Raw genomic sequence first — 144179 nt, forward strand, 5'->3', positions numbered from 1 at the left:
GTCAGTGCACGTTATAAAACCCAGGTGGTTGAAATTTCTGGACTATTCTACTATGCTTTGAGACGTTAAACCCATTAACTAAAGTAAACCCCAAGTGATCTTTCTTTACCCACACAGGAGTAGCACATTATACGGCTGAAAAGAAAGTTAACTGAATCACAGAAAATGTGAGCGCATACAGCTGTAGGTATAATAATCTACTGGTAGTAAATTTACTGCCAGCTGGTTCTTAAAAGGACATGCATGTGTACACATACTGCTATGACAGGAAGCACACTTCTAAGCAGTAATAATTTTTTTTTTAGTGCCTAAAGCTTTGAATAAACATGTGCATGTCTTTTGAGTGTCCTGCGTACGCTGACGAGCGTGCATACTACGAACATAGCATAGAAAAGCTCTCCCCAGTGCCTTTAACAATGGGCATTGTTTTAGGTCTCTCAGCCTGCCCTAGGCAACAGAGACTCGCAACAAACTTTTTATTTACGTATTTGAAAGGCATTGGACTTTTAGACAAACTAAGTTCACCTTGAATGTCACACTGTGGCATTTTTCACGCTGTGAACTCTATAAGCACATTTACTGGACTATGCATTTCATCATTTCATTTTATACCATTACTCCACGATGCACCTTAGAACACACTTAATGGCTGCATTTTATCTCCCTCTTCATTTCTTTTAATCTCCTCAGGATTCTTTTTCCATCTTTACCTCCCGAATTCCCCTTCCTACACAGAGTAGCATATCAGAGAAAATTAAACGGCTAAAATCTCTGTTCTTCATTAAAGGGTCTCTCTCTCTCTATGCATGTCCTTTGACCTTGTGGCCAGCAGGCACCACCACAACACTTTAAACTTGCACAGAGAACATACTTTTGTTGGCATAAAGGAATTTTTCAAGCTCACAAGACTTAGAATAAAAACAACCAAAGTAATACATATGTCTCTTTGTGTGCATTCTTGTGACAACGTACCAGGCACATGGACTCTTGCGAAATTGCTGCACCTACTGTTCAGTAACCAAACATTTAAACACCCAGCACACCAATCCTGTTTTGATCTGTATTTTTTCATGTTTTCGAAATAGCACAAGTGCACTGGTCCACAGTCAAGAGATGTGTAAGAATGCCCTTCCCGGTTGAATTGAGGCCTTTTGTAGTTACAGAGTCAGCACCTGTGACTCAAGTCCCAACATCAACTACAGTTGGTGTCAAGACACATAATCCAAGGTGGGGCTCATTTCTAGAAGAGTCAGTATTTTAGTCCACATGGGCATGCCTGCTACGAGCAATGATGAATATGTTTTGAAAATGCCCAAATATTGCAGACGAGAAAAGCATGCTCTGCAAAGTCTGCATTAACCGTGCCCATGACATGGTCGAGCAGGGTCATGTGTTTCTAGTGAAAGTAGCAAAGGACAATTAAGCTCGGCTCAGTGACTACTTCTATTTCTTGAAGTACTGGGGAAGGTGGAGAGGTTCTGGGTGAAAACAGAACATATATGAGGCAACACAAGCAGAAGTGCTTTTAAACTGATGAAGAAAGTATACTGAAGTTCTTTTGGACAGCAATAGAAAATGAATTGACTGGTTCTGTTCAGAATTTGTGGTAGTAGCACAGCACAAAAGGGTAAACAAGGATCAATATATTTCTAGCGTCATCCTGACATTTCAACAACTCATTTGGCATCCTAGACAGTATGACGAAATATTTACAGCTATATGAGAAATGTTAACCTTTGTTTATATTTTACGAATTAACAATTAACTAAAATGTAAGCATGCACAACAAGGCAGAACATGAAGTCCCGGCAGCCCATGACATGAACTAAAATACAGTGATCATCTGCCCTGGTGCTTCTCTGCAGTGCACAGGTACAGAGGGGCGAAGCATACACAACAAACGGTGTGCTAGCATACAGGCAGGCTGTGCCTAAAACAGCTGAAAGCAACAACGATGCACTTACATATGAAGGCCAGTTCTCGGGAAAGCAACATAAAAAAAAAAAAAAAAAATACTGCAACAGCGAGTAGCTATACGGGTCGCTACCGCACCAAATTAACATGTACTACGTACTACTTTAAGTAAAGCACTGCACACTTGGAGAAGACGTGACCGAAGGGGCTGTAAGCAACTCGCACTGTACACAAACCTCGCAAGTACACACACTGTCCCGCTTGTATCCCAACGACGTGAAGGAACCGGGAGCACAAGTGATTAAAGTATCTACGCGCAAATTTTACGATAAATGACTGATGCAATAAATCCACTGTGAATTCTTTTTATATAACTTTCAGTAATGCTAAGAGAGCCTTACCAAAACAGTCAATGCGGGAAGTGTTCTCAATGTGGTAATATGTGACTCTCAATGTGACTAGCCTCTATAACTACAGGGGAGAATGTTTTTGCAGATCGACGATGCGCAATCACGTGACACATGGGTGACGTAGCCTACACGTCACGTACGCGTATCTCGCGGAGTCTTTCTTTTCTTTTTTTTTTTTTTTTTCCTTGTAAGAGGAAGCGCTCGCGGCGGTTTTGTTGAGGGGCTTTAGTTTTGTCCACGCCATGGCTCCTCCTCCAACACAGTCTTCTCCCCTCCCCCATGGCTTCAAGCAGTAAACAGAATTTTCCTCCCCCCGGGGGAATGAGTGAGCGCAGATTTTGTGCGTTCGCAGTCTTTTGCTTTCGTTCTCTTTCTTCCGGTGGTCTGGCGGGGTTAGAGCTGGTATTCGAAGCGACGCAGGGACTTCCGAGTCGCGAGTCTGCTTCTTCGCAGCGCGCTGCAGGGATTGTGATTGCTTCCTCACTACAATGAAAACGTGCAAGAGTACTGACCTTATGCGGGGCCTCAAATATATTGAGTACCTGCGCATCAGTTATTTGCACACACGCAGCTTTTTAGTGGCAAAAAGCAAATACCTTTACAGCATCTTGCGGCGCGTAAACGTTGATGTTTGGAATTAAGCTGTGAAATTATACAAGATGTTACTTAGCTTACGGATACGTCACTACATTATATATATATATATATATATATATATATATATATATATATATATATATATATATATATATTGTGAAAGAAGGCTAGGTTGAGACGGCAAGGTCGTGACGGCAAGGCCAGCGATGCCTTGTCTAGCGTTTTAATCCGGTGACAAAACCCAGGCGCGTGCCGGAGCCGGCGCCGCGGGACGATGATGATGGTATGTACAAATGAAAGAGGAGGATCATGGCATATACAAATTAAAGAACATCCACGGAAGGCTCACAATATATATATATATATATATATATATATATATATATATATACAGGGTGTTGCACAATTAGACCCGCGCTGTAGAATGCTTCTCCCAGCTAAACCGCGGAATCCTTGCAGTTCAGATTTCGCACAGAAATCACATTTTGTCGCTAGTATTTTTTAATACTAAATTTGTTTGTAGTACTTGCCTGATTCGATCAGAAGAAGTAAAATATTCCCATCGCCTGCGGCGGCGGCGACGCCAGACGAACCGCTGCCCCAGCGATGGGACTGGTGGCGCCTCCTCATGCTGCTAACAACAACTCTGTAGCAGGAAAAGAGGGGGCGACCGTTTCTGGCACAGGGTTTTAGTTGTTGTTAGCAGCATGAGGTGGCGCCACCAGTCCCATCGCTGGGGCAGCGGTTCGTCTGGCGTCGCCGCCGCCGCAGGCGATGGGAATATTTTACTTCTTCTGATCGAATCAGGCAAGTACCACAAACAAATTTAGTATTAAAAAATACTAGCGACAAAATGTGATTTCTGTGCGAAATCTGAACTGCAAGGATTCCGCGGTTTAGCTGGGAGAAGCATTCTACAGCGCGGGTCTAATTGTGCAACACCCTGTATATAGTTGTATGTACATAATTGAGGCGTAACTTTTAAGGTGCAAAAGTGGCTGATTGAGCCAGGTAAACGACAGCAAATCTTCAGCACTCCCTCCGCTGCCTCTCATGCCAAACCAGCCCATACCTTACAGCTAGCGAAAAAGAAAAAAGGAAGCAAGCGTGCATACTGCTTTACCGAGGGCAGCTCCAAGCCGTCACTCGTTTGAAACCACGCTGTCTACGTTGTCTAGCCTGCCCGCCCCTAAAGCCCCTTTATTGAGGGGCTTTACCCGCCCCTCCTTTCAACCTCTCCCTACTAATAGGAAAAAAAATACAGAAGAAAGCGTGCGGATGGCTAGATGCTCTCCCTCCGCCAGCTCGAAGCCGCGCTCCGACGGCCAAGCGCTTTTCTCGCTGCCCCAGTAGAATAAAAAAACAAAAAAAAAATCAAAAACAAAAAAAGACGTCGACAGGACACGCAGAAGTGACGTAGTAGCTCTACGTCACTTTTGTGTCACGTGATTGCGCGTTCACGACCGGCAAAAATACCCTCCCTAACTAAAGTGAGCTAGAATGGGGTAGTGGGCTCACTGGGGCTCTTTCCCTGACGCAGTCTGTGTCACATGCACTAGGTGGCGCCACCGCAGACTTCAATGGGGGCGCTGGTGTGCTGGTGGGACCACGTGCAGACTTCTGGGGACTCCGAGGGAATTTGCCAGCGACGTCGTCCGAAGCTAAGTGCGCTTTTATATTTATTGTTTAGCTTTGAAAGCGTATTCTCCTGCATGCGTTAAAGCACTAATTTCAATCATAGGACCAGGGAAAGCGGAGGTAACCGTTTTTCCCTAGGTAGGTGGGCGGGCTGCCTATGGGTCGTAAAGTTAAGGAAGACATGGGGGGCGAGGAGCTGGTGCAATGTGACGAGTGCAGGCGCTGGTGCTACATGGATGAAACTGGTTTTGAAAGCTTAGATGACGCGGGGGAGACTAGTTTCTCGTGCAAGTTGTGCGTTAGGTTTAAGGAGACCATTCTGAGGCTGGAGCGTGAATGGGCCGTAAAGATTCAGGAGCTCGGGAGGGACCTGAAGGTTGAGAGGGAGAAAAGGATGGCGCTGGAGGCACAGGCAGTAGAGCTGGTTAGGATGGAAGGGGCAAAGACCGACCAGCTAGAGGAGATGGGGTCTCAGCTCAGGGAAGAACAACAAAAGCGAGCCGAGCTGGAAGGTCAGGTGAAGGCGCTTATGGCGCGGACAGCGAAAGACCCCGGGTCGGAGCAAAGTCAGGGGGTGGATGAGACCAGCGTCAAGACCCCTCATGATGACGGAGATGGAAAGGAGGCGGGCAGAGAAGAGCACCCGGTGGCGGTGCAGTCGCAAGAGGCGGCTACACGATGCTACAGCGAAGTAGCAAAACAGTCCGCGGGAGGGCTAGCGACAAGCCCGGAATTGCGCGAGAAAGGTGAAACGCCGCTGCGACAGGAGAACCAACGAGAGCGAACCGGGCGGCAGTTAGCGCAAGCTGGAGATGAAAGGCTGGATCGTAGGAGAGTTCTGGTGGTGGGGGACTCAAATGTAGCAAGGTTTGAGGAAGCTGTCCTAGCAACAGTGAAGGGTGACAGGCGTTTGAAGGTGGAGGCCCAATCGGGGAAAGGTATGGTTGAAGCGATGACCAAAGCCCAGGAGGTGGTAGGGAACAACAGGGATGTAGAAACCCTGGTCATCATCCATGCTGGACTCAATGATGTCTTGAAGGGGACGAGCCGGAATCTCGGGAGGCAGTTAGAAGTAGGTATAAATAACATAAAGGAGGCCTCTGAGAAAGTACACGTGACTGTATGCACAATCCCAGAAGTAGAAGGGCAGTCCAGCAGAACAGAGGGGAGAGTAGTCGAAGCCAACCGGGTCATTAGGAGCCTAAGCCGACGACTTGGGTACACCACAATGGAGGTTAACAGGGATGTGTACGAGGCCGGCCTCCACCCGTTTGCACGAGAAGGCATCCACTACAGCCGGGCCACCGGTAGGAGGGTAGGAGGCAGGATAGGCCGCCAGGCAACAGCTTTTTTAGGAGGGCCCAGGGCCCTGAAGCCACCAGTTTAAACAAAGGCGACCAAGAGGACGAACATAGACTAGGGAAACATAGAAGCCATAGGAGAAGCAACAGGCATAAGCGCAAGAGCCAAATTAATTCAGACATAGGGTATATTAACATGCAAGGAGGCAGGAATAGGCTAAAATGGGAGGAAATAGACGAGCAGCTTAGGCAGGAGAAGTTAATGGTTTATGGATTTGTGGAGACGCATCTTCGGGACATGGAGCAACCACCCTGTAACCCTGATTATGCATGGGAATACTGCAACAGAACAGAGGGCAGCAGAAAGGGAGGGGGAATTGGGGCATTCATCCATAAAAGTACAAATTGGCAAAGAGTCAAACAGGAATGTAAGGAACATTTATGGCTAAAAGGAAAAGTGGCAGGGGAGCAAACACTCCTTGGCTTTGTATACCTGTGGACAGGAGCAACTGCCAAAGAGGAAAACAAAAAAATGGTAGAATGTATAGCAGGTGACATTAATGAGCTAGGAAAAGGATGCGAAATAATTATAGTAGGGGACATGAATGCTCATATAGAAGATATAGATGGATACACAGACTCGACAGGTACCATGCTGCTGGATATGTGTGAAAGACACGACTTAGTTGTCTGTAACAGTACTGAGAAGTGTGACGGGGTCATAACGTGGGAGGTAGGGAGTCTGCATTCGACAATAGATTATGCGATAATGTCACACAGGATGTACGATAGGCTAAGGGTCATGAACATAGATGAACATGGTGCCAGGAGTCTAGGCAGTGATCATAAACGTATCAAGATGAGTTTTGGAATAAAAACTAATTCAGGAATGAAACATGATGACCAGCCAGATGGGATCTTTTACTCGGAGCAGCAAATAGAAACAGCAAGCACCCAAATTGAAGCAGTAATCTCTAAGGATAAGAAAGCAGAGTGGACATACACAAAGTTAATGGGACTGTTTGGGCTAGAGTTGGCTAAGGTGCGAGTCAGGAAAAAAAGGACAAGACGAAAACCAAAGAGCTGGTGGGATGGGGAGGTGAAGAAGGCCATAGAGAAACGCCAGGAAGCCTCCAGGGAACACAGATATTCTAAGCATAGGGGAGACCCAGAAGCAGACGTTGAGAGAAAATGGGATAAATACATAAAATGTAGAAGGGAGGCATCCTACTTAATCAATGAGAAAATTAGAAGACAAGGTTCCCAGTGGCTGTCAGAAGTAAACAAAAGGGATAAAAATGCAGCTAAGAAATTCTGGCAACACTTGAATTCCCTGAGTAATAAGACTAGCCTAGAGCAGAGGTCTATTGTTACAGATCAAGGTATTCGGCTAGAAGGGGAAAAGGCAATAGAGCATATACGACTAACGATGTCAGAAAAGTTTAAAGAACAAAGAAATGTAGTAGGTGCCTTAGTAGAGGAAGATAGACCGGTTAGTGCAATTGTTCCAATTGGACAAAGGGAGTGGGAAAGGGCTGAGAAGAGAGTACCAAGTAGCACATCAGCAGGCCCAGATGGTATTCCTGTTAGGTTATTAAAGATGTTGGGCCCAAAGTCTAAGGAAACGTTAAGAGAGGTGGTGAGCAAAATGTTAATGGATGGCAAAGTTCCTGATGAATGGAGACTAAGTAGAATGAGCATGATATATAAGGGAAAGGGGGACAAAGCTGACATAGGCAACTACCGTCCCATAACAGTAACATCAGTGGTCTACAGGGTGGTGATGCAGATTATAAAGGACAGACTGCAGGCATGGGTAGAGAGCAAGGGGGTGCTGGGAGAGCTGCAGAATGGCTTCCGGAAACAAAGGAGGTTAGAGGATAATCTGTTCTCATTGACACAGTGTATCGAGGTAGCAGAAAAGGAACACAGACCCCTATGGCTAGCTTTTCTAGATATCAAAGGAGCCTATGACAGTGTACTTCAAGAAGCCTTATGGAGTATTCTGGATGTGTTAGGTGTGGAAAGCGGAGTAACTAATCTTTTAAAAGATATTTATAAGGATAACCAAGTGCTAATAAAATGGGAAAAAAAGGTGTCGAAGCCTGTAGAGGTAAAGAAGGGGCTTAGACAAGGATGTCCCCTGTCACCTTTGTTGTTCATGCTGTACCTGCAAGGATTAGAGGCTAAACTAGAGGGGAGTGGACTCGGCTTCAACCTTTCTTTATTCAAGCAAGGAGAATTTATCCCACAGTCATTACCAGGACTAATGTATGCAGATGATATAGTACTGATGGCTGACAACAGGGTAGATTTGCAGGAGTTGATGGATATCTGCGGTACAGAGGGAGATAAGTTAGGTCTGCAGTTTAGCAAGGAAAAATCGGCAGTCATGATTTTTAATGATAATGAGGCCGGCGAACATAGGATACAGGAGGACATGCTGGAAGTAGTGGATAAGTACAAGTATCTTGGGGTGTGGATAAATACTGGAGCTGAATACCTAACGGAGCATGAAAAATATGTGGCAGCTAAGGGAAGTAGAAATGCAGCCGTCATGAAAAACAGGGCGCTTTGGAATTACAATAGGTATGAAGTGGTGCGAGGGATTTGGAAAGGGGTGATGGTTCCTAGTCTGACTTTTGCCAACGCAGTCCTGTGTATGAGATCAGAGGTCCGAGCACGGTTGGAAATTAAACAGCGCGGGGTGGGTAGGCTTGCTTTGGGAGCTCATGGGAATACGCCAAACCAAGGTGTGCAGGGTGACCTGGGATGGTCTTCTTTTGAGAGCAGGGAAGCTGGCAGCAAGATAGCGTTTGAGCAACGATTGAGAAAAATGGGAGAAAAGCGGTGGGCTAGGAAAGTCTTCAGCTACCTCTACATGAGGAATGTTGACACAAGATGGAGAAGGCGGACAAGAAAATTGGCAAGCAAATATTTGGACAGCAGTAGGGGGACCAGCCAGGAATCATCAATTAAGAAAAAGGTTAAGGAAACAGAGAGGGGTCTGTGGAAAACAGGGATGGAGACTAAATCAGCATTAGAAATGTACCGAACGTTCAAGCAGGAAATAGCCAAAGAAAACATTTACGATAATTCTAGGGGCAGCCCATTGTTGTTCGAGGCTAGGACAGGAGTATTGCGGACTAAGACGTACCGAGTCAAGTACCAAGAGATAGACACGCTGTGCAGGGTGTGTGGGGAGGATGAGGAAACGCCTGAACACTTAATAATTTCCTGTAAAGGGCTCCGCCCTATAGTTCAAGGCAACGGGCCAGATTTAGCCAAAGCATTGGGGTTTAAGGATAATGAAGGGAAAATAGACTTTAAAAGGGTAGAAATAACCAAACGAAGGTTAGCTGATTGGTGGCTGAAAGGAAGGCAAGAATAGGTCCACACTATATATTACTATTCACGGCTAGGCGGCCTGTGGCGCCGCCGCCCGATTCAAAGGGTTCAGCCTTATCCATCCATCCATGTAGCGCTCTGCTGGTTGAGGGGTTGCGTTCGTGCGACCGCGGCCTTCTCGGTTTAGAAAAACGCACCGTCTTCGTCCACACTTTCTAGATTTGCATGTGGCAGCTATGCAGAGGTTGGATATATTAGCAAGTTGTGCTACTACTGGTGCTATAAGATGAACTAAGAGGTTTCTAACTGCAAACGCGTGTCCGATTTCTCTCCGGAGTCCTTGGCGAAAAGTGAATTAAGGCGCTTGTATGAAAATGACTGCGGCGCTCGATTGCCCAATTTTCTGAGGTTTGTGATTCACGGCCGCGATGATAGAGTACAGAGACACGTAGGTTTACGTGTGTAACGTGTAAAGCTGTATCCGTATTCTTAATAGGCCGCAGCTGTCAGCACCTTTTTGTCGCGCCTGCCTTCTGGATCGTGAATTTTAATTTACGAAGTGTCTAAAGGTACGTCCGACGGATCCATTCGATTCTCGTAAAGATACGGCGGACGTCGATATACAGGCTCATGGCTATATGCACGTCGAACGCAGCCCCATTCCGCTTGCTACGCGTGAATGGATCTCATCCTCTATGATATCAGCTAGCCGCGACTCTCGATGAGGTGCTACGAAGAGTGCATCCGTTCTAACATAGATCACGGTCTTCACTTAGGGTTGTGTACGGCAAACATCGCTGTCAAGCACATAGCTGCAGGCGATATGCTACGTACTGCACCAGCTCCACCAGCTGGCATCGAGATACGCACATTCACGAGCAGCTTTCGCTTCGCACTAAACTATCACCTCGATCTGCCCGTAATGCGAGCGAGCTATTCCTAGCATTTACGCTGTCTTAGGTCCTGCATCGACCTCTGAAGATCTAGCGCCGGCACAACACACACACACCTCGTCGTGCAGCTGAACATTCGGCAGTCCAAAGTATGTATGTGAAATGGCATTATGCTCGTTCCTCACATGCAGACCGAGGAAACAGGATGTTTTTAGCTAAATTCTTCGTTTAAATTCTACCTCAGAGCCGTGGCAGAAGACATGCCGAATCTACTAGAGGCCTGCACATCGACTCGTCGAGGCGAAGACCTACTGCACCGCACCGCAAGAGTGCACAACCGGAAAGCCGGAAGCGTGAATGATCCGAATTCCCTGTGAACAGCAATGTTCTTTGGTATATAGAGGATTACTAGACTAAAGTGCTTAGGCTGCATCTTTTTCTTGTCGTTGAAGTTTGCGTACATGTAGTTTAAACCCCCGCATGCTCGAGGTTAGCGTGACCCGACTGAACGGCCGCGCAGCTTTGAAACGATCGGGATCGATATGCATGCATCGCCGGGCTTAGGTACGCGGTAGAAAATGTGCGCTGCACATTTCGTTGAAGAAGCTGACTCTTGGAATTTTGCAGTGTGCCATGCAAGCGATCGTTGCTACAACCACGCATCCATGTTCCCACGGCTGGCCTACCCCGAGGCGCATAAATGTTCAACCGTGGACGTATCAATGATCGAAGAGAGGACAGATTTTCACAATATTGGGCGCGAAATCGATAGCTACCAGTGCTCAGTGTTAGAGAAATTCTGCCTTGATCATGCGCAATTCAGTGTTTCAGGTGTGGTCAGTAGCTATATAAGTTTGAACAGTTCGCCTTTCAAGTCAGCAGCGCCAGCGATGGATCGGCGGAGCGATTTTCCACGCTACACCGCTGTCTTGCTAGAAAGCCTATCTAGGCGGCGTTTGACATTCACCTGCATTTTGTTGGCCCCGTAATTGAAAGCAACGCCTTCAGAAACGCGTTAAATGTTCAAAAATGTATTCTCTTCAACAGTTTCACTCCAGGCTGTCAAAGCAGGCGGACGTTGATAAAACAGAGCACTCCAGTCTTTAGAAATCTGTACAATCACCTTCAGTTTGTAAAATTATTGGAATAGGTCACTTTACGATCGCTGGGACATAGACCCTCATGACAGCGCTTTCACGTGAATAAGGACCACACCAGGCCGAAAGCTTGTCTCATATAACATAGCTAACCAAAGTATACCTTACAGCATTGTGTTGATTTTTATGGTGCCTAAGCGACTAATGCTGCCATGCACCCAGAACAAGGTTTAATGTACTTATTTTGTGTGTAATGACTAAAATGTTCTTTAGGATGTAGCTTGTTTAGGAACATTTTAGGAAACCAAAAATGCAGGAAATTTGCACGTCTCTCCTAGGATCATGCTGGGATGGAAATGGATCTGTTGGAAATTGTACAAAATGTTTCCTCTTTTCTCGACTCTGGCGCATGTGTAAGATATGGTTTATTGTTAGTTCATCTCCACACTCCTTGCATATTGGTTTGTCCTCTTTCATAAGTATGAAGCTGTGTGTGAGGTGTGGGTATGTGTTTTGTGAAGATGACCTAAAATGGCTTCCATGTTGCGTTTTTGATTACTGCATGATTTCCATCCCTTAATGACAGGTTTGACAAGTGTAGTTTGTAGTTTATTTCAATGTTTCAAAAATCCTGCCATTTCACTCTCACTTTTCTTTGATACAAGCTTCTTGGTATCTTCATGCAGCATATTCACCCTCTGTAATTTAGCATTGCGTCAAGGTAACCTGGTTATTTCTTTTCATCACCTTTCAAGACTACTGTCCCGATTTCATAAAGTTTCTGACGACAGGAACTCCTTGGAAGTCATAGAAATAAATGAGATCCACAATCATGAGCTATCTAGGGTATGCATATACATGTCCATCGCTCAGTGGAATGGCGTCAGTACGCTGTTAGAACAGGTCTTGAGATAACAACAACCATTGTCTGAGGTGGTCCTTTAATGGGCATTGAAATGCTATGTAACTACAGGTACTGATAGAACTCTTGATCATGTTATGTGATGATGCGATCCTTGCATGAATATAGGTATACATTTCAGAATCTTCAGTGCACCACTTGACCATTTGCCACCAGTTTGTGTGAAAATGTATTTTTCATGCATGTTAACCAGTGTTTAACAGATGACCCCTGTGCACAAGCCAAAAGTGCCACGAGCCAAATGTCACGAGGCCACACGACATGGCAGGAGCTGTTAAGCCAAGCTTACAAAGTTATATTTGAAATATTTCAGCTTCAACGTTTCAGCTCCAATTAAGAAAGGTTGAGGCTTACAGAGGTCTATGCCAGGTTGTCTATCACCTAACAGGGCAGCCTACGACCGTATGCTAATGAGTATATCTGAGATAACAGAGACATGAATTAAGGAATTAGTAGTAATGTTTGTAACAAAGGGCATGTAAATTAACGAGAATCCACAGTGGGATCTGCAGACAAGAACCATTAACGCTGGCACACCATACCCTTACAGGTGGAGATTAGGAGTCTCCCTAATTTTTTGTCTGCTCAAAGCTTGTCATTTCCTTCGTTCTTCCAGATGAGGAAGATGTGAAAATGATAGCATCTAAAATGCCAGAGACCGCCGTTAACAAGGATGCTGATCCCAACAGCGTAAAAAGGAATTTCAGAAAAGATGGGTGACTAGTAATGCTGGCAACAGTTGAAACTAAGTGGAAAGGCATGAAATTGAAATGCAACATATGCAGAGATATGTTGCGAGACGACCAGTCTGTGGTGTGCGACATCTGTCTCCGTTAGTTCCATCAAGTGATTGGTCAAAGCAGATGGGGCTTGTGGTTTTGTGATAAGCGCAGTGTAGTAGCATAGATGCAACCTTGCCCATTAATAATTCGAGTGGAGTAAGTGCATTGTTTTGTTTTGTTCATGGTTTCCATGAAAACATTATGAGAAATTTTTTCCTAGAGAATGTTTGCTGAAATGTGAATATAATGTGCAATAAAACTAATGTTTTCTTGCTGTTTACTTTTCCTTGTATACATTAGTTCTGTGAAGAAAACCACAGGCTAGAAAGAAATGTAATGGCATGCATTTTGATACTTGGCCCCGTTGTGCTGGCTCAGTAGTTAGAGTGCTTGGCTGCTGAACCCAAAGATGCAGATTTGGTTCCAGCCACAGCAGGGACATTTTAATAGAGGCGAAACAATAGGCCGTCATGCACCGTGCGGTGTCAGTGCATGTAAAAGAACCCCAGATGGTCAAAATTATACCGGAGCCCTCAACTATTGTGTTCCTCATAGCCGTAGTTATTTTGGGATGCTAAACCAGATATATATCACATCATACTCTGAGTAAGATGCTATTCATGGTCAGTTAATCATACACTAAATGATCAATTTTTTTTCTGCATGGTACAGCAGCTGTTGTACAATTTTACTTTAGCCTTCATGAAGAATATCACACTGGCTCCACATGGCCTTCTGTTGACCCTTGATATGCGTCACAATCACACACCCGAGTATGTATTTGTCTAAAGGCACCTATGCATGCAAGGAGGGGACCGTTACTTTCCACTTGTCAGAACTGAAATGCATGATCCACGTCAATTCTGTAATTCAACTGCTTGCTATTTGAACTGTCCAGCATTGATGCAAGTTTCAAAGAACTGCAATTAGCAAATTAATCTAAGCAGCAAACCATGCCAAGAACTGCTTCGGTTTCATCTTTAGCAACTGTTTGGGAACTAAAATTAGCCAAATGTTGCAAAACATAGATGAGAGGTTACAAAATCTAAAAAACAATGCAGCCTACCTGTGGCATGTAGGGTTTCACATCCTAAAGTGACATATGTAGCTATGAAGAATACCGTAGTGGAGAGCTCCAGACTAATTTGACTGCCTGGGCTTTGTACTTTGAATTGACATCTTGCAGAAAACAGAAGCATTTGCATTTCACCTGCACCAAAGTGCGACTGCCATCCTTGGGGCAAGTAGCCTAACGTGCCACTAAGATGTCGCAGCGTGTACGTACATGCTATACATGTCAACCTTTCTAGCATTAAAGCTGTCACATGCATGGCAGATATTCATGTTCAGCTTTGGACTGACAAGTTTAAAAGTGTACTATTTGTGTTTGTCTAGCATGAAAAACAAAGGAAACTAAGGAAAAACGAAAAAAAAAAAAATGAACATAATATGTTGAAAAAGCATTAGTCAGTAACACATAAAGCATATTCGTTCCTTTATTAATGATAAAGTGGCCTTCAACAATAGTACAAAGCCTGAACATTTAGAAAGGTGCTGTGCCAGGCAGCTATTTTACAGAAACCTGAACCATTTCACCTGTAGTAATACGCATCCCGGCGGTGTGGGCTGGGCACTTATTTTTCGGTGCACTCCAACATGCGAAAACTGCATCGTGCATTCCCATTTTCCGAGTTTTGAGCTCTGTAGTACAGGCTAACAAATTGTCGATGACTTATTTTCGTCTGATTGTTGCACAGCGCGTGTAAATAAATTACCACTGCACCTAATAAACACTGACATGCACGTGCAACATCGCCGATCATAAACGGACACACTGATGTCCGTCCGGACATCGGCGCACTCATCACAGCACTCTTCGTAGTCTCACATAGCACTCTAGTAGGACGTAATCCGTAATCACAGCATCTCACGGTAAGCACAAACCACACCTCCAGTTGTACAACAAACACGAATGACGCGATGCTTGGGCTAGAGACACGCCGGCGGTGCCCAGCTTTTTCAGCGCCGCTTGTACTACGTAGAACTTGCAGCACCAAACCTCAATGCGAGCAGAAAGCGATGCGTTACGTGACGCATCTCATCACAGATGGAAGTGAGGAAACTTTGAAGAATCAAAACTACATAATTACATAACGACCGTCGTAGACGTTAATCCACATAATAACGAGGACCAAATGAGCGGGCGTGCGGGCCGCGGGCTGGCCGTCAACACCGCGATTACATGCGCTTGCGCTCTGGTCGTGCTTGCCACCCTGCCGCGGTCCAACTCACGTAAACCTATCATCATGCCATCACGTAGTATATCACCCATTCTAGGCACTATTCTTGCCACTGTACTATTCTTTGTAATTTCACATTTCACGCATGCAGTATGTAGTACATACTTCTTACACCTCGCACGTATGTACACCTCATACCAACTTCGATTTGGCTACATATGGCTACCATGTTGTTGCTACAACCACATCTGAGTCCGGCTTTCCCGACGGATCCCAAGGCCCATATCGGAGAAAAATGCGTTGGGTCCGTCGGAAGAACCCTACCGATCGGGTCCGTCCGCCGTACCTCTGAAAAATATTTCCCGGATCCGTCGGACGGATCCCGAAGAAAAACGCACCGGGTCCGTCGGACGTACCTTTAAGACCATTGATCGGGTCCGTCCGACGTACCTTTAGCCACAGCCTTTAATTTACTGTCGACGCTGTTTATGGAAGAAAGGTGCATAAAAATTGCCACAAGTCATTATTGAACGCATCTTAAAAGCTTGCAGTTGAGCATCCCCCGTCCATTATCAGCAGTTTAATCTGAAAATTTTCAGATAACTGCACAATTGCGAATTAGCTATATTCGTGTAGACAGTGTTCTGATCGATAGGGAAGGACCTGACAGGAGCTCTAGGAGTGTGAAAACAAGGATTTAGTAGACATCTCGGGCTGATGAGCGGCGGCTCCACTGCTAGCTTCCTTGACAAAAAGTACACCCGTGTTAATCATAAGTTATGAGAGAGGCGAGGCGCGTATATGTTGTAAGCATCCGATTTCTCGCGGGAGCGTGTCTTTTACTACTCCGAGTGCATCAATTAATTTGCTGCCCGAATGCAGTTTATGGCACGAAAAAAAAAAAAAAACTCCTTGAACATATATTTTCGAGAAGCACTGCATGTATACGGCGCAAATTTAAGAAGACAACACAAGAAAGAAAAGGACAGCACATGCTCACATGGCGTTCTTTTATTTCTTGTGTTGTCGTCTTTGCGCCGTGTACAGTGGTTTTCAAGTCATGAATGATCGCCCCACAGGCCGTCATTTTTCGAGCTTACTCAAGAAGCAAAAGCTGAACTTACAATAGCTGATTTCCCATTGTCGCGGAAGTTTGCGCCGAGTAAGCGGTTAGCAGGCTTTTAGAAGCTTCGCAATTCAATTTCATTAGACTCTATTTAGCAACATATACCCAGTAGTGTGAAATATTAGCTTATAATCACGCGCTTCGGCTATAATATGCTGGCTGTGGTCAACAGATATACCAGCGTATTCTTGACGCTTAGTAATGCGTTGAATAAAGTTGTTTCCTAACTACTGGTCCTCCTTTTTGTTCACATTCGTGTCTAGCTTTGTGCTTCCTTGATGCAGCATGTCGACAATCCGGCTAGCTGGCCCTGCTTGCCCTTCCCCTGGCTTATTGTTTTCACAAGGCCATAGAATGAAATACAACTGAAAAACTAGGCTGGTGTACGTGTCATTGATGTGATCAGGTCATCGTGTATTTATATCCTTTAGGGAATATTTATATTCGCCCCCATTATTTTCCAAGAGCCACATATCTTTCGATTCGTGGCGCCTTTCCCGTAAACATGTCCGGCAGCCTAGCACAATGGTTTTGTCATCGGGGTGGCTTCTTCGTATCAGAAGTCACATCGCCCACCGCAAAACAAAACCTCCGCAATGGCAAGAATACAGCAGCGAAGGGGAAGGCAGGCAAAGGCAAACGACACGCAGCGCGCGGTGCCGCGCGCTGCTACATTGAAGGCGGCGGTGGCGGCCCCCTGCGGAGGCGCGCATAACTAGAATCTGCTGACATAGGCGGCGTCATCGCAATGTATGGCGCCGGCTGAGGAGTGAGCCCACTACCCAATTCTAGCTCACTTTACCCTAACTACAGTGCGCCGCCATTTGTAATACGTCCCGCAGTGAAAGTAGCTTGCAGCAGTGCCGCACTGTACCATTTGTTGACAAAAAAAGAAAAAGAAAGCAACCACAAATGAAAATATTGCACTTAAAAATTAAATTTCATGCTCTATAATGGTCCGCATAGATGGTGTGTTTTAGTTTTCGCCTGCCGATTCTGTTATACCATCCATGGCTGCAGCTGAGATGGCAGACGACGCGGCCTGGGAGACAGACACCATACACGAGATAGTATACAACTTCGAGTGTCTCAGAGAATTGCAGTGAACAGGACATCCGACCTAACGACGCCGAAGCGTAGCTATATATTATCCGTAGAGCTTCCGTGCAAGCAATTCTAGGTTATATGAAATGCGAATCACACTAGGGTCGCGGTAGTGCGCGCGGCCTGTTACCATATGTGCCACATATATTACAAGTGAGACATATGTACCACAGAAAGAACAGGGTGCTCGCATTTGGGCGTAACAGCTAGTTGAATATATTACGAAACGAGCTGTGGTGATCATGCAAAATAATAATAAAAAACTAAAATCTTTATTTAATGCATGCGGGTTGAACTATATATAGTCACGCGGCACATATTATACCTGCCGAATTTTTCAGCGCTGGAAAATATTTACTTACTGCCCCATCTCAATGATTTTCCAGGTACGCTGTTTTTGAAAGAGAGAGAAAAAAAAGGAACACTGTAGAATGATGGAATGCAAGGACGTCTTCAGTATACAAACAGGGGGCTTCTCTGCATGTCAACTTATGTTGCTGTAAAGCCCACCCATTATGATAATTTTTTTACAAAAAAGTACCCGATATCCTCTTGACTGGCTGTGATGCTGCATCGTGGGCGGAAGCCGGCAAAGCAGTGATAGGAATTGGTTAATGTGATAAAAAAAGATCTATGTTGAAAATTTATAACTTTTGCTACAAATATATTCTACAATTTAGCTCAAAGGACGGGATTGCTGCACATATATTGGTCATGTTAATGTAAATTGCTTGCCCGCAGAGTGAACCGCATGCAAAGGTGATGACAAGACCTGTTTCCGCTCATAGATACATGCTTCATCTATGCCAATAAACAATGAACAAGAAGCAAATCAGCAATTGCCAAATAATTCTTCAGCTGGTAGCAACATTAGAATAATAAAACTATTGTGTAAGTTGTATTATTGTTTTTGTTACATAAGTAATTATCTGATCTTTTCAATGTTATAATTATTATGTTATAAATTATCAAAGAATATCATTATGTTGTATTATAAACATTATTTAACATTACAAAGCAAAATCCCTTTGATATAGTCTTCTCTACATCGTTATGCACTTTTTCAATAATAACTGTGAAACAACATAATAAAAATATACTTGAAGCAGTGGGTTGCAGAATTTTCCCCCTGTCTCTTACCGCGAATACATTTTAAACTAACAGTACTTTGCAACTAAATCTCTTAAATTCTGCCTGCAACAAAGCGCATATGCACAGATATAGTATTTTGTTAGAAAGGTTTGCTTACTACCCATTCATCACTACCCCGTGGGGCACCCTTTTTTTTTTTCTATTTACATAAACAATAAAGCAGAGGGCTCTGGCTACTCATTTTCACCCACTCATATGAATCACCTGGTCTGACATTAAGCATTACGTTAACATATCTACATAATATCACACAAACACAGTCAGTACACTAGCATATAAAACCAAGTACTATATAGCACCTCTTAATTATGGCCTGGTTATTATATGCTTGGCTCCATGCATGATATCGACGCGAGTGCACCGAGTTATATATGTTGTTTAGTGTTGTGCAGGATCATATATATGTCACTATATGACTTGTTGGAGTCACTCTAGCTAAAAATTGTTTAGCTGTTTGACTGGAGATGTAAATTTTCCATCTGGAAACAAAAATACATTTCAGATGGATAGATAGTTCAATAATCGAGCCTGAAAACTATGTCATTCTGGCAGGAATATATATGGTTTCCAGCTGGAAAGATTTCCCGTTCAAAAGCCCAGCTGTAATTCAAATTATTTTAATTCAATTCATCTAATTTATGCTGAACATTTCATTTATGAACTCTCGGACAAAAAACTGCAGAGACAGTTTAGGACGAGGTAAGGGAGGCTGCAGTGACAGAATTATCAAAAGTTCAAACAAGAAGTTTCTAACGAAGAAATTCAGCCTTTTCTGAGTGCATGCATATAAATGAATGATGAACCAAAGTACCGCCAATATGCAACATTACTATTCCTAAAATAACATAGCAAAATGCACACGAAATTCCCATTTATAGGTTCAGTGAACAAGGTACCATGCATTGCACAGTAAAATAGAAAACACAGGTCCCTATAGAAATATTGAACACAAAACTTTGTCACTCACATGGTTGATATTGGAAAAATACAGTTTATTTAGTAGAACCAGCACTGTACAAGTTAAAAGACTGAAGGAGGTAATTAGTTTGGCAATGTCAAATCATTCCTTTTTCACAGGTACAAAATATTAAAACAATGTTGCCCCTGATTGGGTTATTAAATTGCTGACATTTTTCGTCATCAAAGTGCAAATGATAAAAAGGTGGTAAAAATAAATTATGAAGAAATAATATAGATAGACAATTTGATGCTGAATGATTAGCTCTGTTGAAGCTTGTCAGTACATTGTTTATGAAACAAACGGCTTCTTTTTTTTTTTTTTTCTAGAGGCAGAGGTGCACTGAAATCTTTTTTTTAGTAGTTGCCTTCCATACCAGCATGCAATAGTTAAGGTGGGAACAGAATATGACATGGTAAACTTGATTCTGGGTCTGAAAGAGGGCATACCTACAACAGGAGTTTTTTGGATACCTGCTCAATATGACTATCCCATGTCAGCTGACTTGAGAATATACACCTAGGATTTTATGGTGTATCACAACGTTTATTTCTTGACTTCTTAATTTTAAATTGAGGCTTGGGAAAACATGTTTGTTTTTAGGTGCAAATAAAATTCCTTCGATTTTAGTTTCGTCAATTTTTAGGCTGTTTATTTGGTAGTTCAAGTAGTTTTTACAGTGCACTAGCTGTTAGCCATTTCAAACATATCAAGTTTATTAGTTGAGCTAAAAAACAAACTTAAGTTGATGCATGAGATCATTTATGTATAAATTAGATTTAAGAACAGCCCAAGAATGCTGCCTTGTGGAATATAGGTGCAAATCCATCTAACTGGCTTAAGGAACAAATTTCTAGTTCATCCCAGTTGGATAACAATGGATCCCCAACTGTAATTCAACTGCGATTAACTGGAAATTTGTTCCTTGAACCAGTTAGACCAGTTAAGGTTTTCACCTGGCATAGCAAATTAGAATGATAGCCATTGATGTGAATGTACCGAGTTCAGCCGGTTAGATATGATTGCAAAAGAGCACAATCTAATTTATTAAGAGTCACATGGCATAATAAATAAAACAAAAATGCCAAAAGTGAATATGTCAGCCTTAATGTTGTAACCATAGAAGGGCGGATCGACCTGCCCTTTCGAAAGCCATGCCAAGATTTTGATAAAATATTGTGCTTGACTATGTCGAGGTGGCTTAGAATAACCTTTTCAAGGCCCTTGGAAAATATTCCTTCATCTTTTATATATGACCAAAACTTTTCCTCATTTCATGTCATTTAGAAAACTTCCAGATGAGATAAGCAACTAGAGGTTGAAAATTCTGTAAACATGTAGTGCTAACAAATGTCAATGTCGAAGCTAGTGTACCACAAGAAAGTATGATACACTTACGATTCATCTGTGCGATGGCAAAGAGGGAGTTAAAGTGGCCCCAGTAAACAAAAAACAAAACAAAATAAAACATTGGAACCCCCTGGAATGTCAATCGTACTGATGCACTCAATTTTTTTCCAATTGGAATTTTCCTTTCAAGTAGGCAGCCCAATTGGTCTCAATGGGTTCCAGTTGGAATTCATAGGAACCCACTGGAAAGTCTATTTGGAACACTTGATTCCATTTGAAAATCTCATTTCAGTTGGTTCCAATTTGACAGGTCACTTGGATCCTGCAACTACTTGTGCAAAGTAGTCTATAGAGTGCCCTCTGTGCATAACTATAGTATTAATCAGTTCATATATGTTCCAAATGATTACTCGGTTAAATGAATCTTTACCAACTGGTTAGCCCACTTTATCAAACCCATTCAAATTATCATCAAACCCGACATTCTAGTGGAAATTAAGAAGAAGAAATGGACATGGGCAGGACATGTAGTGCGAAGAGAGGATAACCGATGGTCGCTGAGGGTAACAAACTGGATTCCAAGGGAAGGAAAGCGTAGCAGGGGGCGGCAGAAAGTTAGGTGGGCGGATGAGATTAAGAAGTTCGCAGGGATCAAGTGGATGCAGCTAGCACAGAACCGGGTTAAATGGAGAAATATGGGAGAGGCCTTCGCCCTGCAGTGGGTATAATCAGGCTGATGATGATGATGATGATGATCAAACCCATATGCACACAGTGAGACAATTACCATCTGAGTCCAATTGGTCTGGCCAACTGCACTGGGTGTATCCATGGGAACATTTCCATATTTCACAAAGAAAACAAACACAATATCCAAAATAACAACAATCAGCAGTTAACTTCTGGATGACAGAAAACTGGACGAGTTGGTTTGGATATATGACTATCAGTAGCTTAACCTGTAAAACACAATTCTTCCTATTACTATCGCTGAGCCTACAAAATTAAATGAAATAGCTACACTCGAATGGCAAGACTGACCCCAGCATGAGAGTAGGAATTAAGAAGTATGTTTGCTTGGTGTATGGAATCTTGTGTTATATAATGCATCTGTGAAACTGTACAGTATTGCATTTCTTATGCGAGACGTATGCTTGCCTGTACTCCTTGATATCCATCAAGCATGTTTCCATGCAAATTGTAAGTCAGTCTACCTGTTGTCCCATTCGGTATGTTCCGTTGGACCCATTGTATATACATACCATTGGCACATCCCATTGGACCCACTGAGTGCAATTGGTCTCACCTATTGGCTGCAATGGGTTAAGTGTCAAAAAACACCATTGGTTCCAGTTGGAAAATTAAATGGTTACAGTTGAAAATATCCAATTGGTCTTTTTTGACTGAGCTCGTATAATGCAGGCCCTGAAAGCATTAATTCAGGTTGAATAAGTACTAGTAAAACCCCTTTATAGTAAAGTCACTCGGACCAGCAAATTTCTTTACTATATCTGCTTATCAGAGCTGCTGAGCCTAGTGGTAAAGAGTTTAAAAAACTTTGCTTTTGCGATTCTATAGGTATATTTTAATTCATGGGAAGTACGTCGGCACGGCCAGACGCACTTCAAATTTTTGTCAAATATGTATTTACTATAAAAGTGAAAAAATTACAGTTGTCTGCAGAAGACGAACTGGGACTTGAGTTTTCATTAAATGTAACCATGAGCTGTTTGCTGTAGCAAGTTCTATGCTCAATTCAGTTTAATTGGCTAGCCATTTGGTCTGTACATCAGATGTCAGTTTATTTTCAAGGTGAAGTTAGCAAGCAGGAGATATATATGGCTTGTTTTTCTTCACTGGTACTTGAAGCAACCACAGTCCCAACAGTCTTATATTTTAAATAATATTTTCCAAGTGCTGTACTGGAAGCTTCACTTTCAGAAGACTGCAAATATAAATAAAGGAATTGCAGTACTCAAAAGCAGTAGATTACTGCTTCATGTCTCCTTATCCATAAAATGAATGAATGAATGAATGAATGAATGAATGAATGAATGAATGAATGAATGAATGAACATTATATATTTTACACTTGACCACAGCAGCTTGCAGTTGGTAATGTTCACGCCATAAACATTTCCACCTGTCTCTCCTCCCCCTCCCCCCCTTTTCGCCCGTGACGGCAAGTGTAAGGCACCACTGTGCCTATAGCTGACACAACAGTGAGTGCTGCTGAGTACTTTCAACTAGTTTTGAATTTCAACCACCTTGCACCATCTGTCCCTTCGACGGACCCTCGACGCCACACGTACCTTAAATTCTGCATGGAGAATATATGGTTGTGACTCAGCGACTGCAGACGAAAAAGCTACCACTCTGTAGCTTGAAAGTGAGTGACCCAGTGCAAAAGCAACATAAACAATAAAATGGCATACAAGGGAGCTTGCAAACAAAGCTAACGAATTACACGGCAATATGTATATATATATATATATAATGGAATAATAATGTTGGTGTACATCAACCATACTCACGACAAAATGCAACTTCAGTGCCCTCAGAGATGGGGAAAAGAAATCATTTACCCTGGAAGTATATTTATTTACCAATTAAATGAGGCAATGAGAACTACTTTAGTGCCCGCAGTGTCTTGCATAATTTATTCTTAAGGGTGGCAGAACCAATTTATCAGTGCATCGGGTGAAGATATATTTCTCTTTTGGTTTTAATTTAGCGAGGGACACAAGAAAAGCAGCTGCTGTGGGAGAAGAGAACCTCAGATAATATACTAGCTGGTATTTAGAGAGGACATTAATGCAAATAATCTTATATTTAAGAAGACAAATCTGCTGTTATGAGCTGTATAACTGCCCCGACAATTAATCTAATTACTTTCTTTTGAAGCATTAGTAACTTATTAATGTTAGTGCTTGATGTAGTGGCCCAGACCAAATGGCAATAGTTAAGATAAGATTTAAATATTGTGTTGTAGATTATCAACTTTAGATTTGGAGAAAATTCTGAGACATCTGCAAAGGACACCAACAGACTGTGGCACTCTTTTTATGTAATCTGTTCTGTTCCTTCTGTATGTGCATCAAAAATGACGCCCAGCGATTTAAAGCTGTAGATAATTTCTATTCTGTTATTAATTTTTAAGGTAAATAAAATGGGCATTGATAAAGTTGCTTTAAAGTTTAAAAGTCAAAAGAGATGTCTTACGATTGACAATTTTAACAAGTCCATTTGATCTTAACCGTGACTGAAGAACAATGTTTCCTCTTTTTAATAGGTTACTTATATATGGACGAATCAGTAAGAGAAAGCTTTTATCATCAGCATACAGAACATATAAAACGCTGCAAAACTACACACGCTGCACCTTCACTTCTTGCCACCGCTGCCTCATGCTTTCTGCTGCACAGTGCTGGGAATGTTCGCCCGTTTCTTCCCCTTAACTATTTCTTGGTACACTTTTACTCTCCTTTACTCTCTGAACGGACCGCGCCGCTTCCTTTCCATGTTTGTAGACAGCTTTTTCCTTTTTTATCCTACGCGCTGCGTGCTTTCCCTCACGGCTCCAAGGCCTTTGTAAAGTAGGCTGCTTCTGAATACTGTTAAGTCTGGTGGTAAAGCCACTTAAAAGGACACTCGGTGTTATTTTTGTATTGAAATACAAAATAATAATAATAATTCTTTTCCTCGTGATTTTAGGTAGTACGCGGGCGGCGATGTCATATCTTGGGAGTCGTCGCCGCGGCCAGGCCCACTTTACTATACCAAAATTATCTTTACTTAAAGAGGGGAAAAAGTACAGCTGTCTATGGAAGATGAACTGGGACTTCAGTTTCACTTTACTATATCCGAGTTTATTACAGCGGGGTTCTACTGTAGTTATATGCTGCATCAAGTGGTGAACAAAGCTCAGTGTTTCTAAATGCATCCATGAGTTACCAATTAATACTATCGATATTATCATATACATTCCGTCAGAATCAGTAAAACTGTATGCTGAAGAAAATGCATGGTACAGCTAGTGAAGTGAAACTGCAGTTCCATTTTGCCGCCTATAGATAACTTCAGTTTTTTTTTTTTTTCATTTGATGTGCGTATGTCTATATACTATCCACATGGTAAGTAAAGTATTTAAATAGCGCTCCAACCTGATGGCTCAGTGATTGGGTGCTCGACTGGTCTATTGAAGAATATGGGATCGATTCACGGCTGTGGAGACTGCTTGGAGGTGCCCATGTGCTATGGGATGTCAGTGCACAAGTGGTAAAAATTTATGAAGCCCTCCACTACAGCATATAGCCTGAGTCACTAGACGAAAAAAACACTAATTCCTGCTGGATTATGGAACTGTGTACCGAAATTATCCAACTGGAAAACTGTGATTTCCGGCTGGGAAAAAGCAATTCCAGCTGGAATGACATCTATTTCCTGCTGGATTATGGAACCAGAAATCATGTCTAGCTGGAAAATTTACACCTCCAGTCAAGCCTCTATCTGGAATATCATTTTTTTCAAGCTGGAAAATATGGCCGTCCAGCTAGAAATTCAGCTGGAAATGTGCTTTTCCAGCTGAAATGGGTACGTTTGAAGAAAGTCTACTAGGTGTCTATTTTCATGGTGGTTAACTGACCTAAACCTGTTACTAAGGGCAATTTTAGTACACTCAAATTAATGTGCTTGATATGTGCGCCATCTTAAATGTGTGTCAAATTCAGCTGCCTATAAAAACAGCTTGTATTAAATATATGACGGTACAATGCAGATGTTTTAAACATTAAATATCTCAGTTTCTCTTAGGCATGCAAATGTTCAACACAGCATGCCTCTCCAGGGCATGTAAGTTTCAAGTTACATATCATTAGCATAAGCGCATTCACTATACAGCTAGGACAAAGGCAACTATAGTTTTTCTGCAACTAACCCTCTCCAGTGTAAACTGCTTTATCCCTACAAGCTATCTACTTCACCAGCCCACCTGGCTATCTGGGTCCCCTTGTTACATATATCTTTTCCTGGAATTCATTCCTTTACAACTAACTGTTGGATATCTTGCCTTTGAGCTCCTGCTGGTTCACTAATCCACTAGGCACTCTTCCTACCTTTGCTGCTGTCTTAGATTCAATTTCAAGCCTTTTTGAAGTTTCTATCTCATCAATGGTCACAAGCAAGGTATCATATAGGTATCATATACTCTTGGAGGCATATCGATTACCAGCTGCTAGCCCTGATTTCAGTGGGAATGTACTTGCCAGATGCACTACACTAACATTACAATAAAGGTGCAATTCACAATAGCCCACATTACTATTTTAGATACATGAAAAGATTATCACTTAAAGTCAGGGGGGTGTCTGAGAACCCTCACCAGTTTTTACGAGAGGTCTGAGACCCCCCGCATTTGAATATATCCGGTGTCCAGCACTGCACGAATATGAAGCAGGTGCATCCGTTTGGCAAAGGCCTTTATTGCCTCATCGTTGTCGTCAGCCAAAGTATCACACTTTTGCGGCAGCTCTGATCGGTCGAGACAGGATGACGTCATGGAGGTCTCGACCAATCACAGAGCACCCCCACAGTATGCGCGAATGCGTGGCTTATATGGCCATATGGCAATCAATGACTGTTTACTAATTAATGAATATTTAATAAATTAATGGCTAACTACAAATAAATGACTAATTATTTATTTCATTACTAATTACACATTAATGCCACATATCTGGTAAAATCAACCACACAACAGTAAATGTAGAACAACTGCAAAGATACAAGGAGCGCGATCTTGTCACTGCGCTGCCAAGCAGAATGCACTGAATAAATGCACTTGCAGAATGTGAAAGAGTAGTCACTCGCTTTACTTGTAGCAGCACTCATTGCTACATGCGCAACAGTCGCGTAGCAGAATGCAGCACTCAGGCTTACGCCTTTCATCACTTTAGTCGCCAAAGTGTCCTCGAATTTTATTCTTTTCAGTGGCAATCAGGGAATGCTTATGATTGTTAGAAAATTTTGCAGCAAGTTTTTGTAAGAATTATTAATTTTAGTAAGAATTAGAATTTTCTAAAACCTGTGATGAAGAAAACAAAAGTTAGTCCTTTACACAGAGGCTGGAACTAATTAAGGTATTTTCACATGCCATCTCTTCGGTTTTGCCGGTTCGCACTGTGTTTTGGTACTAGCTGAGCAAATTGTCAATATGCTCACGCAATATTATTCAGATGATGTACTTGTCACCAGTCAAACCAAGCTGGTAGCTCTTACAATATTTTTTCCTAATTTTCATTGCGTTCACTTGAAGTGTAAAAATTATAGTATATATATTTTTTGCTGAGTTGATTTTACATTTAACATGCAATTAAGATTGTACTTTCTACATAAAGTGCTTTAAAGAACATAGCACTCTTGCTGCTTCTATAAAGTGTATTCAAAGGCATTTATTTGCAAAATTTCTATTTAAACTTATTCACTCTTATAAAATTTTCTTCGCAACCAGACAGTCAGAAGTTCAATTCTCGATGTGAACTGTGCTACAAGATAGCGGTTTCAGGAAAAAATATTGCATATGTTACAAGTGCTGACACTTTGTTGTTTCACTATAAGCTGCTTTACATCACAAGGCCGCCAGCCCTTTCTCTCACCCTCTTAGTTCCTCCTCAACAATTTCGCTCGAATTTCTAGAGTCTCTCTGATAGAGCCAGAAGCACTGAAAGTAATTCATTCATTTCAAAATTACTTTTACTAAAGTGACTCACTGCTGTTTCTATACTTCATACTATGTACTCCCGGTACGATGCCAAGAAAACAGTAATGACATGCAGCAAGCCTGTCCCACAGTGATGGATAAGCAAAAAAAGACAGAATTGAGTAGAACTACATGTTCAAGGCTTCAGACCTGCCCTGTGTCTCCGGATCACAACCATTCTCTAAGCAGAAGGTATACATGTAAGGCGTTGAGGATCCATCGAAGTGACAAATGGTGCAAAATGGTAGAAGGTCAAAACTAGTTGAAAGTGTGCAGTAGCACTCACTGTTGCATACTGGCTATAGGCACAGTGGCGCCTGGTTACACTTGCCATCACGGGCAAACAAGGGGTTTGGGGGAAGAGACAGGCGGAAATGTTCACGGCGTGTTTGACCACGATTGTTTTTGTTGCCATTGTCTTATATTTTTAATAGCCTGTTCTGTAGGAAAAGGGGAGGGAATAGTCTCACTGGATAGAATTTGGCAGGAAGATGAAAGAATGTGCTCTAGTGTTTGGAGAGGTTTTGTTCACAAGCTTTACTTAGTTTATATGCAGATGAAATCCAGACAGTAATTAATGAGAAGGAATTTGCTCTGTGGAAGTAATTGTAATGTTATTACTTTTTGGGGGCAGTATTTAGCAATTTCATTATATTTTTAAGGCTTAGCAAGTAATTGGTAATGTAATTTAATTGCTTTTGAACAGTAACTTTGTCAAGTGTGCTGCCAATTTACCCCAGGAAAAAAGACACCATATCTATTAGGAATGAAATAAATTAAGACATGCCAGCTGGACTTGTGAATGTAATCAGGTAGCTCAAATGGTTTCTCTACTTCTGATTGGCACTTACTTCGGAACATTGAATTGGAAGGCCCTGTTGAACATTCAATAAAAAAATGTTACAACTTAAACTGCTGTGTAGTTTGCATAATTTCTATAACCACGTAAGTTGTGATTAAACGAAGTAACTCTGACCCCTGAAGATCTGCCACTGAATGCAAGAGGAGGGTCCAATAAGCGAGGCATATAAGCCCCAACAAAGAAAAGATCGTGTTAACTCTTCGGGTATATATAGTGTTCCTATGGTCTATGTGTCATATGAATGCATGCTTGCCTGTCGCCCGCTTGGAGCTGCCATTTCAGGTCAGTGCCAGCAAAATAAGCATTAAAACTGGAAGCCTTAGCTGAATTGCATAATTGGAATGTTCAATTTATTCAAACTGGAGCTTCGAGTCTGTGCCAAAAGCATATTTAGAAATTTTGCAACTGCAAACCTCAATTGAAAATCATTTTTTTTCCTTGACTGGGCCAGTGTCTCGATGAAAAACATACCATACTGCCCATATCGCAACTTTCACATAATAACAAGTCAAAAGACGATGCCACTGCGCTGACTTGAACAAACCTCTGAAAGATGGAAATTATAGAAGTATGGGCGGGGAGGCTCCACGAAAACTGCTGAGTTAATTCAGATACAGGGCACACTCAGTACAACTGAACCTTCCAAAAACAGGAGTTTGCATTATGTACCGTTTTTTCTGACTTACAGATTGATCAGCCACACTGCTGGGCCATAATGCAAACCCAGTTCGCGGTCATACATATATAGTTTCATATAAGTACCAAAGGCAACCAAAGCAACCTCGAATATTCACCAGCTGTGGCTGCCTGCAGTTCCTTTCTGACAAGCGATATTAACCGGCCATACAGCCTGTATTTCCTGTCTCTATCAGATGCATTGAACACTGAATTATTAATTGCGGACGCGTAGCCTAGCTGACCGCAAAAAGGAATTTGGAGGTAAATAAATGCAGTGCCATAACGTACAGCCTTAAAGCTATGGAACAGAACACTGCACCAACTGCGTATTTGAAGGCGGAATACCTTCGGCAGAACAACGAGATAAGCAGCCCACGGGGAGCCTAATTGTCGAGTGAAGCGCACAATGCACAGCCGAACCCGAAGAGCGAAGCTAGGAATTGCACTACACGAGAAAAACTTCGTCTGCAACTGTACGTCACAATCAAGCGCGTCCAAACTCCGCGCTTGATTGTAGCAACAAAGCGCGGATTCCTCAAATCCTCCTTGCTAATCCAGAAATTAGCAAGGAGATTAGCAAGGAGGATTTGATATAAGGCTGGAGACACGCCCGTGGCAGCAGCCGACCCCACACACGTTTCTCCTGCTGCCACGCACGGAAATACGTCACACTCAAGTGACCCGCGCATGATGACGTCAGTGGATGCGCGCTTCAGTTTAGAATGGCGCTCTGCAAGTTTTTTTTATACAATGACGTCATTTACGTCAGTTCCTTCTTGTGTGTAAATAGTATGGATATAGTGCTCTAGAATATTGGGCAGTGTGACGACCGGCGCCGGAGAGCGGGCCGCTTTTGCGATGACAGGAACCGACTCCCGCAAGAGGGAGCGACGTGCAACAGGGGTGCCACGTTCGCCGCTCGGCGCGTAGCGGCCGCGGGGATAGCGGGGGTACAGAGGAGGGGCGCGGTTCTCTTTGGAGCTATTTTGACACGTTACGCAAATGGTGCGATATTTAATAAAATGGCTACTTATTACAAGTGCTTAAACTCATCCCTTCCATTCCGTTACGTTAGTTTGGAGACGCCGTGCTCGCTTGGGCAGTCCTACGGAGCAGCGCGCGATGTTTGAATCACTATTTCAAACTCTCTCAACATTTCTTCCTGCGGACAGCCATAAATCGTCCAGATGATCTTGTACTTAATGTTTTCAACGATGCGTGGTGTTTCGCATTCGTTCTTCCAGTAAGGGAATAAAGGCTGCTGCCGAGGAGCGCTATTAACACGCGGAGAAAAACAGTATACATGCGAATCAAAGCTTGTGCTTCGTAAGGTCTCTTAGGAACAGCTTATTTTTTACGAACCTTATTCACGAACACCTACTTACATTTTGCAGCGTGTGCTTATTAATACATAACAACGTGTATCTTAAATCGTCAGTAATCTGTAATATATCTCTTTAATAGGTGTTCTGTACGTGCCCTAATCACCGCTTATAGAAATACAAATGTAGTGTGCGAGCAAAACACAATTATTTATTACCGTTGTAATATGAAGCACTGCGATATTTAGCGGCAAAAAGAAAACAAAAGGAACATATACGCGACTCAAGCATTTATTCTCTGTTCGTGATTAACAAATACATATATCGCGGACATTTCTTTACGTGCCGCTGACCTAAGGGTGAACCAGCGGTTTAGATTTAAAAAATGTCAAGTACAGCTAGGGCAATACTTCAGATAAAATATGAAAAATTAAACCTGTCACATACGTATACGAGGGAATACGTTCATAGTGGGCACTTGAGAGCGGACGCTTTACTGGCATGGAATGGTACAGAGCTAAAGAAAACACTTATAATTGCGCGTCGTATTGGCAGATATGATGCAGTTGTTGGCGCGCACAGCAAGAAAACTAAAAATGCGAAAACGGTGACGGGCACCAAATACACATGCAATTAATATAAGGCCGAATTCAGATGCGGACACTAATGCGTGTTTATTCTTCGAGTGTGTGGTATGAAATGTGAGTAATCGACTGGATATACCCGCCAACTACTGCTTTCCGGGCTACTTGCCGCGGCTACTCTTTACAGAACTAATCAGGCTATAATTGTTAACAAGGTTGATATTACACGTGGAATACTTTCAAGGGAATTCAATTATTTTCCCTTTGAGAACTCTTGTCGTGGTTCGCTTACTTTGCAAAGAGCGAACCCGCAAAAACACATGAAATTTCATTACTGCAAGTGTGAGCTTTCTGCTGCTCTAAGTAGGTACAATTTTTGAACCTCCACATTTTAGATGAAGGTTGAAAAATCTGAAGTGCAAAGGCGTCCTAAAGGATCGTACACCCGAGCCAAAGTTTCGGGTAAATTGCGACTATAGCTTGGAGCCTATGGCGCAGTTTTTGTTCATGGCGAAATACCGTGCCGGCCTCACAACCTCTCTTTCGCTGAAGGATCATGTAGCGGAAGCGAATTAGGCGTACACTATAGCCTTTGCGTCCTCTATTTTTCATCGGTCTTTCTTTTTCAAAGCTATTCTTTTTTTTTTTTTTTTTTTTTATGTGCACCAAAACAGGACTAGAGCGATCTTCTGGGGTCAGTGACTTACATATTACCGGTTGCTTGAGCACGCAGAATAAAAACTACCTAGAATGAAAACATCTTCTGGAACAATTAAGTCATTGTCAAACTATAATGCATTAAGATTAAATGTCTTAAGTATAGCGCGCATCCCTGGGTACTTAAAGCTACCCGCTACAACAATGTTCCAACTTATGAAAATAAAATAAAATGGTTTGTTCTTATATTAGTGTACAGTTTTACAAAGTTGTTGACTTAAATTTCGACGCTTATATCTACGCGTTCGATTGCAGCCTTTTTGTGCACTGCTTTTTTCTTAATTCCCAGGCCTCCATTTGGTTCTTAAGCTCGATTGTTTCTCTTTTTTTTTTATTGCCTGTCATATTTCTCCATTTTTCTTCGTCTTTAGCTGCCTGCTTTCTTCTCCGTCGTGCGTTTGCTGCGCCGCACGACAATTCCAAACCTTTGTTCACATTTGCGGTCGCTCTTTTCATGGCGCTGCGTGCCTCCTTTCTCCCTCCCTTGTAGGCGACACGTTTCTTTTCTTTTTTTCTGTGCATCCTTTACTTCCCACTTCTTCCACCTTTCCTGACCCACTGTGTTTAGTTATTTAGTAGCCGTTTACCTGGTGTAGTGTCGTTCATTTTTCATGTCTCTACCTCTATGCGGGGTAGTCCATATTTAATTCATTCGAACTGAATGCCAACTTTTCTTGTGGCTTCAGATGACTTACTGTAGTTGGCATAGTCTGCGCGTGAAACAACGGAATATACCATTTTTGACTGTTTTGATAATGGGGTTACTGTGGCCAGCTTTAGTCAGCGCTCGAAAGCACATGTTGCATGTTTGACTTCTTCATACATCCTGTCTCCACACAGCCCTCTTTTCAAAACGAGTGCATTTCTGGACGTCAATTAGGTGCTTCAGGAATGCTAAAGCAAGCTGTACGGCGAGTGAAGTGTGGTGTGCGAGTCTGAATTTGTACGCCCTCTCCAAGCTGTTTTCTTCGGAGCCCAGCTCCTGTCATGTTGCTTCCGCGAGGTGTTGCCGACGGCCAAAAGGGAAAATAAATTAGGTGATTGCTAACAGTACTGAGCCCCATTAACCGGCATATTTATAAAATCTTGTCGCGAACAGCCCGAGACGACGCACAAGCAAACAAGAACGTACAGTGCGCGCGGTATTCACCCTGCTGCACAGCGCGCATATGCGGGCGCCCGGACGGCTGACACACCAGTTGCTGGTGGCGCCCTCTGCGCTGCGGCGCCTCCGTCATCGCAAAAGCGGCCCCCCGCTCCCATGCATTTCGCGGCGCGGTCGACACACTGCCCAATCTTCTAGAGCACTATAGTATGGAGGAAGGAAAGTTGTTTCCTTCCTCCATGGTAAATAGCTGCCATTTCGTTGTTGCAACCGGGTTGCAGCAAACGGCGCTTTTGAAGCTGAAAATTGTCAACTATTCATTACTTTTTAGTAATTTTTGTGTTAATATATATAATTTAAAAAAATAAATTTCGAAAATAGTTGTGGCGAACCGCCAAGGTAGATGCGTAGATCCCTGGATGTTGGAACCAATGGAACCGCAAGGGTGGAAGCAATGCAACCGCTCCGAATCGGTCTGCTGCTAACATGGCTGCTAAAATGAGGTTGTTTGTGGTCCTAGGTGCGTTCTCAGCTTTCACTGCTTTCGCGCTTTCTTTTCGCGTTTGTTGAAAGTTCGTTTCGAAGCAGCGCAAATTCTAATCGAGAGAGTTGAACGACATCAGCAGTTGAGCTGAAGATTTCCGGCTCGTGGAGAAGCATGGTGAGCGCTTCCAACCTTTGCTTGTATTGTGCGAAGCAAAACCCTGTCTGCATGCCCAAGAGAAATCGTCAAAGTGGACGAGCGTGCGCGGTTTTAAACATGACCTGAATAGAGCAATGCGTTTACAGGCTCTCTTCGGCGTCCAGATTATTATTACGATGATAATGGCCAGCGTTCTTCAGAAGCTGTCCCCGCAGTATTCGATATCCAGGTGGATAATCTGCACAAGGTGAGTCACGCTTTCGCAAAGTACGTAAATATTTCCTGGGAGATTGAGGTATTTATTTTTGTTTTCTCTCTTTGTGCACCGGTCTCTCGATTTAAGTTAGTTTGGAGCAATCTTCTCTATACATTCTCATGCATGCATGTAAATTTAATTGCTTTTTTTTTTTTTTTTTTGCCACCTCACTGTGCTAGTGTAGTTGATCTGTGCTGTCGTGCAGATTGATACGGTATCTCCATCCATCGGACGAGGAGCTCAAGTCTCTCGCTGGGATTTCGGGGAAGGCCTTCAAAGGAAAAGGCAAAAAGGACAAGTGGAGGTATGCACTTTCCCTCTGCTTCCTGTGTGCATGTGGCACGGGGCGAGGGGCAGTGCTTTGATGTTCTGTCAGTATTTCAGCAAAACGAAAGCGTTACTTTTGCCGCGTGCAAACTGGAATGCCTATGCCTGGTAAGAAGTACACGGCCCGGGAGTTTTGTTTGCTTTTACTACCAGTCTCATCTCAACCCATGATATGAGTGTACAGCGAAGAAGGATGAAATACCTTTTCTGTGGCTTTCATCCTTTTGTGCTACACACTCATCTCATGGATCAGCGTTACCAACTAGTTTCCGCCCTTGCTCGTCTCAGTGTTGCTTGTAGCAAGGCACAGCAGTGTTGAGTGCAGTCATTGCTGCAACCTTAGGCATTTTCAGCGAAAGCAGCATCACTCCAATTAACCAGTGGCATATGCTTTTTTTATCTCTCTGGCAAGGCATCTATCCTGCGTTTCATCCGTAGTTGCTAAACAACACAAGAAAAGTTTTGGCATCAGAGAAAACAAGAAAAGATGGCAAGAGTGTTTCAAAGTTCCTTTTGTGTTCCTGCATTCATGTAAAATCCAAGAAATAGCTTGTGTTTTCAGAGTGCTTCAAAATGATTATCCTGTATAATTTAGGATGGGGCAGAAAGCCAGATAATATGAAATGAAGTGCCTGGCCATGTTGTGGAAACGTCTTTTACCCAGAGAGCCTTGAGGGGCATGGAACACAGTGCCTCTCACGTAAAGTGAGCGGTATGTGCAAAATGTTAAATACCATGCCATGATCTCGGAACTCCTGCTCATGTTCACAAGAAGAGAGGAACAGTAAAACACTCCTGTACACTTAATAATAATATTTGGTTCAAAGGAAAGTAGCAGTATCAGTCATACTTGTTCTGTAGACACCTGAACTGCGCCTAGAGGGAGGGAGGAAGATGGGAGTGAAAGCGGAAAGAGGAGCTGTAGTGGAGGGCTAGCTGCGGAGTAATTTTTGACCACCTGGGGATCTTTAACATGCACTGACATCGCACAGCACATGAACGTCATCGAAACGCAGCCGTCCGCGGTCGGGATCAAACCCGGGAACTCCGGTACAGTAGTCGGGCGTCTTACCACTGTACAACCGCGGCGAGGCAAACTTCCGTACACTTGTGGTCAAAAATTTATGAGGTGTGATACAAGTGAAAGACATTCAATGCTGTTTATATCATAGACAGTGTGGAATAGATATATAGAAGCTTGTTTACAAACTATTCAATGACCAATCAGTGTCATGCCATGTGCTTTGGATATGCAGATAAGTCGAATTCTTTGTCAAAGCTAACTAGATAATGTGATATAATTGTGGTATAATTCTGCAGTGAGAAGTCGGAACCGTAGCAGTGATGAGTTGTGAATTTTGCAACATGAATTCATCAGTAACATCTCTTCCGTTTGTAGTGAACCCAAGGGAGGAAGAAAACATAACCAAGTCCTCAGAATTTCTTGTGGAAGATGAGCTCAAGTTTTGTTCTCTCAGTATTGTGTGGCTTTTGTTGGCTGTGTTGAATGTTTCTTCCACTATAGGAAACACACTGCATAACTGAAGTGAGTGGTTGATGGGCAAAACTGATAATTTCACTGCAGTTTGCCTTATAGCTGATAAGATATGAGAGCAGCTCCTTTATCATTAGGGAATATGGGAGAGGCCCTGCAGTGTCCGGCTGGTGATGAATTTACAGCTCAATTTGTAGTCCCTTCAAGGCTTCTCTCAGAGACATGTTCACTGCTGCAGTGAACATGTCAAGCACATTTTATCAAATGCAGAGTCTGGTTAGCTACCAGAATAGCTTGTTACCTTTCTTCAGCATAGTTATTAACGATAAAAAGTTGCCCATCGGATGCTTTCCTACAGCTCTTACTAAGATATGGTACCTTATTGAGAAATTCTTTGCTGCCCATAGCACTGGAAGTGAGGCATGGGGTGTATTCACTGGAGGTTGTGTCTATTTGCTGCCCAATTCCCACATCCTCATACCGCATTTGTGATCCGGGTGCTTGGACTCTAGCTTAAAATCTTACACTGTTGACATTGAGACTATGGGTTTGAAGTAGTAGAGGTGTTTGATGTAGTAGAGGTGTTTGATGAGTAGTAGTAGTAGTAGAGGTGTTTATGGGTTAAGGGAAGGGTTGGTCGGGTCTTCAATTGGGACTTGGTTGGCTGAAGCCGCTGCCCGAGCTCTCTCAACCGAAGTCTTTTGTGCCGCAAGGTCAGAGCTGCCACCACCCACTCCACCCACATTGGGTTTTCTGTATGAGGTATGGCTTGGTTTTCTTTGCAAGACCATCAGTTCAGTTCAGGCGTTCAGTCGTGTCCGACTCTTCGTGACCCTATGGACCATGTCACGCCACGCTTTCCGGTCTCTCACTATCTTCTTAACATCACATAGCTTCATCTGCAATGCCTCGAGAATGCCGTCTAACCATCGCGTTCGCTGCCTACCCCTTCTCCGGCGACCCTCAACCTTTCCCATCATCAAATCTTTCTCCAGCGACTCCTCTCAGACCAAGACCATACAATGTGGTAAAGGTTTGCTTTTTGACCGCAAAACGGGAATTAGTTGAAAGAGTACCCGTGCTAACTGCGAGGACAGTGTTTGTAACCTCCTGGGGTGACACTCCTCTGTTTTATCGAGTCCTTTAGCGGGTGCCAGGAATGTTTTTCTCACAGGACGTCTTGCAGTATGTAGTGAGGGTGTGGTCATGTGAGGGGAGTGATGAGGGATCCCAGGAGAGGAATGCTCGGGCATGTGCAGTCGTTTCCCTCTACCCCTTGATCACCAGAATTACTCCTTTGTCTGAGTGTCCGGCTTGGGATTTTGCAGGCCAAGAGAGAAACCGGCCTCACATGTAGATTCTGTAGGCGTCTTGGATTGTGTTGTGTTGGGTGCATCCGCCATTTGTGCGGCGTCTGAATTTCTAGCAGTGAGCCCCGTATGGCCTAGGCGATAGGATAGGATAGGATAGGATAGGATAGGAAAGACGGTTATTGCTCAAGAAAAGTCTTGTGCTAGTAGCAGACGTGAAAGAAGAGGTCCATCTTCCTTTTCACAGGATCGGTGCCCCTATTCCAGGGCTTCGCTGAGATTCGCTGCTCGCTGGGCGTGCTGCATCAGACCTTGTTGGCAACCCAGATCGCCGCTGGAGAGCCGGCTCTCCCACTGTTTCGCACTCGGGTCTTTACGAAAGCTATCATTCTTACTGCATTCCCATGTGATTTGGTATAACGAGAATTTGCTGCCACACCATAGGCAGGCGTCCAGATATTGCGACGGGTAAATCTTGATAAGGATATGCAGGTTTGGGAATGTTCCTGTCTGCAGTCTTCGCCAGTACATTGCCTCTTGTTGATTTAGATCACGATGAGGCGACAGATAGCGAATTCGTACCCCCTTATCATCATCATCAGCCTGACTATACCCACTGCAGGGCGAAGGCCTCTCTCATATTTCTCCACTTAACCCGGTTCTGTGCTAGCTGCATCCACTTGACCCCCCACGAACTTCTTAACCTCATCCGCCCATCCAACTTTCTGCCGCCCCCTGCTACGCTTTCCTTCCCGTGGAATCCAGTTTGTTACCCTAAGCGACCATCGGTTATCCTCTCTTCGCACTACATGTCCTGCCCATGCCCATTTCTTCTTCTTAATTTCCACTAGAATGTCGGCAACTTGAGTTATTTCTCTGACCCACTCTGCACGCTTCCTATCTCTTAATGTTACCCCTACCATTTTTCGTTCCATAGCCCTCTGGGTTGTCCTCAACTTAAGTAGAACTCTCTTGGTTAGCCTCCACGTTTCAGCCCCATAGGTGAGTACAGGTAAGATGCAACTGTTGTATACTGTTGTTATAGTAGTTGAGAATATCTGAGTACGTAGGGCTGACTCGCTCGGGTAGATTGTCTGATTGGGAGGAAGCTCGGCTCGTATACTCTCTGGCTACCTCGCTGGCGCGTTCGTTCCCCGCTATGTCGGTGTGTCCTGGCACCCAGTAGATGTTGTATGCGACGTTTGGTGGGGTCGCGCTCTGGAGAAGCCCAAGCGTGGCGCGACCTATGCGGCCGTTCATGTAGTTACGGCATGCTTCTCTCGAATCTGTAAGAATGGTAAGGGACGTGTTGCTTCGATAACCGGCTACCACCGCTAGAGCAACAGCCAGCTCCTCCTCTTTGGTTACTGTGCAATCCCTGACTGAGGCGCTAGCTAATGAATCAATAGCTACCGCCACTGGGCTGTAATGTGAGCTTCCTGTATACGGAGCCGCGTCCGTGTATACCGTTGTGGATTTTGTAGCTAGATTTTGTTGTACATACTTCGCCCGGGCTGCCCTACGGGCCGCATGCAAATTGGGGTCCATGTTCCGGGGAAGGGAGCTAACCCTTAGTGTCTGGCGAATTGCGTCCAGTATGCTCGCAGTACGATTCTCGATTTCCGCAGTTTCACCTAGCCCCAGTCGCCTAAGAAGCGAGCGCCCCGTAGGAATCCGCTGGAGCCTGGCTATCTGCATGACCACTCGGGCGGCTTTGATCTCTTCGAAGGTGTTGTGAACTCCAAGAGCTAGTAGTTTTGTGTTGGAGGTGTTCATTGGTAAATGCAGGGCTGTCTGGTAAGCTTTGCGGATGATGATATCTGCACTTTCCACTTCTCCTTTGTTGAGGTTGAAGTATGGGAGGGCGTAACCCACGCGACTGAGCACCAGGCTGTGAACCAGGCGCAGGGTATCCCCCTCTCGCATGCCGCTCCGCTTCTGCGACACGCGCGGGATCATGCTGGCGACCTGAGTGGTCGATTGTTTGAGAAGGCCGAGCGTATGGCCGCATCGCTGGTTGTTCTGCTGCCACCTTCCCAGCCATCTTGTCTCGTTCGGGAATTAGCTGTTCTTCGAGGGAGACATTGAGGGACCCTTCCCTGTGTTTCCCTTTGTGGACTCGCAGGAGTTCGTATTTTTTTGTGCAGTAGGCGAGGCCTCGTGCACGGACATATTCTTCCACGCAGGTAGCCACTGCTTGCAGTCATTCTTATTTCTGGCCGAGCGACCCGGACGTAACCCAGACCGTGAAGTCGTCAGTGTACATAGTGTGCTGTATGCCTTTGATCTTCTCGAGTTGTCTCATGAGTCCGATCATAGCCACGTTGAAAAGTAGTGGTGAGACGACGGACCCTTGAGATGTGCCTTTGTTGGGGGTCGAGAATTTATTTCTGTGAAGGTCTCCGAGCCCAACCGTTGCAGTTCAGTTGGAGAGAAAGGCCTTCACATAGCTGTAAATCTTCTCGCCACAGTGGAGGTTGTCGAGTCCTTCCATTACAGCTGTGTGGCTAATGTTGTCAAAGGCCCCTTTGATGTTGAGGGCCATGACAGCGTTCTCACCTACGCTCGGGACGTTGGTGAGGACTTCCTCTTTGAGTTGTATGAGGACGTCCTGGGTGGAGAAGTGAGCTCGGAAGCCGAACATGCTGTTTGGGTACAGCTCTTCATCTTCCATGTAATTTTGGAGCCTCCGAGTAACGGCACGCTCGTAGAGCTTGCCTAAGCAGGAGGTGAGCGAGATAGGTCAGAGATTTTCGATCTGGAGTTTCTTACCCGGTTTTGGGATTATTACGACCTCTGCATGCTTTCACTCTTCAGGAACCGTTCCTGCGGCCCAGTGCCTGTTGAGGAAGGTGGTCAATTGGTCGACCGCCTCATCGCTGAGGTTGTGCATGAGTGCTTTCTGGATTTTGTCTGCACCCGCCGCAGTGTTGCATGTGCTTACCTTTATGGCAGTGAACACTTCTTCCCTGGTGATCGGCCTGTCTAGGTGGGTGTTCGGTCTCCCCAGGTATGGTTTTGCGTATGCCGCAGGCAAGCTCGTGCCATAGCATTTCTCTTTGACTTTATCTAGCAGTTCCTCTTCCGTACCCTTGAAGGTGTGGATGAGTCTGTGGATAGCTTTCCCGCTTTCGGCCCTGGTTTGGGTAGGGTCGATGAGGGCCTTGAGTATACGCCACGTTTTGGCCGTGGTGCCGTCCAGCGAGCTACTGAACTGCTGCCAGCTCTGCCTGGCCAGTTGGGTCGCATACTCCTCCGCTATCTTGAGCTTGAGTTTCCTGTTAAAGCACTGCTTCTTCCAGCGCCTGGTGAGCCCACGGCGTGCCTCCCATAGCCTGAGGAGCCGAGGGGTGTTTGCTCGGTGCGATCTACTTCCCGAGTGTACTACTTCTGGATGTCATCTATGGTCCTTGCAGAAGGCCGGCCAGTCGGTGATATTGGCCGTGCCGAGCTTGCGCTTGATGTTGGTGGCTGTTATCGTGGTCTTCAGGGTATAGTGGTCACTGCCTAGATTCTCCAGCAGATTCTCTTATGTTGCGTGTTTCGCCCCCTGACAAACGTTAAGTCCGGACACGTATGCGAGCAGACCGAATTGCCAAGGCGCGTGGGTTGAGTTTCGTCTGTTTAGAGGGTACATTGGATCGCTTCCGTCGCATCCTCGACCTTTATACCTTTCTGATTATTAGTGGGGTGTCCCCATTGCTGTTCGTGAGCATTAAAGTCGCCTGCAATGAGCAGCGTGTTGCTTTTAGTAAGTTTGCTGGCCCCTAGAAAGAGTTTATTAAAATTCGTGTCCCGCTGGCAAGGCGGGCTATAGAGGTTTACGAAAAAGACACTCTTTTCCTTATGCTTCTTTTTGAAACTAATTTCCGTCACTAAGTGCTCAATTTTGGTGTTGGGAATTGGGTCATGGGCTATGGTTACCAACTTTTTGCTGACCAGGGTTGCCAAGCGTCCGGTATCGTAGCACATATATCTCCTGAGTGTCGGTGTCGTGTTAGTCTCCTGTAAAGCTATTATATCGGGTGTCGAGTCTTGCATGTGGAAAAACTCCATTAGGCGAGTGACTGCCTCTGCCTGCAGCATCCTTGGAGTAGTTCTTGTCCATTGTCCTCATGGTATTCGCGGGTGCATATTGCATGATAGTTGCATGGTCTGCCCCTCCATTTTCATGGTATCTATTGCATGGCTCTTTAAGTGCTTGCCGTCTGGTGTTGGTACCAGAGAGGCGGAAAGTTTGCATTAGAAGCCTCTATGAGTCTGCCGATGGTGTTGCGGAGGAGCTGGTCAGTGGACACAGTGAGGGATAGGGCCCTTATAATGCCGTTTTATATGTCATGCAGGGTATGTATGGTGTTGAGGTCGCTGTTCCATAGCTTGAGGTATGGAGTTACGTAGGTTATGCGGCTGCGATAAAGGCCTGAATGCCATTCTTCTTGATTGTAATATGCAAGGTCATTCTGCTGACTTGGTCACACGTCTGGAGCTTAGCATTAGCTGTTGCATTGACCCCTTTATCGTTGAAGCCTAGGGTGCAAATAGTGTGGAAAGGGTGAATCGTGGGTTTTAATTTGGATCGATTCGTTGCTGCTGCGGGTGCGCAAGACTAGAAGTTCTGACTTGGTAGAAGAACAGTTATACTAGTTCTTCACAATGTTGCATCCTCAATCTTTCATGTATTGCCTCTTGTTGCCCAAATGTCATCTGCCTATGGCATTGCGTCGATCTGGTAGGTGCAACAGGGCCAGGTTAAAAAGAAGCGGGGAGAGTACCACCCATTCTGACTTGCCCATGTGGATGTGGTTGGATCACCCACTCTGATGTGTGCAAGAATTTCTCCGCAGTGCATGCTTTCAAGGTTGTCCAAGGTTTTGGAGTGCCTGACATTATCAAATGCTCCCTTTGAGTCAAGCGGCAGTCTGTCACTCAAGCCTCGTTTACGGGATGAGACCTCATATTTGAGTTGTAGCAGAACATCGTGGGCTGATAGGTGGCTTCGGAAATCAAACATACTGTAGGGCAGCAGGTTGTTGTCTTCAAGGTACAGGAAAGATGGAGTTTTACAGGTTTCTACATGAGCTTACCCGTGCATAAACTGAGGAATATCAGGTAGAGATTAACGGCGCTAATTCACTGCCGGGTTTGGCAATGAAGCGCATGTCTACTGTCCTCCATTCTTGCAGTAGCATCCCGGACGACCAACGCTCGTTGATAGTTGATGCGTGTTTTGCTGTTAAGATTAGCAAGGAGATCTCCAATCATGTTGTGGCCTGGGGCATTATCATGAGTGCAGCTTGTTTTTGCCAATGTCAAGATCTGGGTTCATACTTGAGTTTGCGTCATTATGTCGCCATCTCCTCGAGTCATCTGAATGCCGTTACCACTTCCGGCATTTCCACCAGTCAGATGACTCGGTGAGATAGCTACACTCCCAATAACAGTGTAAACCCTTGATTGTTGGTGCCTCCGTATTTTGTGGTGGGTCAGGGTTTTGGGTTCCACAGAGGTAGGTATCGGTGTCCGTTAACTGCTCATCTGCCCTTTGAATCTGCGGAGGGCCTTTGCTAGGTTTCGCCAGAATTTATAAAGCATTTGAGGAGGTTCTAGGTTGATTTGGTGCTGAGGCTGCCATTAAGTTAGGCATTTAGTGAAGCAGTCCAAGCCATGGGAATCCACCGCGGAGTGCGTTGTGAAAGCATGCGGTAGGCAGTCTCTTCCACCTGGTGGTCGCCTGCAACAGTGAAGCTCAACCTTTTAGGCACCGCAACGGTTTCGTGGACAGCAGGGAAGAGTTCCTGGTCCCCAGGAGCCTGCCCGTGGTGCTAGAACCGGCGCCTATCACGGCAGGGGAGGCCCTGCAGCTACGCTTCTACACTGACTACCAGTGGCTGATGGACTTTGCAGTGCACGCAGTCGCCGTGTATGCCCTCACCGAGGCCTACACGCACTTTTTCCCGGGACGCGAAGAGGTCAACCTCAGCCTTGTCTGGTGTCTCCTGGTGCTGGGATTTGCCATGTATCCTTTGCCCCCCCCCCTTCTACACAGAAACTCAGCTATGTGGTATTTCAGTGCATTGCAAGCAGTACGTGCTAGGTTAGAGTACAAAACTGGGCATAGTAAAAGAGTGTGGAGTGCTCGTGATATCAGTAACTTTGCATATCATTCCAGTTTCAACTGCAACAGATGAACAGTGGCTGGCATTACATATAAAAAAAATGACTGATTTATTATTTTAAGTCACTTATGATGCCCTGCATCAGTAGGCGGGATTACAGCATTGTGCAGCTGAAGCCAAAACAGAATAAGCTTATTATGGGGACATTTAGCTCCGCCCATAAGGTGTTCACACGCAGACACTTTTCTTTGTTCATAACGGCATGGTTCACCACAACACAGTAATTGCCCACGAAATCAAACGAACACACACTTTGTGCCGCTCGTGCTGTTGGAGGTGGCCACCACATTGCCGTGCCACCTGGCAACTTGGGATTTCTTGCTGACACCGTTTTGCTGGAATGTAAAATATTGCCAGCTCTAGGTGAAGGGCGGGTGGTGGTAGTTACAAAGGAAGAACATGCAACAAATAAGAATGTGCATCCCATGTCGGTAACATTCAAGTGGCCTCAAAGGTACCACACGAGAGTTTCAGCGGAGTAGGCATCAAATGACCTAATTGTCACTATGCTCAGAGATAGGCTTGGAGCGTTGATGCAAAGCCAATAAGTGAAGCGCTTCCTTCTAATCACAAATGCTGTGCATTTTGCGTGCCACTTGTTTTAGGCGTGCTATGCACACAATTGTGCACCAAGCAGGCTCAGTCTTTTGCTGTGAATTGTTTGTCATCAGGTCACATCTTTCCAGTGAATGCGAAAAATATTATTCACCATCATCATCACCATCATCACCACCACCACCACCACCACCACCACCACCACCACCACCACCACCACCACCACCACCACCACCACCATCAGCAGCAGCAGCAGCAGCGGCGGCGGCGGCGGCGGCGGCGGCAGATTTCTCCAATTAACCCAGTAGCTGCATCCACTTGACCCCTGCCCTGCGAACTTCTTAACCGCATCCACCCACCTAAATTTCTGCTCCGCTTTCCATCCCATGGAATCCAGTTTGTTACCCTAAGCCACCATTGGTTATCCTCTCTTCGCAGTACATGTCCTGCCCATGCCCATTTCTTCTTAATTTCCACTAGAATGTCAGTAACTTGAGTTATTTCTCTAACCCACTCTGCACGCTTCCTATCTCGTAATGTTACTCCTACCATTTTTTGTTCCATAGTCCTCTGAGTTGTCCTCAACTTAAGTAGAACCCTCTTGGTTAGCCTCCATAATTCAGCCCCATAGGTGAGTACAGGTAAGATGCAACTGTTGTATACTTTCCTCTTGAGCGATACCGCTAAGCTGCTAGTCATAATCTGCGAGTGCTTGCCAAATGCGCTCCATCCCAATCTTATTCTTCTTGTTATTTCCTTTTCATGGTCCGGATCTATGGTTACTACCTGTCCTAAGTAGACATATTCGCCTACAACTTCCAGTATTTCGCTACCTAATGTAAACTGCTGTTCCTTCCCGAGGCTGTTGAACATTACCTTAGTCTTCTGCATTTTGATTTTCAAGCCTACCTTTCTAGTTTTCCTGTCTAGGTCATCAATCATTATTTGCAGTTCATCCCCCGAGTTGCTTAGCAAGGCAATGTCATCAGCAAATCGCAGATTACTGAGGTATTCTCCATCTACCCTTATCCCTAACTGCTCCCATTCCAAGTCTCTGAATACTTCCTCTAAACAAGCTGTGAATAGTACTGGGGAGATTGTGTCTCCTTGCCTAACACTTTTCTTTATGGGAATTTTGTTACTTTCTTTATGCAGAACTATGGTTGCTGTGCAGCCACTATATATATCTTCCAGCACTTTCACGTACGGCTCGTCTACCCCCTGATTTCGCAATGCCTGCATCACCGCCGAGGTTCAACTGAGTAAAATGCTTTTTTGTAAACAGTGAATGCTATGTATAAGGGCTGATTATATTCCGAGCATTTTTCTATCGCCTGATTGATGGTATGGATATGATCGATAGTAGAGTACCGTTTCCGAAACCCTGCTTGATCCTTTGCTTGATTGCAGTCTAAGGTTGTCCTGATTCTATTAGCGATTACCTTAGTAAATACCTTATACGTAACAGACAGTAAGCTGATTGGTCTGTAATTTTTAGGTCCTTAGAGTCCCCTTTCTTGTGAATGAGGATAATGATTGCATTCTTCCATGGTTCCGGTACCGTCGATGACACCAGGCACTGCGTATACAGGGTGGCCAGCTTTTATAGCACGATATCCCCCCCGTCCTTCAGCAAATCTGTAGTTATCTGATCCTCTCCAGCTGATTTCCCCCTTTTCATAGTTTCTAGTGCTTTCTTGACCTCGTCCTTCGTCACTGGTGGAACGTCTGACTGTTTTTTCCTAACGCCAATCACATTACGATCCTGACTACTTCGGCTACTGTAGAGATTTGTATAGAACTCCTCGGCTACTTTGACTATCTTGTCCATATTTGTGATGATGTTGCCTGCCTTGTCCCTTATCGCATACATATTGTTTTTGCCTATGCCCAATTTCTTTTTTACCGCTTTAAGGCTTCCCCCACTCTTTACAGCATGCTCAATTTTCTCCATGTTATACTTCCTTATATCGGCCACCTTGCGCTTATTGATCAGCTTTGATATCTCGGCCAATTCTGTCTGGTCTGTTGGATTGGAAGCTTTCATATTCTGGCGTTTCTTAATCAAATCTTTCGTCTCCTTAGACAGCTTACCAGTATCCACTCTAACTATCCTACCACCTACTTCTACAGCGCACTCGGTAATGATAACTCTGAAATTATTGTTCATTTTGTTGCGATCTACCGATTCTGCAGGACTTGATACTTCTCTGCTTCCGTCGGTGTCTGATGAGCGTTTTCGGATCTGGTCGACATGACGTCGAACGACTCCGTCCTCAGTAGCCACAGTGACTAGACGGGCACCACTCGTCGATTTCACTTTGCCTGGTGTCCACTTTTCTCCTACGCCGTAGTTGCGCACGTAGACTGCGTCTCCCGGGGTGAAGTACCAACTGGCGGAATCAGTCTCTGAATGCTTGGGCATTTCCGTAGTTCCTGGGAGGAAAACACATATCTAATTTTGTACGCAAACGGTATCCCAGAAGAAGTTCGGACGGAGTAGAGCCTGAAGCTTGTGGCGAATTTCTGTAGTTACAAAGAATTCTCGCCAGAGCAGTTGTCAACTCCACGCCCGGCATTTTCTTCAAGCCCTCTTTGACTGTTCTTACGGCCCGTTCGCAAGACCATTGCTCTGGGGGTGATAAGGCGGGGTACGAATATGCTCGATTCCATTTTTCTGTAGGAATACCGCAAACTCTAACCCAGTAAAGGGTTACCCCGTTGTCGGTAACAATGGTGCGGGGCAATCCAAACCTGCTAAACAAGGTTCTCATGCAATCGGCAGTGGCTTTAGCGGTTGCTCGAGATACTGGAATGGCTTCTATCCAATTGCTGTGTGCATCGACAATTACCAACAACATTTTGTTTCCAATAGGCCCTGCATAGTCTGCATGCAGCCGTGGCCACCTCTCTCTTGAAATCGGCCAGCTGACAGGATTCCTAGGGGGCATGGGCAAAGCCTGCACACAGCTTCGACAATTCGAGACCAATCTACAAATGTCTTGATCTAAACCGGGCCACCAAAACTTAGCCCTCGCCCTTGTCTTCATGGTTGACGCACCCTGATGAGACTCGTGTAGCATCGTCAACAGTTTCTCACGCGCCGCACTTGGTATCACCACACGATGCCCTCAGTACAACAGCCCCTTCTCCACAGACAACTCACGTCTCCACAGACAACTCACGTCTCCTTTTCTGGAATTCCGCCACTTCCCTGCTGTCACCTTCTACGACGGAGGGCCATCCGTTAGTCACGTACCTGCATATCTCTTGTAAAAGCCCGTCAGCTGCTGTGAGCGCTTGAATCTGTTGGTGGGAAACCGCTGGTTGGTCCCATTCGTCGATTATAAGCACCATTTCCGACAGATCTTCTGTTTCCGCTTGCGGCTCCGGCAGCGATTGAGGCAAACGGCTTAGAGCGTCAGAAATTAGCATCTGTTTTCCAGGTTTACAAATGAGCTTGTACTTGTATGCCCCTAGCAAAAGCGCCCAGCGCTGAATTCGGGCGGCAGCCATGACAGAAGTTTGACAATCCTGTCGAAGTAGACCTAATAAGGGGCGGTGGTCCGTTACAAGCGCGAACTCCCGTCCCAACAGGTAATCGCGAAACCGTGTCACGCCAAACACCAGGGCTAAAGCCTCTTGCTCAATTTGGGAGTAGTTTCTCTCAGCTGAGGTAAGCGTCCGTGATCGGAAGCCAATTGGCTTGTCTTCACCATTTATTCGGTGGAAAAGGGCAGCACCGACACCGTAAGGTGAAGCATCGCATTCCAACATCAACTCTAGCTGCGGATTAAAGTATGTTAGCACTGGGGCTGAACACAAAGCATCCTTGGCCTTCTTAAATGCCGCGTCTTCTTTTTTGTGCCAAACCCATTTTGCACCTTTTTCAAGAAGGCTGTACAGGGGTGCAAGCATAGTGGAAAGATTTGGCAAAAACTTGTAAAATGTAACCATTCCCACAAAGGATCGCAACTCGGCAACATTTCGCGGTAAAGGGGCTAGCCTGATTGCATCCACGTGCTTCTCGAGGGGGTGTAGCCCTTCAACATCAATACGATGACCAAGATACGTCACCGATTGTTCGCCAAACTTGCACTTGTCATAACGAAGTTTGATACCGTTCTCGCGGAAACACTGTAGCACCGCTTGCAGATTTGCGTTATCAGCATCGCTGCTCTCGGCTACCAGGACATCGTCTAGATAAGCCTGAGTCCCTTTTAGTCCTTGCAGCACCGATTCAATCTTTCGTTGGAATATCGCTGGCGCTGATGCGATGCCAAACGGTAACCTGCTGTAGCAAAAGAGCCCCTTGTGTGTGTTTATCACTGCTAATTTCCGCGAGTCTTCATCTAGCTCAACCTGATTGTAAGCATCGCGAAGGTCTAAAGTACTGAATTTTTTCCCTCCACATAGATTTGCAAAAATGTCGTCTATGACAGGCAAGGGGTACTGCTCAACCTCGCACACAGGGTTTAATGTAATCTTAAAGTCCCCGCAAATGCGCACTGTTCCGTCCTTCTTCAAGACTGGCACGATGGGCGTTGCCCATTCAGAATGAGGAACTGGTGATATTATGCCAGCCGAGACTAATCTGTCAAGCTCTTTAGACACTTTATCACAAAGAGCAAAAGAAATTTTCCTTGCCTTAAAGAACTTGGGGTTTGCTCCGGCCTTGATGTGCAGTCGGGCTGGCGGATCTTTCATGAGACCAGCGCCTTCAGTGAACAGGTCGCAGTTTTGCTGGAGCAGCATCGGCACATCCTCCCAGGCTTGCTTTGATACGGAAGGCTTCGAATACATGGTCAGCACCTGAATGCGTTCGTCTGTCAATTTTTTCAGCAGGTCCCGACCGCAAAGACTGGGGCCATTGCAGTCTAAAACCGTCAGACTGCATTGTACTGTGGTACCTTCATAGGAAACTGGCATGGTCAGTGTACCGAGGAGTGGCAACTTTCCGAGATAGCATGAAAGCTGTACTTCCGACTTTTGCAGCTGCGGCCATTGATGGGAGTGCACTTTAAATGCTTTTGGGAATGACGCAAACAGGGGAGCTGGTATCAATATCCATCATTATTTCGATGCCATTCCATGCAAACAATTTTCTGATGGGGGGTATAAGAGAGCGCGTGGTGGTCAAGGACCAGATTTGGGACGCGCTACTATCACTCTCTTCGGTTTCTGGCGTCTGTGCTGTTAGTGCTAGCGTCCTGCTTGTCTCATTTGCCGCACACATTCGCGCTAAATGCCCTGGCCGTGCACACTTACATTTGCGCTTGATTAGTCGACAAGCCTTTGTATTATGACCATGCTTACCGCAACATTTGCATTGTTGCACGCCCTGTGACTTCGTGCGCGATTCGTATTGGCCAGAGAGCTTTAGCAATCTCGCTTGTTCTTGGTCAGTAATAATCCCTTGCGAATCGCGTTCAGTGCTCTCTGCGGCGAGGGCAAGAGCCTAGCTTCTTCGAGATTCAGATTTTTCTTCGCTAACAGCTGCTTCTGCAGATTCTCGGATCTGACACCACACACAATACGGTCCCTTATCATTCTGTCTAGCATCGTTCCAAAATTGCAATTGTGTGCCATCTGCCGTATTGCCACAATGAATGCATGTACAGATTCCCCTTCTTACTGGCAGCAATGAAAGAACTTCAGAGATTTCATTCGGTACCGGGTCGTAGTAGCTGCTTAGCATCTCCACAACTTCTTTGTAGGTGAGGTTGTTAGGCTTTCGCGGCGCTACCTTCACGTTCAAAATTTCTATTGTCCTTGTTCCAAGCGCCGCTACCAGCAGGGCTCTTTTCTTAGCATCGTCAATCAGATCATTCGCTTCGAAATAAGCTTGAACCTTGACAAGGTACGGCTGCCACTTATCTTTTTCGTCTTCGAATTCCGGTAGCCTGTGTGCCATGGCTGATCCTTGGCGGTGGGTTCCTTCTGCGTGACTGTCGTGCTTGGGCGTATTGCTGGTTTCCTTGCTGCAGCAGAATCCTCGTCGCCACTGTTGCGATCTACCGGCCAAAGGCCGGCAGCTACGCGATGAAAACCAGGCAAATTCGCAGAGCGAAAAGACGACGCTTTATTTCCGGCTCGGAAATATATAGAGAAGGAAAGAAAGGAGGGGAAGAAGGAAAGAGGGACTATCTACGCATGCGCTGGTTATCTGCAGCATTGTTGTCAGCAGCACATTTTTTCTAGGGTAATGTCGCCATACTCTGTTAGAGCTGAATATCTATTCTGTAGCAAGATCCTGAACTCTTCTGCCCTCCCCCTCACCGCTAATTCGTTGATGGGTTTCTTTCTTACTAATCTATTGCGTTCTTCTCTGCAGATTTAGGCTAATTCGGGACCGCACCATCCTGTGGTCACTGCATCGCACTTTCCTGATTACCCCTACATCTTGCATAATGGCGGGGGTTGAACACAGTATGAAGTCAATTTCATTTTTAGTCTCCCCGTTTGGACTTTTCCATGTCCATTTCCGGTTTTTCCGTTTGCTGAAGAAAGTATTCATGATTCTTAAGTTATTTCGCTCTGCAAACTCAACTAGTAACTCCCCCTTGCTATTCCTAAAGCCAATGCCATAGTCACCTACTGCCTGGTCTCCTGCCTGCTTTTTCCCTACCTTGGCATTGAAGTCGCCCATTAGTACAGTATACTGCGTCGTTACTTTTCGCATTGCCGATTCTACATCTTCCTAGAAGCTTTCAACTGCCTGGTCATCATAACTACATGTGGGTGCATAGGCCTGTACAACCTTCAGTTTATACCGCTTATTAAGCCTAATTACGATGCTTGCCACCCTCTCATTAATACTATAAAATTCATCTACTCGCTATATACGTATTGACAAGGAAACCTACTCCTAGTTCTCGCCTCTCCGGTAAACCTCGATAACACAGTACATGCCCATCCTTCAGTACAGTATATGCCTCATTCGGCCTCCTAGCCTCACTAAGCCCTATGACATCCCATTTCATACCCTCTAGTTCCTCTAACAGCACTGCTAAACTAGCTTCACTAGCTAGGGTTCTAGCGTTAAACGTTGCCAGGGTCAGTTTCCAACTGGAAACTGATACCGTTTATTAAGCCTATTTACGATGCCTGCTATCCTCTCATTAATACTATAGAAGTCATCTATATTACCTGCTATATACTTATTGTCAAGGAAACCTACTCACCATTGTTATGCAATCATAGTGTCACAAGTTCATTTTTCAAATGGAATGTGCACAATCCTTCAAGGGTTTGTCTTACAAGTTTTTGATTTTTTCTGTTTGCTTCAGTTATGACATTTCTACGAAATTTTGCACAAATTAACGAAATATTTTTCTCAATGCCTGAATAATTTGAGTATTCTTTTCTATTAAACAAAACATGGGGTTTAAAGGGCAGCTCATATGGTGCAACTTGCAGGTGTTCTTGGGCTGGCAATTAAAACAGCTTTCAGGCTTCTGTGCTGTGCCATGGGCATGATGATGTCATGTGCAGCACTGGTATAATTCCAACTTCGAAAAAAGTCTTGGAAGCATTGTTTACGAAGACAGTTATTGCCATTTGTGACATTATGCATTTTTCTCTTTTGGCATCGTGAAATTGTAGCATCTGAACAGGTTAGGAGCAGAGAAGTGAGTTGGCAAAGATGAATAGCATGGCTGTAAAAGTTTGGCAAGCAGTGTCATCTTCTACTGTACCAGCAAATTTAGCCATTCATTCCCATGGTTAGAGAACCCTGGATCATTGAGAAGTTCCCTTATGCATGTTTGAAGCAGTAAGGCCATTTTCAGCTCTGCTAGTTTAGCCATTTTGTGGTAATTATTCCTTGACCATTGACCAGCAAGGTGCTCTTCTCGCTCACTGCCCTCTACTTCCGTGGGGAGGAGCCAGCTGGGGAACGATCGCTCTGTCTCGTCTCGGGCTTCACCTTTTTTGTCTTTGCCATGGTGGTCCTCATCGCCGATGAAGACTTCCTCGAGTTTGGTCTTCATGAAGGTAATAAATTCTGCTAATGGCGCTCCTTTCCAAACGCTTGTGTGGCGGTATACTATTTTTGGTCAACTTTACTAATGCCCTGGAATCGGGTAAGAACAGATTGAAATTATTTGTTAATCATTCTTATTTTTGGAGCATTTCTGCACTAAAAGCAGAAATAAACTTGCTGTCTAGCCTCGAGACTTAGAATGGTGCATCTTAACCATATTCATAAATTTTTCTATTCTTTGCCCTCTTATGAGCCATACATAAAAAGAACTCCACAACCGCACAGCCTGCCCACACCAAAATGCTTCCCAATTTGTTCCTCAGTTAGTTTTGGTGCTGGTTGCGAGATAAGCACCAGCACTCCCAGCACAAAGCTCACGGAAGGTGCAAATCGTGAATTAAAGAAGAAATTGTGAATCCATTTTGTTCCCTTATCTGAAATACTCTCTCCTTCACAGCTGAGGATTTAGAGCAATATGTAAAAAGTTTGTGCCCACTAACAATAAAAAACTAAGAGGGGATAGTGACTCCAGGCAATGTTTACCTGATTTAAATTGGGGAGAACACTTTGGTTTGTTTTAATCTTGGTCCGTCTTAGCTGGCACACCCTGCAGATTTTGCGGAATCAGTCGGACCTTATTTGCTGCCTGCTCACTTGGCAGTGAAGAATGGTATTTTTTCTTCTTATTTCATTATTCAGTGCAGGGTTAAAGTTTTGCCCGACTATGTCATACAGCTGCGCGTGATGATTATTGGCGAGCTACAGCATAGAGCTCTTCAATTGTATTCACTGCTGCATGTGCACTGAATAAGAAAAAAGGGCACTTTTGTTTTAGCCTCAAAGCCAGCTTAGAAGAAAAGGTGAATCACTTGACCTGTTTAGTGATTTTGTTTGTGCTTTGTTCTTTCTCTTTACAGCGTACCAAAGCTTCAATGAAAGTTCTCATCAATTCTTACAAAACCAAGGGCTCACTTCAAGGTGAGGCTTTTTTCTTTCTATGGAGGATCATTTGCATAGGAATGTGCAAATATTTGAATATATTCAATTCATGTTTCTATCCTCTAAACCAAATACACTGAAACTTTTCAAATTCACCCGCAGTCTCACCGTACTGCACACTTTGCCGCAATACTTGACTGCATGCAGTGAAGCATTCTCAAAACATTTTGCGTTTCTGGGGCACTGAAGAACACCTGAGGCTAGCTCTTGTGGTATGCCACAAGCTTCCTGTTTCCCTGAGATAATGAAGAGAAAAGAGTGACAGGAACTCCTTGGCGATATGCCCTTTCTTTATTTGGAAGGGGGGGGGCTTGTAGTTTGCAGTTTTGCTGGGAGAGAAGGAAGATAGGAAGGGGCTCGCTACTTAAAGCATGCAGTTTTTATTTTTATTTTTTTCAGAGCAGGCAGCTTACTGTTTAAGGTGATCAATTCCACAACAGTTTTGTTAGAAGTCGTGAATAAAATTTTCTCTAGGAATTTTTATTAAGAAAGAGAGAAATCGATTTAATGAAATTAAAATGGAGAGATCATTTTCACATATCTTTGTCTCAGATGCAGCGGAATATTTCTGTAGTGGAGGATATCTATAGGTTGAGTGTGTTTTGAATGCCAGTAAATAGTTGCCTTAATAGTTGCTTTAGTCACATACCAGGCTGGCATATTATAAAGTTAAAGAAATGTTGGTTTCTTCACATTTACAGGATGTTGAGAGCTGTACCATTACTCTATGATGTGCCATATTTACTCACCTATAACCCGCATCAAAATGTGAAAAAATATTACGGCCGATTTACGTAGTTAATCAAATGCGAAGTAAGTGCGTAGCACGACTTAACCGTCATACTTCAGCATGTCAAGCACGGCGAACCTGCGCCACAGTGCCCGACGGCCCGGCTTCATCTATTGCGATGCGAAGCAAACGCGCGGCGCAACCGCGTCCTCAGCTTTCCTTACACCATTTTCAGAAACGAACGAAAACGGGCACAATGTACCTCTTTACAATGCACTGCTCTGTGGCTGGAAGGTCTGGAGTGGGATCATAGGGCGAGAGAAAGAGAGAGGGAAATGCGCTTGACGGCGAACGCCAGTTAAGGCGCGGAGGTAAGCACAAGCAGCTTCATGACGCGGCAAGCGGTTCGGAGCTGAGGTTAAAGGAGCACCGCGCGTGCACGTCTGCTGTCCGTGAAGGCTGAGGAGTGACTGATGTGAGGGAAGAGATGCCAAAGTTGAGGACGTACGAGCGACACATGACTGCTCACTCTGGAGTAGCACACGCTTGTGAAGCGCTGCCCAGTGGCTGCCGCCATGTCTGCAACTGACACGTCCCTCTCTCACTGGGTGTATCTATGTAGCCGCTCCGCCCCCTCAGTTTTAAGTCACGTGATGTGGGCGTCGCCACTTTCCCCTTCCTCCTCTTCAAGTTCATGAAAAGACGGATGTAGAGCGGCTAATGCTGCAGCTATGCGGCCTCCTCAATGCTCATCTCCTTCTCTTTCTCCACTTGAACTTTACGGAGAGAATGAGCGGCTTTGAACAGACATCGGCAAAATCCGTGATTGCGGCTAGTAGTAATGTGTTTTAAGAAGTGTGGGCACAGGTTATCTGCGAAATTTTTCCCGGGGGGGGGGGGGGGGGGGTTTGTTTGCCGGGCAATGCGCGGGGGCTCCCCATGTAGTCCGCCATCCCCCATCGTCATTGACGCTTGTCAAGCAGATAAGGGTAAAGGCCACATCAGCATCAGCAAGGAGCCAACAAAAGGCATAGCCAAATCCACTTCCAAAGATAGTCTCTTTATTCTCTATGCCATTGGTCACCCAGCGGTTGTCGGGCCTTTTGTCAGGTGCTGTTTCAACCAACGTTTATAAATGTCTTTCAGTTGGCATGCTTATATAGAGTCGGCAGCCCGCCGCTGTTCCTGCCATCCTAGTGCTGCTGTCGACCTTTGTGGAAGAACGTAGTCTGCAGCATTCCACAAGGCTTCCGAACTGCGGGAAGCATTACATCTCGTGGCATCATTTTCTGTGCTTTATGAGTTTACGGACTTGTGTCCCATCACAGTAAGTATGATTGCTGCTCAGAAAAAAATGGCCGTCTGCTATAATTAGAACAGTCACTTTCTTGCGTATACATTTTGCCATTTGGTTTCAATGCGTGCGCACATATACATATGTGCAAACAATGACGGGCACTGCTGCGGGCTCGAACAGTTACGAGTGATTCAATCTTGCCAGTTGTGTTAGGTGTTGATAGCTTACACGGTTCCTTTGGTCGAAAAGTTGTTCGCATAGTAGTGGTCCCATCTGAAATAATCGTGGCCTATGTAAAAGAAATCGTACTGTGGTAATTCGTAGTTCTAGTGATTGATGACCAATTGGCGGATAGATAAGGATGAGGTAACGAAATCACTGAAACTAATTAAATGAGAAAAAGGTGTCAGAATGCTCAAAATGAAAGCCAATGCTAAACGATGCTAAGTATAAAAATAAGAGACCAACCATTTTGTTAGTACTGTTGTTCGATGCAAAAACAAAGTTCGTTCCCGAGGAGGGCAAAGTATTATGCTAAACATCTCTTGGGACGTGTGCGAGCAGACAGCTCAACGGCCGAGCGGGACTGATTCGTGCATATATGAGCACATCGAGACAATTCAGTAAAAGCTTGGTAGGATAGTAAAAAAATAAAAAGCGTCATTCGTATTTAAAGGGGTCGTGAAACGTTTTCCGAAAATTTTACACGGTTTGGTTAAATGGAATCCTTATCCTGCATCATTTAATATACCTCGATTCGTTTCATCGCCCGCGTTGATTTAATAGCGACAAAAACAGAATTTCGGTTTCCTAGCGCGCGTCCTGCTCAACTCAATAGATACGTCATAGCGCTAAGCCAATGAGAAGCTCCCGTTGCCGGAGCCTGCTGAGCCAAAGTTGACCGAACTCGGTGTATTTTAGAGTTCTAATTGTGCCCTACTCTACGCTCACACAGGGTTTTTTAATATGGCCGACGTCCTAGGTTCAAGCGTCGCTGCCGCTGCTATAGTGAACTAGAATATAGTCACTACTGTTAAAACATGGTTACATCGTAGGATTTGAGTCTTGTGCCGACGCAACTTTTCGGGTGCCAGCTCGGCGAAGATGGAGCCTGCGACCGGTACAGTAACACTTGTGTCGAGAGGCCGCGGTAACCGCGGCACAACTCCGGCTTGCAAAAGCCCCGACCGTCAGCCTCCCGATCCCAGCCGTTTCAGAACTACGCATTGGTATGTATGTCCGAGTCTTGCAGCCTAGCCTACGTTCGACCGTTGCGAGAGTGTGCAATCGCTAACCGAAGCTTTCAAACAGGTGCAGCTGCGGGCGGTGCGTGCCGATGCCGACTGCTCTTGAGAGCCTCTGGCGAGATCCCGGCGGCGACTACGTAGTTGAAGCAGCCGTCTGGGTGTTACAGATCGTCCACATTTACTCCAAATGCTTCTTGATCATGGACTGCTAGTCGAGAACACTAGGTAAGAACCTTGAGCGAAAGGCGACATAACTTGAACAAGCGACCGCATGTTTTTCATTTTCTCGAGCAAGAAATGCTGTAATGAAATCTATTGCGGAAGTCAGTGTTAATAAAAGAAAGCTTCCCCTTTAACGTTATACTTGCGATCATCTACACTGTCTACAGTGTCAATATTGCGCCACGTTAGCGCGAACACAACATTGCTGGTTTTCATATTTTTCTTGTTTTCGTAGAAGGTGCGCATGAGCATGACGTTTCACCATGCAAATTACTGGTTTGCTTAATTCCATGTACGAGTAAATGAGAAAACACGCATCATCTGATAGTGTGAACTTGCTAAATGGAAAGGGCATGCACATTGATGTGAAGTAACGGCAAAAAAAAAAAAGAAAGAAAGAAAGAAAACGCTGTCCGGGCACATTTGCTTGTTTTATTAGCCAGGTGCAGCACTTCAAGTGCAGCACTTCAAAACATGAATACATAAGCAATTGCCACAAGTAAACAAGTACAAAAGCAATCTCATTTCGGAGGAGTCTGTGCTAAGTGAAATTGCATGCACTGAAATAGCCTGTCTCCTGCAGAAGCCGTGGAAAAATGCACTAAAAAATGACGCAGAAGAGAAAAACACACAGAGCAGGACTGGCTTCTGCAGACGATCACTAACTAGCCCTACAACTCTTGTTATAGCCTGTCCCCACTTGCTGCCAGAACAATCACCATACCAGCACTCAAAGTTTTATTTGCTAGTTTTTTTTTTACCCACTTGCATTAGGTGACAGTGTTGCATAGTGTGTAAATATAATTTTAAAAAATTGTCTGACTTCACTGATACCATTGTCAACACCTCCACACAGTAAACCTCTCCAAAATTCTTTGACACTGACATCTTACATGTGCTGAAATGCGGCAACCAAAAAAAAAAAGAAAGATGTTCTTCCACAGCTTCCACAGCTTGAGTAAGTGTTGGAAATTTTACAGTTAGCAAATGAAGTTATAGAGTAGTTTTGCGGCACTTGCAGAAATTTTGGTACGTGGTGTGTTGTGGGGAAACAACTGAGAGCCGTTGACAGAAGTGGACTTGGTAGTTTATGGATCCTTCGAATAGAATGACTCCATGCACAGAGCTGCTTAAAGCATAAGTCGCATACTTAACACCTTCGTGCTATGCGGATGATATCAGCGTGGACATTGACATCGGCCGCAACACTAGTTTACAGGGTGTAAGACCCTGGTTTTCAGGTTTTGTCAGTCAAAAGCTGCATTGCCTTCAGGCATTATTTTGCTGCAGTAGCAAATTGTGATTTCTAATATTTCTAATATTTGGTGGGTCTCATTCTCTCTCAATCACCTGCAGCAGAATTCAAAGTTTGCCATACTTCCAGGGAGAATAAATTGACAGTGAAAGTTACACTGTACAGCTTCTGTTAGACGGGAATTAATTGTACAGATGCATGAATAACTTACAAATTTGTAAAAGACCTAAACCACATTTTCATTTTGCTATGCTGAAAACTGAATATTGCTTTTTCTCTTTTCAACAGGAGGCACTGCTACATCTGCTACAGCCAGCTTGCGCACTGGCTTTGGGAATGCCTCGGCAGACATCACAGTAAAGTCCTCCCTATTTGTGATACAAGCCAAATAAGGGAAAGGTTTCCATTTGACAGTTACACTGGTTTCCAGTTTGCACAAGGTTTGTAGAGTCATCACCTTATTCATTCTGAAACAAGTCGGAAAACATGAGAAGAGAGAATTGCAGGACAGCTGGACTAATAACTGGAATTTTACTAAAGGATAGAGGCAAAAGATGACTTGCACAGAGATGCACATGTAAAAAAGGCCCCAAAAGACTGTTGACTGGTTTGTTAGCCACACGCACGTCCTTAGCCTTTGCAGTATAGTGTGCCTTTGGATTTGGATCTGTGGCTTCCCTTTTGTAACGAGTGGTTCTTGACCATAAGGAATTTGCTTTTTTTAGATGATTTTTTAGATCCTTTCTGCTTTCCACGCTTTCACTGCTTTGGGGGTCTTTCGTGCACGTGCATTTCTGTGCGAATCTTCTTTTGCCTCTTTCCTTCAGTAACATTTCAGTTGTTAGTAAAACTTTGTCTTGTGCTCCTCTCACATGTTTCGTCTTTTGGCTGGTTTTAAGATGAATCAGTACCAACTCATCCAGTTGTTAGTCCTGTTTGATATCACTAGCCTGACTACACCCACTGCTGGGCAAATACCTCTCTCATATCCATCCGAATAACCCGATCCTGTGCCAGGTGCATGATTCCCGCAAACTTCCTAACTTCATCTGCCTGTCCGATTTTCTGCCCCCCCCCCCCCCCCCCTTGCTACGCTTGACTTCCCTTGGAATCTACAAGACATATATAGGCTCACTTAGAATGAATTTTATGTACTCACTCCCCACCTATACCTTTGACGGGTAGAATTTTTCTTTTTTTTTTGGAACTGACCGCAAATACATCATAATGGGAGAGGCATTATAATAGATGCCTCTCCCATATCCATTCAAATAACTCGATCTTCTGTCAGCTGCATTCATATGATTCCCGCAGACTTCCTAATCTCATCTGCCTGCCCGAGTTTCTGCCGCTTCCTGCTACGCTTGCCTTCCCTTGGAATCTACAAGACATATATAGGCTCACTAAGAATGAATTTTGTGTACTCACTCCCCACCTATACCTTTGATGGGTGGAATTTTTTTTAGCACTGCCGCAAATACATCATAATTGTGCAGTTGTATATATACCTGCTTGTATAGATGCCTCTCCCATATCCATCCAAATAACCCGATTCTCTGTCAGCTGCATCCATCTGATCCCCGCAAACTTCCTAATTTCACCTGCCTGCCTGAGTTTCTGCTGCCCCCTGCTATACTTGCCTTCCCTTAGAATCTACAAGATATATTGTAGACAATTGGAAAGATTGGGATATATATGAAATTGCGTCGACAGATCTTCAGAATATTCGCTTTTCAACACGTGTAGAGGAGAGCGCATGATCCCCATTAAGTATAATAATAATAATGTTTATTTTTCCATCACCGTAGGTTGATAGAGGAGGTGGGAATAAAAGCGATTAACGCTTCACTAAGTTCCCACTCCCTTATATATAGCTTACACATTCACGGAGGTTTCTTTTTTTTTTTTTTTTTTTTTATCAGTAGTAATTTTTTCAGGTATCCTATTGTATTTTACCAGATCAGTTTTCAAGCATCAGCTGATGCAGCGTATATGTATACAGTCCCAGATGAGAATGTGTGAAGAGTAAACTGAATGAACTTAATTTCCTCCGTAGTAGTCGAGATACGATGATCGAGATGGAAGTTCACGCAGCATATACAATTAAGCGATGTGTGTGCAGAATATATCGCCTAGATGAACACTCCGACATTGGTTAATTTCTCACGTTTGACATTCTCGGAACACGTCTCGGAACAAAACTTTGGCTGTCCAAAAAAAGGAAACGCTGTTAAGTAACAAAAAAAAAAAGATATTCGTTTAGCTCGAAATCGATGGATGCGGGTAAATGAAAATTAAATCTAACCGCTGCTCCAGCCGCAAGAACAAAAATGTATTGTGCCTGTAATTCACGTTCACTTTTCCCCACTCGATGACTTTTTAAAATATTTTTAACATTCATTTTGTAACAGTCTTAGTGCATTATGACGTGATCCTGCTTTTTAATTGCAAAACGCATGTATGCGCCACACATCCCAACGATCACGTTCCATAGCGAGAAGATCGACTCGTAGCAAAATTGTGCATATGTGTATGCAGTAGCCACTACACAAACCTTTCACTGCTTCACGAGTTTCAGCAGCCTATCAGCTCTTGCTCTCGTATGGAATGGTGTTCGAGTATGGAACGTTCCCACGCTGATTCATCAAAAGGTCGCCGCAAACGGGCAATTTTCAACAAGCACCCGGCAGATCAAAGCTGTATAGAAATCGGGCGTGCAACTACAGGAGCGATTCCCTTTGTTTACCATCCCTGTCTGCGTGTTAGAGGACACAGGACGGTCAGGGATGCGTGGTGCGAAAGGAAACTGCAGAAGCCGCCTCGAGCGGTTCCCATAGCCAGAAACGGGAGGACAGTAGTGGGGAAGGGACCTCGCAGGAGATGGGCCAGCGGCCGCGGGTCGCCGTCCGTGTGACTGACCCACTGCGAGGGCGGACGACGGCTTCAAAGGAGCCGCTTGAAAATCCTAGCCTGGGAAAGAACAGGCACTCTGAAGATGCTACGTGCAATCCTCCCTCTAGTTGAGATAGAATCAATGGGGAGGAGGGAGCTGAAGTTTTTCCTATCGATTGCGTCCAGTTGGTCGCTGTATGCCGCACAAGAATAAAAAGGAATGTTGAGTTATTACACAAAGTGTGTATGAGTGACGAAAAAAGTAGTCATCCATTTATTGTGTGCCATTAGTTCATCTGTCAAACCATTTCATTCTCAAGCAATATATATATATATATATATATATATATATATATATATATATATATATATATTTAGAAAGAGAGAGAGAGAGATCTGTGTCACATATAGTGCCACTTAGAGTACCGAAGTAAAAGTGCCTTGAACTGTAGCATTTTCAGCTGTTAATTGATGCTCTGTGTATAAAAAATAAGTGAATGTATTTTTTTTTTCATACTAATTAATGGCGTTATCTTTTCACACAGCCCAGCTCATGTTTTCCTCAAATCAAGGAGCAGTGCCAATCTCTCTCAACATGCCATTCCGCGTTGTCCGGCGAGTGAGCAAGGACTGCGTGCTGGGCATTGATCGCAACAAGAACAGAAAATGTCGAAGCAGCAGCACGGTAAGGAAACTACACCTTAAATAATATATAAATTATGCACTTTTCTAGAACAGTTACAACTGCTACCCACAAAACAAGGACATGATCTTTTTCCAGTAAGAATGACTGCCTAAAATATGAGTAAGATGTCACATTCCCATTGGAACTTCTGCACAACATTCTATTTTGTATTTGAAAGCCTCTTTCATCAGATGTGGATACCTCAATCAGCAGTTGCCAAACTAAACCTTCTGCATGCCAATTACCACCTATCAGATGACCTCATCAGATTCTAGCTAGAGTCCACCAGGGTCATTGTGTTTTCCTGCTCTCTCTTGGTAAACATTTTGCCAATAACAACCTCCATCTGTGCCATTTTTAACAATTCACTGACTAACATAGCTTGGAGCCAGCAGAAATGCTTTATGCTTGAATAGGCTCCTTAAGTAAAACAAAAGTCTTAACTATATTAGTCCTCACTGTTATACAGTCTTTCACAATGCATTTTAAACACACCCTCAGCATGCTATTATAGAATTGCAAGATAATTATAAAGTTGCTCAGACGCAGTTTGGCATTAATTCTGAACAACTGCTACTAACACTTCTTAGAAAATATATATACAGGCAGAAACCTAAATATGTCTTGATGAGCTGCAGATCTACAGATGATGAACATCAGTGTAAAATGGTATAAGTGGATATTTGTATTGACTAACAATAAAATTTATTGCTGACAGATGCCTTCATTAATATTGTGACATCATATTGTCACGTAGTGGTGACGAGGTCGACGACACAATTGAAGGGTCGATGATTGCACTAAAGAAACTGTTTATTTGGGCTGACTTGCGCCCGCAAAAGAACTAAGCAACTCGGCGGCGGCGATAGAAACAAACGTGCTCGTTGATCGTCGAACAAAGAATGCCCGTCACACTCGTCAACGCTCAATTTAAAGGCCGCACAGAACAATCTAGATAACGTCGCAAACAGCTACCAGCACGGGCTGGAACATTGTGGAAAGACACCCGAGTGGCCGGAACCTTCGAGACAGATCTCGGTGCATCTTTCGCTACAACAAAACTGATAAAGGTGTGACTGGCGACATCGAGTATTAACAAACAAAGATTACGGAACTGATACGCGGTCTAGAATCAGAGTGATAAGCCTGTATGCTGGCGGCTGTTAAAAATACAACAAATACTGTTTTGAAGGTTTCGCGGCATTACTCCCCCCTTAAAAAAAACATCGCCTCGATGTTCCAAACAAAGAAACTTAAACATAAACACTGCAAAGTTTAAACACCACAGATTATTTAACGCGCGTAATATGGCTTCAGTCGTACAACATGTACAATTTCTGGGCGTGCGCGTCGTCGTTGTGATGCTGACGTTCCGTCGGGAATGACTTCATAGTCCAGTGGTCCGACACGGCGAAGGATTTTGTATGGCCCAAAGTATCGACGCAACAACTTTTCACTTAATCCGCGACGGCGAATTGGTGTCCAAACCCACACTTGGTCTCCTGGATTGTACTCTGCGTGGCGTCGTCGTAAATTGTATCGTCGGCTGTCTGTGCGCTGTTGGTCTTTAATACGCAGCCGTGCGAGTCGTCGGGCTTCCTCTGCACGCTGCAGGTAGGCGGCGACGTCAAGGTTGTCTTCGCTGGTTACGTGCGGCAGCATTGCGTCGAGCGTCGTCGCGGGCTCCCTGCCGTACACAAGCTTAAACGGGGTCGCTCTGGTCGTCTCCTGGACTGCCGTGTTATACGCAAACATCACGTACGGCAAGATGGCGTCCCAGGTCTTGTGTTCAGCGTCGATGTACATAGCGATCATGTCCGCGATCGTTTTGTTCAGGCGCTCCGTAAGGCCATTGGTCTGGGGATGGTACGCAGTTGTTCGTCGATGGCTTGTGTGACTGTATTCCAAGATGGCTTGTGTTAACTCTGCCGTAAACGCCGTTCCCCTGTCCGTCATAAGCACTTCTGGGGCGCCGTGTCGCAAGAGAATTTGTTCGACAAAAAATTTGGCAACTTCTGCCGCGGTACCATTTGGTAGTGCTCTTGCTTCGGCGTAACGGGTAAGGTAGTCAGTGGCCACGATGATCCACTTGTTACCCACAGACGAAGATGGAAAGGGGCCGAGGAGATCCATCCCAATTTGTTGAAATGGCAGGATTGGGGGCGGTATCGGGTTTAGTAGTCCTGCTGGTCTGATCGGCGGCGTCTTGCGTCGTTGGCACTCGCGACACGTCTTCACGTAGTGGGCAACTTCGGCAGGCAGTCGCGGCCAGTAATACTTCTCCTGGATTCGAAGCAACGTGCGCGCAAATCCGAGGTGGCCTGCTGTGGGCTCATCGTGCAACGCCTGCAGAATTTCTTGCCGAAGGGTTTTAGGCACTACGAGAAGCTGCGCGGTCTTGTTGGGTGCGAAGTTCTTCACGAGGAGGCCATTGCTTAACGTGAAGGATGATAAATGTCACCTGAACACACCAGGAGGGGAAGCGGTCTTTCCTTCCAAGTAATCAGCTAGCGCTTTCAGCTCAAGGTCTGATCGCTGTTGTTCTGCGAAACTGCTGGCGCTTACCGGTCCCAAAATGGCGTCGTCATTGTCCTTCGGGGGAGCATCGACGGGAGCGCGGGATAAGCAGTCTGCGTCGGAATGCTTCCGGCCCGACTTATAGACAACAGTCATGTCAAATTCTTGAAGTTGTAGGCTCCATCTGGCAAGGCGGCCGGAAGGATCTTTCAAATTAGCCAGCCAGCAGAGTGCGTGATGGTCGCTTACCACCTTGAATGGTCGGCCGTATAGGTATGGACGAAACTTAGAAGTGGCCCAGATGATTGCAAGGCACTCCTTCTCGGTCGGCGAGTAATTGACTTCGGCTTTTGTGAGGGACCTGCTAGCGTAGGCGATTACTTTCTCCTGTCCGGCACTCTTTTGGACGAGAACGGCTCCTAGGCCCACACTGCTCGCGTCGGTGTGTATTTCGGTCTCGGCGTTTTCATCAAAGTGGCCAAGTACAGGAGGGCATTGCAGGCGGCGCTTAAGTTCGTCGAAGGCTTCTCCTTGCGGCGCTTCCCATTTAAAAGGTACGTCAGCCTTTGTAAGCTGCGTCAACGGTTCGGCGATCCGCGAAAAGTTTCTGACAAATCGTTGATAATAAGCGCACAGCCCAAGGAATCGGCGCACAGCTTTCTTGTCGGCAGGCGGTGGGAATTGTGCGATTGCAGCTGTTTTCTCCGGGTCTGGGCATATACCGTCCTTGCTAACGATGTGACCTAGGAACCGGAGTTCTTCGTAGGCGAAGTGACATTTCTCTGCTTTTAGCGTTAGCCCCGATGACTTGATGGCTTCCAGCACTGTCTGTAGTCGTTTTAGGTGGTCTTCAAAGTTTGATGAGAAGACAACAACGTCGTCCAAATATACCAAACAAATTTGCCACTTCAGGCCTGCCAGGACTGTGTCCATTACTCGTTGAAATGTGGCTGGTGCGGAGCAGAGGCCAAATGGCATCGCCTTGAACTCAAAAAGTCCGTCCGGTGTGATGAATGCGGTCTTCTCGCGATCTCTTTCGTCGACCTCAATTTGCCATTATCCGCTTTTTAGGTCCATCGATGAGAAGTACCTTGCATTGCAGAGCCGGTCGAGAGTGTCGTCGATGTGGGGAAGCGGGTAGACATCCTTCTTCGTTATGCTATTCAAGCGGCGGTAATCAACGCAGAAGCGAAGTGTGCCATTTTTCTTCTTCACCAAAACGACTGGTGCCGCCCAGGGGCTGTTCGATGGCTGGATTACGTCATCACGCAGCATTTCCTCAACTTGATCGCGAATGGCCTGGCGTTCTCGCGGCGATACACGATAAGGGCTTTGGCGCAGAGGTCGGGTGTGTTCGTCCGTTATTATGCGGTGCTTGGCCAGTGGCGTTTGTCGTACCTTCGATGACGATGAGAAGCACTCCCCGTAGCTTCGAAGCAGACTGAGAATCTGGTCTTTTCTGTTGTGGGTCAATGCCGGGTTGATGTCAAATGTGGGCTGACAGAATAGGTCCGGTGCGTCTTCCAGCGTTTGGTCGTGGAGGGCGAATAAATCTTTGAGGTCCGCTAATTCGTCGAGAAAAGCGATCGTCGTGCCCTTGTTGAGATGCCGGTATTCTTCGGTGAAGTTTGTTACCAGAACCTGAGCTTGACCTCTCCGGAATTTCGTGATGCCTCTTGCGATGCCGACACCTCGTTCTAAGAGCAATTGGATATTTCCTTCGACGATGCCTTCAGCGGTTTCGATGTTTGCGCTACCTACGTAGACTGCGATGCTTGATCGGGGCGGGACAGTCAATTCTTCATCGAGGACGTTTAGAGGGATGTGTTGCATCGACGTCGTCGTAGCATGAATGGCTTTGTCTGCAGAGAGCTTGATGAGCTTGGATCGCAGGTCGATGATAGCCCTACGTTCATTTAGGAAGTCCATGCCTAAAATCACGTCGCGGGAGCACTTCTGCAAGACCACAAAGCTGGTGGGGTAAGCACGCCCATTTACGGTTATTCTTGCAGTGCATCGTCCCGATGGAGTAATCAGGTTGCCACCTGCGGTGCGAATCAGCGGGCCATCCCAAGCGGTTGTAACTCTGCGACCGTCGATATCAACTTCAAGGTCACTTGTTCACGTCCTCGCATTGCACGTGTGCCTTAGTGTCAGATCTCGGCTCCGTCGTTTCTTCAGGTCATGGCCGGGGCATACCGTTGTTACTTCGCTGGGCGGCGGTGTCTGCTTGCACTCTGGTCGTGTTGTCGGCGATGTCGTCGTGTGGAGCGGCGATGAAATGGTTGAGTCGTCGTTAGTGGTCGTCGGCGGCGGAGGATCTTCTTCTTTTCGCCGTTGAGCAACCTTACCTCCAAAGGTTGCTGCCTTTAGTTTCCCCTACGGGGGCTTGGGGACCTTCCGCGCACACTATCATCATAGTTACGTCTTGGCCACCCAAAATCGGGCCCTGTACGGCGATGGAGACCTGAATCGACGGCTTGGTGGCGCAATCTCACCGCTACGCAGATAGTTGTCGATTTCTTGCGGTCGTTCACCTGGGCGTGGTCGTGGAGCGTCGACTGCAAATCCGCGGAGACCGATTCGTCGGTACGGGCAGTGCCGCAGAATGTGGCCGGCCTCACCGCAGTGGAAGCATAATGGGCGGTTGTTCGCTGTCCTCCACGCGTCGCACTTCCTGGGGCTTGTTGGTCGTTGGTAGGCTTGGCGGGCGGGAGCCAAGGGGCGGTTTTCAGGAACAGGCCGGTAGCGGTGAGGGCTCGGAAAGTCATCACGTCGGGGCGGAGGGCGACGTAATGCACCAGCGTAGTTCATCACTGTTGCCTCTTGTGCTGGAACAGTCGCAGCCGTCGCTTCAGGAACGCCCAGCGCCTGCTGGACTTCTTCACGGACGACGTCCACGAGCGTCGCCACCTGGAGTTGCGATGATGGCTGCATTCTGCGGAGCTCTTCTCGCACGATCTCCTGGATGAGGTCACGAAGGTTCTCTCCACTTGCAGATGCGCTAGGGTAGTGGCTTGAGTAGTCTGGCTGAAGTGGCCGCTCGTAGTGGCGCATCCGGGTGTACAACGTCTTCTCGATGGCAGACGCTTCCGTTTCAAATTCCGCCACTGTTTTTGGCGGATTTCGGACAAGATTTTCAAAAAGCGATTCTTTGACGCCTCGCATTAAAAGTTTGACTCTCTCACCTTCAGTCATGTTAGGGTCGGCGCGGCGAAAGAGGCGCTTCATCTCCTCAACGTACGCCAGGACAGACTCGTTAGGAAGTTGCAGTCTTGACTGAAGGAGGGCCTGGGCTCTTTCATTTCGGACGATGCTTGAAAAGGCAGTCAGAAACGCTTCCTTGAAAGTCTCCCAATCCTTCATTGTTGCCTCATGATTTTCGAACCAAACTGGGGCATGTCCTTTAAGAACAAAGTAGACTTGCCTAAGTTTCGCGGCGTCATTCCAGCCGTTGAAATCTGCCACACGGTCGAAAAGGTCCATCCAATCTCCCGCATCTTCATCCGGTAGTCCATGGAAGCAGGGGGGCTCCCGGGGTTGAAAGAAAATAACCGGTGCTGTAGGCTGGGCCATTGTCAGCGTCGATGCCTTCTGAGATCGAATGGGGTCAAGCAGTAGACCGTGTTCGGGTTGTAGGCCTTGAAGTCGGCGGCTGGATCGGTGACCTGTAGGCTGGTTTTCCAGGGTGACAGGAACACGGCTTGGGTCTTCGCTTGAAGGATCAAAGGCAGCACCTCCACCAGATGTCACGTAGTGGTGACGAGGTCGACGACACAATTGAAGGGTCGATGATTGCACTAAAGAAACTGTTTATTTGGGCTGACTTGCGCCCGCAAAAGAACTAAGCAACTCGGCGGCGGCGATAGAAACAAACGTGCTCGTCGATCGTCGAACAAAGAATGCCCGTCACACTCGTCAACGCTCAATTTAAAGGCCGCACAGAACAATCTAGATAACGTCGCAAACAGCTACCAGCACGGGCTGGAACATTGTGGAAAGACACCCGAGTGGCCGGAACCTTCGAGACAGATCTCGGTGCATCTTTCGCTACAACAAAACTGATAAAGGTGTGACTGGCGACATCGAGCATTAACAAACAAAGATTACGGAACTGATACGCGGTCTAGAATCAGAGTGATAAGCCTGTATGCTGGCGGCTGTTAAAAATACAACAAATACTGTTTTGAAGGTTTCGCGGCAATATTGTGCCATTTTGACAGATGAAAGCAGCAAATATTATCACGAATGATTATTCTTTCAGACGAGTTGCCCACCTGACTGGCCTCAAGATGTCTTTGGAAAGAAAAGGATGACGTTACAGGGAACAAAGAAAAAAGGATGCACTGCAAGCATGCACTTAAAGTGGCTTATTGTATATCCCAACTTCAAGATAGGCCTGATTTTTCTGTTCCAGGACAAGGATTTAAATTTTAGCAATGTGTATGCGATGTGCAGGGCGTAATATCTGAGAAAAATAAGGAGGAAAAGTCTAAGCGAAGGTATAGCCATTAGCAAGAGGCTTCTGTCAATGGTTGTCTCAAAGCAGCTAGAATGGCCAAAGGTTACTTATACAGGCAACTGAGGATAAAAACTCATGTTAGAAACACCTCTTGTAGCCAATATCACTTTGTGATTTAAACCCTATAAACCAAATAATCTTAATGCCAGTGAAACCAAGTGACAAAATGCTGTTTTCATTTATTCAAGCATGAAATTAAATACAATTTTCTCATAAAAATAGAACGGGTAAAACTGAAGCTAAAATCACCAGAATGGCAGGAAAATGTACAAGGTGAATTCAGGTTTATTACTTTGCCCTTCATAATTTTTTGTTCTGTCAGCATAATGGGAATGCTACTGACAAAGATGGAATTGTGGTGCCAGGCATTTAGAAAACGAAAGAGCCAGCAGCATGCCTAGGACCATCATAACTTCCTGTGCTGCACGACAGCTTTGCTACAATCAGCAGTTGTTACGGCAAGTTAGTGTCTAGCTCAAGATTCTGTCTCACAGCACTGATGAAAAATGTACATATGTGTCAAAGTATTATGAAGACAAATAAAAAAGATGAGGCCGTTAAGTTCACATTTTGATGAGAACAGAGAAGCATACCCACACATCAGCTACATGAGAGTTGAAATTATGGCCTGCTCGAAAAAGTCAGACACAGAACCAAATATATTTAGAAGGGTGGATGATTTGACTTGTTATGTTAGTTCATGAAGCAAGAAAAAAAAAATTGCAGTGCAAAAAAAAAGCCAGTCAGGGAACTCTGTGAAAAAAAAAAAAAAAAAAAAAAAAAAAGTTGCCATCGTCCCATAAAATCATTGACTGTCACGTAATAAAGAAAAACATGGTGCAGCGATCTAGTGCTAAATTGGTTTTTCAGCACCTAATAAGTTGAGTTATTATTTCGCAGAAGATGGCGGTTGGCTGCACAAAGAAACATTGGGAAAAATTTGTTAACTGCGTCGAAAATGCTGTGTATGCATGAAATCTCTCTCCTGTGGCAAACAATGTGTGGGGCAAACGGGCAGATGCCTAAATGATTAGCTGCAGTAGCATGGGCCAGACGTTAAGAACATGTGTGGGAAAGGTCTGTTGGCCACTGCCGCATTTGCAAAAGCATTCTTCCCCTTCTCAAAAAAAATGCTTGGTTTTAAAAGTGCACGAAAACCAAATAACATGTTAAATAATTGAAGCGAAATAGACTGCACTTTTCAAAGGTGATTGTGTAAGTAGACCCCTGCTGTGCTGTTGCCGAAAGAGCTCGCATATCTAGGAGGTACGCTTTGCTAGTGCATGTTAATTCTGATCGTGCACTTACGATACGATGGTATAAAAACCGCCCTTCCTTTCCAAAATAAATATTGCTGGAAGTTACCACTGTGCGTGTTTTCTTTTTCTGTCCATGTTTTTTTTTGTGCTACGCTTTCTTCCTTGCAAATATATTTGTACCTCTGGCTTAATTTCTAGGAGTGTGAATCCTCTAGTAGTACAATTCACAGTAGCTATCTTACTTAGGTCTGGTGCACCAAGAGTTATAAGCATGCAGCCCAAATATTGCAGAATACATAGCAAACTGTTTATAAAAATTTTGCACTACAGGAAAACAGGTTATATCAATATAATACAATAGAATTTATTCTTGGTGATGTCATGGTAATTAAAATAATTCTCAGTGTTATGCAGTATTTAACCATAATGTCACCAATAATATTACATAAGCAAAGGAACAAAACTGTTATAATTACTGGAGGCTGGTTGATATAACTTAAAATGCTTCAATATCCATTGCTCTGATACCTACACATATTAATCTTTTCAAGAAACATATATATTTTGTAGACAATATACACATCTAATAATTGTCATTCCCTTTTGATCATTTTGCATTTCAGGTTGACATCGCTGACGGCACAGGAATAGAAAGGACATACAGAATGAAGGCTGACAAGATAAGACAGCTGGAAAATGAAATAGAAAGAAGAGCGAACATCAGGACCGAGCAATGCATATACATCACAGTGTCATCCATGAGAGTGCACAGTGGGCATGAATTTGAACACATTGCAGGACAAGCTGTGAGTAAACAAGTATCGGCCAAAATACATGACCTTGTGCGCGAAGGCACAACATGTGTCCAAACAGTTAAACAATGCTTAGACTTTTATGTCAAAGAAGTTCTTTTCGCAAATCAGTCAAAGCCGGACACAAGCTGCCGAGCATTCTTCCCAACTGATGCAGATATACGTAATCATATCCAGGCTGCGCTTCATAAAGACAGGATTAGCTCCCTAGATCAGGAAAATGCCGAAGTCTTGATAGGCACATACCAAAAGGATGAACCAGACAGTAACTTTTTTTACAGATCATACAAAAAGAAAATCTGTAACAATCTGAGATGTGAAAGTGATGAAGTACAAGAAGAATTGGAACAAGAATGTGAAGAAACACTTCTCTTCTGTTATCAATCAAAGTTCATGAAAGAGATCATGCTAAAATATGGCCAAACTGTTGCATGCCTAGATGCAACCAATAAGACAACGAACTATGCTTTGCCACTTTTTTTTTTATCGTCGTAAAGAGCCCACACGGCTATATGATAGTTGGAGCTTTTATACCACAATTTGAAACAAGCACTTGCATTGCAGAAGCACTTGCAATTTTCAAAAAATGGAATCCAGCTTTCTGCCCTGACTATTGGATGATTGACAACAACCAAGCTGAGAGAAATGCTCTGCATGAATCTTTTCCGACAAGCAAAGTTTTCCTCTGTGATTTCCACCAAGAGCAGTCATGGGACAGGTGGCTCAAAAAGAGTGAAAACTGTGTGCAATCAAAGGAAGCTGTACTTGTTGCTCTCCGGAAGATTGCAAACTCAACTAGTGAAGAGGAAATGGAACAGAACATCAGTGTCTTGAAGAGCTCCGAACATTGGGAGAATGAAAAACTGAAAAGGTACGTAGAAGGACATTGGCTGAATGTTAGAGAGATGTGGGTGAGAGCTTACAGGCTAGATTTCAATGTTGTAATAACAACAAACAACAGTACAGAATCACAAAACAAAATTTTGAAATAAAAGTATTTGGAAAGTAATGAAGGAAGAAAAAAGTCTCTGACCACGTTAGTATCTGTTATCGTAAAGAAGTTTTTACCAGGAAGGCAACAGGAATACCATAGGCGTTTGATGGCTGCATCGTCATCATACAGGGCTTACAGTGACACTGTACCAAAATATCTACATAACAGACCTTCATCTTTCGTCAAACACATGATGCAAAGAATGTACACAGCTCTAGAATACACTGAAAGTGATGTCAGCAGCACAGGTGTGGCCGGAGAGTTCACTGTGCGATCGCAATCTTCCCCTGGCTGGCACACGTTAAACATGTCTCGACCAGAATGTACATGCATGGACTTCAAGGTGACCAGATTTCCCTGTAAGCACTTCTGTGCAGTCTTCCGGCTAACAGAAATTTCATTCGAACAATTACCTGAGGGCTATTTAAACAGTTCATATATCTCTGTAGCAGAAATGCCCACTGCTTCGAAACCGGGCACCGAAGTAGACTGAAGTGAATCCCCACCAAGAGAGTGACCAACAAGAACACAATAGTCAGAATGAAGAGTCAGTGCTCCCGATAGCCTCATGCTCCTCCAACCAATTAAAACTAAAGCGAAAGAAAGCTCGAAGCCTTGCAGAAAAGTTCACCAGCCTTCTTTACTATTGTACCGATTCTTTGGCTTTGGACGATGCTAATAAGAAGCTCGAGACAGCTTGTGCTACTCTGAGTGCATCAATTCCATCATCAAGTGGCTTACATATACGAAGTTCTCCAACCAAAGGTTGTTCAAATCATAGGCCCCATCCTCTGCAGAAGGAAAATCTCAAAGCAAAAACAAGTTCCTTGTTGCCAGCAAGGATGAGCAGTGAGCACTGGCGCACTAAGGGTCGCATTGGCAAGCGTGCTGAAGACTTGCGCAAAACAATCAACGTTGACCCTTTTCTGTCGGCAAGCAAATGAATTTACAAAAGCAATCAGAGGAACGTTGACCCTTTTCTGTCGGCAAGCAAATGAACTTACAAAAGCAATCAGAGGAAAATCATTACATTGGTCAGGAAGCAGTATTTATACGTGAGTCTCAACATTTCAAAGTGGCCAACATGTGGAGACTACAGTGACATAACTGCTGTAGTATAGCCCTGATTTCAAAGAAACTGCTTGTGGTTTTAGCCAATACATGAAGTTATCAGTTTTCATAAGCCACTGCTGAAAAATTGGCTGGACTCTGTTATACTGTTTTCCTGTAAGTAAATGGACTAAGAAGAACCCTAATTGCATGGCAGTACAAAAATGCAGCCACAGACTGAAGAAACTACTCTGCGCTACCTAAATAAGGCTATGCTTCCAGGCAGCGAGATGAATTCCCTTTTTGATGGCTGGTTGATTTATGGGGTTTAACATCTCATAGGGACTCAGGCCAATTAGGAACACCGTAATCGAATGCTCCGGATATTGCAGCCATCTGAGGTTCTTCAGCACGCACTGACATTGCGCGGTATGAAGGAGTACTGAACAAGAGATAACAGCAGTGGAAGCCTCAGTTCGCAGGTCGAGCCAACGTTTTGACAAGTGGATTGTCGAAATGTTGGCTCATCCTGCGAACTGAGGCGTACCCCATTTACCCATGTTCAGTGCACCTTCATACCGTGTAAACCATCTTCTTTCTCTGATTCTACCTGACATTGTGTAGCACATGAACACCTTGCTTTTCACCTCCATCGAAAAGCGGTCGCTGCAGCTGGTTTTGATTCGTCCTTTGGTTCTGCAGTCGAGCGCCCTAACCACTTAGCCACTGCAGCGGGGTACCTTTATTATGTTCAGCAATCTGGTACCTGTGGGCATATTGCATGCAAATTTCCTAACTTTTGTATTTCTCTTTCTTGTGCTCACCTAGTGACATGCTATAACTGCTTACATGTATGTACCACATCTTAGACGGAAAAGTTCACTGCTGTGTTCCCGAGTGCACACAGCTTGTATATTAAGAGATCTTCTTGTTGGGCTAGTTGGTGTCTATTCATTATAAGTTAAAGGCGCCAAAACAACACGCACACACACAAGAAAAGAAGAATGGGACAGAGCGCCCAAGTCTTGATAGGTCCCATTCTTTTTTCTTGTGTGTGTGCGTGTTGTTTTGGCACCTTTAACTTATAATGAACAGCTTGTATAGTATCCTACTGCATTTTCTGTTCCTGTAATTTGTTTGCCTGTTCTTGCATCGACTCCATCATATTTACGATGAGGTGATGCATGTTGACATGCACTATTTACTGTATATTTCTGCTTTACCATTCACAATACCAAGCCAAAGACTTCCTGTTTTTAATCTACCTTGCTAAATAATAATTTTGAAACTGTTGCTTTTTTCTCTACAATTTGTATTATTGTATTCATGCACAGAACAACTTGCCAGTTGTTACAGTTGTTAATGTAATAAACTGAGTTTGTTCTAAACAACATGTTCACACGTGAATAAAATATCCATACTAAGCATCGTTGTGTATGTGTGTCAAAACCTGGTATGCACCCACCCATTAAAAGACTGCCGTTTTATCTGCGAATCAGTTTCCATTTGCTGTAGCATACATGGAGCAAAACACCAACTGTAGCAGTATTTTTGTGTTCTTTGCAGAAGGTTATGTTGTAATTTAATCTGATATTAAGAATACATTGCCTTTTCTCTCCACACTGCTTTATTTCCTTGATGCACAGCTGAAGTCAGTAAATGCTTCCCCATCTACACATCACAGAATGAAAAAAAAAAAAAAAAAAAGAACATAAAACACCAGTGACATGCATTTTGCTATGCCTATCCTGACGCTATTTGTAGCGACTAGACAGCAATAGGCTGCTTTAATTTAGGTGGTTGAGTTATTAGAGAGTTTTAGCTTACCGCGATCAGCGATCCGTTAGCGTGATCCGCCACCGCGCTTTCCACTGCGCATGCCCAGACCCTCCTTGCCGCCGACAGATGGCGCCACATACTGGATGTCGGCACATAGACCTGCCGCATCGGAACCAATCAGCTTGTGCGCCCCGCCCACGAGCGGTAGAGGGCCTTGCTGGCGGATCGCAGATCACCGTATGCTAAATCTCTCTATTGTCGACCACCGCAGGTGAGCACAACTGCAACACTTTTTTTCGAAAAATTAGCCGCAAATATGTAGAACGCCCCGACACGTAGTACCTGTGCATTGCAATGAGTGTTTTGCTACAAACGTTGACACACAAGCTAATCGAAATTCTTTTTTTTTTTTTCTTTTTTCACGTATAATTTTCCAGCGCTCGTTGCGTGCGTTGGCTAGTTCCATTAGTAGGCTTTAATAATCAATGATCCTGTGAAACAGCCACTCCTTCACCTGTCATTTACGAAGTTGTGAAGGTACAAAATTAAAGTGCTAAGAAGACTGCAAAGCAGTGCACAAACGCGAAGGATGCTCAGAGAAAATTTGCATAAGTATTCGCCTAGCCCGTCTACTGAGAGAAACAAAGAAACGTATTACTGCACGGCAGCTGTAGTTTTCATCTTGAGCTGGTTTTCTTCCGAGACACCGTATTCGCACCGTATGTGAGGCGTGTCACCCACCACACACACATGGGTAACATGGGTTTCACGGTTTTGTTAGCGCATGCACACCACGCAGCCATATCAAACCGATCCTCGGAACTGGCCGCACTGGCCGTCTCTTGGCGCCATGGTGGAAGAAAAAATTCTTCCTCTATGCTTGGCACACACTTGCTTTTCTTTTTTTTTTTTTTTTTGTGACATCAGCGAAATAACCTGACGTCATGGCTCCGCCCATAAGATAGCGGAGTGTAAAGAATCTCTCCCAATCATGAGAGGTTGCGGCCAATTACTGCAACGGGGTGGCCAACTCCTCTTCTGGTGAGGGAGTGCGTTGCCGGAGGTGTTCACTGGCATCAGGTCACACCCCAAACCTGTTAATGCAATTCTATCGACACACGGATTTTTTTTTTCCGGTGGAGAATTACGTGGCACCGGGATTTGAACCCCGGTCCTCTTGCATGCGAGGAGGATGTTCTACCGCTACGCCACCGCTGCACCTACGCCACCGTTTACGCCACCACAGGGGGTAGATGAGCCGTACGTGAATGTGCTGGAAGATATACAGTTGAACCTCGATATAACGAAGTCCTACTTGCGGCCGAAAATTTCGTTACATCGCGAGTTCCGTTACGACGAGGTTCCCGTGTTTCAGCTGTCAAAATAAAGTATAACTGGTTTGTGGAGCACTGCTAGTTGATGGGAACTTGTAAAACACTTATTGAGGAAATACGCAACAAATTCTATAAAAAAGAAGAACCGAATAAGGGTAAGTAGGGTACGCCTCAGGTCGCAGATGAGCCAACGAAGACAAGTCCACTTGTCGAAACATTGGCTCATCTGCGACCTGAGGCGTACCCTACTTACCCTTGTTCGGTTCTTCTTTTTTATACCGTGCAAACCATCTTCTTCCTTTCGTTCTACCTGAATCCGCAAGAAAATCTAGTAATAGTAGCGCTAACAAGGGATGTTTTCTATATCAGCATAATGAGTGATAGCAAACACCGCGACGGCATCATTTTTCTCCGTGTTCGCATAGCAAAGAACGAGCGCAGCGACTAGTACTCAAAGCCGCCACAAGATGTCGCCACTGGTATCATCATCATCATTAAACATTTGCCGGCGGTTTTATTTAAGTGGGTTCTACTTAAGTTGAGGACAACACAGAGGGCTATGGAAACAAAAATGGTAGGGATGATGTTAAAAGATAGGAAAAGTGGGTCCGAGAAATAACTCAAGTCACTGACATTCTAGTCGAAATCAAGAAGAAATGTGCATGGGCAGGACATGTACGTGAAGAAAGGATAACTGATGGTTGCTTAGGGCAACAAATTGGATTCCAAGGGAAGGAAAGCGTAGCAGGGGGCGGCAGAAAATTAGGTGGGCGGATGAGGTTAAGAAGTTCACAGGGGTCAAATGGATGCAGCTCGCACAGGACCGGGCTAATTGGAGGGATATGGGAGAGGCCTTCGCCCTGAAGGGGGTATAGTCAGTGTGATAATGATGATGATGATGGATTTTCGGTGCAAGGGCAAACAACACTGTGCCAGCAGCTTCCTGATGCTTCCAAGGAAAAATTATTGAGCTTTCAACGATATGTCATCAAACTTGGGAAGGAGCACAGCTATTTGCTTTCTCAGGTAGGAAAGGCCGGTCAGACCCCAGTGTACTTTGAGATGCCGATGGACGTGACTATGGGAAAAAAGGGTTCTGAATCAGTCAGCGTGCTGACCGGCAGAAATGCCAAGATGCGCTGCACAGTGTGTGCACAGTGATGTAATGTACTTTGGCTGACGGGACGAAACTGCGCCTGTATGTAATATTCAAGCGCAAGACTCTACCTAGCACACCACTGGCCCCAGGAATCGTGCGTGCAGAAGAAATTTCTTGGATGAACAGTGGCCTAGTCGGTGACTGGATCCAAGTATTCTGGGAATGAAGCCCAGGTGCCTTGCTGGCACGCCGATCGATGCTCGTGCTGGATTCCTTCCGAAGCCACTGCACTGACGCAGTGAAGGCTCGCTGAGACCGGCATCTACCTGATTATGATACCTGGCGGCATGATGTCTATGTTACATCCACTCGACGTGTACGTTCAAGGCACACGTGAAGGAGTTGTATGCCCAGTGGATGGCTGACGGTCTTTATGCCCTCACACCGACGTGATGCGTGCACAATATTCAGCTGCCCTGCCATCGTGGAACGCGATACCGGACGACTTGGTGAGCTTCAGAATATCAGTAACAGCTTGGATGGTTATGACTGCGTCTTCGAGAGATGAAGCCTCGGATGGTAGCAGTGAGATGATGGAGAATAGGATAAGCAGCGACTGTTTTTTTGTTTTCTTTCAGATAAACATGCGGGTTATACGCAAGGACTTTTTTTTTTCTTTCTCAGAGTTCAAAGTTAGGGGTGGGGGTTATGGGCTAGGGCGGGTTATACGCAAGTGAATATGGTACATCCTAGGCAGTCCAGAGCACATTCTATCAAGATGGTTCTCTTTAAATGTTACCATAATGTTATTGCTTATAAAGCACTCTAAACCATAGTATGTAAAATCCAGTTTTGTGTCCATTCCATGTGCAGAACTATCTGCATATCATCATAGTTGTCTTTTTCTAGTTGCAAGCATCTCCTTTCATGGAAACAGTTGAAAGGGTGAAAACCACTCATTGGATTGCTCACTTTGTAATGTAACTGATGACGGAAAGGGTGGTGGGCAGCGATTAAGAAAAACAAGGAAACAATTTGTCAGGAGCATACATGCTCATCATTTCCTCAGTGGGCCTGCGTCGCAGCTCATGTTCAAGTTCTGCCTGGCCGTGTGGTGTGGACTGGTGGGCGCGTTCTTCACGTTCCCCGGCCTCCGCTACGCCCGCATGCACTGGGACGCCTTCAAGTACTGTGAGGGGCAGCATCTGCTCAGGTATCTCAATACTTGGAATACATATAGTAGCACCAAAGAGTGTGCATGACTAAAACGAAAATCTGTCTACTTTTCCTAATGTCCCTTCCAGCTGTTTCTTGCTTGAATTATTTTTTTTTTTTAAATCGGCTACCAACAGGTCTGCCATTCAGCTCCAGTGCAGCATTGCTACAATATCAGACTAGATAATGCAACAAGATAAAAAAGAAACCTCGTAGAGACAAATGTACAAAGTATATGTGCACTACAATACAGAAATCGGGAGTTCCAGAAATAAAATAGGTCATTTAATAAGATTGGTTAGCCTAAAAGCATAAGTTGTAAAATTGTATTGCATTTCTACTCATGTAATGCCATTAAGGCTATGCACAAAAAAGACAACACAAAAAACAGAGGCAACGACAGGACGAGCGCAAATGAGCGAGCGTTGCCTCTGTTTTTTGTGTTGTCTTTTTTGCGCATAGCCTTAATGGCATTACATGATTCAAGCCAACTAGCCCGACAACAACTCTTGTTGAGGTTCATTTCTACTCATATTTTCAAAAGCATTTTTTTCCCTGAAAAATCTGCAGGGTTGCATTGATTATGCAGGTTTAAGCATTCAGAAAAAAATTAAAGCAGTAAAAATGGAGTAAGAATTTTGCTGGTTGAATTAAATCCATCTTTTGGTACAGCTTAGCTTTTTAAACTTTGAAGTTTGAAAAGCAAAGCACTATTCAGCATGGTTCTGCATTTGAGAATGTAATCTCATATTCCAATTCCTATAGCACCTACAATTATGTTCAAAGAGAGCATAACGAGAGTTCACTCCATTGAACAGGAATTCTAACTGGCAGAGAAACCCTTTGAGGCCAACCAAAGTGCATGAAAAGCATGTTTATCACACGAGGGAATTTTTTTCAGGCCAACATAGGAGTAAGTTCATGATGTGTTTTTTGTGGGTACAGTAATTAATGAGTGGTTGAAAATAGAACTCGATGCAAGCACGAGGAGTGTGAGCAGTCTGTCTGCAGAGAAGTCAGTGAAGAAGTGCCACCTTCTCTGGTGCAGGCTGGTGCTGCACCTGAGCTTTGTGTCACCCCTCTTTGTGGTGCTGCTGTGGGTGAAGCCCCTGGCGCGCGACTACTTCACCCAGTGCTCCTTCATGAGGGGAAACCACCCGTGAGTGTCTTTCTTTCCCAATGTTTAATTGCTCTTTTTTATTTCCACTTGTGGATGAGATTTTTGCATGGCAACATGAGGCAATGCAGTGGCGGACACATACTGGTGAGCATAGCGGAGAAAGCGTACTGCACTCAAGGACATGATTTGAGCATCGAGGAGGCAGGCACTAGCGGGCGGCCAAATATTTGCGGCTTGCATCCATGCTCATTTTCAGTTTTCCTCAGTGTTTCTCTCTCTGTCGTGCTTGAAACAAGTATTTGCTTTGATTGCAGTAATAAGCGCAACAGGCAAGAAAGACAGGACAGGGCGCTACTTGCAACAGATTTATTTGGATGACTTAAATACTAAAAGATGAATACATGGTCATACCAATAGCACATGCACGGGCAAGAAGTCATAGCAGAAAGGCACAAGTAGCTCATCTCATCTTCTCACATGTCAAGAAATGCAATCTCTTTGTTATAAATTGCCACGGATGGCGTGCTGACACAATCACTCCCACACTTCTGGATGTAATAAGCCTCAACCACCTCCTGAGCAAGCGTGTCAGACACAAGACACTGGTTTCTTGGAGACTAGCATTGCACTTTAAGATATCTTTTTATTCTTACCCCTATTTTCTTTTCCACATTTGTTAATGTGTGCCAGTAGCTGAGTCCCAGTACCGGTCCGTAAGGGCAAAGTATGCTCCCATAGCCACTCGTTAATACACCGGCCTGACTGCCCAATGTATACTTTCCCACATTTCAACTACTAACAGCCTGGTGTCTTTCCAAATTAAAGCCATATATGTTTGTTGACAACTTCTTGACACTAAAATTTTAGAGTTTTATTTGTGTTTGACCAGTATTACCTTTAGAGGTCAAGAATACATAAAAAAAAAAAAATGGAATCTGTTTTGGGTCGTGCGTCGCTCCAGTGCTGTGCCATATTTATCTCGCTGCTGTTGACAGCATTTTCTCAGGTGCATGAAGCAAGTAATGTGCTAAGAATATGTGGAAGATTTTTTTATTGTTTTGAAAAAACAGTCATCGATGGCCTATATACAGATCATGGGGGATATCCTTACTAACTTGAGACAACTCACCCAGGGTTTTACTTTTAAACTTGTTGCGCACTGAAAGGGCCAGTACCATATGATTCATGTGCCTTGATAGCGCAAGATAGCTTTTACGATCAGATCAAGAAGCTTCATTTAGTGCCAAAGCTTTGCTCAAAACTAAATGACAATGGTGGCTGAGAAAGTAAAACCAGTGATTATCAGCATAAAGTGGTCCATAATCGGGCCTGTGGTTTTTTCAGCCCTTCCTGAGGCTCTATTAAGCATCGGAATCTGTTTGTGGCATTGAAATGTGGGAAAGTATACATTGGGCAGTCAGGTCGGTGTATTAACGAGCGGCTATGGGAGCATACTTTGTCCTCACAAACTGGTACTGAGTCTCACAGACCGGCGCACATTAATGAATGTGCAAAAGAAGATAGGGGTAAAAATAAAAAAGATGTGCTAAAATGCAATGCTAGTCTCCGAAGAACCAGTGTCTTGTGTCTGACACGCTTGCATGGGCGCTGGTTGAGGCTTATCACATCAACAAGTGTGGGAGTGATTGTGTCAGTATGCCATCCGTGGCAATTCTCAACATGTAATTCTTGCATTTCTTGACATGTAAGAAGACCTGTACCTTTGTAATATGAATTCTCGCTCGTGCACGTGCTATTGATATGATCATGTATTCATCTTTTAGTATTTAAGTCGTCCTCTGTCTTTCTTGCCTGTTGTCTCAGTTGTGCTTTGATACAACCATGGCCTTGGTGATTTGAAATCTCTCGCATTGGCTCAGTGGTTACGGCGGCTCCATTTCGATGGAAAGCAATGCGTTTACTGTTAATGTACCCCTCCACTACAACAGCCATGAGTTGCTTTGAGAACTCCGTAAACGATGCAACACCATGGAAAAGCATTGAAATTTACCAGTCTTTTCTGTCGATGGCGTAGCTTATGCTCATAGATTTTGGGTTCAGTAAAATGTTTCAAGACTGGCTCTGTGAAGCATTGTATTCGTAATATGTTATCCTGCCATGCTGGGACGTGTTCGAATCAGTGATGTTGTGCAGTTTGAGGAGGGTGAGCGCTGGCATAATGAAGTTGCAGATGGAGCTTTTGAAGCTGTGCTATGCATGCACAACTTATCGCATGACTGTCCCAGCAGAAGGAGGTTTCAACTGTGTGAAATGGCACAACAACGAGAAAAGGAGGTGTGGTGCAGGATGAGCGGGGAGGTGTTTGAGACGAGCCGCATTGTGCTGGTGCTGGCCGTGGTGGTGGTGCGGCTGTGTCTGATGCCCCGCTACCTGCAATCCTATCTCAACCTGGCACCTGACAAGATGGCCGATCTGCGCAGGGAGGCTGGAAGCATCACCAACATCGAGCTGCAGCGGAGGGTGAGGAATAGTTGCTCTGTAGACAGTGTAAAGGTCATGTGAAGCAGCATAGAGGTGTGCTTTTGAGCCTATCCTGATGCTAAATGGGCCTGAAGTGCACTTGAAGCGGCAATACAGAAATGGTATCACGATGATGGAAAATTTGTAAAATATACAGAGGCACAGCACATGCGTAAAATTATTATTATTATGCAAAAACAGGTTATGCATTGATAAAGGCATTTGCAGCACTCCTGTACCGTGAATCTGCTGATGTTGCTCCTCTAACTTGTGGCTGGAGCAAGAAGAGTTCCAAATGTTCATACACTGAGCAAGGGTTGATTCTGTGGTGAGTTTGCCTCCAAGAAACACCGAGGCTTTGTGGAGAGAAACCTAAACATTTACATGGGTGTTACCAAAGTTGAAGCCACGTTCGGTTGTAGGAAAGGTCATAGCTGGGTGGAAAGGCAGGAGACTGCGTGGGGAGGGCGAAGGCGTACCATGGTTATATTCATGCGCTGCATGATAGTATGTTCGTCCAACCCCTTAGCCCATGCACGCACAGAATGAATGTGAATAAAATTGACAGTCGAACCTGGATATTGCGAAATAGTTCGATATATCGATAATTCGATATACAGAAATTGGCTAGAGACGCCGCTTGCGATCGTGAAAAATGATACCATATTTGTCGTGTAATTAACCCACTCGCATAATGAACCTGCCGTCCACTTTTGCCCCGGAAAATTTGATAAAAAAAAAAGAAAGAAAGAAAGAAAAGAAAGCTTTGAGGTCGGTTCAAATAATTGTGTGAACAATCAACGACAAGCGGCAGCGACAGAGCGAAAAATTTCAAACTTGTTGGAACTGCGGCACTCGAGCCGCCGCGACAGCTTAAAACAGGTTTTGCATTGTTGCAGCAGAAATCGCAAGTGTTTCGCTTACATGTGAAACAGCCTTTAGTCGCGTCCCCCCGTTTTGGCCGTTGCATCCACAGCTCATTAGGGTGCCTCGATGTCTTTCGCCTCCGCTTTCAGGGTGAGGACACCCTTTGTACCACCCCGCGCTGCCGTTTTGCCCTCCTGGCGGCATGTTAGGTCCCACCCAACAGTTGCGTGCAGCAAGCAATACCTGGCAGCGGGGGTTCTCCGCAGCTGTGGAAATGATGCGAATAAACTAGACAAGGATGGCTTTTTTTTTTATTTGCTCTTGGGAGTAATCTTCTGGCAGTTTCAAGAGTGATGGTGCGGCAGTTGTAGTTGCTGGTTTGGTAAATTCCATACAAACATGCTGCATTTGTTACTCGAGCACGAGGACTTTTTGCAACGCGGCGATCGTGTTTCTCTAATGGGCCAACAGCGCGGAAGGGGATATAGCTTAAAAATGTAGCTATCTCTGTGCAGTTTAAACCTACTTTTGCACCATTCATTTAGATTCCTTTCCTGTTTTATTTATGTATTTTTTTATTTATTTACATATACTGCAGCCCCGTCAGGGGCTATTGCAGGAGTGGGGAAAAGTACAGCTTAATCAACTGTCAGCAGCAAGCAAACAGTACAATGAGTTAGCGGTAGAGTCAGGAGTTAGCAGCAAACTATCAACAGCCAAAGTCATACAGCATAACAATATACAACATAATCAGGAATTTCCAACAATGCTCAGAAAGTGTTCTAATAGCAACAAGCGGACATCACCGGGCAGAGAATTCCAGCTCTCAATGACACGAGGGAAGAAGCTAAATTTTAAAGCGTCTGTGCGTGCATAAATAGGCGACACATTCAATTATTGGTAGTTCCTCGTAGATGAAGGCTTTGAAAACTGTAGGCATTCATGAATAGTGCAAAACGGGATGAATGAACAATATTGTAGAAATACTTTAAACACTCCTTGTGGCGATGAGTATTCAACAGAGAAAGATTCAGGTCAGGAATAGCAGATGATGGAGAGAAGTTCCTATCATACCTTCAGCATATAAACCGCACTGATTTCCTTTGTACTGACTCAAGCTTATTGATGTCGGTTTGTTTATGATGATTCCAAATTATTGACTGGAAAAGTGGACGGATTAGAGCTTTGTAAGTAACCAGTTTAGTTTCTTGAGGGGCAACAGAAAGAGACCATTTCAGTACCCCAGCCTTCGCAATGCATTGTTGCATATTGTGTTAAAGTGTTTTGACCACGACAAATTAGATAAAAAGAACACCTAAATATTTGTATTCAGACAGCCGTTTCAAATATTCGCCATTGAATGAATAACAGTAAGGTAATGTGGCTGCTCTGTTACTGAATGACATGCAGACAGATTTATGAAAATTTATTTGCATTTGCCATGTTTCGCACCATGAGCAGAATGACGAAAATGACGCATTCAGTCGCTCGTGATCATCAGGTGAGTTAATTGATCCGTACACTACACAATCATCTGCATACAAGCATATTTTATAAAAAATATTTTGTGGCAAATCATTGATGTATAATAAGAATAGCAGTGGCCCCAGCACAGATCCTTGTGGCACGCCAGATGATACGTCAGCAGTTTCAGATGAACACGAGTTGAAAGTGACATATTGCTTTTGATAAGAAAGAAAACTTGATATCCAATTTACTAGTGAGGGGTTGTAAGTATTGCATTCAGATTACAAAGAAGTTTAGTGTGAAGAACCGTATCGAAGGCTTTAGATAGATAGTTAAATAAAGTGTCAATCTGAGAGCAGATATAAAGGGAACTAGCAATGTCATGTGCAAATTCAACAAGTTGAGAAATGGTGCTAAACCTGTGCCAAAAACCATGCTGATATTTACACAAAATGTTGTTAGCTTCAAGAAATTCTGAAATGTGCTTATGAATTATGTGTTCAAGTAACTTACATGACTGCGAAGTTAAGGATATTGGGCGATAGTTGGATAATATCTGGAGACTTCCGGATTTAAACAATGGAATAATTTTTGCGAGTTTTCAGGAATCGGGAACAGTGGCAGATGATAGCGATTTCTGGAAGATGATACAGTCGAACCGGGTATATTGAACTCGGATATATCGAATTTTGGTTATATCGAACTCACGGAATATCCCCTTGAATATCCCATGTTAAAGTATAGGAAAGCCGCGTCATATATCGAACTTAATTTCACCGGTCGTTCGATATATCGAACTCCGCACCACACACTGGAAAGTGTGCCTTCCCCAAAGACGATCACATCACCCTTGGCCGTTTGCCGCGTGACGTTTTAACGCCACGCGCGGAAGGAATGAGAGGGGACAGTTCGGCGACGGCTGGTCTGGGCAGCGCCGCGCCTATTCCCCGAAGGCGCGCGCATCTGCCGTTATCGTTTCCCGTGCGCCAACACATGACGTTTGCGAGCCATGTGCGTGGGTGTGCCCATCCTTTTGCCGAGCTATCTCTCTCCTTCAGCACGCGCTACGCATGCGCCAAGCCAGCTCAGCCCGTTTTCAGACAGGCGTCGGACGCTTTCTCCAGCGTGTGTTGCGAACCCTCTATGGCGCCTGCGGACGTTAAAAAGCGGCAGCTTTGTTTTTCTTTGTTTTTGTTTGCGAGTCATCCTTTCTTATCGTTGTGCTGTTCGGACGTTAAGAAATTCGGCAGTTGTTTTTTTTTGTTTGTTTGTTTTCCTTGCGGGAGTCGTTTATTCTTGCATGTATGAATCAACGAAAGCATGCGATCAGCTGCTGTGGTCATGACACCCACCCCAAGCGCGGCGTGATAAATCGAACCAGGCTTGTGCAATCAAGCTATCACGGGCACTCTGCCAAGTTCGCTCCCTGCCACCGCAGGAGCTATCAAAAGATAAACGCGCTGCGACGTTATCGCTGCGCAGCATCTTGGCACGCTGCCAAGAAATGAGCTGTGGATGAGATGACTGAAACGGAGTGATGCGCGCCATGGACATGCAAGCGAAAACGCTCGCGATTTCTGCCACGGTGATGCGGAAACCTTGTTTTGAGCTGCCGCGGTGGCTCAAGCAGCGAGAGGGACGCAGTTCCAGCAAGTTTGAAATTTTTCACTCTGTCGCTGCTGCTCGTCTCTGAGATCGCTTGAATGTGAGCGAGCTGGCCTTAACGCATTTTTTTTTTTTTTTTCAAATTCTCGGTGCAAAAGTGGAGGGTGGGTTCATTATGCGAGTTGGTTGATTACGCGACAAATACGGTATTGTTTTTTTTAGCATCGTAAGTGCCGTCACAAGCCGATTTCATTATATCGAATTATCGATATATCAAACTATTTCGCGATCCCCTCCTAGTTCGATATATTTGGGTTCGACTGTAGTCAGATAACGGCTAGTCCAAAGAGAATAACGGTGTAAAAATGTGTTAGGGATGTCATCTGGGCCACAGCTCTTCTTTGTGTTTAGGTTATTGAGACATCATCAATGGAACATTCTGTGTTGCTAGCAAAACTATTCACCTCTAAACTGTCTTTTGAAAAGACAGATTGAAAATATGCATTGAAACCAGTTGCTATGGTTAATGAATCAAAGACAGCTCATCATCAATAATGAAGGTATTTGGACTAGTGCTCTTTGGTATTATGGATGCCCAGAATTTTCTGCGATTGCTTTTCATTAAACATTGCAATGTATTTCTATAGAAAAAATATTTTGCCCTGTTAATCCTAACACGCAGTTCTTTAGTATCATTGAAGAGGGCAGTGAGCAAAGGATCGCCGTTGCGCTTGGAAACATGTAATCTAGAAACACGATGAGAGAGGTGCAGTACGTCCCTTGTTATCCACGGCAAATTAAGATTTTGTTTTCTAGTCTTTAACGGAACAAAGTTCTGAATACAAAACTTAACAGTGTTTTTGAAAAAAAGGTTGTCATTGAATCACCAGATTGACTGAGAGTTTCAAACATTACAAATGAGCCTTTTAGATGCGCTCATTAAAATCCGGAAATGTTAAATAAAACAGCGTTGTGATTGGATATTCCTGCGAAGAGAGAAGAGCTTAAAAACATCAGGCCCAGTGTTCTTACTTATCTACTATCTGTTTCAAAGACAGATTCACTAGTTCATTGCAGTGTAGAGCTTGCACCAAGTTGACTCTGTTTCGGTAGGAGCAGAAATTTCAGCGAATTTCAAGCTAGACCTAATGAAATGAGCCCTCTTTTACCCTGCTGCCTGTCTGCCCTAATTACAACGAACCCCAGAGGGGTTATATCCGAGTCTAATATACCACCATACAGCCACGTTTCAGTGACGGCGACAATATGTGGCTAATGTGAAGAATTAAACGAGGAAGTTTGGAAGCTTGTTGTTATATTCAGTTTCGTTTTCGGTTTGATTTCTTTATTCCCCAGGGGGCGTTTCTGTTTTCGTTATATATATGTGTCTATGCGTGAATAAACGGGTTGCGTTCGTTCGGGATGCTGGACTCGGCTTCCACCTTCGAAAACACCACATTGGCGACGAGGATGGGATGAACCTACTCCTACCTACCCCAACCCTGCCGCACCATCCGGAACCGCCGCCATGAACTTCACCGGGCTTGCTCTGCCACCGTTCTTCCTTCCGACGCCCGGCCGTCCGTCATTGCCATGGGAGCAGATGTTCAGCGTGTACTTGGTGGCATCCGGAGCCACTGCATTCAAGCCACAGCAACGCAAGGCTATTCTTTTGCATGTTTGGGGGCGGCCAGCGTGTTTATCAGACATTACATGCAGGAACCAGCGTCGTAAACCATCCTCGAGTCTTTTGAAAAAAAGAAATGCGCATCTAGCAGCTCGCTTTCAGCAGAAGTTAACGAGGAGCGGCTCCTCAGCGGAACCGCTCCCTTGAGCGGAACCGAGAACGGACTAGCTACCCCGGGTTCAACACAGTGTTTCCGATGCAGGACCACTTTGCATCAGCACCGCAGTGCCCAGCGCATGGGAAGACTTGTTCATTTTGCGGTCTCAAGGGCCACTTTCAAAAAGTATGCAACCGCAAACGAACTCAAATGCAAGGCCGAGTTCGTGAAGTTGAATGACATGAAGATGTTTTGTCATCTAGCAGTGCTGAGCAAGTTTTGACTTTGCAACGTTCCATGCGTCGCGGAATTCATATTCAAGTGCAAGTCGCGAATGTCACTTTGACATTTCTTGTCGATTCAGGGTCGTCTGTATCAATTCTGTTGGAGCAAGAATACAGTCTATATTTTCAGAGCGTTCCACTATTGCCTGCTCTGCACTCTGTTTGACTACTCTCAACGGCCGATTTCCGTGCTAGGTTGTTTCCAGGCAGACGTTCAGTTTAGAGGCCGCACAGCTTCACTATGCTTTTATGTTGTTCACCGAGGAACTTTTCTGATCGGTCTTGACGGCATTCAAGCCTTGGATCTTCGCATTGAGGGTTCTGCTCTTAATTGCTTGCACACGTCCGTTGCTCCGCTGTCTACTGTCAATGACCCGCTATCCCGGTCCCTTTCCACACCGTCAAGCGCGCAGCCCCGCAACAAACATCTGCCGCCAGCCTTAGCAGACGAGTTCAGTTCGCTTTTTTGTCCAGAGTTGGGTCTTGCTAATGGGTTCATCCATCGCATCAAGACGTGGCAAGGCGTGCAGCCTGTAGCTTCCAAGCTTCGCCCTCTGCCTTATTCTCTCCGGTCGCCAGTATCAAAGGAGCTTCAGAGGTTACTGAGCCTTGACATCATCGAGCACATCGATGCTTCTGAATGGGTGTCTTCTATTGTTGTTGACAAGAAAGATAGTAGCATCAGGATATGTGTAGACCTTTGAGAGCCGAACAAAGCTATTGTTCCAGACAGTTTCCCATTACCCCACACAGAAGAGCTGCTTCATGCTTTGGTAGGGGCTGCACAATTCACAAAACTTGACTTTGCTTCCGCTTGCCATCAGGTTCTTTTGCACCCTGACAGCAGGGATCTGACAGCTTTCATCACTCATTACGGTCTTTTCCGTTTTAAAAGAGTTTGCTTCGGGTTGGCTTCTGCCCGAGAGGCATTTCAGAAGATGATGGCGACAATTCTCGACCGTTGCCCTGGAGTGTTGTTCTACATCGATGATGTGATCATTTTTGGCAAGACCGCAGAAGAGCACCTTTCAAACTTGAACTTGAAGACCGTACTGCAAAAGATCAAGAACGCAGGCCTGAAACTGAACAACAAATGCCTTTTTGACGTTCCAGAACTTGAGTTCCTAGGGCATAAGGTCACTGCAAGTGGTATCGCGCCACTCCCAGAGAAGGTAGATTCCATAGTTAACATGCCAGTGCCAACTGATGTTGCCGCCCTTCATTCGTTCCTGGGTCTCGTAGAACATTACTCCAAGCTTGTTCCACACTTGGCACAAGTGGTCAAGCCGATGAGAATCTTGCTTCGCAAAAATGAGCCGTTCATTTGGTCAGCTGAGTCAGACTGCAATTTCAGGAGAGTTAAGGAAATGCTTTCCTCGAGTACAGTCCTCCAGATGTTCGATCCATCGCTTCCAGTAATTGTGTCAACCGACGCGTCCGACTGTGGACTAGGAGCAGTCCTGCAGCAGAAAAGTGGCCACGAGCTCCGCACAGCCACTTTCGCATCTCGTACACTGTCGCCTGTGGAGAGGAAATATTCAGTCGGTGAACGGGAAGCACTAGCGTGTATTTGGGCATGTAGCGATGGCACACATACCTTTGGGGTCGCCATTTCACTATTCGAACAGACGACCAAGCACTGGTGTTCTTGCTGTCATCCCAAGGACATGAAAGACGCCCACTCCGAAGCGCACGCTGGAGTGCACGACTGCTTTGCTACAACTTCACTGTTGAATACCGCAAGGGGTCCACAAACACTGTAGCAGATGCACTTTCTCGGCTGCCAGCACCTATCTCGGAGGCAGAGATTTTAAGGAAGAAGAAATCGTCTCGTTCATCGAGCCAGCCTGTGTGACAAAGGAGAAGTTCAGGCAGGCCGCCCTCGACGACGGTTGCCTGGAAACCGTCAAGTCATTCGTGCTGAATTCCTGGCCGCCAAAGAAGTCTATACCAGAAGAGGCGAAACCATTCTACCCTATTCGGGAAGAACTGTCGGTTGTTGACAACTTGCTACTGCATGCAGAGCGCATCGTTGTTCCATCCTCCCTCACGGCTCAGATCGTCAGCACCGTGCACGAGACACATCACGCGCTCGGAGACGCGACTGTGTGAGCGGTTCTGGTGGCCACGAATGGATCAGCAAGTGGAATTGGCAAAAAAAAAACTGCCACATCTGCCTGGAGGCAGATAAGTCCGCCAAAACATCACCAGCACCGTTGCAACCTGTTGAATGGCCTGAGCAACCATGTCAGAAGCTTGGACTAGACATTGTTGGTCCTTTGGCGCATGCAGCTTACAACAGCAGATTTGCCATAACGCTTGTTGACTATCATTCTAAATGGCCAGAAGTACACTTTTGCAGTGAAGTGTCTACAAGCACCGTGAAAGACTTTTTAATAAGTGTTTTTGCCCGTGAAGGCTATCCAGAAGAGATAGTCTGTGATAATGGACCTCAGTTCACATTTCACGAGTTTATCACCTTCCTGCAAAGCAGAGGCATATGTCTTTCGCATTCGTCGGTGTACTATCCTCAAGCGAATGGGCAAATAGAGCGATTCAATCGAACGTTGAAGAACTTCCTCCATGTCTCGCTCCTCGAAAGAAGTCCGCTCCTGCAAGCAGTCACAGAGTACCTTGCCATTTATCGATGTACTCCGCACGCTACCACAGGGGTCGCCCCAGCAGTTCTGCTACATGGTAGAATGCCCCAAACCAGGCTGGACGTTCTGGGCTTTTCAGCACCAGGATTTGCAGAAGACCCAGCCAAGGAGTTGGTGCGACTCCGTCAAAGAGTCCGGCGTCAACAGCAGAGCAGCAAATGCTACACGGACAAAAGAAGAGCGATTTTGTCCGCGTCAGAAAACCCCCAGTTCGGTTTAAGGGAGACCGCACTTTTTCCCCACCAACAAAGGTGATCGAGAGGAGGGGACCAGCTTCTTTCAAACTTGGAGATGGCCGTACCTGGAATGCTTCCTAGCTTTCCAAGGTTCCAGAGCCCCGGTCTCCTGGCGTACTGTCTCCTGCTTCTCCGGGCATGCTGCCTCCTGCCACATCGCAACCCCGGTCTCCTGGCGTGCTGCGCCCTGCCTCACCGCAACCCCGGTCTCCTGGCATATTGCAGCCTGCTGAGCTGCAGCCGTCTTCGCCCAGGACGCAGGCTCGGTCTCCTGGCGTACTGCAGCAGCAGCCTACGATCCTGTCACCAGCGCCGACAGTGCGGCGTTCAAAGCGAGAGCGCCGGCCACCGGCCTGGCTCCAAGATTATCAGACCCATTAGTTGGGACTGACATGTACATATGTGTAAATATGTAAATATGTAAATACGTGTAAATCAGATTGTGGCAAGCTCTCCAAGAGATGGGAGTTCCAAATCACCTCATCTATCTCCTCAGGAACCTGTATGAAGGGCAAGAGGCCACAGTCAGAACTGGGCATGGTCTTACTGATTGGTTTCCGATTGAGAAAGGAGTGAGACAAGGCTGCATACTGTCGCCCTGCCTATTTAACCTATATGCTGAGTGCATCATGAGGAAGGCCGGTCTGGACGAGTCTTCAGCTGGAGTGAAGATTGCTGGGAAACGTTTCAACAACCTTAGATATGCGGATGATACCACTTTAATAGCAGAAAGTGAAGTGGAACTCAAGAGACTTCTGATACGCGTACAAGAAGAGAGTGAGAAATTTAGGCTTAAACTGAACATTAAAAAGACAAAGATGATGGCGTCTTGCCCCATCAAGTCCTGGAGCATCAAGGGACAAGAAGTGCAAGCTGTGACAGATTTTCTCTTCTTGGGCTCCGAGATTGCCCCGGAAGGAGACTGCAGCCATGCAATTAGGTGACTCCTACGTCTGGGAAAGAGAGCCATGGCTAGCCTTGACCGCCTAGTAAAGAGCAGAGACATTATTCTGCCAACCAAGATTCGTATAACTCGTGCTATGGTCTTCCCAGTTGTGATGTATGGATGCGAGAGTTGGACTGTGAAGAAGGCTGACCGCCGAAGAATTGACGCGTTTGAATTGTAGTGCTGGCGGAGAATCTTGAGAGTTCCTTGGACGGCCAGAAGATCAAACCAGTCGATATTGTTGACCATAAACTGCAGTCAAATTCTGAAGTTAAAGCTCAGCTACTTTGGTCATCTGATGAGATGAGAGGAGTCGCTTGAGAAAGATTTGATGTTGGGAAAGGTTGAGGGTCACCTGAGAAGGAGTAGGCAGCGAACACTGTGGTTAGATGGCGTCCTCGAGGCGCTGCAGATGAAGTTATGTGATGTTAGGAAGATAGTGAGAGACCGGAAAGCATGGCGTGATATAGTCCATAGGGTCACGAAGAGTCGGACACGACTGAACGACTGAACTGAACTGAAGTAGTATCCATGTCTTGGGGTTTTTTTATACTAATATCTACTAACAACTAATCACTAAAAATAATGGAGGGAGTAGGTTATATTCAGTTTCATTTTCGGTTTGATTTCTTTATTCCCTAGGGGGCATTTCTGTTTTCGTTATATATATATGTGTGTATGTGTGAATAAACGGGTTGTGTTCGTTCGGGACGGCTGGACTCTGCTTCCACCTTCGAAAACACCACGCTTGTTTATTAAACTTCAGGCATTAATGTTCAGAACACGAAGATCACTGATGACGTCCAATCGTTGGAAATCCGAAGGTGATGTGTCCAAAGTAGCATCAGTGGACGGGGCACTTGAGCTAGAATCTTTGATTAAAGAACTCTCGACATCATCCCAGTTATATCGAACGCCGTCAACAAATACATGGTCATATCGCAAACGCACTTTTGACCCACTGTCCTGATAAGACTGCGTAGCATCCTAAAGCTGTTTCCTGATCGATCGCACACGTGAAGAAAAGTCCTCCGATGCCTGAATCCTTGAGCCTTTTCCCAAAAATCTAGCAGCTCAATGATGAGAAGACGCCCGTCCTGCTTTCTGCCTATATGATGGTACCTTTCTATCTTGGGGCATTCCATCTGAAGATCGTCAATTAATACTTTTGTTACAGCAAAGAGCTTTGCTGGTTTCTTGGTCATCTTCTGCAAGACCGTGAAAAGTAATGTTTCTGCGAGAGCGATTTTCTAGCTCATCGTTCCTTGAAAGAAGCCTGGTGACAACCTCAGATAATGAATTCAACTTGCGTTGCACTGTTTCGTTAACTGCATCAACACCTGATACTTCTGTTTTTGTTTCAAGTGCAGATACGCGTAATTCAAGAGCTTCAAAGCGTTCGTTCACTGATCGCTGAAATGTTTTTATTTCTGCGATATCGTCAGCCATCTTTTTCTGACCTGCCAGTAACTCAGCAAGAATTTCATTAATAGGGGTGCGATATCAGTCCGCTATAGACAGACGCTCGTGAAAGACAAAGGAGCGAAACGTGAACGTGACTGCCGTGTAGTCGGGCAGCCTTGAAACTGAGATTTTATTGCACACTGCATCACGCGCGCCCGCTGTGCCTGCCGAGGAGGATGGCGCTGCTAGCCTGCTGACGTAACATCCGCTGACTGCAGAGACAGTGGCGTCAATTGCGCGCGGAATCGGAGCCTCTACAGAGCTCCCCCTTGCAGACGCGAAGGTCGGTGTTGCCGAGCTGAAGTCCAGGACACGTGTTTTCTCACGGGGCAGTCAATGAAGGGAGCCGAAGAGTCGAGCGGCGGACACTTGGGGAGTAAAACAGACACACACGAGTTCGCCATGTACGCGGGTTTTACACGGTCGTTTGCAACCATATCCTCGCAGCCATTCACAGACAAAGTAAAAGTCTTTTCGCTGTATTACTTCGAACGGGCTGTCGTACGGCGAGGGAAGGTCGGATACCTTCACGGCGGACGAAAACGTAAGCTGAGGAAGCGAGGTCCTTTCTTACGAAAACGTCGAAAGTGGAGGGCCGTCGAGGTGGTGTTGGTCACAAGCGCTCAAAGAGCAACCGAAGTTGCTCAACGTAGGGGGGAGGCGAGAGGGTGGGTGCTGCAGGTGGGGCGAAGGTCCCGTAGGCCATTTCGGTGGTAGTGCACCCTAGATCTTCCTTTATCGCCGACCTAATACCGAGGAGGACTAGCGTGAGGCCGTCGACCCATGAATTTCGGGCGGCGCGGGCTTTGAGGGCGGCCTTCAACTGCTGATGTAGCCTTTAAACCGTGCCATTCGGAAACGGATGGTATGCAGTTGTGTGGATGTGGCAGATGCGGAGAATGCTCCTCAACGCTCTGAAGAGATCACTTTCAAACTGTCTTCCGCGGTCGGTTGTTACCACGCTGGGGAAGCCGAAACGAGAGATCCAACTGGCTATGAAAACAGATGCTACGGAGGATGCCGTAATATTGTAGACCGGAAACGCTTCAGGCCAGCGCATGTAGCGGTCGACGCAGGGGAGGATGTAGCGTTTGCCACGTGATGAGGGCAACGGACCGACAATGTGGACATGGTCAATTCGCAAGTCATGTGACCGGAAGGGTTGCAGTAGTCACTTGGTGTGTCGCGTAGTCTTTGCGCATTGGCAGCGCTGACACTCACGAGCCCAACGGTGCACGTCAGCGTTGGTGCCGGGCCACACAAAATGGCAGGTGATGAAGCGCTGAGTAGCACGAACACCAGGATGACTCAAGTCGTGTAGTTTGTCAAAGACTTGACGACGGTGCGAGGATGGTACAAATGGTTGGGCACAGCCAGTAGACATGTCATAAACTATCGTACCAGAGGAGAAAATGACAGAGATGTGGATTCGGCACACAGGTCACGAAGTTCATTGTCTGAGCATGGTGCCTCTGCGATGGTCTCGAAATCCACAGCACTAACAGAAAGCGCATCGACACGCGACAGGGCGTCTGCAGCCGCATTAAACTGTGAATTTGGAGATGAAATGCAAATGCTGAATTTGACGGGATGTGTACGTGCTGTGGTTTCCATGGAAAGCAAATGTCAATGGTTTGTGATCTGTCAGTACGTGGAACACGGTGCCTTCGAGAAGATGGCGAAAATGCCGAATGCCAAGGTAGACAGCGAGGCATTCGCGGTCGAATGTGCTGTACCGAGTTTCCGTTGGCTTCAGCTTCTGTGAAAAGAAACCAAGTGGGCACCACAAGTTCTCCTGGAGTTGTAGAACTGCACCAACGGCATGGCAGGAGTTGTCGGTGATCAGCCTCATGGGCGCGTTGTTGAGGGGATGCACAAGGAGGGTTGCGTTTGCCAGGACATTCTTTGCCTCTGCGAAGGCGGCGTCTGCTTCGGGTGTCCACTGCATGGGTGCCTTTGGGGTTTTTAGCATGTCGGTAAGAGGTAGAAGAATGTGAGCTATATTTGGCAGGAATCGACGGTGAAGATTCGGAAGTGCGAGAAATTCGCGGAGCTTTCGAAGCGATGTGGGGCGCGGAAAATCGTGCAAGACTTGAACTTTCCTGTCTAATGGTTGGATTCCCTTAGGACTGACAAGGTGTCCGAGGAATTCAATGGAATCGATGCCAAATAGACATTTCACTGTGTTGATAGTCAATCCATGCTCCTTGAATCTTGAAAATATCAACCACAAATGTTCAGCGTGCTGCTCGGATGGAGAACTGGCTACTAGCAGGTCATCAAGATATGCAACTACAAAGTGCAGACCACGGGTAACTTCATTAATGAAGTGTTGAAAAGTCTGGCCGGCGTTCCGTAACCTGAAAGGCATGCGAACATACTTGAAGAGACCAAAAGGCGTGGTGATGGCTGTCTTTGGTATGTCTGCAGGCTCAACAGGAATTTGATGGTAAGCCTTGACTAGGTCAATCTTGCTAAATATGGTACTGCCAGCAAGAGTGGCTGCAAAGTCGTGGATGTGAGGGAGCGGGTACCGGTCGGGGACAGTGCGGGCGTTCAACGCACGATAGTCACCACAAGGACGCCAATCTCTGGGGTCACACTTGGGCACCATGTACAGGGCGGAAGACCAGCTGCTTGACGAGGGGCGTATGATGCCTAACTGCAGCATGCGGTCGAACTCCCTGCAAACTGTGGCTAGGCGCTCTCCAGCAAGGCGCCGTAGCTTGCAGAACACCGGAGGTCCCGTGGTGACGATGGCATGTGCCACAGTGTGTTGCACTGGTAGTTCCTGGTTGGTAGGTTTAATAAGTTCTGGAAATTCTTTAAGGATCGAGGCAAACTCTGATGTTGGCAAAGGCAGAGCTGCTTGCACAGTGGTGGGCCCAAGGAAGACACACTTCGGCCTGGTAGCACACGGGGAGACAGATACTATCTTGCTTGAGAAAGGCAGGGCAGCCCCTATTCGAACCAAAGTCATCCACGTGCGGGTTAAGCGATGGCGATGAAGCTGCATTGCGTTGCACTTGGAAAGCAGGAACCGCTGCAGTCTCGATGATTGCACCCGTGATGCAGGTACAGAATTGCGTTAAGAGCAGAATACGGGTCAGCATCTTGCCACCTTCGCCGTTTCCTAGCCCACCTATTGTTTTATTATTATTATCTTATTACAGTATGATATCTGAGGTATATTCAACACAGTGAATGCAGTTTTTTCTTCCAAGCCGTCCTTCCCCGGGATGGACAGCTGAGGACAAATCTGAATCCGGGAAGTCATATTTTCTCAAGTCCTTCTAGACTCCTATACGGCTGGGTTTCAGTTGATATATTGCCTTTTCTAGGTGAAGTCTAAGTAAAGTGTTATTTTACTTTTTTGTAAATAGCCTGGTGTACATAAACGCGACAGAGTTGATTGATCATTCGAGACAAAAAGCTAATTTTTAGAAGGAAACGCGTGACTAGTTTTGTCCTCTCTTCATCTGCATTTTTGCACTTTCCCTCTAAAAACAGACCCGGCTTGAATGTTATCGAGTTCACGTAAACGTATCTAACAATGAAGAAAACCACTGAAGGCGACCGGGTTACCAAGACACCTGACAAAATAAGCCCCTGGTTGCTGCATTTTCTGAATACTGTTGCCCCAGCCGTGCTCAATTACTGCAACTATTAGAAGGAAGCAGGAGGACTCGCCGCCTTCTAGCTTGTGCGGAATTCCATCCGCTTTATAATCGTTGGACGAGGAAATTACTCGTTAAGACATGCGTGTTGAATGGATGAAAAACTAAGTTATAACCATAAAGCGCACAGAAAGAAAGTACCCAGGATGGTGACAGACAAGGCTTTCATCGTCGCTGAAGTCAGCAGGATGAGCAGGAAAAAGGAAGCTCTTTTTTTTTTACTTTCCGCCATCTCTTTTATACTGAAATGGGGATTACCTACTGGCATCATTAGAATAAACTTAGCGAGGTAGGGTGAAAAGGGAGCAGGGGGTCTGAGTGCCTTTGTGAACTGCACAAAATGCAGCGACGAGAACTTCAGGTGCACATTACATAGCAAAAGCCCCTATTTAATGCTGCCATTTTACCAAGAAACGGCTTCTTCGTCAGGTTACTGAAGAAAGCTTCGGTAAATTTAGGTGTTACTTAGCAGGTTAGATCTTCACCTCCCCTTGCAGCCATCATTTCAGCTAAAAGCACAAATTCACAGTGTGCCGGTCAAAATGATGAACAAAAAGAAGGAAAAATGCGTCTTTACCAACAATTTCCACCTCGCCTAACTTGACAGCTGTGATGAGCATGACACGTTTTCAAGCCTATCAGAAGACCTGAGACATACGACTCAGGTCTTCTGATGGCATTGTGCACAAAGTGTAGCTCAGAACGAAGCGTCCCTCTTGAGGAAAGGAAAGCCAGAGTAAATTCTCGAAACACCTAAGACTGAGGTGAACTGTCGGGCCAAACTTTGATGTCATGCTTTTTTACATTGGAGACAGGTATAAGTTAGACTTGGTGGTTCCTATTGCAGTTTCGCAATGTCAGGTCCTCGCGGTGTAAATAAATTCTTCAGTTATTCATTTGTGCCATGAAGTTCACCCATCTGTGTCATTCTCTGCAACGTGTCGCATCCACCACGAGAACCTGATGTTGCAAAACTGCAACAAGAACTACCAAGTCTAATGTATACCTCTCCCCAATGCATACGTCTCCCTAAAACATATACCTCTTCCCCCCCCCCCCCCCCCCCCCCCCAAGAAAAGAAACGTCGGTCCACCTTGGTCTCAAATTTATCGCCTATGTGTCACTAGCAAAAGAATTACTCATGCTTTTAACACTTTGACGCGTGCGACATTTTGACAGAAATGGTACATAAGGCTAGGGGTAAAGATTTAAAAAAAATGCAAAAAATGTTCAAGTTTTATTTGTGTGGGGGCGCTGGAGAGTAGGAAAAGCAAAACATCGGCTACATTACACCTAGGCATAGCTGACCATCACACACATTTCATGAATAGAAGACTTATAAAATATATTGCAACAATTCAGATGTTTCAGCAGGCATGCTACACACAGGATCTCCAGAACGTTTCTGTCACTATCTCAAACTAGTCGAAACCTTCTAGGGAGAGTTCCTGTCGCTATCTCAAAATGTTCTCAAAACAGTGCTCTTAAGTACTTTTTGTTATTTTTATTTTATTTACATGATACTGCAGACCTCTTTGGTCCAAGCAGGATGGGCAAAAACAGTGTTAAGAAGAAATAACAAAGAAAAGGAGAAATTTTTGCATGTCATGCACAGATACACTTCTACAAATAACCTGGAAGCATGAATTGGTACAGATGGCCATTCTGATTATGTCGCTAGCAAAAGAAAGAAAGAAAGAAGAAGAAGAAAAAAAAAAAAACGACAATAACTCTCTCAGAGGTCAAAAACATTGCAAACATCCGGACAAAAACTCTCTCAGTGGTCAAAAACATTGCCAATGGCTTCCCTGAATTTTTCACAAGTGAAAACCTCCCCAGGCAGCACATTCCAGTCCTCGATAGTTCGTGGAAAAAAGGAGAATTTATGAACGTTGGTTCTGGCGAAATGGGGAGTTAAGCTATAATTGTGTGTGTGTCTTGTTTTTCGAGTGAGGGATGGTGTGACATAAAGTGTTGCCGATATTCCGAGTTTCCCATGAATTAAGGAGTGTAAAAATTCTAATCTTGCTATCTTTCGTCGGGTACATAGCTGTTTTATTTTGTTCGTTTCCATAAGGAAAGATGGAGAATCAGAATTTCGATATTTGTTATAGATGAAGCGTACGGCCCGCCTTTGAACTTTTTCTACCCGTGCAATGTCTTTTTTCGTGTGAGGGTCCCACACCACGGCAGCGTACTCGAGTTTTGGCCGAATAATAGATTCATAAGCTAATTTTTTTACGCTACTTGGGGCACCTTTCAACTTGTGTCTTAAAAAACCCAGATTTTTCATTGCAGACGAAGTTATATGGGAAATGTGATCACTCCATGTTAGCTGGTCGTTAATTATTACACCTAAATACTTGTATTTATTTACTTTAGTCACATGTATATTTTTAAGGGTGTAGACAAAGTCCAGAGGCATCTTCTTTCTCGTAATACGCATAAATACAGTTTTCTCAAGGTTTAGTGACATTCCCCATTGGTTACACCAACACGCAACATCATTTAAAGCTGTATTAAGCAGGGTTTGATCTGAACCAGAGCGAATTTCTTTAAATAGCATACAATCATCAGCAAAAAGATTAATTTTAATATTTTCATCAATATAAGATACCAAATCATTTATATAAATCAAAAACAATAAAGGACCCAACACACTCCCTTGCGGAACACCAGAGGTAACATCAAGTGGGGGGGAACAGAATCCGTCAATCTCCACATACTGTGTTCTCTGTTTTAGGTAAGCAGAAATCCAGTTGATGAGTTGTGCAGGCACTCCAATTGTATTAAGCTTCAGAAGTAGTTTATTATGCGGAACCTTATCGAAAGCCTTGCTGAAATCGAGGTATATGACGTCAACTTGTCCGGATTTATCCAGTATTTCGCTAAAGGTGTGAATGGCTGTAATTAATTGCGTGACAGTTGAAAATTTCTTTCTGAAGCCATGCTGGCATGAACTAAGAGCTGAATTTGAATTTAGAATCTCCGTTATATGATTCGCTATTACATGCTCGATGAGTTTGCAGGAATTGGAAGTTAACGAGATTGGACGGTAGTTCTCCACCAATGAGCGGTCTCCGTTTTTGTGAATAGGTACAACTCTGGCCGTGAGCCAGTCAGGGGGTAATGAAACAGACAACAATGATTCATGAAATATTTTCACAAGGAAATGAGCTAGAGATTCTGCATAACGCCTTAAAAATTGATTGGGTATACCATCAGGGCCAGAAGAACTCTTAGGATCGAGTCTAAGGAGCATCTCCACAACCCCCTCATAAGAGAACAACACAACATTTTCGCTTGAAGAATCGCATATATTGTTCACATTAACATTTTCATGACAGTTAGTGGAAAACACAGAATGGAAATAAGAATTAAAATGTACCGCCATTTCTTCTGGAAATGTGATGGCATTGCCATGCACAACTATTTGCTGGATAGGCTCCCTGTGGTCTCGGATGTGGTTCCAAAATTTGCTTGGATTTTTTTTTATGAACTGTGGGAGGCTCTCAGTAAAGTAACGCTGCCTGGCAGACCGGATGCTAGCAGATAATTCTTGCTTCAGTGTTTCTAAGGTACCAGATTTTGGAGACTTATTTCTTTTTAGGCGCTTGATTTTTCTTTTTAAATGGATAATATGTCGGCTGATCCAAGGATTTATCTTCTTCAAGCGTATCTTTTTATCTGGGATGAAATTGACAATGCAGTGCTGACAGTGTTCCTTAAATTTTGCCCACATTTCTGAAACATGCTTTGCTGAGAACTTTTCGAACGCTAGTTCTAAGTAATCGAGTGTTGACTCATCCCTTGCATTTGAATAGTCTTTTATGATTTTGTGTTTGATTGCTTTCTTTTGACGACTTTTCGACAGAGGGAAAGATACAACAACTATCTTATGGTCAGATATTCCTTCGTGCACTGTGGTAGAGGAATTAGAAAAAGAATTATTTATGAACACGAGGTCTAGAATAGAGTTGGAAGACCCGCGTACCCTAGTTCGTTCCATGACGACCTGTTTCAGATTATGGGCAAACATTATATCATAAAGAACGTCCGAGTCAAGTCATGTGTGGATCCAAAATTTTCATTGCACCAATCAATGCCAGGGATATTGAAGTCACCTGCAAGGATTATGTTTTTCTTTCCAAACGAATGCAGATGGTCGTGCAGCTTGCGCAGATAAACAGTATCAGAATTTGGAGGCCTATATAATGCGCCTAGAATAAAAGTGTGGTCATGGTAGGTTATCTTCAGAAACAGGTTTTCAATCTGGTCTAGAAGTGTAGCCACAATGTTCCGTTTCAGTAGTACTGCGACACCTCCCCCACGTGAGCCTCGATCACGTCTGAAAACCGAGTATGAAGGAGGAAAGATGCAGCCATCACTAATATCATGGTGTAACCAGGTCTCAGTTATGACGGCCACCTGCGGACTGTGCGCAAGTAAAGTTATTTCAAGTGCCTCAGTTTTATTAACTATGCTATGCATTCGTATTTAGAATGATGAACTGAGAAGGACGGTGACATTCCGAGGTAATGCGTCAATCTGAGGCCTCAGAGCCCGGTGGAGGACGTGAATAAAGCTGAATCCGTTCGCTTGTAGCATCATTCCATATGTAAGTCTTATTATCAACTGTCAGTTTGTCATTTACGAGTTTTACTTTGAGACCATTTTTTCGCTCTGTTTTGGTAGATTCCCATAGTAGCTTACGCTTTCTTAAGGTTTCTTTAGAATAGTCATTCGTGATTAAATATTTTGACCCCTTTAATTTGCTCACGTTTGCAAATACATTTTGCTTCTCTACGTAGTCCTGGAAATAAAGAATTATCGGGCGATCTTTATCGCTCTTTTTCCCAAGCCTGTGAATACGAGCCACAGAGGATGTTTGCACGCCCAACTTTTCCTGAAATATATCGATGAAAACTTTATCTTTGAGGCTTTTTTCATTTTCATTTTCGTCTTCAGGAATTCCATGTACAATCAGATTGGAGCGACGGCTACGGTCTTCGATATCAGTAACCTTCCTCTGTTGCATGTCAAATGACTGGTAGATGGATTTCACGTGCTGTTCGATAGGCGTTATCCGGTCTATACTGATTGCGAAATTGGTGACACACTGTTCAACTCGCTCGAGTCTGGCAGACAGAGTTAAGGGATATGTCCAGTTTATTTTGGAAATTTTTTAGATCGCACAGATCCTTTTGGATTTGAATTTGCGTTTCTATGATTTTATCGAACATGTCTTGAACGTTGGGACCCGGATTGGTTTCTATGTCTCCACTCAGAAAAAGTTTGCATACCGACTACTTTTGTTACACTACAAAAAGACGTTCACACTAAGTCCCCAAGGAATCTAAATTTTGACTATCACAGGTGAGCAAACTGCGGCGGGGTATTCTACGCATATCAGAATGTAAGGACTGTTTTCAAGGCAAAGAGTTTCTGGGCAGATAACCAACAATATATGACATATAATAACGCAACTAACTTCGTTTCACAGCTACAACTCTCTCTGATGCTATCTTGCCTTAGTAGAACATCAAATTTTCGAAAAATCGCTTAATAGCGATAGTTTTATCATTGAAACCGGCCGCTCCCCATTGCGCTCAATGCTTCCGAACGGGCGAGTGAGACCCAACATGCCGCCGGAGAGAGCAGTGTCTCCACCCAGAAAGCGGAGGCGAAAGGCATTGAGGCACCCTACAGCTCATTTATTGGCACCGCGCCAAGATGCTGCGCAGCGGTAACGTCGCGTCGTGTTATACTTTTGATAGCTCCAGCAGTGACGAGGAGCGAACTTGGCAGAGTGCCCATGATGGCTTGTTTGCATAAGCCTGATTCAATTTATCACGCCGCGCTTGAGTCGGGCGTAGTCCACTACCACAAAATCATTTGAAAGCGTGTTAGCTGCAAATGCCATTTCAAGCGAACATTGCTAAAACTGGTGTCATGATTGCAACTGACCGTGTGCTTTCATTGATTCCTATAGACGCAAGGATCAACGAAAAAAATCTGCCGTTTCTTAACGTTCGCAGCCAATATAGCTTACGCTACGCCGCACGTTCAGCATTACAAGGATGGACCACTCGCAAAAAAAAAAAAAAAAAAAAAAATGTTGCTTCTTAGTGTCCGCAGTCGCCATAGGTTATGCTGCACTATAGTGCCTAGAATATACCGGCTAGTGTGCCATGTGGAAGGGCTTAACAATGGGAGGGGGTGCTGCTGGCCTTCCAACTTTGGTCGCCAGGGGCACTGCCGTCGGCGGTCCCCTGCGGCTCCGTTCCGTTGGCTTGCTACCTTTGCGCCATTGTATTTGGGAATCGTTTTGCTCATGTTTGCGCTGTTATTTTCTGTTTTTCATTTGAGGCCATAGAAATGAACATTGCTCTAAATATAGTAGCAACAACTTTCAGCAGTTACGCCAGTTATGCAGCGGAAGCTGCTAGTGCGTGTCGCGAGAACTGGGAGTTTCTGAAAGCCGGTGTCTCGCATTCGTTGCTTCCATTGCATAGCCTCAGAACGCTGTCCACAACTATAATGATGCTAAAGGTAACGACTCAGTGAATGGAGAAAGCTCACTTCATGCCACTGTGTCAGAGAAGCTAGATTTTGAAGCTGTACGAGCTGTAGTTTTATGTTCGGTGCGCCGTCAGGTCCTGCACGACTTCTGGGATGAGAGACAGACTGCATGCGTGTTCCAAAATATATGTTGTCAGGTTAGAGCCTTGATTTTTAATGTGGACACCTCGTGAATTTGAAGTTACTCAGGATTTGGGTTTTAGACATACGCCTGAATGGTTTTGTGGCATTATTTGTGTGCACTAGTTGTGTTCAGTTTTGCACTTTTCCTTAGTTTGATTGTGGAACAGTCTGACCTTTAGCAATCCACATCAGATAGATTGTTACAGTTATTAAACACTGCAAGTGTGTTCCAAAATAGTTACGGTGTAGTAAGAAAGGGGTGTTTATTTACAGTGCTGAGTTAGCGGGACAAGATGAAGCCTACTAGCCCCCAGAAACCAACGCTTCTTCCTCCTCCTCTTCTCCCACACCGTCACAATCATTAGTCGTCGTCAGTAGTGTGACAATATGTTGTCAGATTAGAGCCCCGATTTTTAATGTGGACACTTCGTGAATTTGAAGTTACTTAGGATTTGGGTTTTAGACATACGCCTGAATTGTTTTATGGCATTATTTGCGTGCACTAGTTGTGTTCAGTTTTGCACTTTTCCTTAGTTTGATTGTGGAACAGTCTGACCTTTAACAATCCACATCAGATAGATTGTTACAGTTATTAAACACTGCAAGTGTGTAACAGTTATTAAACAATGCAAGCGTGTTCCAAAATATATGTTGTCAGATTAGAGCCCTGATTTTTAATGTGGACAATTCGTGAATTTGAGGTTACTCAGGATTTGGGTTTTAGACATACGCCTGAATGGTTTTAGAGCATTCTAATTATCATTGTTGGGCTTGCATTTGTGTGCACTAGTTGTGTTCAGTTTTGCACTTTTCCTTAGTTTGATTGTGGAACAGCCTGACCTTTAGCAATCCACATCAGATAGTTCATTGCAGTTATTAAACAATTAATTCAGTGCCATATGTTCGCTTTTTCAAGAACTTTGAGCAGTGGCTTCAAAAGTGGTCGCTTCGTATCTTTAGCAGTTCCCATTGTACTCTATATGGATGAGAATTTAATTGGTACATTTTGTGTTGTGCATGCGGATTGATATATTCTTTCAGCTTTTGCGTTTTCTTTCCTTACAAAATTTCAATGTCACCTAGAAGCTTCAAAAAAAAAAAAATCTATGTATGAATTTATATATAGATTTAACCCTTTGAGGGTAGAATTTTTTTAAAAAGCTTTCCCAGATGGTCAAATTACTTTATTGCGGATTTCAAAAGTTCAGTATAAGTAAAGGCAAGATAAAGTTGTAGAAAAATATTAGGAACCATATTTTGGATTCAACATTGCTCGTCACTGCAAACTCGGGAACCTCAGAAAACTCAGTAAACTGGGAGAGCAGGAATACCTCGTGAGCATCGATGATAAACAAGCTAACAGCAGCCTCAATAAAGATGGAAATCGGCTTGTGTGGCCCCTGCACAGTAGTAGCCATGAAGATAAAAATCAAGTTTCGCGCGCTTTCGTTGCGATCATTGGAAAGGGGGGGAGGGGGGGGGAGGCAAACTCATGCAAGGGCGTTGCGGCACACCAGGCGACAAGCTGCAGGTAGGAATCAGTTCTGTTTGTCCCCTGCACAGAAGCACCCAGGGTGTTGCAGCACACCAGGCGACAAGCTGCAGGTAGGAATCAGTTCCGTTTGTCCCCTGCACAGAAGCACCCACAAAGATAGAAATCAAGTTTTGCGCCTCCGTTGTGATCACGTGACGAAACCACGAAAAGGGTGGCCTTTCCGCAGACTAGGCGACACCCTACATCTAGAAATCACATACCTTCGCAAGAAGGCAGTGCAATAAATTTCAAGCACTTCTTGTAAGTCCTAGGAGGTGGCAGCATCTCCCAGTGAGCACGCATCGTCATTAGGGTGCGAAATTTCAAACGGAGGATTGAAACCGTACCGGTACAACAAAGACCTTGCGGAACGGAAAACCGCCGCCGTACACTTGCGGCAAAAACTCTCAAAGGGTTAATCAAGTCGGCTATAACTTCCAAATAAATGCGAATGAATCCAATTCAGACTTGTTGTTTATCACAATTAGTAATCATCAAAACCAGGTGCTGATTATTGAAATATAAAAAGTGCCCCAACCTTTTTTTACGAACTTACGATGATATAAACATTCCTACCAACAGTATAGGCACGATTAAACTGAAGAACGTCCACATTGCCTATCCGAAAGCATGGGACCCGCGTTCTGATAAGAAAAGCGAGTAAAATATGAAATTGGTCTAATAAATTTTGTACTGGACATGGCTGTTATTTTCTGTTAAAGGCGTCGCATGGCCACAATTCTCACTGCCATCTACCCGTGCCTTCAAACGTTCTATATCTCGATTAAGTTTGTATGACCATTGACCATCACGATCTCTACACGGCCTCCATCTCGATTTAAGAACTGTGCACAATGAACAAAATATAAACAATCAGGATTTTTTTATCTATAGCTGGCAGTCTGCGTTAAACTTTTCGTTCTTTTGTGACGCGCTATATATTGTTGCGGACTCGCAGGCCCGCCCAGCAGAAATCACCCATGCAGGGATCCAGGAGCAAAGAAAAAAAAAAAATTAAGCACCACCGTTTAGGGTATAACGCGACTGTTTCACACACGGGGATGATATTTCAACCTTTTATTTTTTTTATTTTTTACCTTTTTTTTTTTATAGCTGTACTTGGCATCAGTGAAATTGCAGTTTGACACCAACGCATTTTTCATTTTTGTCAGGTATATCAAATGATTGATCAGCTACACTCTAATTTCTTTTTTTTTTTCAGCATCAAGCATTGTAATTTCATTCTGAGCATTTTGACATCTTTGAACACCCCTCTTTTGGATTTTTTCATTTCTTTATTTCATCACTTAATGAAATAACTACAACGATTTCATTAACTCGTCAACGCCTATCACTCAACAATCAATCATCAGTCACTATAGCTATCGCTTAAAACCAGACTGGTGGCAGCAATATTTTATGAATCTGCATCCACGCGCTGGCACCGCTTCTTCGCTCTCTTGGACGCTTTACGCCGTAACCTGTGAAAATATTTTGAGTACTGTCTACGCAGTGCCCGGATGGTACGTTTGTCTTCCATCAATATATCAGATAAAAATGCTCTGAAAGTGGGGATTAAGATAGGCTACAGAAAGAGCAGCGCGTATACACTCGGTACAGTTACCAAGGCCCGATTAGCTGGATGTTGGCCGCAAGCGCGGCGCGTAGCACCTTAGCGACCTAGAGCGCCACCGTGTGGCGGCTGCGGGAAGACATTACCGCGGTGACCTCGCCAGCGCGTGCCCTCGGCACGCTAGCCAGTATATTCTAGGCACTATAGCTGCGCCTCACCTTCAGCACGACGACAAGGATGGTCGACTCGCAAAGAAAAAAAAAATCTGCCGCATCTTTAATTCCGCAGCCCAGCCGCCATTCGATTCACCCTGCGCAATCTACACTAGTTCATGCAGTGCACAGCAAGTGCCGTGCAAGTGCTACACTCGTGCAGCACCAGTTCAGACGTGCAGGCGTAGTGAGACACTAACGCTAAATAGAAACGCAAAACCAAAATAAAAAAAAAGCAAACTAAAGTGCAAGAAGTCGTGCAAACCCTATGCGTCGTTTGTGAAGCACGCGCTTGTAATGCCTGTTATTGTTTGGCATGTGTTCTCTGAGCTAAAGGAAAGGAAAATGGACAGCACCTTGCTTCTAGCGGTTATACAATACAGCGGAGCTTTGGGGCGCATTGCTCTGCGGTGGCGTGGACGTTCGGCGATCAGCCAGGTCGAGTCTGATGACTGGTGTCGTATGTCGCTCAACACTGCCGATACGATTGTGCCGTCTGTGCGAGAGTATAAATATTGAAGTTTTGGGAGCCACCGCTAAATAAAACAGGATAGGTAAAATCTGTGTTATAGCTTTGAATAAGACCTGTCAAAGGTCAAAGGAGAAAAGGCGAAGCACACACGGCTGGATAAAGCCAACGTATTTAAAAACGTAACTACAAACTTAGTTAGTACCAAGCTCATTTCTGGGAAACGAGAAAAAAAAAAGCGAGAAGCAAACTAGATGAGTAAAATAAACCAAAAACAAAGAAATTATGGCTGAGTTGCATATTTAATGAAATGCTAAGTAGGTGCCTACTTCAGCATGTCAAGCACGGCGAACCTGCGCCACAGTGCCTGATGCTTCATCCATTGCGACGCGAGGCAAGCACGCCGCCGCGTCCTGGCTTTCCTTACACCAGCTTCAGAAATGAAGCTTCAGTGCAGGCACAATGCACCTGCACTGCTCTGGTGTAGGATTATAAGTGGAGAGAGGGAAACGCGCTTTAAGGCGAGCGTAAGCAGCTTCACGACGTGGCGAGCAACTCGGAGCCAAGGTCCAGGGAGCACCTCGCGCGTCTGTTGTCCGTGAAGGCTGAGGAGTGACTGATGTGAGGGGAGAGATGCCGAAGTTGAAGACACGCGAGCGGCACATCACTGCTCACTCCGGAGAACACACGCTTGTGAAACGCTGCTCAGTGATGGCCGCCACGTCTGCAACAGATATGTCTCACTGGGTACATCGTTGCGGCCACTCCGCCCCCTCAGCATGTGCAGGCATCGCCACTTTCCCTTCCTCCTCTTCAAGTTCACGGAGAGACGGACAGAGAGCGGCTACAGCTGCAGCTATGCGGCCTCCTCAATGCTCACCCGTGTGACGCGCCACCTTCTCCACTTCAAGCTCACGAAGAGAGGGAGAGGAGTGAGCGGCTTCGGACAGACATCAGCGAAATCCGTAATTGCGGCTAGTAGTGCTATATGCACTAAAAGAACATATGCTAGCACGGCATTGGCGCATGACGAAACACATGCATGTGTTTCCGTTTTTGTTAACCGAGCGAAGCCTTACCTAGGTGTTAATAATGTGTTTACGCCCTCGACAACGCCAAACACGCTGCCGTCATTTGAAACTGACATACTGCAGAGAGAAGTCGCGCGCGCCTCTCGCTGTTTTTTGCTGCGACACTGGCTGCACGCAATTGGCACTGTCAGTCGAGTGAGTGTAGAATTTTTCTCAACTAGGACTGCACGACATCTACACTTGTGTGAAAAGAACGGCGTCATGTAAAGAGCGCTAGGCTACACTTGTGAAACGAATGGCAAAGTGCTGCACGAAGAGAACTAGTGTAGGCAGTGTAGGCAGTGTAGGTGAATCGACCGGACCAAGTGCCGATTGCGTGCAGCCAATGCTGCAGCAGATGACAATGAAGGGTGCGTGTGACTTCGCCCTTCAATATGGGAGTTTCAAACGACGGCGGTGTGTTTGGAGTTATCAACAGCGTAAACACATTATTAATAATAATGCCTTTCATTGGAGAAGACTGCCAACAACCGGTCTCAGAGGATGGATATATGTGCGCTTCGCTCGGTCAACAAAAAGAGAATACGTGCATTCTATTCTACAAACTTTGTGCTGAGTCGGTCGCACCCTACTTAAAGATCATTTTTGAGAAATCGCTTGAAGAATCCTGCCTTCCGATGACTGGAAAATTGCAAGTATTGTGCGAATTTACAAATCTGGTCCTTGCAACACAGTATCAAATTATAGACCAGTATCACTGACTTCAGTTGCGTGTAAGACACTCAAACATATTTTGTACATCAGTATAGCAGCACATATGGACACCATTCATTGTTTAATCCTCGTCAGCTGGGTTTTCGAAGGGGCCTATCGTGTACTACGCAGCTGACTGAATTTGCGCACGATTTGGCAGGGGCACTAGACAGGCGACTTAGCGTGGACTGCGTGTTTTTGGACTTTAAAAAGGCCTTTGATACCGTGACGCATTCTTATTCAAAAAATGTAGTTTTACAATATTAGCCCTCAAGTGATATCATGGGTAACCTATGTTTACGGCAGCAGTTTGTGGTTATGAATGGCTTATATAGTCGAGGTTTCGACGGCATACCGTCTGGTCAGGAATCATGTTATGTTGATCGATTCACTGGTCACTGACCATGGTCAATGTTAAAAACAAATGGCGTTTCGGGAGCGCTACGGCTCCCTTGTTCACAATGAACAACCGGCCGGACGTCCCGGGCTTTTTGTAGCAGTTAGTACTGTTCTTAGAGATTTTGCATAGATAGGATGCAGTGTGCCATCATTCTTGTTTATTGTGTTAGATGTTGTCTGGATGATTAGTGACTCGAGATTTCGGCGGGCTGATACGTTCTTTTCCGTTGTCATTATTTCTGCTTCATCCCAGTTAATTTCATGGCCAGTCTCTTGCGCATGCTCTGCGATTGCGTTCGTTGTCACTTTTCCTTTACGTACATCGTACTGATGATCTTTCAGGCGTCTCATGAAATCTTTCGTTTCGCTTACGTAAACTGGTGAACAGTCTGCGCAGGAAATTTTGTAAACCACGCCGGGAAACTTCGCACGTTGGAGCTGATCTTTCACATTTACAAGCTCATTTCGTATCTTGCTTGTCGGGACATGTGCCACATTGACGCCATGCTTGCGGAACATCCGTGCCAGTGCCTCACTGATTCCTGATACGTACGGGATAGGAGCTCGTTTCGGTTTCGGTGCGTTGGCACTTTCGTCTTCCCTGGCTTCTTCGATGGAGCCAATCTTCTTTGCGTGTTTCGAATGAACGACAGCGGGTAGCCGTTTCTTTTCAAGTCATTTTCGATGGTCTTCATTTCGTGGTTTAGGGCTTCGTCTTCACTGCATACTTCCCTGGCACGGTTGATTAGAGACGCAACCACGGACCGCTTATGACTGACTGGGTGCGCTGAATTAAAATCAAGGTACCTTGCGGAATGCGTCGGGTTCCGGCTCCGAGTCTCAAAGAGTGCAGGTTGTGTCTGGTGTTCCCCAGCGTTCAGTGTTGGGCCCACTATTGTTCTTCCTGTACGTGAATGACATTAGTGACGGAATAGTATATCAAATGCGGTTATTTGCGGATGACTGTGTTCTTTATAGTGTTGTCACTAGTGATCGAGATGTTGAAATGTTTCAGGAAGACTTGAACAGAATCTCAGAGTGGTGCGTTAAATGAAATACGAATTTGAATTTGTCCAAAACTGTTGATATGAAGTTTGCAAGACAGAAAAAACCTGATATGCATTCATATGTTATTAAGAACACAATGTTAGAACAGGTACTAGGCGTTGCTTTTACTCCTGAAATGAGCTGGCGTCTCTGCTAAAGCATGCCGGGATCGCCGAAACGCAAACACTTCCTGTCAAATCGATTCTGGACTATGCGTGCACTATCTGGGACCCGCCTACTGCTATAAGTTGGAGAGGGTGCAGAACATTGCCTCTTGTTTCGTGTTTGGCACACGCGAGGCTCGTTACAGTGCATCACGTACCAAGGATGCACTCAACTGGGAATTGCTTGACATGCGCCGAAAGAAGATGCGTCTGAAGCTATTTCATGCTGTTTATTATTCAACTGTTTGGGTTGAACGTGAAAAGTATGTGCAGGAGCCTTTTTATAGATCCAACAGTGTTGACCATGTTTTTAAAGTCCGTGAATTCGCGGCAAAAACTGAATTGTTCAAAATGTCTTTTCTGAAAACCATTAGGGAATGAAGCAGACTGCCGAGCGATGTTGTGAGCATGACATCAAATGATGCGTTCTTTTTTAAGTTAGTTGTTGATGTATACGGCGAACGGCCCTGCCTTTATTGGGCTTTATGCTTGTAACTCTGCCTATGAGCAGAGCTGTCATGTGTGCTTCTTTTTGTACATTCTCTACACCCCCCCACTGTAATGCCTTGGCGCTGTGGGTTCCTTAATAAATAAATAAATGTGCTTCTTCATGCACCGTGCTTGCATCATACTTGTTCTTTCTTTGGCATATTTTACTCATCTAGTTTGCTTCTCGCTTTTTTTTTTCTCGTTGCCCTTAAATGAGCTTGGTACTAACCATGTTCATAGTTAGTTAGATATCTTAGCATGTTTGCTATCCAACATTTTTAAATATGTCGGCTTTATCCAGCCGTGTGTGCGTTGCCTCTTCTCCTTTGACAGGTTTTATTCAGAGAGCCAGATTTTAACTATCCTGCTTTTTTTAGCGGCGGCTCCCAAAACTTGAATATTTATACTCTTGCACAGACGGCACATTGTTGAGCAACAACACCAGTCACCGGGCTAACCACCTGGCTGATTGCCGAATGTCCACGACGCTGCAGTTCCTCTTCGTGTCTACAAGCTCATTAGATGTTTGTTGGCACCAGGTCCATTTTCTTTTCCTTCGCAGCTCAGAGAACACATGGCAAACAATGACAGGCAGGAGGCTTGCACAAATTCTGCACTTTAGCATTCATTTCTATTTGGTGCTAGTGTCGCGCTACGCCTGCACATCTGAACTGGCGCTGCAGGAGTGTAGCACTTGCTGTGCACTGCATGAACTAGTGTAGATCGTTCAGGGTGAATCAAACTGACTTTATGCCGCACCTTCAGTACGACAAGGATGGTCGACCCTCACAAAAAGAAAAAAGAACATTTTTGCCGTTTCTTATCGTCTGCAGCCACCATAGCTTACACTACGCTGCACATTCAGCACGACAGGGATGGTCGACTTGCAGAAAAAAAAAAAAAAATATCTGCCGCGTCTTGCTGTTGTCACATAGGCAGAGGTTTTGGCACCCGGAAGTGCCGCGCCCCGGGATCACACATAATCCATCAACCTATCATCATCTATCCAATGCCCTCATCAAGGCCCCCTCCCAGATGAAGGGGGGAGTTTTTTGTTTTGGAGCGAATGTCCTGCCTGGACAAAGGCCGCGACTCGCCATGAAGGCAGTCGTGGTCAAGGGGCTTGCACCCCCTCCTCTGACGAGGTGCTCAGTTCTTTGCAGTCGCACTGGCCTGGAAAGGCACACCCCGCATAGCACATATGGCGCAACAGAGGCACCCTTGCTTCCACACAGAAGTAATGGTGTCTGCTTATTTTGCTTTTTGGCCCTCGTAGCAGCCACATCTTAACATCCGTAGCCGCCATAGCTTACACACGTTCAGCACGATGCGAGACGCGCATCGCAAGTCAGCTGCCAGTCACAGAGGGTTCAGAAAACACACTGGAGAAAGCGTCTTGATGTTCTGTCGCCTTGGGCTGAGCTAGCTTGGCACATGCATAGTGCTTGCTGCTGCGAACGAAAATAGGGAGAGAGAAAGCTCAGCAGAAGAATAGGCACATCTTTGCGCTTCACACTAGCCGCAATCACGGATTTCGCCGCTCTCTCTCCCTTTGTGAATTTGAAGTGGAGAAAGAGAAGGTAGCGATGCGCGTGCAACTCAGCATTGAGGAGGCTGCATAGCTGCAACAGAAGCCGCTCTCTCTCTCTGTCCATCCGTCTCTCCGTGAACTTGAAGAGGAGGAAGGGAAAGTGGCGATGCCCGCATCACTCGACTTAACACTGAGGGAGCGGAACGGCTGCGTAGATGCACTCAGTGGGTGAGTAAGACAGTGAGAGGGACGTGTCAGTTGCAGACGTGGTGGCCTTTACTGCACAATGTGCATGGTTTGACAAGCTTGTGTTAGTCCGGGGTGAGCAGTCGTGTGTCGCTCGTGCGTCAACTTCGGCATCTCTCCCCTCGCGTCAGTCACTCCTCAGCCTTCACGGACAACCCTACGTGCACGCGCGGTGCTCCCTGGACCTCGGCTTCGAGCCACTCATCACGTCGTGAAGCTGCTCGTGGTTACCTTCAAGCGCATTTCTCTCCCCTTATGATCCCACCCCACACCCTTTGGTCAGTGCATTGTAAAGAGGTATATTGTGCCTGGTTTCGTTCATTTCTGAAGATGGTGTAAGGAAAGCATCGCAATGGATGAAGCCAGGCCGTCAGGCAGGTTCGTCATGCTTGACATGCTGAAGTACAGTGGCAGTGCTGCGCACCAACTTCGCATTTGATTATCTATGCAAATCAGCCACAGCTGCATTGGCTGCGTCTGCTCTGTGGCGTCTACGTGATGCCGCGCAGTAAACGATCCTCGCCGTCGCTGAAATGTTCCCTCTCGTGCCTCCCGCGCGTGGCTTGAAAACGTCATGCGGCAAACGGCCGAGGGTGATGCAGTTGTCTTTAGGGAAGGCGCACCTTTCAGTGTGTGGTGCGGCGTTCGATATATTGAGCGACCGGTGAAATTGAGTTCGATATGTGACGCAACTTTCCTATACTTTTACATAGGATTTTCAAGGGGTTATTCCGTGAGTTCCATATAACCAAAATTTGAATTATCTTGGTTCGACTTCAATGCAAATTAACGGTCACTTTATAATGCAATTGATTTCGCTCAAGGAAAAAGGAAACATTTAGGGTTTCATATGGGATTGCAATCCACGACTCTTAGGTTGTGAGGCAGACGTGTTACACAGCGCTCATTGTTCCCATTATGCTGTTTGCGCTGTAAACCGATTATAACAGATGATGGGAGGCAAACTTGTATGGCTTAGGAATAAACCATACAAAAAGTGATTGATATAGATGTCATGCAAAGTGGTGTCTTATGCTGATGAGTACGCATGCAGTTGGAGAGGAGACCTGCCATTTAATTGGTAGTTAGGCCATTGAGACAGGAGGGTGTCCACGCAGGTATGTTCTTCCACACAATGTGGTCCGTATGCAAATGGGATAATGGAGGCAAGGATCTGCTAGGGACAGTTAATGCTTTTTCCCGATCATCCTGGGCCATTATTTAGAAAGCAATGGTGCCATATTATGTGACAACGAAGAAAGCCTTATTCAACTGTCTGGGACAATAAGGGACATCCTGCTTTCAGGTAGTTGGGGTTTTCTACTACCTTTGTGTGGTGGCCCTGCAGTACATCACACCCTTGCTTGCGTGCGCCTTCACAGCGTTGCTTCTCAAGACCCTTGGTAAGTAAAATTTGTTATGGTGCTAACCACATATTATCCCATTCTGCTAGTACTGAGTGCCACCGGAGCACACAAGTAGCACGCTACTGCAATTGTAACAAAATATGAGGAATGAGTCTGTGGTTTATTGAAAGTTGGGCAGAAGCTTATGAAATCAGTAGGAGTATGCGAAATTGAAATTTTCAGATACAAATTCAATACGAATGTGAAAGCAAACACTGTTCATCTAGTTTCTTTCAGAATGCACATAATATTTGCAAATAAAATCAAACTAAAATTACCTACTTAAAAATTTAGTATCAATTTTATTCAGGATTCCATTTTGCAACAACTTGAGCAGAGCTGAGCCTTGAAACCAGGAAGAACGGCGCTTGACATCAGTGCCTCTGTCTTGGTGTAGCCACACCAATCACATCACTGCTGCATGATTACCAGACCCTGTAGCGTGGCAGCCACTCCTCCAGTTGCCATGGTGTTAGACATTGTTCACCGTGCGTAACTTGTGCGAGACTTGACCAAAGTATTCTGAAGCAGCAGACAAACACATGCTGTCTGCTCTCCTGTCCCGTCTTAGTAGCTCTGTTTATTTCCATTTGTGATCATGTACCAACCAGCTCGTATTCACCCTCTTCTGGAATATCGTCATGCTGTGCTGCGGATTCATTACATCTAACCATGCTAAACAGATTTCGGATCATTAGGTTTCCTACAGGCTCCCGTATTGCTGCTGAATACAATAACTCTCACAATGCGGCTTTCAAGGGACCAGGAAGAAATGTCCACATTAACCAAGAGAATGGGCCTGAAAAGCCTCCCCATTGGCATCACAGTGATTTTATCTGATGCACGATAGTTGGGCGTTTTTTTTCCTGGTTTGGTCAAGTGCTTCACTTTGTGCACTCTATCGGAGTTTTGAGGATGCCTCACAACTTCAAAGAAGCTATCTTACAAGGAGGAGCATAAATGAAGACGCTCACTTCAACTTCTTCCAGGAAACATACAACAAGAAAAGTCATGTGAAAAATTGAAAAGGCAAAAAATAAACAAAAAAACAAAAACCCAAAAGGACGCAGGTTTCAAATTAGCACCACGTGCAGTAAGGCAACAACACTTGTGTCCACACCCAACACTCGCACAAGGAACATGCACAGGGTTCACATCAAAATCTTATCACTGACATAGGCAGTTCTTAAAAAATACAGTTCCTTCTTCGACACCACCATTGATGCGTCACCATACATATCCATAATATAAAGTTCCATAATGTTTTATGTAACGTGTGACGTGTTGTGGTGTCTTTCTTCTGGTTTTCTATGTATGCAAAAAAACAAGGGCACCGATGCTAGCCAGCCAGAGAAAACATGCTCTCTACGTGCATCAAGTTTCGCACAGCCTAAAAAAGATTGTAAGCAAAGCAGGCATTAGATTAATGTTTTTCGTTCAGGAACAAACAGCAGTTTGTGCAGACGGGTGAACGAGGATGGAGAGAAGAAAAGAGGCTGCCAAAAGAAGCACAGAAAGAAGCTTGTTCCCTGTTGCATTGGCGTTGTTTATAAGATTCCAACGTCATGCGGTCGGTTTTACATCGGTGAGACTGGATGCTGCATCAGTGACCGATTACGGGAACATGCAAAGGATATAGAGAACAGGCCACGCAAAAACAATTTGGCCATACATTGTGCAGAATGCGAAGATTGTGAAGCTGGTCTCAATCGGACCATTATCATATTGTCCCGGTAGACCCGGTAAAAAGAGACCACGAGGCTCATTTCTGAGGCCCACGGTGTAAAAAAGCTAGGTCACCTGTGCATCAGCCACCCATCAATAGCTCTCTCCGCTAAAGAATGCGCGTATCTTGATTAGTGGTGATTGGTTTTCAATCATATGTGTGGTTGTGAGATCTCTTTTTTTCCTTGTTTCTTCACTTACCTGTTTTTTCTTATATGCTACCTCACTTGAAGCAATAAATCATAAAAAAAAAAAATAAAGCAGCGTATGTGTTTTGTCTGCTCTCCTGTCCCATCTTAGTAGCGCTGTTTCTTTCCATTCGTGATCATGTACCAACCAGCCTGTATTCGCCCTCTTCTGGAATACTGCATACTGCGCTCATGTTGTTGTGGTCTGTTGCACTGTTTCAATATCATTGATTAATGTTGCTCCGCATCGTCGTTCATGTGGATGCACATCTATTTTCGAGAGCACCGTGATTCTTTTCGCACATAAAGTTGACTATCTAGAGAAATTATAGAAGCTTATTTTATGGAGACACTTGCATTAGTAGTCCATCAATGGTGGTGTCGAGGAAGCAACTGATTTTTTAAGGGCTCCCTATGTCAGCTGATAAATATTTAATGTGAACCTAGCGCTTGTTCTTTGTGCGAGTGTTGTTGCCTTTCGACACGTGGGTGCTAGTTTGGAACGTGCATGTTCTTTTTTATTTTTATATTTTAAATTTTTTTTTGTGACATGTTGTGACGTCTCTTTTTCTGGTTGTATGTTGCTCTCTTGTTGTGTATTCATTTCTCTGTGTCGGTTTTGTAGGTAATGGTCAACCATTGCAGTGAAGATCGCAGTGTGCTGAAACTGCTGAATTCATGCATTTTCGGTGTATTCGGTCATTTTCAAATACTTTGAGAACTCCAAATATAAGTTTTTTTTTAATATGAATTGAATTATTTTTGATTTGTGTTTAACTTTTATTTCTTGAAGGTGACTCCTTTTAGTGCTCTTTCATAGTTTCCTAAGACAAACAAGTGGGAAGCAGTTTGGTGACGCAAGAGCAGAGAACATTGTGACGAATCTCGGGAGACGTAAGGACAACAAGAAGCCAAAGTGGACAGCCGGGAAAACTCGGGTGGTGCATACTTGTTTCATATGAACTGTACAGAAGATACCCAAATGCGAGTTAATATTGGGCTTGTATGAGCACTGAAAGGATGTTCAGTCTTGCTTATGTCATGTAGCATCAAAGTTGTCAGGCATAAAAACTCCATTTTCCCACTCATATGAGGGAAAACATACTGAGAGTGTGGTGTGTGCATGCTCAAGCAGCTGTCCTCCTCACCTCTCTGTTGTATAGTTTGTTCCAGCACCAAGGGTTACTTCAAGAGAGAACTAATTTACTATAAGTTCATTTACATGCATCTTTCCGTGAATGGGCTGTGAAACTGAGCATAGAACTACTTAGACTTTGCAGTAGGTCAGTTGTGCATATCGACCCCCGCATTGAGGTCACCTTTTCTGTAAAAACATGTCAGCGTAATACATGGCACCTGTATTCACAGAACAAAAGTGGACTCAAAAGCAAAAGGGCAGCGCACGCGACTTGGGAAATAGGAGGTCTGACCTATCTCGGGCACAGTCACGGTCTTGAAACTGAATCCACGTTACCCTGTGTTGTGATTTGATGCTTTAAAGAGAATTTTTATTTATTCGCATTGCTGTAGGTGGCCACAGCTGGGATGCCAGCACAGTTCTCCCACAGGAGTCCCAGCAGTTGTCGCTGGCCGGGCTGCGGGCTGTCTTCACTCCCGTGCTCTTCCGCGGTCTCCTCAGCTTCATGACCTGGTGGCTGTGTGCCACCTCCTTTGCCACCAGCGTCGTGGGACTGGTCTACCACTCCTACACCTCTTAATGGTGGCATAGAGTAGTTGGGTCCTTTCCTGCTTAGTCATATGCCTCTTCTGTGGAATTCCCTTTCTGGCATAGAGGAGCATCACTCCAGCCTACAGCCAAAAGGGTTGCTCTGCACAGGAATGTGTTTGTGTTTGACGCACCCCTCAAACAGTATCTGTGGTTTGCAAGTCATAAGGATAGAATTGAGCATACAGTATTCGTTGACAATTGCTGTATCTTCAAATTGAGTGCCACAATCATGCATCCACTCCTTTCAGTTTCCTCTGTAACCTGTCTTATGTGAGTATTTGGAAGGAATAGTCAGCCAGGGTTTTTTGCATGCAAGACTTCTAGAGCGTACGAACTGATGCTTGGGCGAATTGGTGTGCCGTTTTGAAGAACAGCACGACTTGGACAAGGACGGAAGAAAGACATACACGGACACATTGTTCACAATAACAATGTTTTAAACTCTGTTAAAGGGCATCTTGGCATTCATTGCAGAGATTGTATGAGTAAAGACTGCCAGCCATATTTAAAAAAAAAAAAGTGTTAAATAGGCGTCGGGATAAGATAACCCATGAAATTACTGAAGCTGCGCAAATTGCTTGGTCAAATGACGCCTGTGTCAGCAGCCCGTCCTTGGTGTTGTCAGCCAAGGAAATAAGATATCTAGCTACAGGGAAATGACATGGTGGCATCAAATGTGTTTTCCAGGAAAATGTGTATCGCTTCTGTGGTTTTTTTTTTTTTTTGAGCCTGATATACATATTACCACGTTCCGAGCAATAAACATCAGCTGAAAGTGAGCGCCTGTTCGTGTATGTCTTTCTTCCGTCCGTGTCCAAGTCGCGCTGTTCTTCTTCAAATATAGCGTAGAATCACACAAGCATGCGGTGCTGGCCAGGAATATGTTCCTGCTTTGAAACATGTAAATGTCAAGACACATTGTAAACTCCCAACCAGCTCAATATTTCAGTGTGCAGCTTCCCTTTTTGAAATGTGTGTTTGTATGAAACAAGAGTCACCGACCAGTGAAAAAACAAAAGACTCTTCTGTCTCTTCTACTTTAATGAAATGTCTACTGTAGTCCATTGCGAAGATGGAATTTCGAATTGGAAGATATATTCCGCTGCTGTTTTGTGCATTGTAGCTCATGCAGAAACAGCAGCAGGTCATATGAGTTAATGAAACTTTTGTGGTATGGTTGAAAATCCACTGTTGCTTGCATAAATGGGATATGTTTGAAATGTGCGTTATTGTCTCACAACAAACACTGTCTGTAGTAGACATAGAAGTGAGATGCATGTGCAACAGGCCTGGTCGGAAGTCATGCTTGTTCTTACTTTCATGTGCACATAGGGAAAGCAAAAAAAAAAACTGGAATATATCATTGGAACTGCTACCACTTTCCTTCTTGTCTTGGCAGTTGGAAAATGTCAACTTTATGCAGTTAGCCCATCAGTATACCATTTGTGTCATTATTTATACATATGATGCCAACAGTCGTTTACAACCATCACCTTTCTCCTGCCGATGTTACTGTGACACGTGCCTTGAAAAATGTGATGAGCATGCACTGAGCATTGTGTAATGCAGTTTTAATGGCTGTCATTTGCAAATCTGCAATCATCCAAGATAAGGGAATGCATCCAGCTTTCTTCTGCTTGGAGGACACCTATACGGGAGGCCCATTATGGAAGTTTGTGGGTGAGACTTTAATGTTAGACTGTTTTGCAAATATAGATGTTTCGTACAACAGAATGGTCCAAAACTGGATTTAATGGAGCAAGGGTCAGAATGTCAGTCATAGCTGTTAATAGTGATGCCACCCTTGCACTGAAATAACGAGAACTGCCCATTCTGATAACGATTTCAAAAATTGCATCAAACTGCTACAAGCGAATTGGGTTGCACTAGAAATTGAGGGAGACATGACACTGGCTGTTGCCACTGTTCCAGAATGTTACCTTTCTTTGAAGATCACTTATGATGAACATGGACTTGCATGATGTAGTTTTTGTAGGGTATACTGCTGGGCTAGTTGGTGGTTGTTATCAAACATTATGGTGTCGCAGCGCTGGCAGACAAGGACAGGACTACACAAATCAGCGCAGTTGTGTGTGTCCCTAGACCTTTGTCCTTGTCTGCCAGCGCTGCGACACCATAGTGTAGTTTTTATACCGACGTAAGCAGCCATCGGTCCAGCAAAATTTTGGCACGTGCTTCGGGCTGCTGCTCTTTTCACTCTCTCTTGATTAAAAAACACTATAGTGGCACATGCATCGAGCAATCTTAACTTTTTTGCCATGATTTGAAACGGCCAGCTGATTAGGCCCAAAGTGATTCACATGCACAGGTAGTGTTGTGATCTCTGCATCTGCCAAGGTATTCTCTTTGGTGAGTAAGGGCAGTGTTTACACAACTTTTCACGCTATGCAGTAAATTTTTCCAGGGCGAATAAGTGGCATTCACTCTCAGTCCATCTGTGAAAATCTCGGGCAGTTGATTGGGCGGCAATGAAAATTGCCGTCCAAATGGGTTTGCTTTTTGCCATTTGTTTCTTTTAAGCAAGTTGGCCCCCGATACTCTGCCATTCATTTTAAAATATTCAAGTTTGGCCAGAATTGCTACAGCCAGCTCAATGGATCAACCAAGGCTGGCCTGGCTCACAAGGGTATGGAGGCAGCCAAGTCTATGCAAGAAGATACATTATGTGAGCTACTGTGCTCCAAAACTCGGCTGGGATATCATCCGGTCTGGTCAATTTAGTCAAGTTCATAGCATGGATAGCTGCTTTAACTGGGTCTCCGAGATAGCATCAGTGGGACATCCGTGGACCTGGAGGCCATTGGAAATAGGCGGGTGCTGAAATTCCTCATTTGAAATGAGATTAAAGTGTTCACGACACTGTTTGAGTATCAGCCGACAGTTGGTCAGCCGCAAGGCATCTCGATCTCTGGCCACTCTTGCTCGGTGTTTAGTGAAGCGGTAAAGCCATTTGTCATCAGCCTCGGCTATCATCTTTTCAGTGGCGTCGCTAGGGTCACCCCCACTCGGTGCATATGTGTGCAATTGGTTTAAATACTCAATTAGTTTCGAACACTTGATGTACTCAACAGCATTTACCGGTCCGCTCTTTTTTGCGCAGAAAGACTGATGGTCTGCGACTAGAATTTTATGTTGTATGATGACACATTCGTAGGGAATCGCCTTGGTATCTAGGACGTCTCGAAATTTTCCTGGCTAGGATAAAGTCAATTTGCGTACCCCAGATTGCCATTGATTGACGCACGACTGATGGACGTCTGTTTTCGGAGGTTCGGACGTCCGACGGAAATTCAGTTATGTTCGACATACGTACACCGGACATCCGTTGGACTATTTTTTGTCGATCCAGATCGCATCCCACGAACATCCGACGAAAAGCCGGAGGCGGACACTCAGACGTTTCCCAGAACTTGCTTGCAGCTAGGGCCCGCTACTGGTATAAAAACTTGCCAATAACATTTGTGTAAAGCTCAGCAAGCATGTGCCATGGAAATTTTAGTGACATGCCTTTATCATGAGAGAAGAATATGCAACAGGTTCAAGTTTCCTGTTGTCTGCTTTACTTTAACACAGAAAAGCACTGAACAGCAGTGTGCAACTAAACCGCCATCCAAGAGGCATATATGCTAGTTGAGCTTTGCACAAACACACCATCTGGTATGCTTATGCACGCAAGTGTATAAGCATATCAATGTGTGGTTGTAAAAACAGCATTTTTGATTCTTTTTGGGCCTTATTAGAAAAATTGCATAAATAGTCTACACTAAAAAATATCCCTGTTAAAGCTGCATGCAAAAATAGACGGAATGGCATGGTAAAATGCTGGTCAACTGGAGTATTAAGAATCTACTTGAATAATTTTTTTAATTATCCCTGGCCCTGACAGCTTTTCCCTTGGAAAGGTGGAGGAGGAAAAGGCATTTATGGGAACTAGCGAGGAGATGATAGAGTCCTCTGTGGGCGGCCTCTGCAGGACGGGATTCCAGGAGCCGCTACTATGCTGCGCATTCGTTCGATCAGCTGTTGCTGGTCTTGCAGGCCTAAGCTGGAAAGAGCAGGTTGGGCTCCTCCTGCAAAAGACGGGAAAATGAAATTCAAGTTATCTATGCTGAACTTTGATTAGACATCTCCAAGGGCAACTGCCAGTTTCCCTCAATTGCTTTTCCAGGTGGCACTGTATGTGTGCATCTCCATTCAAAACAAGTATATCTATATAGAATGATCATTTAACTGCAGCAAAACCCATGCAGAATACCAAAAGACACATAGTTTGGCCAGCACCTGACATTCAGTGTTTTAATGCTTTTATGTTTTCTTTTTCAACATGCCACTTTGATCAAACATAGCATGTGTTAAGAGGGGATCCAGGCATTGGTTGCGAGCAAGACCGGAGCGGTGGTGGCACAGCTTGTAGACAGCTAGTCCGCAAAAGCACTTCCTCTTTCTCGGCGATCTGTCCGCTTAATTGGAACTTCTTCTTTACAATCTGGCCCCCCCACAGAAAAGAGGAGCCATCCTGGCGACTCAAGGAGACGAAAAGATAGCGGGATCACAATGAAATTAAAGCTCAGCTACTTTGGTCATCTGATGAGAAGAGAGGAGTCGCTGGAGAAAGATTTGATGTTGGGAAAGGTTGAGGGTCATTGGATGGTTAGATGGCATCCTCGAGGCGCTGCAGATGAAATAATGTGATGTTAGGAGAGACCGGAAAGCGTGGCGTGATATGGTCCATAGGGTCACAAAGAGTCGGACACGACTGAACTGAACTGAATAAGGCTTCAAACGGTCGATGTGAACAATCTCATGCCCACGGCGGCAAAGATCGGTGGAAGCGGCTAGCGGTTCAACTAGGTAATTGACGGGAGAAGTCTGTTGGAGGACTAGATGGGGTCCGTGGTACTTGGCAGTAAACTTGCTGGTCAGATCTGGTGATGTCGATGGGACCCAGAGCCATATGTGAGCAACGGGAGAGAATTGGCGCACAGAATGGCTGCTATCGCAGTGCGCTTTCTTCTGGGCTTGCTCGTCCGAAGTAAGCGAGCGAGCCAGCTTGCGACATTCTTCAGCGTGCCTGGCAGCTGCTGAAAGTGATGTATACTCTGAGATATCAGGACGGTAGGGAAGGATGGTGTCAAGTGGAGACGAAGGTTCACGCCCGTACAGCAGAAAAAATGGCGAGAATCCGGTAGTTGCTTGAACGGCGGTGTTGTAGGCATAGGTTATAAATGGGAGAATCTTGTCCCAATTGGAGTGTTCGAAGGCGATGTACTTAGACATCATGTCACCCAGTGTGTGGTTGAAGCGCTCTGTGAAGCCGTTTGTTTGAGGGTGGTACACACTGGCTGTCCGGTGAATGGTCTGACATTCTCGTAGGAGTGCTTCGTCAACCTCGGAGAGGAAAGACTTCCTCGATCTCTTAGAAGTTCACGAGGGGCCCCGCACCGCAGAATGAAATGATGAAGAAAGGACGCAATATTGGGTCCAGTGGCATCCTGAAGTGCTGCTGTCTCCGCATAGCAAGTAAGGTGATCGACGGCCACGATGATCCAACGGTTCCCTGCAGGTGTATATGGCAGATGTCCATACAAATCGATGCCAACACGATCGAATGGTCGGTATGGGCACAAAATATGCTGTAGTGAAGCCGGCTGATGGAGAGAAGGCTTGCGACGCTGGCAATCGATGCATGAACGCACATACTGACGAAGGTGTACATGCCGCGCCAGAAAAAGCACTGTTGCAATCGTTCATAAGTCTTAAATACACCCAAATGACCACACTGCGGATCGTTATGGTAAGATGCGCATATATCACTACGGAGGTGGCAAGGTACGACGAGCAGCCACTTAAGCCATCTGGCATATAATTGCGTCGATAGAGGAGACTGTTACGAAGGGCGAAATGCTGCGCTTGACGACGAAGGGCGCGAGGAGCCGGTGAAAGTGATGAGTTCGTAAGAAGATCAATTAGTGATGTTAGCCACGGATCCTTGCGCTATTCTGATGGCATGTCGTTGATGGACAGGGAAGACAAGGCGATGCTGGAGGCAGGGGACAACGGAGCGTCAGGCGGCACCGGCGAGTGAAATAAAGCGTCTGTGTCGGAGTACTTGTGCCCTGTACAATAGATAACTCGGATATCATACTCTTGCAGTCTAAGCGACCAGCGGGCAAGGCGGCCGGTAGGGTCTTTTTGTGACGACAACCAACACAAAGCGTGGTGGTCTGTAATATCTAATGGGCGCCCATACAAGTATGGCCGAAATTTTTGAAGTGCCCAAATAATGGCCAAGCATTCCTTTTCTGTCACCGAGTTGTTGGTCTCGGCCTTAGTCAAAGTTTGACTTGCGTACACCACAACATATTCATCAACACCGGCTTGAACAAATATATAACAGCGCAAAGAGACAAGGACGAGGCGAGACAGGGATGGCGCTGTCTCGCCTCGTCCTTGTCTCTTTGCGCTGTTATATATTTGTTCAAGACATGTACCAACACGCCCAATTTAACACTTTAATCAACACCAGGTTTTCGTAGGGCAAGCACAGCGCCGAGGCCGGCGTCGCTGTGCACTTCGGTAGGAGCAGCCGGGTCAAAATGGCACAATACGGGGGGGAGAGGTAAGTATCGTGCGCAATTTCGTAAAAGCAGTATCGCAATCCGGCGACCAGGCAGAAAGATCTTTGTGAGTGCTGAGAAGTCGCGTCAGAGGGGCAATGATGGTCACAAAGCTCCAAATGAAACTCCTAAAATAGGAACATAAGCCTATAAAGCAGCGTAATTGCTTGATGTTGGCTTTGGGAACTCAGCGACAGCGCAAAGTTTAGATGGATCAGGAAGGATGCCATCCTTGTACACTGAATGTCCTAAACTAGTGAGTTGGCGAGCGGCGAAATGGCACTTTTTTAGATTGAGCTGCAGACTGGCGTCGCTAAGACATTGCAAGACAGTTTCAAGGTGAGTTAGGTGAGTAACGAAGTCTGACGAAAATATGATATCATCCAAGTAGCAGAGACGTGTGCTACTTCAAACCGTGGAGAGTATTGTCCATCATGCGTTCAAAGGTGGCGGGTACGTTACACAGCCCAAACGGCATGACGAACTCATAGAGCCAGTCGGGAGTGACAAAAACTGTCTTGGGGTGATCGCCTCTGCAACTGGAACTTGCCAGTAGCCAGAACGTAAATCGAAGAGAAAAATTCCGCTCCATGCAAAGTGTCCAGTGCATCGTCTATGCGTGGTAGTGGATAGACGTCCTTTCGTGTGATCGCATTAAGGCGGCGGTAGTCCATACAGAACAGAATAGACCCGTCTTTCTTCTTGACTAAAACGGCTGGGGACGTCCAAGGGGCTACTGGAAGGCTGAATGACACCCCTACTGAGCATCTCTTCGACTTGCTCGTCAATAAATGCGGCGCTCTGTGGCTGATACACGATAAGAACGTTGGCTTAATGTGGCGTGCGTACCAGTATAGATGTGGTGCGAAACAATTGATGTACGACCCAAGGATGGCTGCTGGATGTCAAAGGAAGCTCGAAATCGGTTCATCAAGTCGAGGAGCTTTGCGCGTTGATCTGGAGCGAGAGCACTGTCGATGGCTTTGTCGAAGGTAGCCAGAGGCGATGCAGGAGACTAGGAACGAGGTGGGCTAAGGGCACTGACGCTGTCGGAGATTGTGACGGCACAGGTGAAGAGAACTGGTGGGACGGCCACAAAATTTTCTGATCGAACAGGCTCGGCATGCCCAACGCACTCGCCACGTTGCAACGTGAGTGGATAGAACGAATCGTTGCTAATGGTTAGTTCGGTGAGGCCGCTTCGTACACTAAGGACGGCGCAGGGCAGGGGAAGACAGCGTCGCGAGACGAAAAGGGAAGATAGGGTGAAGAGCACTGTAGAGTCCTGAAAAGAAGCACAGTTTATGGGCACAATCGAAACAGATATCAGTAGCATCACAAAGTGGCATTTGGCTTCCCCAATAACGCTAGCGGCGGTCAGTGCGGTGAACAGTGGAGAAAGCTCTACTTCGGCACGAGCGCCGCGATTGCGACACAAGAAGTCCCATCCTAAAATAACGTCATGAGAGCAGCCACGGAGAACGATAAAACTGATGACGTAGAGAACGTCCTGAATGGTGACTCGAGCCGTGCAGGTACCGATCACTAGTTCGATGTGCTGAGCGTGGTGCTGAGCAGTGGCGGTGCGCAAAGCAGAATATGGCAGTAACAAGCGGCACAGTCTAACGTCAATAACCGACACAGCAGCACCAGTATCTACAAGTGCAAGAGTACAAACATTGGTTTTCCGGCAATGGCGACGATCACCAAGATACTTTGTTGGGCGAGTTGGTACTTATTCATTATTATAAACAGCGCGAACACGAAGACAAGGGACAAGAAACAAGAACAGCGCATGTACTGTGGCTTTCTTGTCCCTTGTCTTCGTGTTCGCGCTGTTTATATTGTAGCGTGTGCAACAGCAGCCGCTAGGCGGCAGCTCATCGAGTCTCGTGCGCGGACTGGAAGAAGTGGTCTCGTGGCGTTCGAGAAGAAGCTGAAGTCGGCTGCTGTCTCTCAGTGCTCTCTCTGGACCTACTCTTCTGTGCCTTCTAGGTCAACCCCCCCTATTAAAACCAACCTTCTGGTTACGGGCCTAAACGGCTACGTGACAATATTAATAATGAATGGCGACGATGCGGAGAGGTTGAGCGGGGGTCAAAGTGGGACGAGGGTTGGGGACGGCGGCTGAGGTGACCGGGCTCTGATCGAAAGCGTAGGGGGCCGACGGCACAGGCGTGCAACATGGCTGCATGCAAAGCAAATGGGCCGGTTGTCAGATGTGCGCGCCAAGGGGTTTCTTGCTGGATTTCTGCTGGTTGTACTGGTTCCAGCAGGGTGCTTGCTGGTTTTCTACTGGTCCCAGCAGGCTACCTGCTGGCTCCATCAGTGTGCGTCTGCTGGTCACAGCAGGCGACCTACTGGCTGTTCTGGTTCCAGCTCTTTGCTGGTTTTAGAATTCTGCTGGTTTCCTCCTGGAATGCTACTGGAACCAGCAAGTCACCTGTCCACGCTTACAAACACTGTATCGTTTACGCACGTAAGAAATTGTTGCATTCTCCTACCACGAGCTCATTAATTCTACAAAAACGTAGCACGGAAAGTATATACCCGTTTTTGCATCATGTTTCTGCTCCGTGATCAAAATATCACCGTAGCCGTGAAAGACAGCTTTTTAAAGCAGCTTTTTTTTTTCGACCGGTAGCCGCGGTGTTCTGCCGCTATGAGGTATTGCAAACATCAAAGATGCAAAAAAAATGTCTTATCTTTACGATCTTGTTTATCACGGCGTAATGCACGAGGCTGTTACTGCTGTTACCTTCACACAGCGCGTTGCACAATTAGAGGCGCGATGTAGAATGCTTCTCCCAGCTAAACCATGGAATCCTCGCCGTTCAAATTTTGCACAGAAAGGGCATTTTGTCGCTAGTAGTTTTTAATACCAAATTTGTTCGGGGAACTTGCCTGATTCGATCAAAAGAAGTCAGATGTTTCCATCTTATGCGGCGGCGGCGACGCCAGACGAGCCGCTGCCCCAGCGATGGTACTGGTGGCGCCACCTCATGCTGCTTACAAGAACTCTAGCAGAAAAAGAGCGGGCGAATGTTTTGGCACGCCGGGCACGCTGATTTTCATTGACGCCGCCAGACGGCGCCACTGCGACATCTACTAGTCGACTTTTCAATGCTTTCTTGCAATAGTGCGACACAGTACCAATGCTTTTGTGCGCCTATTCAGTAAAAGTGGTGATTTTTTTTCCTATGCCGACGTATGTGGACCTCCACCCATGATAGAAGGCGTTTCATTCGACATTATTCGGGTTTTCGCCGTTGCACTAGGGTGAAAGTATAGTAGAATATACTGGCTAGTGTGACGAGCGCCCGCGCTTCCCTATGGGCGAGGATGGCGCTATTTGCAATGAAAGCCAATCGGTAGCGGCAGAGGGCGCTGCTTGTCGGGAGGGTGCCACCTGAGCAGACGACGCAGTTTTCTCTCTTCAGAATACGGCAATCTGTTGGTGTTGTGCGTGCGTGTTAAACCTGCTTCTGCGCGTCTTTTGCTTTCACGAAGGTGCAGTAGTTTATTTACGGTGTAGGTGTTTGCTCATGCGAGTCGTTCCGCACTTCTACCTGCTCGGCGACGATTGCATCGGTTTCTTTTTTTTCTCGTTTTGTGCGCGCGTTCTGTGCTCGCCTGTATCCCTTCTTTTTTTACTGTGTCGCCAGTGGTGAAGTGCGGTTCCCGATTGTTGTTTCCCCAGTGCCTCTCACTAGACTGCAGAGAAAAATGCCAAAGAGAAAGCGGTGGTGCACAGAGAAGACTTGCTTTTTTGGCAAACGGGGCTACCGCTAGAACAAGGAGCCTACGTATTATTGCGCTATCTGATGCTACGTAAGTACGCATTCTGTACAATGGGAACGAAGCATCGATAGGAATGACGGAAGGTAAACGGCTAAAACAGACGCTTGGGCAAGTTGGTAATCCATTGAGGGTGAACAGCGCAAAAAAGACGAGGACGAAGGAAGTACACACACGAGCGCTGACTTTCAACTCGCTTTACTGCTTGTCCCGCGAAAATATATCCATGGAACAAACAACAATAAAACGTGAAGACACTGATAGTCAAAGATACAATAATCTCCAGCTGTGGAAGACAACAGCGGCGTCATTGCCTTGCATTAAGAAACCTCCTTTCCTTCGCTGTTAGAGCCACCGAAGCGCTACTAACGCAATCATCCTCTAGGTAAACGGCAACTGCTTTTGTTGGCGAGGAACATTTTTAGAGCATGCAGTTATATATTCACAAGGATGCAAACCTGGGCGAGTCGGTAACGGTGCTCCATGGCAGTGTGTAGCACAAAGAGTGTACACAGGCGCTACAGACAGCACCTGTGTTGTGTACCTTTTCTGTGTCCCTCGATTGTCCTTTTGCGCCACACATATGTCATATGGATGCAGTTATATATTAGGCGGATGTTTCACCGTAAGCGTGGCATTACCAACGAGCTTCATCGCGATTAACCGGCCGCGTCTCGTGCATATTGTGTATCTGAGAGAAAAAAAAAGAACTTCGTCAGCTTCTTCATTCAAAAGATGGGGACATCGGCAAAACTGAAGTGTTCTCACGTCAGAGTCTGAGGCAAAACTGTTTATTCCAGCGAAAGCGTACAAGCATGGTAGACAGTCCAGACAGAGAGAGGGAGTAAAGAGAGTTCAGTGTCCTCGCGTAGCTTCGTACATGCTAGGACCGAAGAGCCGCGGGGATGAAGCCCTGTATACATGGACTCGACAAAGTCGGGTCGAGTAAGCCTGTCGAGTAAAAAACCAGTTGTCGGGTTCATGTATACCCAGTCGGGTCGAGTAAAATAGCCGCGGAGCGGGTCGCGTTAACTCGCTTGCAGGGGGTAGGTTAACTCGCTTGACCCGCTTGTCTAAAAGCATGTAGACGCTGCCGAGTCAGCGAGTCGAGTTATGGCGAACTCAGGGATAAAAAAGCAACCGGAGCGGCGATGAGCGTCAGCGAAGTTGAATGCTTTTTAGCCCTCATCAATGATAAAAAAGAATAATCGAAGCTCTCAATAGTAAAAGACAACGGAATCAAATACGAGTAAAAAACTTGCACAATAACTACAAATCTCGACGCTACGCGCCGCTGCGATACTTACTCGCTAGAAAGCGAGTTCGTGTAGACACCAATCGGGTCGAGTAATGGTGACCTCACTTACTCGACGCTTACTCGACCTGGTGCTGTCGAGTCCATGTATACAAGGCTTGAGCGAAATACGATGCTCAGGCCAGACAAAGACAGCACGGGAAGCGGCGCTTGGAGCGGCAGCATGTGCGATACACAGTTGGAGCGGCAGTACCACGATACACAACAAAAACCTTGTGTAATCGCAGACCGCGATGTACCTTAATTATCCGCTGTAAGTAAAGGTTCCTCGTTTGTGTTCTGCTGTTTTTTTATTGTTTTTTTATTCAAATACCTCACGGGCTCCGATTGGAGTATTATGTGAGGGGGGTTACATAACTGGGGTGCGAAACAGAAGCATGTAGAAGATGGTTATTTTAACATTGTTATTTTCAAAACGTTAACGTTATACCCTCCACACCTTGTGCCCAAGACGGCACCAAAAAGGAAGGAAAGAAACATATGCGAGCAGCAACCAGCTCGTAAACGCCGCGGGGCGCAGGGACTGGACCCGGCGATTCGGGCTCGGAAATCAACGAGGGCTCCTGTTTTCTCGAAGCTGGCTTTCAAGACTGCAACGACTCCTCCGGCTCCAGTGAAGCGGGCATTGTGGGTGAACAGAGTGGCAGCCAGGCTACACTGCAGACACCTAACCACCACGGATCCCCAAAGCATCCTTGGCCGACCATTTACGTGTGGCCGACGTTCGGAAAATGGTCGGCAGCCTACTTAGTCGGCTAGTAAACCACGGCAAGCGGTCGGCCCGGAGGTAGCCGCCAGCCATTTCGGCAAGTAGTTCGCAGCGGCCTTTGGCCCGACTTTTTGGGCGGACTAAATGCCGGGCACGGCGCCAGGTTAATGGCAAGAGTGCGGCAATGCGTTGGCCCGACTGTTGAGGCGGTACATTGAAAAAAAGTTATGAAGAGCACGATTGCTACTTTTTTTTAAATTTGCCTGTTACTTGGCTTTGGTTTTTCGCGATGTTATGTAATTTGCGCTTAGTATGGAACAAAATGATACATGCTATTCAGTGTAAATGTTTTGTTACATTAATTAATGCTATTGTTTAACTTGTCGCTCACATTTTTAGTGAACCTTATAGCTGTTAGTAAAATTATTTACCGAGTTCTGATAAACAGCAAGCCACAAGGTGACCGCGATTTCATGTGTAGATCATGTCATTATACTGTTTGCTTAATACGAAGCGCAGCTGTAGGTGCTGTAACATCAGTTATATTTTGGCGCACAAGCTCCCGTACACCCCATTTAGCCCGTATCACTCACTGAAATGCGTCCGTTATATGGCAGGGCACTTGAGTAGACGCAACTTCTCATTGTGAAGGAGGAGGCTATCTATTGTGTAAAATAAAAGAAGCGGACAGAAGAGAAAAAGCACACGGGGGCAGAAATTATGCGTAGGGCACTGGCAAGCCTTGGCCGCGGCGAACGCTCCGGCAGGCAAGCAAAGAGACAAATTTTAAAAACACTACTTCGCAGCAGGAGAAGAGAAATGCGTACACGGAGGGAGACCCGGACGAAACAAAACCGACCTCACGCTCGGACGTTTCGAAAGAAGGGCGGAAAAGAGGGGGGAAATGGTGGGAAGGGCGGTGCAACTGTGTCACCCCCGCAGCTCGAAAGTTGGTGGCGAGCATTCCTGACTGGGCGAGAGAAGAGATGTATACACGCCGACTTTGAAGAGAGCATGCAGTTTTGTGGTATTTGTATACTATTTTTGAAGGAGCTCTTTTCGAACAAAGTTGTCTTACAATCAAATACATGAAGAAAAAAAAACGAAGGAAAATGAGTATTGTCCAGGTTATTAATCCCATACTTTTTTTCTCAAAACAGTCTGGTAAAGCTAAGAGCCGCGAGAAAACGGGCCAGCGTCCTTGTCATTTGGTTTTGTTTATTTGCGTGTGGCCCATTCATCCTCTTTTACGACCTGCCGGGGTGGGACGGGCGGCTCTTTTTATTTTTTTTTTCGGAAGTCGGAGGGGCATATTTTCGCAGCGAGCGGTCCGATTCTACACCGGAAATTAACCCCCTCTCCTCCCCCGCTTCTTGTCAACAGTTCTTGGAAGACTCGGCAGCTTGTGCTCGTGGGTGCGTGCGTGCTGTCAAGTTCATTGCAGAAGTGTAGAGCGCGACCAAGAGACGATCTCGAGCGCGCGAGGACGCTGTACGTGCGAACGAAATGTTGGAAATGTAAGCGCGTTTTCCAAAGTTGCGCGTTATTAGTTAAAATTACAAGACAGTCAACTTTGTTACCTTCAATAACTAGGCGCTGGACAACCAGACCTCTTTTTCATTCGCATTTATATACTGTCCGGACAAGTGACTGTAGTAGTTTTCAACCGCTGTATCCTTTCAGTAACTCCGCCAAGCCATCCTGAAGTAACGCGCTCCTCGTTTGGACACAAAAAACCGAAGATGCTCCGCTTTTTCTGTTTTTTTTGTTCCTTTTTTCTTTTTGCTCAAAGAATGGGAGTGTGGTTTCATAGGAACGAAACAGTTGATTTTTATTTATTTTATTAGTATTTCGCTTTTGTTTTACAGATTGTTTTGAATTATGGCTTCTATATTTTCTTGCTTGTTACTGTCCACTCCTGGTCCGCGAGAGACATATTTTCTCAACGCATCCTGCATATCAATATGAGTTTGAGACCCCTATGTTAGACAGAGTGATTGAAAATTAAGAATATTTATTGAGAGCTACACGATGTACGCGCAATAAAAGAAGCTAATTGAAAAGAATTCTTTCCTGAAGCAGCTGCCGTAATTTCGGGTTTTTGTTGTGGCTTGCAGACTAATAATATGGAGAACTTTTAGTTTTAAGGCGTGAACATGTATCGGAAGTGATTAAAGCGAATTATCTGTCGTACGTACTAAGCCGAGAGATCGCTTGTAGAATTGCCCTGCATATGGAAGGAATGCTGCATAGGTCCAGAAACTTAAGACTTCTGCTTGAAAAGTACCGGGATAAGAGAGTAGAAACGATCATGACGTCATAGGCGTGAACTTCAACCATTTACATAGCAGGGAACCAAAGAAATCTTATTGATAAACATGGAAATAGCAAAGCACACTGGGACAATAAATAATGTTTCAGTAAAACAGCAAACAGTACCGAACATATAAGGTAGCGGCAAGAAATATAGGAGGTATTCACGTGACGTCATCCGCTAGGGGCGCTAGCGGCCAGCGCAGAATTCGCCATACGCGTGGTCGTGCAAGGGTCGTGTGTGTGGGCGCCGCACCCAGCCGCAGTATTCAACTCGTTCTGATCCGTGGGGTAAGCCTTTCGCGCTTTACAGAATTTCTGCGTGCGCCAGCGAAAACCATGCGAGCGAGTGGATACACCCGTGGACTTCGTGGAACAAGAAAAACGACTGTCTGGACAAAATGTTTGACTTTGTGAAAACACCGGCTCGTACGACCGCGGTAACTTCGTCGAGGTGTGTCGTGTACTACAAGACCACTGCTTCGCGTTGAATTCCCTGACATCGGTGCCTGCCACGTGAAGTGCGGTCTAAAGTTTTGCGACAGGTGAAGAAATTAAAACGTACTAAGCTACGAATGTGTTTTAATTTTTGGTAAGAATGCGAGGCCAAGAGCCACACGTGCGTGAGGGTGTCGATGACCGGCGTGTCGTTTTTAGAGGTGAGCACATTGCGACGTGTCTGTTCGCTCAGCTAACGCTGTCACCTCCTCCGACTTGCAAGTAACAAGTTACAACTTTATCAAGCGTTATCGCTGTACATCGCGTTGTTGCGAACCTAGGTTCCATGGGTTATGTGCATTTCGAGCAGAGCTACGTAGCCGATACTAAATTTGTAAAACATGCTCTCTGGGTGGGCCGTATATCCTGCGAGGACATGACAGTACTTTTTTTCTCGACCTTCTGTCACCCAAATTAAGCAACTGCATTGATTCGCTTTACTGCTGGAACAGCGCCTGTGGAAGCTTCGCCAGTTTGCCGACTACCGCCACTAAAAGTGTATGTTTCGCTGCCATGCCAGCTTTGGAATTGGAGAATTTAATGCGCTCGCTGTCTTTTCACGATGTGTTCTGCCTCAGTGGCAGCCAACAACGGGTTTAACGAGCTGCAAGTCGTTTTTCGCTAAATGGGTAACCGGCCACTTTTGCTGTCGAGCTGTTGCACGGGTGATGCCTGGTGCAACACTGAACAGCGTGTTATATGTCCCGGAGCATCAAAATATCGCTGCAAACTCCGTGCCCATAAAGGGCTCAACAAAGAAAAGTGTATGTGGACGTATTTACCAGCTTGATAAAACTTTGCGGATCACTTCCAATATACGGCGGGCACCTGGCAGCGAACCTGAAACAGCGCGAGCCGACGCGCGCCGATGCCACCGGCGACCTCCGACATGGCGGACGAGGCGGGACGATGCTCGCGCCATCTGGTAGTACGACCTCAGTGAATACCTCCTATATAATGCAGTGAGTCACACGTAGTATATCAATAATGCGCAGCTGCAACAGGACTCCCTCGGGAGCTCTGACCCCTATTGCATTTGGAGTCGCGAGTGCCGGGGTAGCGTACCGCTGCCAGCAGTTATTACGTGCGGCGCGCGGCCCCTCGGTAGCGTTGGCCTGGCGGCTCCGTGGACGGCGGACGGCATCAACGGTCCCAGCAAAGACAAGGCGTCTTTTAACGAAACAACCTTTACTGTAACATCAGGAAGAAACGGGCAGAGAAGCTGACCCGGAGAGAATACAGACACTCTCACACAGCTGGTGTCCAGCGTCGTAACAACGGCGCGTCAAAGTAGTCTCTGTCCCAGCGGAGTCGGCCGCTGCATTTTATAGGTTTTCCCGTTCACAGGGAAAGGGTAAACTCTCACAGGAAAGGGAGAGCCAAACATGTTGGTTCACGACGAATGACTCAATCGCAGGTGTTCCGACCTCATCTCCTCCACCTCCTGCAGACAGGAGAGGGCGACGCACTTTCCCTCGAGCTCCAGGCTTGGCCAGCTTTTGCACACACACGCACGCACACACATTTGGCGCGTGGCAGGAACACGCTGAGACTTGTCGGCGGGAGGAAGCGTTGCGCGGCCGAAGAACGGCGTCGAAATGGCCGATCCGCTCGCGATTCTGCCTGTTGCTATGCGGTGGCCGCGTCAGCTGTCCCACTTCTCGGTGGAGAAACGTAACAGACTGCCCCGCCGGGGGAGGGAGATCCCGAAGGGCAGGGGACTGCATCCGCTGTCCGGAGGGATCGGGATGTTGCTGCTAGCCGGGGTCGTCCAACTCAGCTTCTCTTGAGCTCAAACAGCCTGAAGAAGTCCTTGGCAAGTCCGGGTTTCCAAGGCACTCTGCAACTTGTCTTCAGGAGAGATTTCTGACAACCCACAACGTTATAACCACGCTAAAAACTCAACCGGTCAGCCAGCAAGCAGGCACAAACTTCACTAAGTTTTGCCAGACTATTTCCCTCTTATGCCCCCATCTACATTAAAGGGCAGCTTAGCAGCACTTGGAACGCGTCCACAAATTTGAAAATCGTATTTTCAAAACAGCACTTCAAACAAAGATAATACAATACAAATGTTCAAAATCCTATGCCAGGAAGAAAAACACCAACAAGTGAAAACGGGCTTCTTCTCACGTTAGGAGCTTCGACTTAAGCCACCGGCATTACCATTGAGATCACCTTTTTCACTAAAGCTTCGACTGTCCGTTTCACGGAACAACCGTACCTTCCTGTTTCTGCGCAAAGAAACATACGAGCATAAGTCACTAACTTTGCTAAACAACCTATCCCTCTCTTTACGCTTGGCGCACCAGTCACGCAATTTCTTTTCACGGGCGCATTTGTGCCGCTGGGATAGTCGCTTTCTCTTTCGCGATAGCTTCAACTTGTTCCATTCTTTCTCGTGCCTGCCTTTCCGTTTTTTTCTACGGCAGCACTGAAACACATGCTTTGCGCTTTCTTTTCGCAATCTTTGGAGTTTGCTCTCCTTACGATGGCAGCATTCTTTCTCGCACCTGCCCTTTCGCATTTTTCGTCGGCAGCGCTGGAATACTAGCCTTCTGCTTTCTTTCTGCAATCCTTTGAGTTTGCTCTCCTTACGATGGCAGCATTCTTTCTCGCGTCTGCCTTTCCGCGTTTTTCGGTGGCAGGACTTGAATACTCTAGTCCCACTTTCTTTCGGCGCGAGCTCCGGCAAGGTAGCGGTCAACGTTCTAGCGGTAACCGGAGCTAGTAGGACACCGGTGTCGTCTGAGTGGTCAAAGCAGTCAAAGTGCGGCGCCGCGTCTGCATCGCGGCCAGCAGCGCATGACTCACTTTCCGTCAAGTCCGAACGACAACTGCTCACGCCAGCCCTCAAGCTAGGCATTTCCTCTGGCGGCGCCGCGGCTGCGTCGCATGACTCACTTTCAGTCAAATCCGAACAACCGCTTATGCCAGCCCTCAAGCTAGGCATTTCCTCTGGCTCGCCACTCACGTTTCACGGGTCCTCCGATGAGCCGCATCGCTCAGCGTTAACCGGCGCACGATCAAGCTCCTTCGACAGCTGGGGCGCTTCGGATTGCGTGAGGGTCATGTGTGCCACGTCCGCGTTCGCACTGGGGTTGCTTTCGCGAATACAACCTAGCGTGGTATTGGGGCTCGAACGATTCTGACTCTGCTCTGGTCGCTCGCTGTCGCCTTCGCATGTCTCGCTCTCTACAGCGTACGCGCACTCCTCGTCGGTCAGCCCTGGCTGATCACAACTCGCGGGCTGCGCAGTTTCCCTGATCGGCACTTCGTTTTCTTGCGTGCTCTACGACGAAGTTGATTTCGGAAACCGAAATTCTGTCATTTCCTAGCTGGTTTCCTTCTCCGCCACGCTCTACACAAGCTTCTGCATTGAGAGGCGGTTCAGTTATTACCAGTTCCCCACTCTCATTTGATGGAACTGTATCTCCTACAGCTACTTGGGTCGGCGTGCAGTTCACCTCGCTTAACGGCGTCACTTCGGACTTCTCACCGATTAAGCCTGCGCTAGTGTCTCGACCAAGGTAACACGATGCTCTTCTGTTCGAGAATCGGTCGGCTTACTACTGCGGTCACATTGCTCGGCCGTTTCCCCAAGCTGTTTCTCACACTCCGGTGCAAATTCGATTTGCTCCGGAACTTCCGCACTGTCTAGCCATTCGCTTACAGCGGCTTTCAACTGATAGGCCAAATCAAAGTATGCCTCGTTACAATGTTTCTCGCTCTCATATCTCTTCCGAAGATCCTGAGGCGTTATCTGATATCGTATCAGCAATGACTCTTTTAGTTCATCGTAATTTTTCAAGCGGTCGCCAACCAATCGCTTGATTTCTTCCGACGCTTCAGCGGAGAGAAGAGCTACCAACTTCTGCGCCCAACTATCTCGCTCGAAACGTTTACTTCTACAGACATTCTCAAAGTCTGCCAAATACTCGGCCACATCCTCGGCAATGAGGAACGGTGGCGGACCGTCTCGCGGTATTGAACCGTTACACCGAATGGCATTAAAAGCTTTAATCCTTTCCACGCTCATTCTATGTGCTGATATCTCCAGCTGCATCAGTTTCCTTACGCGGGCGTCCTCTTTCTCGTGACGTTCCCTGCGTTCACGCATCTCTTTCTCGTGACGTTCTCTACGTTCACGAATCTCTTTCTCGTGACGTTCACGTTCCTCTTGACGTTCGTCAATGATCTCAAGGCATTCCAAAAGCTCGTCATCTTCAGCTTCCAACTCTAGAATAGCCTTTAACACTTCTAGTTTTCTGAGTTTGTCTGACAAATTCAGACCCAACTCCCCCGCAAGCTCCAGCAATTTCGGTTTGCGCAACGACTTCAAATCCAAACCCATGGCTGTTCCGAATGCTGCCTTCTCTACTGCCCACTATTGCCTTGCTGCCATTAACCCAGCAACAACGACAACACAATCACCAGCTCTGTTCTCTACTTAACAAAAGCCTGGCAAAACTCAGTAGAAGAAAGTCCCGCACTCACCAAACCTCGCAGCCAAGAATCCAACGCAGTCGTTCCGCTGCAGGCAACCAGTCATCACACAGGGCTCGTTGCACTGCTCCCGCCTTTCCGCTGAGCTGCTTTGATTCACGGGTCACGCCTGTGACATCTCCGCTCTTCCCACCAGATGTTGCACCTCGGTCAGGCCTGGCTCGTTTCACCGACCACGGTCACTGCTTGGTCTCGTCTCTCCGCTGTTCACCAGTTGTTGGACGACGGTATCGCCTGGCTCGTCCCTCCAACCACGGTTACGGCTTGGTCACCGTCGTCATCCCACGTACCACGGTTACGGCTTGGTCGTCCCACCGCTGCCTACCAGTTATTACATTTGGAGTCGCGAGTGCCGGGGTAGCGTACCGCTGCTAGCAGTTATTACGTGCGGCGCGCGGCCCCTCGGTAGCGTTGGCCTGGCGGCTCCGTGGACGGCGGACGGCATCAACGGTCCCAGCAAAGACAAGACGTCTTTTAACGAAACAACCTTTACTGTAACATCAGGAAGAAACGGGCAGAGAAGCTGACCCGGAGAGAATACAGACACTCTCACACAGCTGGTGTCCAGCGTCGTAACAACGGCGCGTCAAAGTAGTCTCTGTCCCAGCGGAGTCGGCCGCTGCATTTTATAGGTTTTCCCGTTCACAGGGAAAGGGTAAACTCTCACAGGAAAGGGAGAGCCAAACATGTTGGTTCACGACGAATGACTCAATCGCAGGTGTTCCGACCTCATCTCCTCCACCTCCTGCAGACAGGAGAGGGCGACGCACTTTCCCTCGAGCTCCAGGCTTGGCCAGCTTTTGCACACACACGCACGCACACACATTTGGCGCGTGGCAGGAACACGCTGAGACTTGTCGGCGGGAGGAAGCGTTGCGCGGCCGAAGAACGGCGTCGAAATGGCCGATCCGCTCGCGATTCTGCCTGTTGCTATGCGGTGGCCGCGTCAGCTGTCCCACTTCTCGGTGGAGAAACGTAACACCCCCTAACAAATTTCCAGACAGTCGATTGCTCGATCCTTTGCGCTCACACATATACGCCTGAGCCGCAGGCTTGCGTCTTTCAAGACAAGAACCCAGTTCAAATCACTTCGATATACAAGTGACCTTCCTGAGGTGGATGTGCCGCGTCAACAACCTCCGGATAAAGCTTTGCTCTCCAAGAACTAACAGCTGGCTATATCTAGGTGAGACGCACTAGCATGCGGAACAGTAGACAACGGGGCCACCGAAAGAATACGATCGACCGCGTTCCTATTCTGCCAAATGATCAATCCCACGGACTTCACTACACGTTGTTCGAACGCTTCGCGCGGCCTTCCACTGTGCGACGAAAAAGCTCACGGCGCTAGGCAGCGGAATGTCCAAGCTGCGACGCAGTCCTTAAGGACACGTGTGTGAGACTCGACCTGACCAAAGTTGATACTGTGCGGATCAATATGCCAGCTGTAAAGCCTGTCTTAATTTGGTGGGGATCGAATACGCCACACTCAGTGCGCCACCGAAAGTCTCTTAGAGCATGCGGGAGATTGGGTGCAACAGGCGTCTCCCACTTCGCATACGTTTGGCACATATGTATAGGGGCGCAGAATAGCAGAGCGCTTCGCAGAGATTAGATACTGCTGTGGCTATCCATGCTCCGTCTACAAACATCTCCTCTAACTATGCGAACACGTGCGCCTGCTTCCCCTGACCATGCACTACAAGCATCTGCCTTCTACTTCCAAGCCAGTATAAAAGTTAAGGCCGCCCAACTTAACCTATGTGATCCACTAACTCGGATACCCAATAGCGCACAACAAAGGGCATAATGAAGACAAGGCGGAACCCAGATAGGCGCCACCACCTAGCTATAGTGAAAATATAATCAAAGTAGATTGACTTTGCAAGAGGAATCCACAAGAAAACACGTGCTAAGCCATGCAGGGTCGTATCATTGGGAGGCTGGATCAATAAACAATCAAGGAACACAGATGTGGGAAAGTTGGCACCTGTGTGCACTAGGCTTTATCGGAAGTTTCGCGCATACGTTAATTAGCTATAACTTTAGGATGAACAAGATGTCCGAGATTATTGAGTTAATAGTCTATCCCGACATCGGCACGAAGCCGTGTGTGACGCATGCACGTACGCACGCACGCACTTACGCACGCCTGCAGTCGCACAGAGCAAATTGTTCCACGACCTTACACAGTGGTACGATGGAATAGTTAATAATATTTGAAAGAAGGAAATAAAAATTAGGGGGACGCTCAAGCTTCCCCTTAACATTCGACGGGATACAACGCCTTCTCATTCTTCTCTCTATCTCTCTATTTCGGTGGACAACCGCAGTTAATTGTAAATTGGTTATAGGAAAGTAAAGGCGCAGCATCTGTCACAGATCCCGGTGGGAACCTGGACCGCATCTCCATATTTACTACCATATTCCGAATATTTCAGACAAAACCCGACGATACTCAAGCGAAAACCGGGTTAGCGAGGTGGCTTTTGGACCAAATGAGCTGTAGCGCTTCGCATATATACATATATGCTGCACTCTCGATAGACGAAACTCGAGTATATTGCCGACATGAGGATAAATGGAACAGCTTGGGACAAATATTTGCCCGCCTCAGTTAAAACACGGGGATTAGGAAAGCTTTATTCCTTATATATCAATATGCCGAGGCCGACTGTCTTTATCCAGAACACAAATGTGGTCCTGATAGTTTTCAAATAAAAATGAAAGGCACGCAAAGAGCCGATCGCCCGGACGATTCGCCTGTCGAACGTATACTTCCTGCGAACACAAGCATTGTGCAAGAAGTAACCTTTGGTTCTTTTGAGAAAATTCAAAGGGATTGCGTTTTGAGAATCCCGCGCAACATGACGAGGATCGATCGGCTCCTGCACCAGTGGCGGTCTACATTGTTAAATTCTTCAACGTCAGCCTCACACGCAGAAATATGGTATGAAATGCCAGAATATATATAAAGTTCCTCGAATCCCCTTTTCCCCAGCCGCGTATTCACTGCTGCTATAATATATCATTAAATAACATTGTGCATATCAAAGTAAAGTCTCCTGCAATACAGCAGGTTTCCCCTCTACGTTCCATGAGGCAGTCGGCTTAGCAGGAGAAAAGTGGAAAATTCGTATCATTGAAACAGCTATTTTTATGCAACATTGAGTTATACCGCCTGCGTGATGTATATTGACACTATATCATTTGAGCCTGCTGATAGAATTATACATTGCGCAACAGAAGGTGAAATTAACTGTTATTTATACATATTTTGAAATAAAGCTTTAACCGCGCGCTAATTGAGCCGCGGCGGGTATGGTACACTCTGTAGTTGATCGCGAGTTGTCATGAACTTATGCTTGAATTTGTGAACTGGTAGGCGCTGATTGTCTGTTTGAAGCATACTTAGTATTAAGTGCCTAAGATTTGCGCGGTAACTGCTATGAACCTACGAAGGTAATTGTCCATTTTTTTTATGGTTAAATGATAACCTCTGAATTTAAACAACCTCATCATAAAGTTAACCTATAACGTAACCCTAAGCAAACCCACGGTAAACCGAAGAGATCACGTGCCTTTAAGGTTTATATGTTAACCGTCAATTACTTTTGCCACTGCCCTCGAAACCTATCAATCCTAAACGCCCTTAAATTTATTTCGCAGACTCCGTGAGTTTACATTTCGTACGGGGTCAAGAAAAGAGGCGGTGAGCTTTTATGAGCTTTCATCCGGATCCGGTGCACTTTGCCCTGCGACCTTCTACTGATTTTCATGCATCCCTAAAACAAATGGACAAAATATATTTTTGTCAGAAACTTGCAGCAGTTACTATGTGGTTCGATCGGTATTTACCAGCTTGAGCTCGAGGTCACGGGCTTTAGTCGAGCTGCAGAAGCCGCATTATGATGGAAACCAAACGCGAAAACGGAAATGTGGTTTGCGATTAATATGACAGCCCGAGGGACTCTAAATAACCCACGTACTGCTTTGGGAAGTATAAATCCGCATGGACTATGTAATCTCTGCAAAAGCACTCATAATATACAGTGTTCTGCAACTTAACCGTCTTGGAAAAGACGGTTCCGATAAAGTTGCTGAACACTATATACGTAGCCAGGTCTTGCTATTTTGGCTAAATGAAGCTGCAGGTGTTCTACTGCCCCACACTTGGTTTATGTGGAAGATATTCGGTTAAAAGAACATTACATACATTCACTCCAAGCCATATTTTTTTCATGCAAAGAACTACAGCCGCTGGTATCAAGACGGGGGCTCTACAGAAGCCGTAGAAAAAGGAAAAGAAAAGAAACTACCTCGACGCTTCTTGAACGACGAGGGAGGGGGGGGGGGAGGGGGCGTGAAAAAGAAAGAAAACTGCTTCTCGCTGCGCGGGACCAGCTGCCCCCCATCGGTCCATCTCTTCTCCCTGCGGCAAAGCGGAAAGAACCACGGGGAGGCGAAAGGCATCGAGGCACCCTACTGCGGGGGCGACAGGAATGCCGAAGCAGAGAGAAATAGCGGCGAAAAAAAAAAGAAAAAAGAATTGCATGCACCGCACACAGGGAGATTCTCCCTGCTTTTGCAGCTTCTCCCCCCCCCCCCTCCTCCCTTCTTGAGGTCACGTGGCCAAAAGGCGGGAAAACACATCCCGCGCGAGCTAAGATGCGCGGCGCCACTCAGTCGACGGCCAGCCTCCGTGAGTCCGTATGGGTGCGCGCGATGCCTACTGCCTAATTTTATCGTCCGCTTTTATTTCGCGCAAATTCAATCTGTCTCAACCTCCTGCAGCAGTCAGCGTTTGAAAAGAACAACCCATATATGCAGCTGATGATTGCAGCCGCTCTGTACAGATTCTTCGTGCCGAAGTTCACCAAAACATGCGTAAGTACATGATCTTTCGGTCTTGATCAGAGGAGCTTTTTGCTAGATTCGATATTATACTGAACATAATAATGTATTGTTTTGGAGCATATGTTCGTCATATATATATATATATATATATATATATATATATATATATATATATATATATATATATATATATATATATATATATATAATTGGTGTGGGCGCTGATCGCGCAGGAAGACTTGCTGAGCCGTTTGGAAACAAGGCTGCGGCTGGCTGCGGTGGCAGAATTGGCTCATTTTGCTGCAGTCTGGGTCCTTCGGTATCTCCTGTCCCAAAATGCTCGCCTTTTAATATGGAGGGACACTCACTATACCGATCAGGTAAGTCCAATTAGCAGATATTTTGTTCGATACGACAATATACTGCAACTGTTTCTGGAGCGCGTATATATTTGCGCATCTTATTACTACGTACATTTTTTTTTTTATAATCGATGTGTGCGCATTTGGCTCTGATTGCGCAGGAAGACGTGCTGAGCCGACTTGGAAACGATGCTGCGGCGGTGGAATTAGCTCTTTTCGCTGCAGTCCGAGGTCCGATCTCCTCTGCCCCAAAACGCCCGTCTTTCACTTCTTCACATCGAATTCGTGCATGCAGTGACATGTATACCGACCAGGTAAGTCAAATTATCACTGATTTTCTTCTATACGATAATGTACTGCAACTAATTATGTATTGTTTTGAGACTTATGCGCATCTTGTTACTGTAAATGCATATTTTGTAATTGGTGTGCGCGCCTTGCGCTGATCGTGCAGGGAGGCGATATCAGCTGGAAACTGGCTTCGACATTGGAAGCTCGTTTCGCCGAAGCCCGAAGTCCTTGGTCTCCTCTACACTAAAACGCTGGTCTTTCGCTTCTTCATGGCGGTGCACTTGCCGGACAGGTATTAGCGCTGATTTTGTTCGGAAAATTCTATTATCCGACTCACATCGATGGGACGCATGCAACCCAGTTAAATGTCAAATGCTATCACTGATATAAATATTGCAGCACCCCTCGCCATAGGAGCGATCAGAAGCTGTACTAGCATCATCGCTACTGCCAAGCAAGCTCGTGCCAGGACGGAGTACAAGATTTATGCCGTGTTTATTATTATTATTATTTTTTTGCTGCTGTAATGATGTATATACGTGAAAATTGATGATTGAGTGATGCGGTATGCTGGCAAGGTAAGTGAGCCAGTGCGTCCATTTTGTGGATTTTGGAATTATATATGTGATGCACACAGATCTGAGCCGTTTCACATTGATTTTGCTCTGTGCGCTTGCTTTCTGGGCAAGCAGTTGTATTTTCATCGTGCGGATTATTTCCTGGTGCTTACATGCTCATGAGGTGTTCAGCTAACTTGTTTCAAGCTTAAAAAATTTAGAACGGGTTCTATAAGCTTCTAAGAGTTGGGCTGTCTAAATTGCCGTCTTGGCTGATGAGACAATTTTTAAAATAATGCTCGGTGGTTAAATAACGAAAATAAATCAGATGACTTATCGTTAAATATCCGGTCGCTTTTGCTGTAAAAGTTCCATCTAGTTTGAGAAAATTAAGCTGTATTCTACGGAATAAACTTATTGTAGGTTTCATGTAAATATCGCGGAAACTGTTTGTTCTGCCGCGTTGGAATCCCTCATACGCGCTCTATGACAAGCGCGGACACTTGGTTTTGCTAGAATTATTAAATTGCAGCATTAGCATGCAAGAACGCGCTTCGGGAGGATAAGGTTTGAGTGCGCTACGGTTGCAAATTGCAACATCATGACTCCAGCAAAACAAAGTGATCGCGCCTTTCTCGCGGATTCACGGATCCTGATTACCTATTGCGGCTTTGCGCTAATGCGTTTTCAGTAGGGTCGCATGAAGTCAAGCGCACAAAATATATTGATGTGATAGTGCAGTTGGTGGCAGTGAGCAGACATTATTTTTTCTACCTTTTCACCCTATATTTGCCTGCAATGTAAAAGTCTAGGCGAAAAGGAAATATTTAATTAAAACACTTTTCTTCATACAGCTGACCAAGATGGAACCTGCCGCAGATCCGACCAGTCGCAGACATCAAGTGATCGACAGGCTGCCAAAAGAAGGAGACCAAGCCTCAAGCCCATCTTCCATATGTGGCACACGCGCAGTCATATATCGACGCTTATTAAAAAGCAAATCGCGAGCTTTTTCTGAACGCTGTTGACAAA

At 45.5% G+C, this 144179-nt stretch overlaps 2 protein-coding genes and 1 long non-coding RNA gene across 4 annotated transcripts; all 3 read left to right on the forward strand.

The window, feature by feature from the left end:
* Positions 1-4510: 4510 nt before the first annotated feature.
* Positions 4511-7347, forward strand: LOC146172069 (uncharacterized). Its single transcript, XM_084586114.1, has one exon. It carries the CDS (start codon positions 4717-4719, stop codon positions 5944-5946), a length of 1230 nt encoding a protein of 409 aa, XP_084442240.1. The 5' UTR covers positions 4511-4716; the 3' UTR covers positions 5947-7347.
* Positions 7348-9766: 2419 nt separating this feature from the next.
* LOC146172070 (uncharacterized) lies at positions 9767-13182 on the forward strand. The gene is made up of 2 exons (XR_014702629.1): positions 9767-10250; positions 10346-13182. It is a non-coding gene; the product is annotated as an uncharacterized LOC146172070 (long non-coding RNA).
* Positions 13183-33136: 19954 nt separating this feature from the next.
* LOC146172071 (transmembrane protein 161B-like) lies at positions 33137-119733 on the forward strand. Of its 2 annotated transcripts, none has more exons than XM_084586116.1 (11): positions 33137-33518; positions 33647-33747; positions 33962-34060; positions 42647-42904; positions 51460-51614; positions 52521-52581; positions 77366-77509; positions 78560-78670; positions 80881-81112; positions 113562-113658; positions 117105-119733. In XM_084586116.1, the coding sequence occupies exons 1-11, from the start codon at positions 33516-33518 to the stop codon at positions 117290-117292; spliced, it is 1449 nt and encodes a 482-aa protein (XP_084442242.1). In that variant the 5' UTR covers positions 33137-33515; the 3' UTR covers positions 117293-119733. The 2 variants fall into 2 exon arrangements, with proteins under 2 accessions (XP_084442242.1, XP_084442243.1); XM_084586117.1 differs by having other exon boundaries at positions 33144-33518; positions 80938-81112.
* The last annotated feature ends 24446 nt before the right edge of the window (positions 119734-144179 follow it).

Source organism: Amblyomma maculatum, unplaced genomic scaffold, assembly GCF_055883805.1.
Source record: "Amblyomma maculatum isolate TAMU_Amacu unplaced genomic scaffold, ASM5588380v1 scaffold_14, whole genome shotgun sequence".
Lineage (NCBI taxonomy): Eukaryota > Metazoa > Arthropoda > Arachnida > Ixodida > Ixodidae > Amblyomma > Amblyomma maculatum.

Coding starts and splice junctions, on each gene's coding strand:
- LOC146172069 (XM_084586114.1), top strand. CDS start 4,717: ATGGGTCGTAAAGTTAAGGAAGACATGGGGGGCGAGGAGCTGGTGCAA.
- LOC146172071 (XM_084586116.1), top strand. Junction 52,582..77,365: donor AACCAAGGGCTCACTTCAAG/GTGAGGCTTTTT, acceptor TCATTTCCTCAG/TGGGCCTGCGTCGCAGCTCA. Junction 78,671..80,880: donor TTCATGAGGGGAAACCACCC/GTGAGTGTCTTT, acceptor CTGTCCCAGCAG/AAGGAGGTTTCAACTGTGTG.